This window comes from Neopelma chrysocephalum, unplaced genomic scaffold (assembly GCF_003984885.1).
Source record: "Neopelma chrysocephalum unplaced genomic scaffold, ASM398488v2 Primary Assembly neopelma1_147, whole genome shotgun sequence".
Lineage (NCBI taxonomy): Eukaryota > Metazoa > Chordata > Aves > Passeriformes > Pipridae > Neopelma > Neopelma chrysocephalum.
Genome location: NW_020897809.1, coordinates 9,074,600 through 9,218,778, shown reverse-complemented (window position 1 = coordinate 9,218,778; position 144,179 = coordinate 9,074,600). Strand labels below are relative to the sequence as shown.

Genomic DNA, 144,179 nt, shown 5'->3' with positions numbered 1-144,179 from the left:
TAATTTCATTTCAGAATGGAAAGGAACCCATCATTGCTCTGAGACTTCAGAGATTTCCACCCTCCTCTAGTGTATGGGGATTTTTTTTACAAAAAGCAAAATCTGTTCATACATAGCAGCTATAGAAATCAGCTACAGAAATCAGCTCCTTTCAGTGAGCAAGGCTAACCTGTTTGATTCCTTTCATCCTAGGACTGCAAGGTCCACCTCTTGACCCCAGTCCTGACTTTCACCCTGTGCTGTTTGTGTGGAAGTGATCAATGAAAAACATGTTAAGGAGATGGAAGGGACTTGTCTTGCTCAAGCTGAAATACTTGTTGGGGGATTTCTGCAAAATTCATTTTGGATTGATCCAAAAAATTTCATTTGACCAAAAGAAAATAATCTTGGCTTCACTATATGGATTATTTAATTTATTTTTTTTTTTGTTTAACCTTGAAATTGAGGTCACACTTTTCCATGAAAAATGCTTCTTTGAAACAAAAGGTTGGAAAGTTTTTCTTGATGCAGTGCGTCTGAGACTCCTCAAAGTGAAGCGTTTCATTTGAGTAACACGGACTGGGGTGAGGCTGCTGCCACATCACAGGTCTGAGACCTCATTGTGAGCTTGGCAGTGCTTGCAGGAGGAGAGGGGGTTTCAATGTATTCTACATTTCTGTCCCTGTTCTAGTCTGAGTTACATCAAAACTCAGCCTAAATTTTTAAATTGTGTGCATCACACTACCAAAATCTCATTTCTTAGCATACACACTCTTCACCAAGATGCCATCCAGTTCCTTCCAAACCTTCTGGCCACATGAACAAGACGCACTTGAAACGAGTCTTAAACTCTGTGGTGTTGCATCCCAGTGAGCCACTGCTCCTCCCTCCCCAGCCATTCTGCTCCACAGCACTTTGCTGGGACATTTCCCTGCCAGACCTAGGAGTATGTTGCCAGAGGACTTGGGTAACCACAGTTTGTCAGCTGCCTGAACTTACCCATATATTTCATCTACAAAACCTTTTGCAAGCTACAGCAACCAGAAGTACTTCACAGACACAGTCCCAAAATTTTATATCCTTTGTTGTGCATCCTCTGCAACCACCACAATCACAAATCCCAGGAGACACAGCAGCTGCTGTCACTGACATGGCAAATAGCAGCCAATTCATGCAGCATATTAATGTTAGAAAATTTAAGTACTGTGGGGAAAACCATCCCTTCCTCCAGCCAAGACACTGTCCTAATTCTTCCAGCGTAAAGCCATGTTCTGTGGCAAAAATCTGAGTTTAAATGTCTCCATTTCCACTCATTTATACCCAAGCAACTATGAATCAAGGAGTTAGAGCCCACTTATTCCCCCCATGTCTCCAAGTATTTTTGATAAGTAATTTCAGCTAAGAAAACAATCTGGGTTTGCATGTCTACATTTTTGCTACTCTCAGTTCTGACCCCTCTTTTTAATCTGATTTACAAGTGACAGGCCTGCAGAAAGTGCTTTTAACACAATGTACTTATAAATTATGAAAAAATAGGTTTACAATCTAATCTGTTCATGTGCAGTGATGTGCATTAAATAAATTGTTAGCATGAGAAACCATGATAAATTTGGTGTATGCCTAAGAAACTGTAGTCCCTATTATCATTAGCAAAAATTGTGTGTTTTTCCCTCAGTCCTGCTACTTAGATAAACTAGGGGCAGTCTTATTGTAAGAAAATATAATTTTCCTAGCATGCTCTTCAGTAGTTCAAAGCAGCAACAGTCTACTCAAAAAAAAATAAATGAGTTAATGGTTGATTTTTTTTGACTAGTGTCTACTTTTTAGTCATTAGATAGCAAAATGTTTACTCCTATAAAAATCTCTGTTTCCTAGGGATTATTAATTACAGTTTATTGAAAAACAATCAGTTATTTAGTTGAGTAACCCGCCCCTTTAGAAAATTAAAATGCTGAGTTACTCATTTTTTTAATGAATATCTATCCAGTAATTACCATATTTACTTTTCATTTATGGGGGAATAATCTGTTTTAATTAAGCCTAACTGAAGAACTTTTATCAGATGTAATTATCCCTTTCGATAAATATGTCTCTACTAATTACAGTTAACCATGGGATTTATAGCTCTTAAGTCATTTGGTGGGAAACATAATAAATCTTTAGTAATACATGCTAAATTACTATAAATTAATTCAGATCATTAACATAATAAACAAATTAGGATAATTTTACTTAATTAGTTTGGGTGGTTAACTCAAAATCCCTTGTAAACCTTCATGGTAATCAAAATTTTACCAGTATTTTTAGAGATAATTTTTTGTAACAAACCTGTTTGAATATTTACACAGAAAATTAGATCACTTCTGGAACACAGCAAGCACATATTCCTTTTGGATCATACAGCCTTTTAGGAATTGATACTGGGTTACTTTTTAAATGCAGATAATTGTGCCTCACAGGTTTTCAGGTTTGTACCACTGCACAGTGGAGAACCTGCATAGTGGTATAGTAAGGTTTTAGAAGTAAACTCCTTCCTCTTTCCTCCCCTGTTCTTGTTTTTGCTAGTCCTCAAAAGGCAGGTACAGGGAAAGGTAACAACTGAGTGCTCGGTGATCAGGAATAGGGGGATTCCACGTGGAAAATAAAGCAGCTTGAGCAGGCAGAGGTAGATGGCCAGCTTGGATTAACCCCACTGCCTGCTCTCCCTGTTTCAGGGGGGATGCACTGGGGGGACAAAACTGAACTGACAGTTCAAACCAGCAAGAGCAGGTATCTCCTCACAAATAAATAACTGCTTATGCCCTGTTCCATGCCAGGACAATGCAAGAACAGTGGGCCAGGGAACTGACAGAATCTATGTAGCACAAGGACTATCAGAAGTCCCTTTGCCATGTTCTTCTCGAACACGGTGCTTTTCCTGCCGTGGATCCTGTTACACCAGCAGTGTCCTCCTCCTTTGCACAGACTTTGGAGACAAATGCTGAGGAACATCAGTGTGCTGGCACACAAACAGTTTATAACTCCTGCTGACAAACACACCATCCCAGCAGTGTTTCCACCTCCTGCTAGTTGGAGATAAGTCTTGAGCTTAGTTCAGCCCAGTCAAAACCCATCTATATACTTATACTGAAATCACTCATCAGATTATATGTTCAAGGTGAGGAATAAAGATGAACACAGATGAGCTTTTTACTCATGAACTTTTGGAGCTTAATCTTCTTAGATGAACTCAGACAAGCAAAGAGCTTTCCTGCAGGCAAAATATCCCTCATAATAGAGATGAAAGCAATCAACAAAACTTATTAAAAGAACATTTTCAATCCTTTTTTTTTTCCCTGAAGCATTATCAGATCTTTCTGGTGGGAGTGCCCCCTTTACTCCATGCTGTCCTACTCTGCTGTGGTGATCTGAGAGGGGCGGAGGGTGTTTGGTTTCCTGGCCCAGGCTGGCTGCTTTTTTTCTGCTCCTTTGCAGCCTGTGTAGGTGAGGGACATAAGAGACACAATTTCCCATGTTTTGGTTTCAGGTCTCCCACAATTCACTGCACATGAAGAAAAATGAGAAAACCAATTTGGTGGATCTTAACTCAATCTTTATGTGCCAATTTTGGCCTTAGCATTTTCTCTACTCCCTCCCTGCCCAGCACAAGTCTTTTGTGCCCCTATAAGGACCTTTCTTCTGGGCTTCAAAGGTGGGTCTGCCCATAGTGATCCAGTAGCCATAGAAATCTCTTAGCCAACTAATGTCACCTTCTGCCTCTCCCTCCTCTGGTCCCAGGAGGGAGGGAGGGAGGGAGGCAGGAGGTGCAGCAATTACACACTGTACCATCAGCTCTCCGGAATGCAGGGCAGTAAAAGGAAAAAGAAAGAAAAGTGAAGTCAACTTCAAACAGGCCTTTGTTTCACCCAGGAGCCATGGCATGACATGTCTCCATATCAGCCTGAAGGCTCAAAAATGTTCATGTGATGGCCAGTACTGTTTAAACTGTCACAAGACAGAGGAGTCTATGACAGACCCACTCAGGGAAGGCAGAGCAGATCCTCCCTTTCCTGAAAGCTTTAAGGGCTCAAACTCTTTGGGAAAAATTCACTCTTACATGCTACATAATATCCAGGATTAGAGCAATACAAAGTATGCATCATGCACAGAGCTGGAGCTGTCCTTCTGCAAAGGAATGAATTTCACCCTTAACTGAACCTTTTAATACATCAGAAGTTGTCCATCTTCCTGTTTTATTTTCTAAAGATGGATGGTGCAGATGTTTTATTTGACTTAGTGCTGGGAAACTCAAAATCCTATTTGTATTTCCAAACTGCCATGTTAACTTTCCTCCCATTTTACTTAACTCATTTTTTACCTTAGTCATATTAATGGTTATGTAATAATATTAGACAATGTTCACTAACCATTAACTCCAAAAATAATGGTTGTGCTAAATCAGAGCTAATTAGTGTGTCACAAACTCCAGTCCTAGCACAGGGTGATGACTGAATGAAAAGAATGTAATGTCACTTCACCGAGAATTACATATACAATTTTAAGAGGTATTTTAAATATTTTTCTTAATAGCTGTCAGCAGAAACGATGGGATGTGATTCTTTAGAGAGCATTGCTCTTTACTAAGTACAGGCAAGTGAGCCATCACCAGCCTTACACTGGCAGCAGAAAACAGATTTAATATTAATTTATGAATAGCTGAACTTTTTCTCTTTAACGTTTAACAGTGAATTATGCTCTAAACCCTTTATATTTCACTGCACATCAGCAAGGTTGTCAGGAGCAAAAGATCAGGATAACATAATTCTTATGGCTTGTTCTCACACACCCCTCATTTACTCCTGAAACAGCCAGAATCATCCTGGAAGTAAGATGCATGGGGTGGCAGAATTTAAATGTGAAAGGAGTTGCTCTTTAAGGGCCATCAAGTTTTTAAAAGCATAACTTCCAGCTGAAACCGTGCAAGCAGGATTTGTTCTCTCAGACAGACACTGAGTCATACACGTTCATTGCCAGAGCCCATGAGCAAAGGAAGGTCAGGCCACCAGCCGTGCCTGTGGTCCTGCATCCCAACGTGCATCACAGGCCGGAAGAAAATGCAGACAGCAAAGGCTCCCAAGGCTCAGGATTTTCACTCTTTTAAATCTTCTCTCTAATTCACTTAATGGCATGAAGAAATAAGCAGCTACACCACTTCCTCCGTGCCTCGTGAGTCATGAAGCAGGCTGCCAAAACAGTAACTTCTGCCATTGTAATCAGCAGATCACAGCATTTTATGGATTCCATGCATTTTTAACTCTCCCATGTCTTTGCAATGTAGAGCTGATACATCAGATCTCTGCTTAAAGTGGAAAACTACATGACAGCTTTGGTAGCCTCCCAAGACCAGACCCCTAGAAACTAATTTTACAACTGTGGAGGCAAAGGTACTTAAAACATGTTCATGGCACACTGCAAAATCACAGTATTGACACTGGTTCTCCCTCTTAATTTTCTCTTGCCTTCCACATTTATGGAAACATCTACAAACATATGTAAGATCACATACCTCTTACTGCCAGTGAGAAGATTAAAAAAAACAAAATCAGGCCTAAAGGATCTATTTATAGAAGATGTCTTGGCAGATTTTTTCATTTGTAATTAAAAAAAGAAGAAAAAAGTCACCACCAAGAGCTTTACAAGACCAGCAGAAACTGTGATTCTGCCACCACACAATGCAGTATCTTGGCAAAGCCCTCCCCAGCTTCCTCCCAAAGCTTCCTGTGCAACATGGGATGAGCAGCAACACCACAGAAAAAAGCCTACACAATTCACTGGTGTCACATCAGGCTGGGCTTTTTATACTAATTTTGAGAGATGCCAGCCCCATCCCCCTTCCTTCCCTTTCTTGATACTTCATTTCTGATCTCCATAGATGCCAGCTACTACCCTGCCTTAGGGTTCCCAGAAAGCACTGAGACAATCAGTCTTTAGCCCTTCAGTTCAAATCATTACAAAAAGCCTCAAGAGTACACAGACAAAGTGCCCTTCTGCTACCCATATCATGATATTCCTGGACACAAGCGTAAGAACTTTGCTGTGAGTCATATTTTTTCTACTATTCAAAGAAGAAATTAAAATGCAAGAATTCATTACCATTTATTTAGATCTAAAATGAGAAAAATGAAAAAGCTGTTAATTCCAGTTTCTTGGGACTCTGGACATCCTTTCAGTATTGACACGAGTGTGGAGAGCAGAGCCTTGAAGTTCTGGGGAACAGTTCAGTTGCAATCAAAAGCTAACTAAGACCAAGGTGTAAAAACATCAAATACCTGGTACAATATCGAAAAACACGTGGCCTACCGCAGTATAACTTGCACTGCTGAGCTTTGGCAGATGAACTGCATTTCTCTATCGTTTCAGAAACCCAAGATCCTTCGATTAGACCCTGCAAGAGTGACTCTCTTAACACCTGATGGAGGAGAAGGCTTCAGTTAAGGATCTGACCTCTGGTATTATGATGATTTAGGAGGACAGCAAGTCCTCCACAGGAACATCCACAAGACACTTAACAGAACAGTATTCCCTTACCAAGCAGACAATGGAAGAAAGAAGGAGAAAGGCTTTTGTGTAAGACTCTTTATTGTTATCACTACCACCTGGCTGTTCTGTCTACTCAAAATATCTCTGTGATCTCTCAGGTGTGGTGAAACACTGACTAATACTGGACATAAAATTGGTTAGCCTCGATGATCTTAGTAACTTGGATCATTTCCAGAGTAGTTGAAAACTTGACAGGCTTCTGCTCCCTACTCCCCAGGCTATTTTCTCCATGACAGTAAATACATCCAACACTGCTGCTGTATCACCCCTTCAAGTGCTGCTGGTACAAACCATCGATTATGATTTTATAATGCCATAGAGGCTGGTTGTTATATTAGGTAATCATGAGACGGTTACAGAACTATGCAAGGAAAGTGAAGCCTCAGGCTGTTACAGTAGCTAACAAACCTGTCATTAATTACTGAGGTAAAGCTTTCTGCCTTTTAAATAATTTATACAGCTGGATCTACAGTAGCAAAAGATTAAACATAATTAAAATGGAATCTTTAAATTCCAAGAGGCAGGCTGACCTCAGGACTTGGCCAGCACCAGCAGAGCACAGATAAGGACCACGGCTAATGACAATCCTGCCCTCAGGCTGGCACACAGCACTTCCAACACTCACTCTGGTCTGGGATTCCCTTTATGAAATAATTTCAGACAAAGATAAAGACTTGCTAATCTCAAGCTTGCACATTGGATGCCTTTCTTAAGCACTTTATCCTATGACCAGCATATCTTTGGAAGGGTTTCTTTGTTTTAGTCTTTGAGGTTTAGTGAAAGGTAATGTAATCATCCAACAGGGTTATTGACCTCCTAGGTTTCAATTTAATTGGGCTGTGCTGTAGTTCAAGTCCTATGTACATTCAAAAAAATCTTTGGGTGAATTCAATCCATATAAATAATATAGTTCCCTAATATGCAAAGCAGTGTGCTAATGCACGCCAAACTCATTTGCATTCTTCTTTCACAGGGAGTAGCTTTTATTATACTGTATTTTAAAATTATGTAAAATGTGGCAAAATATTAATCTCATCATTATGCTTCCTTATAGCAGTCCTTGCTGTACCTCCTGTTATGTTTGAAAACAGAGCAATACTGCCCAGTTTTCTGAACTCCAAAGCTTACTGAGAGGAATTTTTTTCCTAGTCTGGTAATTCAGGTATCAGGCATCAAAAAGTTCTCAGATCAAGTACCTTTAAAACTCTTGGACACTGTGGCTTTCCAGAGTAATTCCAAAGTTCTAAAGATCTGTCCTTCTAGCAACATGGAGAAAAAAATCGGCATTTATATGTATTTTTATATATACATATATACACACATCACTGTAATGGAACATGACTATGCTAATCCTCAGCCTATACAGTTCCTCAGATGGATATCCTGATCAGTAAAAATAATTTACAGCTATACTGGGGCTTTAGGATTTTTTTTTATTTCATTTTAATACTACTTCAAAGCATTCTGCTCTATTATCTCTGTCTCAAAGGTAAGAGATCTTTTCTTCAGTGCAGATTTAGGTCTTTTTGGATATATCCAATATCTTATTTTCAAATTAAAATAGTTGCAGTAAGAATACCACTTTCTCTGTTTGTCTGCAGCCTCTGGTCAATACCTGTATTGCTTTATCTCTCTGCACAGAGGGACCACATCATGCAGTATATATTTCACAGTACAGTTACAGTGTTCTTCCTTAAAACTACCTACCAGTTAAACTTTATTATTACTTTTCAGTGTTCAGGTTACCTGAAAAATGTTACTTGACATAAGTATCCCCCCATTCTACTGAGTATTCCCTTAACACCACAATGGTTAACCTAGATTAACCTCGACATAGTTAAATTAGCCTTTCATGTCTAATTATGCCCTGTGATGGGATTATATTAGTTCCAATCCTCACAGTCGCAAGGGACTTGTAGTTTCAAGTGACCTCTATACTTGGACAATAATCCAAATAAAAAGAGACATGAAAGCAGGATTAAGGCCTAGAAATGTAGGATTTTGTACCACTTTCCAAGGTCAGTTTAAAGATTTGAAGATTCTGAGAACTGTTCTAGTTGGGAGCTCCTGGAAAATTAACCTGTTACAAAACTGACAGCAGGGAAATGTTAATCTGTGCACAGACAGATTATTTACTTTTCTATCACAAGCTTGTATCCTGACAGATTCATCCTCTGTCCTCAGCTCCCTGTGCTAGCAATTCACTTACTGTGTTAGAAATACACAGAAGCACTTTGGAATGGTTTTACCTGAATGATAAACTGATAACTAATTTATAACTTATTGTTATAAAACAATCAAAGTGGTTTTTGATGCTCTGCTAATCTATTATTTTGCAGGTGATGAACTTCTCATCAATTTACTGTTCTCATTTATGTGGCCTAATTCTGATGTAATTTGGTTGCTTGGTAATTTTGCTAAAGCGTTCAATTTGCATTTAAAACCCAGTCAATGTAAGTTAATAAAATTGTGTCAACTAATCACTAAGGAAATGTTAAATTGGTACAAAATAAACCTTGCTTAAAGCAGATCTTAAGAAAAGGCAACTGCTTTGCATACTGGACAAAGCTGTTCAGACTGAAAAGTTCATGGAACCAAAGAGAAGAGCTATGTGAAATTGAGTCTTAAGTCTTTGCTGTGAACAATTGTCCATTTGAAAATTTAAATGTATGAAAACAATGTGGGTCTTAGTGGTACTTTTTTCCCCTCACACAGCAAATGTCCCTCACTGCATTCTTCTTAAGACCGTATTTCAGTTGTGCAACTGGGCATGAGCAGGATGGAACAGAGGGCTAGGAATACTCAGCCAAAAAATCAAGACATCTTGTGTTCTTATGTTCCACATCACCAGCCCAAAACTGCCTGAACTTCGCACAGCACCTCAAGCAGCTTCCTCTAGCAGGCTCAAAGGGCACATCAGGTGGAGAAAGAAAATATCAGTGCCAGATCTTCAGCACAACAGCACAAATTAACTTGTGGCTCCAGCAGAGAACTGATGCCTGAAGTTCTCTTCTCTGTTTGTCATCTAGAGACACATTGTGAAAATGAGAGTTTTGCCACTGCCTTCACTAAGGTAAGGACATTCCCCTTCAGACACGTCATTGTGAACCTCCAGTGAACCCCAAAGAGAGCATTCGTTCAAGCTGGTCAGCAATTTCCCCCACTTCACACATTGCTCATGCTGAACTGGCCCTGCAGTAACTGCCCTGAAGGGCTGCATATCTACTCAGCAACAAACACATCTATTGGTTTTATGTAATCTGTATCTCATCCAAGTATTTTTGGCCCTTGTAATATGCTTTGATACTGTTTAGCACAATGTGGGGTTTATATTCATCTCCTCACTCTCTTTTTACATCTAAATTCAACTGTCATATACAGTAACAGGACATTTGTTTATCAGTTCTGCCTTCTGAATAATGCTCTGAGCAGCACTGCAGCATTGCTCTCACAGGTCACCCTTTCACAGCTGGCAGTCACTGTGTTTACACATCCCACCACTCAGTCTCCTCTCTTGCACCACAGTTTCTTCTCCCACAGAGCTGAGAGACCCTTCCCCATTCTACAGTTAAATAAGAATTCAAAACCCCTCTCATGTTGGATAGTCACCTGGCTAGGAAAAGCAGAAGTGCCTGTGCCAGTATGGAAGGCTGTTACCTGCCCTGTAAGGATGTGATCCAACAAAAAACTACAGCCAGGACAGGAAACAGAGTAGGCCTGAGCAACCCCAGTCTGTCATGTTGACTTAAATCACGGAACACCTTCCCCCAGGCAGCCCTCTGGGCTACCTCCTGCTACCTCCAGCTCAGGAATGAAAATGCAAAATGACAAACCCTTGCCCTGTGGTGCCTTCCCCAGAGGGTTCGCATTTCCCATGCAGTCATTTCTACCTCATAAAAATGACAAACCCTGCAAAGTTCAACATTTTTTCCAAGTCCAGTTCAATGGCAAGTCTTATGTTCTGGCAGCTACTCAGTGGGTACAAAGCAACACAGTCCTGTAGGATGGGAAAGGTGCTGAAAATCCATTAATTTGTACCAGTTGACACCAATGGAGGGTCTAGAGCACTGTACTTCACAAGAGTTGGCTAAGGATCAAAGCACTACTAATATTTAGGGTCTCTAAAGAGCTAAAACTAATAAAACATTCAAACAGGCAGGAAAAAAATACCCAAATGGAGAGAAGACGTAATTATGTTCTATAATTTCCTAAAGTACTTTCAGCGCCCACATCTCAGTGTATGACTTTTATTATTAATGACTTAAATGCCTAAGTAACAAAGGACTGTGCTACCATTTGCAGTTCATAATTATGCCACATTTGTCTGCCACCACTGATTCACTAATACTAATTTTGTTTAACATACACTGTGTTGAGAACTGTACAATAAATCTCATAATATAAAGCAATAACATCTCCCAGCCTTGTCTATGTGATTTCTCTCATCTTACCCAGAATACAGTTCATCTTTTTCATATTCGCTATACACCGTTTTAGGAATTAATAGCAATAAATGCATGTTTGTATTGCATAAAATGTGAATACTAGCAGAATTGTATTTGCTGAAAGGTCAGTACTTAAAGCGTCTCACTGAACATAGTGTATCAGCTGGGAATCAAAGGTCTAGAAAGTATAATATATGTTACCAGTGGAGTCAGAACACAATCTAATTTGGCATTCTTTTCAAATACACACTGCCATGAAAATATTTTTCTTGTCAGTGCCTTTCTCCATTTGACACAGATATCTTTTTTTTATATTATATTAGTACACTCCAAGACAAATTTTACCATTTGTTCTCTTAGCCATTTAACCAGAACCTTCACTGCTGTATATCTGAATAATTGGACTAGACTTTATGTTCATTTTCACAATGGTCCACCATATTATTACATTACAGGTCTTTGTAGTGAAAATCAATATTCAAAGTTAATTCTATATTCTGCAAGAAGTTTCTATACTTCTATTCTGTAAATAGAGTGTACATAGTTTGTATTATTCAAAGCTCCTACAGCAACCCCATGAATATTATAGTATTATTCTAAAATTAACTTTTATGTGCATTTGCTGCAAGACAGTAGCACAAAGAATATAAATACAGTTAAGTCCAGACATAGTAACCTCTTCTGACCATGTTTTGTTCAGAAATGTTATACATCTGGGGAGAAAAATAACAAAATAAAAATATTGTTTTTCAGAGCTTAGAGAAAGCTTTAATAAATATTCTCAGTAGAGAATTAAAATCCAGTGCTTATTCATTGCAAGACATTGGCATTTCTTACTTATTTCTCCTTAGTTTTCCAAGAAATTGAGGACCAAAAATAATTTAGAATTTGTGAACCACAACATCCATTACTGTGCAAATGCTATGGATATAGTAATATTTGCTGCACTTCTATCCACTGCGATGGATTTTGATCTGACGAGGCTTATTCCTTATCTATGGAAGACAAGAGTTCTCCTGGACAGTTCTGTGGTTGCAAAACTTTACCCATCAGTCTCCAAATATCACGAAAATCTCAAATAATCTACACTGAAGCATCATCCTGAGCCAGTAGGCAAACCAGTTATAGGATATAACAACTCTCTTCCACAGCTTTGTTTTTTTCTTCCTTACCATCCTATCAGTACAATTGTACCTATAAAGCAGTACAGCATGGACAAGTAGGATTAATGATCCACTAAAAACCCAGAAGTGGAAGTGTGGCTGACACTTCATCTGCTGTTTATTTACTCAAGCTCAAAGCCAGGAGAGCAGTGTAGCAGCACTCAGCTCTGCCTTTGTTCACAGGAATAGCATAAGCACGTGCTTAACTTTAACCACGTCACTGCCCCCATCCTGGATTTAATTGTTGCCTGGTTGCAGATGCTTTCCAGAATAATATCTTTATGTCAGTCATTAAGATTTATATGCACAGATTTAATGGACCAACTCCAGACTTTCTTACTAATGTCAATGGAGGGAAACGGTCACCTGAGACATCTGCACAGTAGCAGGACAGTGCCTGTACTGCTGACAGCCTCACAGCCTGATGCTACCAACTCCAACTGCACTGACGTGCTGCTCCTCCTTGTAAAAGCGCCCCTTCCCACACAAGCAGCAGCATGGGGAACAATGACTGTTCTGCCCTGCAATCAGTGCTGGAAAAGGCAGATACCCCCAAAAGCTTCATTGCACACTCTAAAATAAAGATCAAACAAGATGATGGTACTCAGTCTAAATGCATCACTTCTTCTAAATGTATCTTTATCTACTGTTTTGAATATATTATCTTATTCCCTTTATGAAATAAGAAACATACAGCAAAGTGAGGGCTTATCACCTACCTAAAAGATCTGGGTGGCAATCAGCTTTTTGATCAGTGTGTATAACTTTCATGGCCTTTCAGAAAAAGAGAGTTAAAAAATAAAACCTTGTTATACAAGTGATCTCTCTGATGCCAGAAGTCCAGCCTTAAAAGATCTCCTCCTATCTCTCAAGAAAGAGCAAAAATTATCTGTCCTTACTCAAGATACAGTATTTGATCCATGTTGTGAAGAGGCACAACAGAATATTTAGATTGTATCACACAGATGATACAAAGCTCAACATAAAAAGTTCTTCGCACAGAAACCTCTGCTGTCATTGTTTGCTATCCTTTACAAGATACCAGAGATGTGCTCTGTGCTGTAGAAAACATAGAATATGATTTAGTTTGTGTATCAAGGCATATAAACCCAAATAAAGAACCACATCCTGCATTGATTTCCAGCCACACCAGGACACTGACTATGATGTAATGTGTTCTAGCTGGAATCTGCTTCCTTATACGTTCAGAATTTTTCAGCTAAATAATTACATTCTTAATTTTTAGGGGGAAAAAATAAAGTATTTGTGGTTATGCATTAATTAATTTTCCATTGTTAAATGGGAAATTAAGAAGAAAGATGAAAGTCTTTACCCTTTACAAAACCAAAAGGGCCTTGATTGCATACCTTGGTATTTGACTTTTGGTACAATATTTCTGTAAGCACACAGCTTCTGCTACTGAAACACAAGATATTATATAACCATGGTACTTCCACTGAAAGTTAGCACAACATGACCTGCAAAATTTAAAATTTTCACAATAATGCTATTAAGTGCTTATGCAGTGGAAAAGCTCTGAAGCATTTGCCAAAACTCTCCATAACATACAGAAACTCAGATTTATACTTAAACATTTTACCATAAACTCCAAAGTCCAATCAAATATAAATTCATATCAGTCTTTATAGAATAGAGAAAGGAAAATCTAGTTTACACACAAGGGAATTTCAGATTTCTTTGGTAAGAGAGAACCTGGAAAAAACTAAACTCTGCAGTGACCCAGCTTCTGTCAGATGGACTTCTGAACATAATTCAAAGCTAAAAAAACAGCAAATGGAGGGTAATCCCTTCTTTAGCGTATTTTTGTACATCAGCGAGCACAGAGATGGCAGAGGAACCCCTTTCACTCCTAAGTCACCGGTACAAACCTGGCACATGTCAGAGCCACGACAAAGCCACTGCTTGGGCAGCCACGGGGGACAGAGAGAGAAAGTCTGCACTCTGCTCCCAGCAAATGAGTTACTGGACTCTGAAAACTCTGGCCATAATGTGAGCCTTTTCCCTTCTAGTGACAAGCTCCAGAATGAAAATAATGCCTGTATCCAGATTCTTGTTCAGCTGTCATGCTTTTGGCCCCGGAGACCCTCAGTTTTTTTCCCTGATACGTGTTCACTGCCCAGGAATAGGTGGCTGCTCTGTGCTGTATGTGGATTTCCATTGCCAGACCTGTCATCCCGGGGCTGCTTACAAAGTACCAATGCTTTTCTACCCTGATGACTGCTTCATTGCTGTGACTCTGATGATGAATGAGCAGTAAACGTGCCACAAGATTAATTCAACCCTATGGCAGATTATCGTGAGGAGCTGAAAATTACAAAAATAGACTCATTCTTATTACAGCTTTAAGACTGATAGGTAAATCTCATTCACAAAAGGAAACTATAATGACACGAACATAAATGTTAATGTGAGGTTCAAATGCAATTTTAAATATTTATCTTGCAGAGGTAAACAGCCACAGTGAATATCTGAAGAGTAAACACACATTAAATCAATTCAAGTGCTTGCAAACTAATCTATTCTCAAATGCATTTACTTAAAGGCAAAGAGTCTACATTGCCAAGAGCCCAGACATTCACTGTTGTCAACACAGTTGAAAAGCATCAGCCTCTTGTGAGCAGCCATTTCAACAGGTCAGCTCTATGCCTAGAAATCACATTTCCTGAACTCTCTCATCACGAATTCTCGGGATGGTTTTACTCTCTTTCAAGTTGAGATTGAACATTTTTCCAAAAAGTGCACACAGGTGTCAAAAAAAAAGCCTCCAAAAAAAAATCTTAACATCTCCCTGCACCTTTGAGATGGAAGACAGTTTAAAAAGCCAAAACATGGATCCACATGATTACACCAGTTTCGTTTTCATTATCAAAATCCTGGACTAGTACTCAATTGCAACAGTGGATCTAAAGCCCAGGAAGGCCCCATGGGCTCAGCAAGCACTGTGTGAAATTGTTGACTTTTCAATGGTTTTGAATGAGTTTATTTTGATGGTTAATATGCTAACATTCCACAACTTACAGTTTTGGAAACATGTATTTTTCCCTATTTCCATATAAGAAAGCCAATGAGATAAGATTGTATCAAGAAAATAGAAAAGCAGTTAGGAACTGTCAGACTGCTCCCTCCACATTATCCATAACGTGGTTTATGTACCAGTACTTAAAACTACAGAATAGAAAAGTGAAGTCTTAATAACTCTCTATTCTAAATGAGTACTTTATTTTCACTTTTTAACACAGACACCTTTTAAGTTTTCAGAATCTCTCAGGACAGTAATTTTGCACATTACCAGAGCTGGACATTACCTAACAAAGAGTAATTATGATATTCAATGAAGAGCAGTTAGGCAGAGCTCTTTTAGTTTGAGGAGTGTATACTGAAAAGGAGCTGGAAACAAGGATATCTAATTTTTGTCTGCATAATGTAACTAATTATGCAACAATCCACAGATTAAACAAACCGTGTATAAACATAATGCATTCATTTGTAGGCATTCTCTCAGTTTAGTTAAGCAATTGCTTTTCTAATTCTTAAGGTATCATTAAAACCTTCCTAATTTGAACAGACACAGATGTGTATCATAATACCATTTCCAAATGTAACCCTTGATACTTCAATAAATAAGCGAAGGAAAAATTACATTTTTCTCATGTACTATCTAATTACTTGGTATAAGAGGAAATAACAATTGCTAATGACAAAATTAAGGGGTTTAAGAAGTAATTCTATTAGGTTCTGCCATACAGCAACATTTCTCAAGGTGATTTCCCATTCACACGGGACACAATATATTTTTAATAGAGAGGAATCTAAACCCCTAGCACATTATTTGAACTTGGTCACTTCTATGAAACAGCAGGAAATTCCTTGGCTGTAATACTAAATGATGCCCAGATTTGGAGACCATTGGCAGTTTAAGACAAAGATGAAGGCAGTTAATGGACCAACATCAGATGTTCTTAGATTATGAAGATGCTTGTTTTACAGGATGTTATTATGGTAATATGCTGTAAAAGAGCTTACAAGTACCTGCCTTTAATGTGTTTACCCCTGAAGACCATCCAAAATCTTCCTTGTAGGCAATGTTCATGAATTATTACAGACCTAAAAAACAATTACTGTGATATCATCTGTTTTAGCATTCAGGTTGTACATACAGTAAAAATAGTGAGCAATCTAGCAGAAAATAGATCACTTACATACAGAATACAATAACTTAAGATTGATTGGATAAAGTCAGGTAAATCTAAAGCCAGATACATTAAATAAATACACACTTTCACACAGACATACACCCCCCCCCAAAAAAAAAAAATATTTTTAATCCAGGAACTGTGGAGTATTTCATAATTGGGTTGAAGATTAGTCACCGAAGTTCACATCCAATTCAGCAAGCTACTTTTTCCCCATTACTGCCAACATCTCACGGCCAGCTGCTCAGTACCTGCGAGCCTCAAGCCACGCCACCTCCCTTTTTCCTTCCCAGCTGTTTCTCTTGCATGTGAGAAAAGGAAAACAGAGTAAGATAGACAGATCAGCCCAGGTTGGCAGCCATCTCTGGAGAAACCAATCCAAATCAAAGTCTCTTTGCATCTGTTTGCCAGGTCCCCTGGGGCAATGAATCTCACTTGAAGACACCTGCCTGAGGACACGTAGTCCTCACACTGTGACAAGTCCTGGGCCTCCTCAGGCGGACATATGCTTCCCGTTCTCCTGCCACATTACTCTTAATTTAAGAGGTACGGGTCTTGTCAGGCATTGAAATGTGGTACATACCAGAGTTAGCAGGTAACTGTGCTGGTTGTAAACAGGGCATTTTATTCAAAAACAAGTCCATGGGTGCCTCACGAGCAGCACTGCTGCAGCAAGCACTGGGTCTGAAAGGCTGCGCTTGGCAGTAGTGCAGGTCTTGATATACCATTGTTAGGCACAATTTATGGCTATAATTTAAAAATTAAAGTAAGACAAAGCACTGAACTGAAAAGAGCTCAATTAACATGCAGGAGGCCAAACTTCCTGCTGATATAATTTTTCCAATTTCAATGGAACCAGAACAGAAGTGAATCTGGCTCATTATTTCCTATTCTTCTGAAGACATACAGATGATACTATCTGTTATACTGTTATCACGGCATGGAAGGAGTTCTGTAATAGTGACCACTAATGCCGAATGCTGGGGAGAAGATAAATGCTATTTCTTGCTTCCAAACAACGAACAGAGATACTATCTGGTCTCACATAAGCCAATATTCAGTGTAAGCCCTTATACTATGCCATGGTAACTGCCATACTCTGGCTAGATATGAAGGAAGCCATGGATGCAGACTTCTGAACAAGCAAATTAAAGATTTTTAAATACTGTTCTCTGGCCAAAGTAAGGAAACATTGGACCTAGTCCAAATCCCACTGCAGATGTGGGTGATCTCACTGCTAGCAACTGATTTTTTTTCCTCAGTTTAGACTCTACCCAGCTATGTGGTGATGTCCCAGACATAGTTCTATCTTTTTTGCTTCTAATTTCAAAACTGTAGCCTATTTTGCCTATCCTGGGGTTGGCATTTAACACACTCTGATCTTGGTTTGCTGATATTTGCTAACCTACATGTTGGGCTTTCAAAACAGAGACTAACTTGTCCCATTAGCTCTTTTTACGCACAGACTTCCACTCTGTGTTCCTATACCTGCCCTACAAACTAAGGGTCACAATTAAAGAACCACTTCCTGTGGAATGGGACACCAGAAAATCATGAAAGTATGTTACTTTGTGCTTTTATCTTCAGCTGTTTTTATTTTTTTACACATGCAAATGTGGCCACATAGGGCTAACTTATGAACAAACATGGTATTTAGCCAGGCTTGATGTCCTTCTAGCACTTAGTCCTTTTCAGCAGGAGCAACCCGAGAGATTTCATTAGTCTCGTTCTACCGTAGTCAAACATTTCCACTGAGGAATAGCAACTAATTAACCACATCAAGATTAATGAAAAATATAAGAAGCAAAGATACCGGAGTTGTTAAATCTAAAATAGCTCCTGTGCCGCTACTTAAAAAATTATATATCAAATTTCATTACAGCCTCATTTGAAGAAATGGTAAGAATTAATATTAACAGCAAATCTTCATTTCTTAAATAGTCACTAGCAGTTAGAAGGCTGAATACCAGCAGTGTGATACCTTACTTTATTTCTATGAAAAATTAAACACAGTTGCAATGCTAGACCAGAAAGATAAAAGTATATCTCAAGACATTCCCTGAGAAAACAGGCACTGTTAGAAGATCCCTGTGGGTCAGATTTCACAGGTAGATCATGTTCTGCCATCTGCTAATGGTATCACAGAGTATTATCAATTGAGACAGTGTGCACAGTTGCCTGGTGAGATACTGAAGAGCTATACAGCTGCTTTAGGAGAATTAGCCAGGACACATCAATTTGGTAACCTTACTGTAATGAAATGATAGATGACCAACTGGTGGGAAAGGCCACAGATTCCTGGATCCATGCAGTATTACCTTCTGAATCAAAGCTGACACTAAGTAAGACAGGGACATCTCTCCTCAAGTGGAACAAACCTTCAAGGAAGCCCAGGCTCTTGAAAGAAAAGTATAAATTTTAAGCTCAAGAGAAACTGAACTGCAAAGAAAAGCATTGTGTTTAAGGAACCTCAACATGTCCTGAAATTGTTCTTTCTACAGCTTTTTGACAGCCAAAGAAAAGCAAAGGAGATTTGCTCATGATAAAATGCACCACTGCCCTGCCCCAAGAATAACAGCATTTACATAAATAATTTGCAATTACTGGTGCTCTTCTGTCTTGGAGATGAGTCCAAGGTATATTTCCATGTGTACATTTGCACAGATTTCAGGCATTTTTGCCATGGCCAAAGTGCTACCTAAATGTTGCACTTCATGATTCATCATCTCATCAGCTTCTAATTCCCTCATGCCACACTTTTGATGGAAAACTGAAGGCCAGCCTTTTGTAAATATTATGTTCATTTCAGGCCTTCAGATTCCAATATTCTTGAATCCAAAAGAAGTTTGGCACTGAATTTTGGATCAGGCTATGGTTTTCCATAGGATCCAAGATGCAGCTATAGATTCCACCACATTTTGCTTGAGTCTTTACCAACATTTGGCTTCTAGTGTGGCTTATTACACACCAGTGACAATTCTCTGCTATTCACTATCCCCACCAGATGTATCAATATCCCAATGAATTAAGCTGCAATTACTTTCCTCACACCTTTGGAATATGCTACAACCAATACATGAACAGCCTGTTTCCTTGCTTTATATCTCAGCCCAAATATGTTCACACTAAAAACCCTATTTGCTCACCATTATGAAGGGGCAATGTCTGACCCTAATTCTCTTGGGAGACAGTCGGCTGCCTTGGCACGTGTAGCCAGATAGAAGTGCCACAGACACTGCTGCTACTAAGATTTTTTTGTAGCAAGCCCATAAAACTGACCACAATTTTTCTGGCTAAATGGGTAAGAAAAAAAGAATGCTTCCTGCATGAGCTAAAAACAAGAAGGGCTAATTAAATCAAGTCTGAAATAGTACTGAAATAACACAGTAAATGTTCCTCTCTCACACTTTAATGCAGAAAGTTCAGGCTGGTCTGACCCGATTACTGCAGCCCAGGATGACAAAAGAATTGACCCAATGAAGAAATCCCTCTGGGCACTTGCTGGCATGTGGTTCTGAACAATGGGAAAATGCTGATATACTGTAGGCACATCAGGATGTCTGTGTGGTAGGTGCCATATACCCATGAGTCACATCCTGTTCATGGCACAGGTGCTCTGAAACCTGTTGTGAAAAGTTTCCTTTAGGAGCTGACTACTGGGTAATGCTGAGATGCATCTGCATTTGGGGCTGCTGGGACAACCACAAGAAAGCCCTGCTCAAAGCTGGCCTGAAAGAAGAGAATGGCCAAATGCAGATGTTTTGGGGTTTTTTATGGCAGGAAGAAAGTCAGACTCCTAAAGCCATTCATGTGCAGCCACAGGGAACACTGAGCTGCTGTAGTGTTCAAACAGTTCTCCATGATTCAGTTGAGCTTTGTCTCTGCTCAGGAGAATGATAGTAAAAAAAAAGCAGTCTACCTATTTTGGAACATTTTTTACTCTGAGCTCACTGGGGTCAGTAACAAACCTATCCCTTCAGGAAACTTTATTTAGCTTCTTGTCATCTCCAGCTTACAGCATAAAGGATCTTGAATTGTTACTCTTGGTTCTCAGTTTCCTTCTGATAAACTAACAGTACAGGAGAGTCACCTGGCATTCCAGAATTCCAGCTGGCCCTGCAATTCTTAGACTCTGGAGGACTAACAGCATTTACATGTGCTGCTGCCAAAGCCAGGACAGAGCAGGCATAAACCAAACAAAACTATGTTAATCTTTAAGAGCTATTTTCCAGATTAAAACTTTAATTATACAAATGTTATGTCTGTGGTGCAGAGAGTATGTTATTTCAGGTAATGTCACTTGTTTACGAAGATTTTTCTTTTCTCCTACCAAAGCAGACCCAAAACAACCATAAGAATCACAGACATGCAAAGGGATATTGCTCCTTGTGTTGTGAAAGACATCAAAATGTTAGCTACAGCAGCACTGGTATGTTCTTGAATAGACACATTTTTCTCAGACACCAAGTTTAGGTGCTCTAAGTAGTAGACTTGACCCTCCAACTCACTTTCATATACATATACAGCAAAAATACCTAAAATAGATGCACAGAAAATTGCTTCTGGAAGAAGGAACTTCCTGGGCAACGCTGTGCAGAAAATCAAGTAGACCCTTCCAGCCTTGGAAACCGGGAAATACTAAGTTTTTGGCTCTACAGTAAGCGGACAGGGAAAAGAAAAGGAAACAACAACAAAACCTCAAAATAAACACAACCCACCCCCCCACACACTATTTTCTCAGCTACACAAGAATTACACTGTATTTTTTATCTCTAGCTTGTTCAGGTTTAGCCTCCCTGCCCACATTTATACGAACATGCTGCTTACTGATGCTGTTGCTTGTATACAGCCTCACGTTACTTTCTTATGGAGCAGAAAAATTACCAACAAACATGCACTCAAGCAGACAGGGTATTGTACATGCTCGTTAGCAAGGTATCTTTATTATAGCAAAGCAGTTAAATATTGACCATGAAGTCGAGCAAGGGCACAAATGCTTTATCTAAATTACCTTGAGGTTTGAGGAGGTTGCTGAAGATAAAGTAGTCTACAGGGCTTAAAAGAAATCAGCCCACACACTCATCTGTTCTGGAACTATCAGCAAAACTGCTCCGAGACAGATTGCAGTCTTATGGCCCAGGACTTATGTACTATGTAACTGCTCTATCAAAATACACATGGAGATATATCACCAAGGAATACTGCCAATGGACCGCTATTTACACTGAAAAAGGGCTGTATCCACCTTACCTTGCTTAATTCTCTAAGGTCACTAGAAAGAGCATAGGAGTGGACATGGGATCCTGAAGTAAGGCCACAGCAGGAATTCAGCTTTTCTCATCATGAGGGGAAATAAAGTGCAGTGCAGAGAGACTCCTTCTTTGTGTCCTATTTGTGTCTCAAGTGTATTGCACAAGCCCAGTGGGTATCCATACCAGGAGATTTCCAGACCCCAAATAAAACAATATCACCATTCAGTAGAAGACCTAAAAACTAAATAAATCAATTTGATTACATTTTTTCCAAATCTGACCTCTTCCTACCCATGTCTGCACATCCTCTCCCATCAAGTCCAGACCAGCAAGCAAGGAAGAGCAGAGGAAAAGAGGTCTGAGGAGGTTTCATCTACTACAACTACAAGCATCTCACTTCTAATCCATGCAGTCAGCACCGAGTTTACACACCAGCCTGATTTGCAGATGTGAGATTTAAAAAGAGGGAGCAAGACAGAGCAGAGCAGATCTGTTTTCGGTAGGCACAGTGAGCTGTGCTGAAAGATCAGACCTCTCCCAGCACCTTCCCAGGAGGAGATGAGCACCAGACTGGACTGGATACTGCTTTGCTCCAACCCTGCAGCTCCAATGAAAAGATGGGGAAAGCAGAGAGCTCCAGTTACCATGGCATCCCTGACAGCAGCCCTCCAAGTCTTACACTAATGAGTCTGGAGTATGATGTTTACATGCTAAGTTTAAAAGTATAATGATTTAGTAGTCGTCAGAATTACATCAGAGTAAGAGAAGCATTTTGCCTCGAGGCTTTCTTTAGAAATTAGACATATCACTTTTAAATATGTCCACTAGCATTTTAGTGTACCTTTGAGATGTTTCTGCTCTTGTATGGCATCTCAAAAGCAGAGGAAGAAGAAAATGCAGTTCTTCAACATCTAGACTGTAGGAGGAGAGGGGGAGGTTGGTGTCCCCAAGGAAATGGTTCAGGGCTAATGTATGGAATCACTTTGTATTCAAAACTTTCTAATAAGAGTCTCACAATAAAGGCTCCTAAATCTTCATGCTTTCTGATTGATAAAGTAGGGGCATCCCTGGGCAGAATGAGCACAGCAGCAAACATGCTTTAAATTAAAGCATGAGCAAGATGTGACCCAAATATCTGTGTGGCAGCGTACAGGCAGCATTTCTTGTCCAAGCCTCAGGGAATTCACCAGGCACTGTTCAAACACTGCTGCTCCAGCACTATCCAGAGGTCTCAGAACAAAAAGACACATAGTGATCAAAGTCACATTTTTATGTATTTTTTGCTCAGTACCTCTCATTGTAGTGCTGAGCCAGACAGACAAAATGGACCAAGCAGAAGAAGCTAAAATTGCAGTTACAGCTGATGGTGCTTAAATGTGTAAATGTCACCATTATACGGCTTCAACTTTTTAAAAATAAGTTTCCCATAATTATTTCAAGATTTTGGCTTAATTCCAGTGGAAGCTTTAATGGGACTCATTCTGACAAGATATAGGATATTGTCCCAATAGAGCCTCATTTGGATATGGGCCACCTGCAATTACCAATGAGCAGAGCTGTGCAAGATTAAAAGCACAGGCAGTATAATTTCTACCTTGTGTCCCAGGCTCTGTGGATTTGTTACTCATCCAGCCTGTCCATCTGGGGAGCAAACAGCATGTACTCCTTGATGAGAAACTCTGGCCAACCGACCAGCTGTGAAAAAAATAGATTACTCTTGTCATTTTTTTCTCCTAGGTAATTTGCTGGGAGTAAAAATATAATTTTTTTGAAGGTTTGCAGTTAAAAGAAGATCCAAGGGATGGGTCTTATTTATATTTAAATTCCAGAACACTTTTATTTGCTAAATGCAATTTTGAAGATATATTGCTGATGAAACAGTTTTCCCTGTCATTTGGGACACTGGAAAAGTGAGTTTCTATTATTCAGAGTACTGCCAAAAACACAATTGCTGTTAAAGGAAAAAGTTCCTTATAAATGCACTACTGCACTCCACGACAGAAAGAAGACATTATTAAAAAGGTATTAAGAAAACCATAGAAAAAAACCAATCATACGTTCCTGCTGCACCCAGGAAACCGAACAGACAGATCTTTTCTTATTCAAGAGTGTTTTGTGCAAAATTCCATGGTCGTTCTGAAATTGTAAGAACAAATCGGTGACCTAGAACTGCTCTTACAAGGCAGATTGCAAGTGACAGACTAAATGGCATTATAATATGAAAATTATACTTTTTAGCTTAAGCTCCACTGTAGTCGCAGGTCTACCAGACAGCAGCTCACGCATCATGCTCACTAACAGATTCACTGCTTGAGCTTAAGAAGCAGAGGGTTTTGCTACAGCTTCTCCAATTTTCTCTAGAAAACATCACAAGAGGGTGCAAGAAAACCCACCTTTCCTGCAATAGAGAGTGAGAAGCCAAGTAGGTCCAGACAGCATTTTGGCTTTTAAATCTAATCAAGCAATTTCTGTTCTGTGCTTCTTAGACCTTTTTTCTGATAAGCCAAGAGTACTTAGATATGCATGTAAGACTACTGGTCTTAAAATCTTTTTCACGTATTTTCCTGACTACCAACTGATTTTAGGAAGTTATTGGTGATTAGCACAACAGCAGGACTTACTACTCAGCACCTGTCCTAAACCATACCAACCAGTTGTAGATTTAGGTATATCAGTGCAGCAATCACCCTTTCAGGGACACCAGTTCTGTGGGAGTAAATCATGTCAGAGTTTCGAGAGCAGTGAGCATAGTATGACCCAAACTAAATCATGAGAAGTAAAATGCTTTATATCATCCTGTCTTTCCCCACCACCTGCCAGTTCTAAAATTAAAAAAGTAAATCTTATTACTTTTTTTTATACCTAAAAGAATATAAAAATTGCAGAAAAGTACTCTGAAATAAGGTAAATACTGTTCTCCTTTATGATTCCCTCATTATCTTTGTTCCTCATGATATAAATATCTTTCCTTTCCATGCATACTGCACTTTCAGTACTAGGTAACAGGAAGAGATGGATCTCAGTAATTACGAAGAGGGAAAAGTCACAACAGGAGAATCAGTGCTTGCTGTGTGTAATGCAGCAATTGCTAACCTGACCTGACTGGCAGAGGTCATGCACAAGGTATGACTCCAATGCTGTCTGATGCCTCTGACTGTAAACACCAAACTCCCCCAGATAACTGAGAGCTGGTGAGAACATCATCTTCAATGTTAAAAGGAGAGAGAAGAACAGATGTGTTCCCCCAGTTGCGAAAATTCTCTGCTAACAGCTGAGCTGTCAAAAGGAGATGATGGCAGGGAACCTGCACTACAAGCAACTGTACAGACTACTTACTCCTATGATGTCAAAGACAGAATATCTCAGTGGACAGCACTTACCCAGCACATGCAGCTCTAAAACACAGACACGTGCTTTAGCAGAGGTGACCTCAAGAAATTAAACCGTTTCCCATTCTCGTATTCAAAATTTGATCTAAGGAAACAAGAAAAATGTGCCAAAAAAGCAAAAATTCATATCTTTCCTTAATCATTTGTACATTTCAATTTATCATAAAGGAAAACAATAACAACTAAATTCTTGGTGGGTCATGAGTACAGAGTGAGACAGATGGACCTGTTCACCTTGCAAGACTCACCCAGTCTTGACTGAAGTAACCTTTCAGTAGAGACACCGATGAAAAACACCTACCAATGACTTAGCATAAATCAGTGGTAAAAATTCTACCATTTTCAAACACTTTTCACCCCGAACACTTGTCGCATTCTTCTAGTTTTCCATGTAAGTATGTATAAAAGCAGCATGGATGCACACAAAGATATGCATTGAAGCAGTCAAGTTCAACATTTGACCTTTCTTTCTTACATATTAATAAGTGGTCACTCCAGTGGAAGTCAATCCAAATAAAAGTTTATGAGAATTTTATTAAAAAAGACCATATGTGTCAAAAAAGATTTTTTTGTATCCTGAAGCACCAAAATTCACAAGCCTGGCCATTTAATTACAGAGAAATATATTCCACAATACACACAGAGGGATAAATATTTGAAATATATATGCATACATGATTTATATGTATTTCCTACCCAATATTTCAAGTGTATCCTAAACAATGATTTACCACAAATAGATGGCAGACCATTTCCCATTCATGATATAGGCAGCTATGGTGAACACTATAAAATACTGACTTAATACACTTTTGTTTTCTTTTGACTGCACTGAAATCTACCTAGTAGTGAATATCTCCACCACAAAGAGGGTCTGACACTGAATTAGGAGCCATTTAAGCCTGAAAAATTAATTTTTATCAGACCTGTGCACTGAACTAAGTTTCACATAACAAAGGCAACACGATTCAACTGCGCAAGGCTGTGTTTTAAGTAAAATGGACAGAAGGCAACATGCCCAAAACCTACAGTGTTCTACTGCTACATGAGATGAAGAGGTATTTAGCCAAATATTCTGCTGGCATATGCCCATTGACTTGGAGTCAAAGCAGTCAGACCAGTACAGAAGCTGCTAACAATTAACCACACTCATACACACAGAAATGCATTGACATGAATCCACACACATACACAAGCTTATTCCTCGTGCAGTTTCCAGATTAGTTGTCTTGTGGGTACAAAAAGATACATGCTCATATTTTATACAGTACATTTGAAGTTTGAGCTACAAAAAGATTTCTGCATGTAAACGTATGGGTACATTTCCTCCGAGTGGAGAGGTATGTCAGGAGAATATGATTTCACAGTCAGATCTGTAGCAACCACCCCCGAGATAACCCCAGAGGCAGTTCCACGGCCAGCTGTTCGGAGTTCACAAGGAATTCAGGCAGTAAGCCAGACCCAAGCCCAGATGCTGCTATTGGGAACTTTCCAAAGCTTAACATCTGTATCCTGCTTCTGCCAAATGCCCCATCTGCCTGCGAGGTGATAAATTCTACCTCTCAGAGGACAAGTAGCAAGAGAACACAGCAGGGAAAGGGACCACCAAAGGCACCAAATCGATACAAGAGACAGGTAACACTTGGTCGGAATTTAAGAAAGTGTTTTCTCAGTATTGCCCTGTTCCACATTCCTACAACAGCCTTCCACAGAAGGCTCAAAGTACTGCTTCTCCATGGTTTTCACCTACTGAATCATTACATACCCAGGACATCTAAAGCAGCAAGGCATGTGCTAAGTGTGCAAGGGCGACACAAATGGTTTGTAGGTTCTGGTCCCCTCCCAAGATAGAAAGAAATTGCTCAGGTAAGTTTGAAGAGTGTAAGGATTTAAAAACAGTCGCAACATAGAAGCACCAGTATATGAATCTGCCCAGAGGCAGGACTGTCCTTGAGAAGGGTTGTAGGTTTTAAAAAGAGAGAGGATTAATTATGTTCAGGGGACATAATTAGTACTGCTAGACTAAAAACATATTCCTTTATGCTCAGGAACAGCAGGGAAGAAGAGAAAACTGCACAAGAACAAAACATGTATCTACTAGTGGGGCAAGATGTCATATTTTTGCAACTGAGGACAGTGTCAGAGCAGTCAAAGAGGAAGAATTCAGTTCATGAGAAGTCAAAAAGGACATTCTGTATCCGGAACTGTAAAACAAGCAGAGATTAAAAGAAACCCCAAACACTGTGGAAGTGGTTTTATGTGCTTTAGGGTTTCTATTGCACCCCTTTTTGGCACCTTCTCTTTCAAAACTAGCAGTAGCTCAAAACCCTCTGAATTTCACAGAACTGTGAGCTCTTCTCTCACACTGAACTGCAGAAAACTCAGCTTGGGGTGGGCCCCTCAATGAAAAACTTCTCTGAAAAAAATCCATAGCATTATATAGCTCAAAGCCTTTGTAACATCACTGTTCTTAACAGCACTGGTTTGTACACCGCCCTAGAAAAATGCAATTATTTTTCAATAGGGCTAAGCATTTGAGGAAAGCTTACATCCCATCCACGCTTAAAACAGAATTAAGGGCCAAACTAGAAAACTACAGAGCTGCAGCACAGGCAAAGATACGAAGCTCAGTGATAAGGCAAAGAACAGAAGACTATTCGGACAGGCTGCACAGCAAATAGTCCAAGAGGATTTCTAAAGGGGAGGTCATGCTCAGCAAAGCTTTTGTGAGCACAACAATGAAAAACTGTTGGGACTGAAGCTAGAAATACAAGGCACTTGGCTCCAGGAATGCTTTTTAGACAGCATTTTATAACACTAGTATATAAAGATTAATAAGTATGGCAATGATGGGACAATTCATAGAGAGGAAACAAGCTCAGTACTACATCTAAGGTCAGTGATTAGCAATAGATGGGTTCAATTTGGAAAGAAGAGGGAAAAGTGACTTGTGTTGCAATCTGGCTTTGTGCAGGACCCAATTAATAAATAGGGCACAACAGCACTGTGGAGGAAGCAACTGAACTTCCTGCCTGTACATTCACAGTTGGCCGAAGCCTTTATCAATCCTTTAAAAGCAAGACAAAAAACCCTATATACTAAAAAAAAAAGATAACTTGCGAGCCAATGACTTACACATAATGATAATTTAATATTAAATATCACAGAGAACATAATGCTACTTAGAGGCCAATCAAGTTGTTAACCCTTTGTATAAGGTCCCATGTAAAGGGACCTGCTCCAAAGGCCTTAGAACTATGAGACAAGATAGAAAATACATGATACAGTGGGTTCAACATTTCAAGAAGATAAAAGCCTAATAGCAAACATGCTAAAGCATCCACAGTGAAAATAGTCCTGAGAACAAAGACAAACAAGAACTGGAAAGCAAACAACAGGGTTCTGGCAGTGAGAAGTTAGGGAAGCAACCAAAGTTGACAACAGGCAAGCCAAGGAAACCTCCTCAGAAGGTCCTGTAAAAAGGGTAAAAAAGGCACTAAAGACAGGATGTAGAACAACAAAAGGAAATACATACAGGTAGATATAGGCATGTATACACATAAGCACATGTATATTGACCTATATAAACAGATACAAAGGATAAGACTTTCCCGGAGACTGAAGCAGAGCTGTGGGCTAGGACAACGCAGGGAAACAAGAACACAACTGGACTTTCAGCACAGAATTGTGGCTTTTACTGTTGCTTTTTACTATTTAGTACAGCTAGATTCCCTCAAGTCCTTTTTGGCTTGGGGAACTATTATAGGAGATTTTTGGTCCTACTAGAGTCACTGGTGTTATTTTCCAGCGTTGAAAGCCAAAGACTTACGTACATTAGAAAAAAAGTCAAAATCTTTTTACAAGAGGGCAAGAGTGCAGCATGTTGCTAAAAAGCAGAGTTGCTTACTGGAATAGATGGAATGCATTTCTGCAAAGGACTGGGCACCATTTTGATTTAACAGAAGAGCAACGCTGCATTTCTGTCTATAAGCCACTGTAAGATTAATGCCTCCTGATGTGAGACTACTGCACACCAGAGAGAACTGACTGACAGAAGCATTAACTAACATTTGTAACATGATGGTTTTACAATCAGTAGCCTCATATCTTTTTAACCAGGGGCTCCTATAAAGCAGTAGGCAACACCACATGTCACTTTAATAAACCTCTAAAAGCTAAATTCCAAATCCAGCTGTTTGTGCACACAGGTATACATCTGTGTGCATGTGCACATACATGTGCACTCTATGAAATCTCTTTCAAGATGAGTGCTTATAATTACTGCTACAGAATTGCACAAGGTGAGAACTGTCCCTTTTTAAAGGAAACAAACAGCATTGTGGAATTAGGGGGTTTCCAAATTTTAAGGAGATTATTTGTGGCCCTAGAGGTACTCCTGAGAACTCCAGTTTATTTATGTCATTTTATATCATGGCACATTAGGTTGGTTTTAGCCACCAACGCGCTTGCAAGAAACGTGGGTAGAGCCCTTCCCAAATCTTCGTTCGCGAAGCCTAGCCATGAACATTAGGTTGGTACAAAAATCCTACCTCATTGCCAACCAGTAGTCATGTCCATTTACATCAAACTCAAATATGGCTTACAAGGTGGAAGCCCAAATTCCAGCTTTAATTTGTCCTTTACTACAAAACTGAAATTGAGTAATTTTGGGGTTAGAGATGAAAGAGAACAATATGCTTGTAGACTCAGGCTCAATTCTAAACAAAAGCAAACTGAAGAACAAAATTAGTATTCTGAAGCCTGTGGTGAACCCTACTGAGCTGGAGACTTCTCATTTATCCATTTGCAAAATTTAAGACATGTCCCCAGCTTCAGCAAGACTAAAATCAAAACTATTTCTACTTTTCCTCATCACTAATGCAGATTAATTCATTAAGAACTAAGCAAAGACCATCAATCTAGCTTCCAGGTAATCAATAATAAAGTCCTATAGGTTCAGACTGACCCATCTCTATTTTCAGTGGGAAACAATTAGCAGGTTGAGTGTTATTAGAGTATATTGGACCAATTCCGATAGAGATGTAATGAATGGAATTAAACTGATTTAATTAACACCTGCATATTGAAAGACATACAGAACAGGTCTGGCGAGAAACCTACAAGAAATGTGATCCCAATCTGAATCTTCTCTTCAAGCTGCTCTGTGGAAAAAAGACAACCATGCTCTCCTGACTAAGTCTGTGTTTCAGCCAGATAATTTTGTTTTGGAGTTAATTTCTCATTCACATCCAGTTGTCATCTTCTTTTGATTGCACATGAATAATAAAGCAGGGGTTAAAAAAATAAAAATAAAGAAGGATCATTTGACAGCAAAACATTCATTCTTCTTTAACTCAAGCAGCTACCTCGTATCTCCAGGTTCCAGCAGACTACTGGAAGGACTGATAACCAGCCTGCAAATAATTTCTATGCCTTGTTAAATACAGGGTGTTTCTCATGTGTGCAAAAGAATCTCTGTTTCATCATCCTGTTTCTCCTTAAGACTTTTCTACTGCTGCTTTTATGTTTCACTTAGGCTGGGGAGAAAATATTAACAGATCTCTGTTCATCTTTTCTCTACACCCACAGTTTAGAAGTGGCAATAGAGCAGATAATGTGTTTGACCCTGTGGGAGTGGTGGGGGCCTCAGGGTACCAAGCTCTCATGCTCTCTTCCTTTCTTTGGGATCCTGCAAGTGATGGGCAGAGGCTTAAGAGGAGATAAAAAGATTCCTTTTCAGTTGCTGTTGAAATTAACTGATCAGACTCTGTCATCTGTAGGGTCCTGCTCTTCCTTTTCTTGTATTCTCCCTGCTGTGGGAATGAAACTGTAAAGAGAACAAAAGTGCCACTCAATTCAACTAAAAGGAGTTCTCTGAAATGGCAAGCTGTTAATGTACATACTAAAGATCATCTCCCATTGTGCTTGTCAACTAGTTTGCCAATCATTTGAGCTAACATTATCTTTTTGCTTTATCTTAGAAGTCGATTAGTTGCCACAAGTCTGGAAAAAAAACCAAACCAACCTTAAATGCTTCTTCAGATCATTGATGACATGTTAAACTTGGGTCAATAAAAGTTAAGTACAGATTCCTACCCATTTCAAGTCAGCAAGATATGGATATTTAGGAAAAGAGTTTTGAAGAATTCAGAAAAAAATCCATCTACAAAAGAACAGCTAAGGAAGTCTTTTGATGTTTGCATCAGGGATAGTCCCATTGTGAGCAATACCTGTGATGCCACTGCAGTAGAAGAGAAGCCTAAGGACAACATTCCAAATATCTCATTTTGATGGGTAGGACCAAAAAAGCAAATTTATGATACACCCACTGCAAAACAAAGTTATACAAGAGGGACAGACTAGTTCTCCAATATGAAAAAGAAGTAGACAAATGTCACAAATCAAAAGACTGTCAATGTTGTGTGAGGGTTGTCATCTTTACATGAAACTCCTAAAAGAACAAAGCCCTGGCCTTGTGTTATGGTATGTAGGCAAGACTCAACACTTCATCAGCCATCACAGATAATTGTTTGCATTGGAAATCTTTTGGTTAAGCCAGTAGTGACTCAAGGAGATTCTTATGATGGAGTAGTAGTTTCAGGGTGGAAAAATAAGTCTGCAGGAAAAGGGCAGGAGGTAAGAAGGAACAAGGAAAAAAAGCAGCTGATGAGCTAGATCTCTGTGGAAAAAAAGTAATTGCTATTTTTTTTGCCTTTTTTTTTTAAATCTCAAGATCACCATTAGAAATTCATGCTTCCCATGCAAAGGTGCAATCCAGCATAAATTTAGTGAAGACTGTGGTCAGATCAATATTCATTTAGATTGTAAAAGGGTGTCATGGCCTAAAAAGCTCTAAAATTACACCTGCTATCAACAGAGCAAAGAACATTTGAAGCCTCTTAGACTACATTATCTAGTACCTGATAGCAAAGATGTTTATAAGAGCAATTTCCAATGTCTGGGAATTTCTGCTATCTTTATGTTAAATTTGGCAGATGAGCTACAATACTTGAACATGTGCATGCACATTGTTTGCACAAACAGCTTTCGAACTGAGGGAATTTTAGGGCACTAAAAATTCTCTTTTCCCTTCTTCCTGTGTGCATGCACTGCATTACCTGGAAAAGCAGACACCCCAAAGCTTTGAAAATGCTGGGACTCCTTTGTAACTAAGGCAGAAATTTTCTACTCAGAGTTGCTCTGAGCTCTTTAGAGAACACCTTACTTTAAATTATCTCTTCTTCCTTTCATCAAGATCATTAATTGCATGTGTATTTGCAGCGCTATCTCCGACAGGTGTCACATATCTTTGGCCAACTCATTTGATTAATTGCCTCCAAAGCCTGTCTCTGGCTAGGGGGCATGCCACCTTTTACTACAATCCCTGCCAGTCACCAGCAATTTATTTGTCACATGTAGATACACAGCCCTAGCTAAGAACAGCAAGGATCCATGTTACCATGCCCATCTCATTCAATTAATTGCTTCAGTGGCAAGCCCCTGGCCAGGACAAATTTGGCTAACTGTAGTGTTAAATCACCCATACAAACATTTTCCACATATATACTAAATCCATTTACTGGATTTACCACTCACCCATTTTCTGTCACCATATACCCCAGTCCTTGCCACTCATTTGAAGGTTAAACATCACATGCACAAGCTTGGCTCCAGCTGCTGATCTCAGACTCTTGTCTGCCCTTTGCTCCATGTTCTGGAGCTGGAATATGCTAGGTAAGATGCAGTTCTTCCCAGATCCAAACATATTGTTTTAGGTAGCAAGTGTCAGCATTAAAAAGCCAGATAATGTAAGAGTCACATAACATCAAATTTATGTTTTGTGGAACTTACCTATATCCCTGGTTGTTTCACAGTGCCCAGAGAACTGCAGTTTACACTAGGTATGCAACGACCAGGAACTTAGACTTGCACACCCTGAAGAGGATACAACAGTCAGGAAGGGGAGCTACAGAATTCCCAGCTCAATAAATGGCAAGTGTCATTCAGGCCAACAAAAGTATTAGGCTGGGGTATACACATCCATGGGCTTTGATGAAGAATATTATAATTGTGACCAATAATTGCAATTGTGACCAATGCCCATGCAATGTGAACCAGGCACAGTTATGAGGACAGGGAGAGAATATACAGTTTCAAGTTCACAAATACAGAAAATATTGATCCCTTCAGTAGAGCCCAAACTTTACAAAAATCAGTGGAAGATCTGAAACTGTCATTACCTACAGCAGGACTCCGTCTAGCACTTGTAACTGATTTTTCAAACTCAGAATTGCAACTGGTACACAACACTTCTAATTTCTTCATAATAATGATTAATCATCAAACTCTCCCTCCCTCCAAAGTTACCCAGTAATGAAAAAAACTCATGAAAACAGGATTATAAATGTGTCTGATAAACAATTCAGCCTGAGTGCCAATGATTATGGGTTCATAATTGTCATGGTTTAACCCCAGCCAGCAACCAAGCACCAAACATACACTCACTCACTCCCCCACCAGTGGGACTGGGGAGAGAATAGGAAGGCTAAAAGCTGGCAAACTATGGATTGAGGTAAAGACAGTTTAATAGGGAAAGCACAAGCTGTGCACACAAACAAAACAAAACAAGGAATTAATTCACTGCTTCCCACGGGCAGGCAGGTGTTCAGCCACCTCCAGGAGAGCAGGGCCCTGTCATGTGTAATGGATACTTGGGAAGACAAATGCCATCACTCCAAGCGTCCCCCTACTCAATCTCTACGATAAAAGAGAGTCAAAACCATCTTAAGTATTAGTGGAAGTCATTTATGGGGCAGGAAGTAAGAATTCAGAAAAGAAACAATACTGGGAAAATCCTGCTGGTCTGACATGGGCGAGTTGGTGCTGTAACATGAACAGAGGCAGCTGCTACCTCTGAATCCTTCATATGTGACAGTTACACTCTGCATCTCATCAGTCATGAAAGCACACATGCTACCCTCAGACTGAATCAGAAGCTACATGGCGAGCAGTTATCCTCCAGGTTCACAAAATTACACAAAAGGTCAAATATACCCCAGCCATTCTTCATGTAAGAGTCACCCACACAGCCATGCGTTCACAGCAGATTTATACACCAGTTAAGCAACTGCTGTTCATTCTGGATGCAGGACCATGCTCAGAGTAACTACTGCAGTACAGCTGTATGCATTGGGAATGATACTATGATTTCTCTGGATATTGGCCACATTTATGGAGCCTTATTTATCGATCTAGCAAAGGTTTCTGATACAGTTGACCGCACATTTTTGTTACAGCAATTTAAGCGTGACACAGATTTTACTGTAGCTTGGTTTAGCAGCAATATAATTGGTCACTGGGTATTATGAGGAAGCTGGCATTGCAACAGCTCTGCTGTGTCCATGCTTCAAAGTAAGGACATCCTATCCCCCCAGATTGTTGGCCTCGCATCTTTTCCGAGTATGGCACGTGCACTCACCGCAACCTGCATGATTCCACTGAGAAGTTAGTGACAAACACTCACTGATATTCTTCAATGGAACTTGTCCACAGCTTGCAGCCTGGGCAGATGAATAATTTTAAATACCCTCTTTGCTCCTCAAATTCTGACACACCTCAGGACTTGGGAGCCCCCAGCATTATCTTCCAAGCTTTCCCCAAACGCCAAGATTGCCCAGTGTTTAGTATCACTGTCTCTAACCCTCATCCCAGCACACATCTAATTCTCAGGCTTGCAGAAGGATATGTAAAATCCCTTACGATCTTCAGTAAGTGCTTTTACTTCAGCTGACAGCAGTTTATGTTAGTATATATGTTGTTTTTTTAAAAGTACAAATACAAAGAGGAAGAGTTAATTCTGGAAAAAGAAGCACTTCCTGCTTTATTTACCACGCTTCTCATCTGCTTCCCAAAGCAGAGTAATACACGGGAGAATCTCAGCTACAGAAAATCTACATAGCATGACATGAGTTCCTAGGTAACACAGCAGAAGGCTGGCAAGATGCATACAGAGGGGAGAAGCCACGGCAGGACCAGTACAGCTCCAGCATCCGGGAAAGCAATGAAGTCACCACTGCTGGAATCATAAAACACCAGAGGTCTTACCAAAGAACAGGGTTTGAACCCACTACCCAGCACAGAAATGGAAGAGAAGGGGCAAATCTGTGAATGTCTCTGGGCAGGCCCTTTATCCACAAAGCACAGCAAGCAAAAGCAGCCCTTTACTTTCCTCAGTACCCAGCTCAACATTTGAAAAATTATTGTAAACAACTCTTTCATTTCAGGGGCTGATCATCTCCCAGAGTTAACAAAGAATTTATCTTCCTCCCAGTTGAGCAGATGTACTTGAGTTCTTTAGATTTCTCCACTTCCAGCCCTAAAGCATCAGAGATCATCTGTAATACGTAGGATGGCGTGAAGAGAATTTTCTTCCTCAGGCACCCACGTGTTCCTGGGTGCTGCGGGTGCAGGGGGGAGGGATACCCCTCCTTCTCTGCCTGTGACACACATCTGCTTTTTCTAAAGGCTAAATACTTCAGTCTAACTAAAAGCACGGGGCTGACAGTGCAGACACATCAGTGAAAGGTAATGATCTCTGTTATACAAAATTTACTTAATATATAAGAGCATACAGTGCCCTCATAGCACCTTTAACTCTATGATGACAGCATGGCAGATTAAACCTGAGGTTCAGCAAGAAATGCCACGTCATCTCTAAACTGAGTAGTTAACTCACTTTTTCCTGCGGAATAAAAAATAAATTGAACTTTGAACACTCTATGACACTCCAAGATTATGCTCCCTCAAAATTCTGTAGCAGAAGCAATGAAATGTCCAAAGAGCCCTTCACTGGAAGGAGAAAGGCAGAAGACATTTCTCCACAAAGCCAAGAATACAGGGAGATGGTCTCTCTTATCCCAACGGATCCTGGAATCCATAGCACAGTTCCATGATAGAACTTCAGACATGATCATATGTGTTACAACACGCACACATGTGGCCAGGAGCTCCTACAACCTTACATGTGTTTTTTCCCCCAGGGAAACAGCTGCTTAACTGATCCCATACCTCCAAGACAATTGTTGCATTTTTCCACTCTACAGTATGTTTTGTTTCTATTCCAGTTCATCCAGGATGATATTTCCATACTTTATGCGAAACAGCGGAGCTGATCCCCTTTGACATTCTGATTAAAGGTACTGGAATGCATTCCCTGTACACTTACACACAAAATGGCTTCAGTCCCATTCCAAATTATATGCACTTACTGAAATGGGATCCAAAAATGGATAGAACTTGAGATCACACATTTATATTAATTTTAATGTTCTCAAGATTAGTCAGAATTTTTTAAGCAAATCATTCATTTACTTGAATCTCTGTTTCACATTAGAGAGGATGGTTGTACTGAGATTTTAAATCAATTTTGGAGTCCTTTCCTACTGAGGATTAAGCTTGATGATTAAAGGGACTTCATGTTAATTTCAATAAAATTTTGCTTCCCCTTTCATTTACTATTTTATCAATTCAGTAGGAGAATTTTGCAGTCTCAGAGCTCAGCTCTTGAGGTCTAACACAACAGTTTCTTGGTAGGCTGTTCTTCCTCTCTTTTGCACTGACTATGATAGAGGACTTTAGCAATGGTCTCTCTTCCCTTTGACACTGACCTGCTGGAAGACTCCTAATGTCCTTCTCACACCCCACTGTTCTCACTAAATATACTTTGACAAAAGATCAGAAAGGTGAGTTACCAGCACATCCCCGTCATTACTGTGGGTCACACCCATGGCTGCTAAAAAGAGCAAATACAAATCACAGTCTGTGAACAAGATGCCAAGAATATCTCACAGGCAGCACTGTGGTGCCTTTAGAAAGCTTCCCTCAACATTGTGAAAATCCCAGAAACTGCTAAACAACGTAGAGAACAACAAACTAACAGTAAATTTCAGCCCCAAGCTACAGTCTGTGTTATGAGAGCCCTGGAAGCCCCAACCTAAAAATCACACACAAAAGGGCAGGAAAAGGCTCCAGGGTCATCAAATCCATTCCCTGTCCCAAGGCAACAACAACATGCCTGGCTGTTCCTCTGAAGTATTTGTCTTGCCTGTTCAATAACTCTGCCCCCCTCGGTCTGGGCCTGCACAGCTGAAAAAGATCCATGTTGGTGTCATCAGGAGTTCCTCCAGCAAGGAACAGTCTCTCAGTACACACACCCCTAGTACTCAATCCCAGGGTGTCATGGGCTCAGCTGGGACCTCTGTTCCCTATTCTCATACAATGAATCCGAACAAAAGCAAAATGAGCAGTGACTGCTTTTGACAGAATAGAGGATTTTTCTCTACATTGTGGTAATAGTAATTTTCCACTTATTTTCTTGGCAATTTGCTTAAAGATTAGATTTTGCTAATTGTAAGAGAAATGCTCACAACCACACAAAATTTCATTTCATTTTTCCCATCAAAAAAAAATCCTTTCAATGAAAACTGATGGATTTGCAAATAGTCTTTGTCACCGTAAGTTACATTTTCACCAAGTACACCTACAAAGTGCATAAAATATTGTCCAATTTCAAACCTGATACCAGCTTTGCAGACAAAGTACTCAAGGTCAAGCTAGAGGTCAAACAGTTCGACAAATCATGAGGGTTGAAAACACATTCTTAGCCTCATGATCACCTCCATAGCACCTTATTCCTGTGCCACCTCATCCCTCTTGGCTCTGTACTTGTATTAAGAAAAGCTACATACTAACATCACCTACATCCTGTCCATGGCTATTTTAAACACTTCAAATCTGTTGCAAGTATCTTCATCATCCCTTTTTAAAGTAAATCTATGAAAGAAATAAGTCCTTTTCTCTGTGTAGAACATGGAATTTTTCTCCCTCAGGAGACGGTAAATTTAAGACCCAACACTTAATGATTGAGCAGAGCCAGAAGAAGGAAATGTTCAGTGGCAAAAAGGGAAGAATTTCAACTTTTTATTCCGAGAAGCACAGCATTTGCTTCTTCCATAAGTGTTCCCAAGAAAAGTGTGCCTAGAAAAGAGATCTGAAATAATTTTTAAGGGGTTTTATTCTCCCACTGAGTCCTGTGCATTTGGAGTCATGCCAGCACTAGTGAAGGATTCCAGTCAATTTCAGTCATTCATTCTTCACCACACACATTTCAAATTCATCAAATGGGAGTGGTTTGCTCTTCCTGCTTCCAATGAACACTACCAAGCAACATAAATGCTTTTGCTCATAGGATGAGAACAGGTTTTATCCTTGTAAATAGTTTCTTTAGCTTTGCTATTTCAGGTCATGGAATTCTTAAACATCTGTGCTCACCTTGCTTCCCAGAGTGTGGTTTTATTGGTATCTCAGAAACAAGAGCACCTGGGCCTCAGCCTCTGGTTTCCCAGGTTTTACCCAAGGTCTTCTCAAACACTCATTTCTCCTGCCAAGGGAACAGCTCCCTCCAAGGCACTGAAACAGGCTGCCCAGAGAAGCTGTGGCTGCCCCATCCTGGCAGTGTTCAATGCCAGGGTGGATGGAACTTTGAGCAAGCTTTTGTAGTGGAAGGTGTCCCAGCTTGTTGCAGGGGCTTGGAACTAAAAGATCGTTAGGGCACCTCCAACTCAAACCATTCTATGATTCCTAATCCTCACCCACAGCAAATAGGCAGAAGCTGCCAAGGGTTAACAACCCTTAGAAAATTCTCCTTACAATTAAATCGAGGATGCCATGCTATAATCTACTATTCAGTCCTACTCTGCAATTCTCACTCAGGCTGGAAAAAGGGTACATTGCTTTAGATAAGCAATGATTCTTACATTGCTGTCAGCAGTTTGATTAACATGGTTACTGCTCAGTACAGAGTCCAGAACTCTTTATGAGAGATATTTAGACAAACAGTTTGCCTAAGGAACTCACTGGAATGAGTCCAGGTTTAAAAGAAAATAGTTTAACATGCCAATGTGACTATTAAATGCACAGAAGCTTAAGGCTTCCTTGCAGTTGTGAATGCAGAGCTGGTAGAGACCATTTTTATTATAACCAATATATAGAAATCCTTTGTGTTCATTTAGGGTTTTGAGCTGAGCCCAAGCTGAAGCCAACAGTATCTGTTTCATGGTACACTGTTCTTAAGATGCCTCTGAAGCTTTTATCAGATATTTCAGCACACAGGTATTGAGCACAGGTGACAAAATACAAGAGCACTTCCATCTCTGTCTGCATTCCTTGATGGAAGAAAACAGGTTCTCTGTTCTGTGCCACTGCTGCCATCCAGAGCCAGTATGAATGGCTGTTTTTTTGGAAGTCTGACTCCAGCAGGAAGATATCTGCTAGAAATTCATGCTGCAGTATTGCTAGGTTTTATTTGCTGCATTTGCAATGCCATCCTTTTTCCCCTTTAAACAAATTGACTGTTAGAGAACATCACAGAGTGAAAACAGCTCCAGGAATGCTGGCACTTTGAATGTTATGCTGGAGGATGGGAAATTTGTACCTTTTGATGGAACAAAGTCATTGGCTTTACTTTGCTGTCGCATTTTGTTAAGCATGTGTCCAGTTTCATTTACATGGCTGTTAACATCCCTTTTTTCCTTGCTTAGAAACACTGAGGCCAATACCACAGAGCTCACACTGGAAATAGAAACACAAGAATGCATTGCTCTGTATCTGTACACTCACAACTCTGATGTCAGTGCCAGGGGCAGCAAGAAGGAAAATACTGGTGCATTTTACCTATGATAGCCACTTAAGGTCTCACATTTCTGAATTTGACACCCAAAATATGCAGATTTAGTTTTCTAATTAAACAAAACTGTATTTGCCATGTGCTGAGAGCTTTTTTTTTTTTTTTTTGGTGGTGTTGTTCTTCAGATGGATGTAGGGGTGTGGAAAAGGGGAGGTATGCATCCTGCATTTTACTGCTGGATCTTTTCCATGAGTCCTGTCCACATTCTGTTCTCTTCTACTTTCCCAATTAAGACAGCTTCACAGCAAGCTCTTCAGCATAACATTTTCTGCCAACTCATGTCAGAAGCACACAGTATGTTACAGTTTTACAGGTTGGGTTTAGTTCCCAAAGATGTGAGAGCTATACTTGTGACCAGAGTGGACACCGGTCTTGGCCTTTGCCAAACTGAGCATGTAGCAGAGGATGGTCACCTGAGCAAGATGGTCATCAAGCAAACCAGTCCCTGCAGGGTAACATTGCACCAGGTAATAAAGGGTTAAGGCAAGGGCACATATAGAATTTAAACACAACAGAAAGGTCTTTCCATACGTGATATGATGCAAAAAACCAGCCTGGTAACATGAAAGTGGTGCAGGACTGCACAGACCAGTCCAATTCAGATGGTATCACTGAGGTTGCTCCAACTCACCAGTGTCTGACATAACATAAGAGTTTTCTTCAGAGCAGGAACTCCTTTCAACTAGACTCTCAACAGCGTTGTCCTGCATCAGCATTCCATTAAAATGAACAGGAACACTTAAAGACATATTTAATATTAATAAGGTGGGCAGAATTCAGCTCATAATGGCTTTGATAAAAGCTAAGTGTTCTTAGGCAGCATGGGGGCTGCTGTATCAAACTGCTGAATGCAGTGAAGGCATTTGCTCACTTCCACAAAACGACTGCCTGTCTCTGTCAGTTGAGACTGGTTTGACAGTGTTCTTGGGAGAATCAAATATTTCTAAATTTAGAAATTCAGCAGGGAATCTCTCTTTGTTTGCAACTTAGTTACTTGTCTAGAAGGCACCAATGTTCTCATCAGAAGAGAAGTTCAAATTTGGTTGGTTTTTGTTTGTTTTTTTTTTACAGCTCAGTACTAATAATAATGAAAAAAGCATCAGGCCATTTTAACAGCAGACAAACTTATTTTGCCTTTCTATTATGATAACACTTATACCAATCTTATGCTCCAAAGGTGAATATTTAATTTAGTATTTTAAACCGTGTTGTATCCTGTGTTCTACATGAGAAACAGACAAGATCTGTGCCTGTGCCTTAATCAAAACTAACTCCATTTCATTAACACTCACATCCCCTTTGAGAAGAAAGGTGTTAGGCTGGGATTCAGCAGGTGGCACTGTTACACATAATTTAACACTTTTTTCAGGATAGGTATACTTTTTGATTTGGAGATGGATTATGCCTTTGTTAGGTTTTCCAGTGAAGTTTCTTTTTGGAGAGCAGGAAAGAGAGAAAGACAGCTCTTCTAAAGTGTAGGAGGCTCTCTCTCCACTTTAATCTCTCTCACAGGAGTCAGCAGTTGAAGCAGGAATCAAGGTGTACATTGGAAACACTGAGAGACTTGATACATTTAACTTTAAGACCGTTTCTGTTTCAGGAGCAAATTGTACATTTAAATAAATCTCACATCACTTTGAATACAGCCATCATCCATATTATTCAGTTTTCAACAGGGAGTCAACTCACAAAAATTCCTGAGGGGCAAAAACTTCACATCAATAATGCTCACAATATTTAGTAGCAGTCATAAAAATTTTAAAAGTTTTGAGTACCTAATGCTGTTTCTTATGCTGAATGTCCCTTTATCGTACTGAAATCGGTATGCTCCTCTGTGCGAGCACCAGCAGGTCTACTGGGGTTAAAAACATAAGAAATCTGGGTATAATACTTGAACTCTACTCTCTTCTGCTGCCCTTGTATTTTTTCTGGGATAACTGCAGTCCAGGCCCTTGGCTTGGTGCCTTCTATCATAACTATTCCCACCACTAGAAGCCCCAAGATGAGATGCACTGACTAGTAGTTCCTCACCAAAGAAGAGTAAAGCATTAGGACAAGTCTTCTAGCAGCAAGGAAAACAAATTGTCTACTGTTCTGGCATATCCATCCCTCTCTAGTCTACTCTGAGATCACCAAGCACCTTCAGCAATGTGCACTGCAATATATGAATTCATCTTGAAGGCAGAAAGGTAATCTCTAAGCTCCAGCCTTTCTTTCTTGTATCTCCCTCACTCACCCACTTTCACTGTCAGTCATGACACAATTACTGGCTGATCTCACTCCACTTCCCACAGCATAGCTGGGTCCACCTCTGACTGTCCATCAACTCTTCACAATAAGTTCTAAAATGTGACTTCATTTTCAAAGAACCAGTTCTTTATCACCTTTTCTAGTATTGCAAGGAATGAGATTTTTGAATCCATGCAGCTTTGCTATGGTAGCCAACACTTTTGAATCAGATCTCGGTTTTGGTGTTGCATCGTTTGTTTTCAGGGCTGGCTTTTTTCCTACCTACTTCCATGGAATTCACAAAACATGAAATGATGTACCTTTTTCTTTTCTTTTTATTTAAATTATACCATTCAAATTTAACTGTGCCAACATCAAAAGCTTTGAACTTCTATCTAAGAAGGTTGAGCTGAGCAAATAACAGATATTGCTGCCTAAGCTTTTGGGGAAAGGTAAGGATGTGGAAGCATCAGCAAAGATTTATGAGAGAGGAGTTTTTTCTATTTTGAGGCAAATCTATACTGAGATTACAACAGCTTTTAAAACAGATGTTTGAACCAGGAAACCACAGGTGGGAAGAGTCAGATGGCATCTTCCCATGAAGGCTACAGGAAATTAGGAGAGAAGATCTATAAAAGGCAGACTTGAAGCAAAGGGCCTTACTGGCAGATGCCATGTGGGGGAAAAAATGGGGAAGTTGTCAAAGAAAAAGGGAATTATTGTTTTTTCCATTTTACTTATGAGCATGCTCACTTCTTTACCGAGAGGATGGTCAAACACCAGAACGGGCTTCCAAGAGAGGTGGTTGATGCCCCAACCCTATCAGTGTTTAAGAGGCATTTGGACAAAGGCCTTAAGAATACTTTAACTTTTGGTCAGACAAGTTAACAACCCACAGTGGGAATGATTTAAATATAATTTGTTCCTGGATACTGGACAAGGAGACTGTACTTCCAAAGACATGCTGCTGCTTTGAATTAGCATTTGCCTTTGAACTCATGTCCACTTGTAAAGTTAAAGCTTTGGCACCACGAAGAGCATCAATGCTATAGAGAAGCTGTCTATTTGGGAATGAATTTTCCATCACCAAGACTCCAGTGACCTTCACAGGACATGGCTGATTTCCATGCCTGCAAGTTACTCTGATAGGAAACTAATATATGCAATTTGAAGGCGATGTGTAAGCTAAGGAAACCAGCAGAGAAAAAGCTCAGAGACCAGTATCAGATGGGCTCAAAGAGACTTTTAGTATGGCAGGACATGCTGGGCTATTCTCTCTGTAAAACAATACCATCTGCCTTCCCCCTTTAAAAATTAAAATTCAAATGAAAGCATAATTCTGAGTGTTTCAGCCTTTATCAAACTCAACTGTTCAGCACAGCATTAAATAGTATGAAATAAGGACTCTTGGAGGACTGTGCATACTGCATGAAAGCATTCATTAAGTCTAAGTTATGGTTACTTCTGCTGTCAAGTCAACAATGCACAATCAGTGGTGGCTAAAATTTTAGGCTGGTATGTTAGAGTAACAAATAGCTTTTGAGTCTATATAAATTCTGTTTCCTGCTAATTAGGACAAATTATATGTCACCATGGAATTAATTTCTTTCTTTGCACTAAACAAAATAACAGGAAGAAACTTCTTGCAGACACAACTTTGTAAAAACTTGTGATTTTTGCTAGAAACAGCACTTCTGTTTTCAGGACTTTGGTTCAGCATAAGTGTATACAAAGATGGGGCAAAGGCAAAGACTAGAAGATTTGAATTCAAATACATCCAGACTTTTGAGAGAAAGAACAAAAATAAATTGACAATTACACCTATGCATCATTCTGCAAGTGTCCCATGTTGTTGCAAAGATATGGATTCACTTGAAAGAGAAGCATCTCTGAAGCTCAGGCTGAATTTAAACACAAGTTTTATGAACAGGACCTTTGCTAATTAGGAAAGTCATCCTACAGTATCACAGACTATTGGATTTTATTGAACTCTCTTCCTAAAGTTCATAGGTTGCTCCTTGCTGGCTTGACAAATGCCAACTAAGTCATTTAAATCAGCACTACAAAACAACATCCCTGTCTCATTTCTCTCTGACTGTATCATCACCACTTCACACTATGTGAAGTGTAATCCACTTCACATAAAGCACAAAACCTTGTCATAGAATTATCAAATGGTTTGGGTTGGAAGGTACCTTAGAGATCACCTAGTTTCAACCTCCCTGCCATGAGCAGAAACCTGCTGGACCAGGTTTCTCAAAGTCCCATCCCACCTGGCCTTGAGCACTTCCAGGGATGGGGCATTGTCTCTCTCACTGGGCCTGTCACAGCCAGCCCCCACAATATCTCTAACGATGTTACTCGTACCTGTACATCCAACAGTGCTGGCTTCCATCACCTCAGAGTACTTTTTTATTTTCTGCCTCAGAGGCCCCATAAAGCTGAGAGAAATTCCCAGTGAACAACCCACCTTCCCTTCTCTGTGATGCACATAAAGCACTCCGAGCAGGCTGCTGGCACAGTCTGACACCTGTCTCTCACACTAACTAGGACAGTCTCAGCAGTCTCAGTTGCTCCCCATCTGTCCACAGCCAGCTCTCTTGCCTCCTCTCTACTATTCCTATTACCTTTTGAACCAGTTCCTTTGCATTTCAGTACCTACCACAGCAGGACTCTGGCCCAATATAGAGGTACTTGGGTGTTACTAGAGCATAACAACATGCTTTCTAAAGTTATCAGGCAGGCAACTCCAGCAGCTTGCTGCTATTAATGCCAGTAGCAGGTAGAAGAAACTCTATACTTCAGTTAAAGAACAAATTTCACAATAACCATCTACCTGAAAAACCTGAAAGTAAACTAAAGTAAAACAATTTAGCAAACCAGTAATAAGAGAGCCTAGATGCAAATTAAATACATAGCACATACCCCAAGACTGCAGGGATGCAGTTTTGAATTATTCTAAGTTTATATTATCATCTTAATACCAGCCATGTTACTAGTGTACCATATTTCTATTGCACTCAGTGCCTTCCAGGCAGGCTTGCTCACGTTATCTCAGATTTTTAAAATTTATCTAGAAAATGTTATGTATATGATATTTAAAGTAGGAATTGGGAATAGTACCACTGGCCACACCACCACAGATCATATTAAGAGCATATAACTTCTCAACATGGAACCTAATGCCCTGGGGACAAAAATAGGAATGACAGAAGCATTCTACAGTTACTATACTTCCTCAAGATCAATAAAACAAAAAATTACATGTTTTGCAGTCCAGACCATGCAGCTGAATCAAGACAAAATGGCCCATATCTCTGTAGAGCCGTACTTCTCCAGTAGGCAAAGAACCCCAGAAAGCAAGATCTGTGTAGTAGCTGCAAGTTCAACTCGTGCAGGAAGAAAGGATTGTTTTTCCATGTAAAAGACAGTAAAGCTTGCTGTATAGATTGTTTGGAAGAAAATACAAATAAGAAGATAAACCTACCTTAACCTCGTGGTGGACTAGAACGAAGGTGAAAGTTTGCTCAAAGCAGCACAACAACAACAGCTTCAAACTTCACCCTGAGACACAAACAAGCCCGGCTCCTCTGCAGGTCACAAAACACCTGAAGGCATTCCTCATATCTGCCCTTCAGCCCAGGTGCTCCTGGGAAGTGTAGTGCAAGGAATTTAAATGACAAAGCCTATGGATCTGAGTGAATTACTGGATGTGATTTCACAGGATTGTTTATTTGTACGCAAGAGAAGTCCTTAATTACTTGATGGCTTGTGTTATAGAAGATTAAATCAAGTGTTTTCAGGTGAGAAGACCTAAATTATTGTGAGAGGTTAAGTTTCTTCTACAAAGCCAAATTAACAGCAGCTCAGGTAAGAGAGTTGAGATAAAGTTATCTTAGGAAATGGTTCCATAAACTTTGATGTGCTTATTGTTATATTTGATAGGAAGTTCTAAAGACTGAGCTGTGTAGGCTTAAATATTTTATATTAAGTCTGCTAATATTTTTAACTAAAAGAGATACTGTTAACCATTTTTTCCATTTCTCCATGAGCAGGCCTGCCAGGCACAATTGATTCCCAGTACCTCACAAGGATGTCATCTCCTTCATTTCAAACCAAATCCTTTCCAGCATTTCAGAAGACAGAAATAAAATCATCTACTCACTGTTTTAGCTATAATAGTTTTGAATAATTTATAGGTAGGAAGAGAAGGAGAAGAGATGTACAGAATATGACTGATCACATTAGCATAAGACAGCCAGACAAAATGTTTTCCAGAGGAAAGGAAGTTTAGTTGCATCTTTGTAAATTATACACTGAAAACTGAACAAGAAATCACTTTCAAAATGTAAATCTTTCTAATGAAAGCACTGTGGATGAGATAGCTTCTACTATCTTATCGTATAATTATTTTTTTGTCCTGTAAAAGCAGATAATTATTTGACCGTTTATCAAAATTCCCTTTAGACTAGGAGAAGGTGCACTGAGGTATAGCCTGAGAAGCACGAATTCGGGTCTCATCTATCCAGCTCACTGGTCTTTCAGAGGAAGTGATGGATGGAGCATCATGCCGATAGTCAGAAGGCAAGTTCTGTTCCCAATTTTGCCAAGTGACCCCAGTCAAGACACTTGTTCTGTTAAAATACTACAGTCTTCACAATATAACAATGGACTTCTATGGCTTTAAAATCTACAAGACATAAAAATCTGCCAAGTTTAGTGAGATCACAAAATAAAAGGAACCTGGCACTTGTTCTAGCATGAAAGAATTAGTGAATTGCTCAAGTAATTACATATAATTACCCACTCTAATTAACAAAACACAAACTCTCACAAACAAACCCCACAACTCTCAGTCCAAATTTGTCTACCTCCATGTGCCTTTGTACTCTGGCATCTACATTAGTAATGAAAATTTCCCAGTATATGCCTACTAAAGACCTTACTAGGAGGTGAGTGGGTCCCTGGGTATGGGAATAGTCCTTTGCTCTTCCAGTGCAGCAATATGGATTTAATGAAATGGAACATTTAAAGTTTAATAGGCTTGGCAGATGAGGCAAATTTCACCCTTTGTCTCTCTACAGTATTCCCTGATTGTATCATTAGTGGAATGGCTCCCATTAGGAAAGAAGGAAAAGGGAGTGTGAGTGAGAATGTACTATACACATACAGAAAACTACACAGGAAGAAGTTGCTGTGAAAAAATGAGTCAAATGACTGAAACAAGACAAGGAGGACACTACCATTCATAGGTTACTGTGTGCCCCTCTTCTCCCTAATAGCATCACTCATGATGGCCACTGGAGAATACATGGTGGAAACATATTTACATAATAAGAAAACCCTTTCTAACATATGGTCAGACACCTGAGAGAGGAAATAGCACAAGAACCACTTGACAAATTCTGTGGGAAGGTTATAGCATTGGCTTTTAAATTTAGACCAAAGTGACTGCTCTTCCTTGTCTGTCTCTCTCTTCTTAAGCTGCTTGCTGGGAAGTGACAGCTTCCTCACCCTCAGCCTGGGCCCCACTTGCAGAGTGGATTCTGGCAGGGAAGAAAAGGTGTTCTGCTGCTATTGGACAAGACTGCTGTGTGTTAGTAACCCAGTACAGCCACCAAAGGAAGCTGTATTGGAGTGTCACATCTTAGCCAGTCCCTCCTTAGCACACTGACATTGGGAAACAGTGCAACACTCTGCCTTCTCTTGTAATGGAAAAAAAACAGAAGTCAAACCTAGTAAGTCACCAAGAAAAGTGCATCTAAAATTGATATTCAACCTTTCAGAGACATTTTACGTCCAAGGAGGTATTTTCTAATCACCTCTGATACTTCTTATTTTCCAGACATCCTAGACACTGCCATGAGGAAACGGGTAATTGATGGAGGCCTCAAGATTTAATGTATTCACTGAACCTTGGTCTACTAACAGCTCATATTCATCTCAATAAGAATTGAATCAGCAGGTCACACCATGCCACCAGGATAATTACAGACAGAATGTATGAGATTTTTAAAATCCACTATTTTTGTGTAGCTTTATTTTATATCAAGCTTGAATGACAAGGAAGGTCCAAAAGGTCATAGCAAGTGCTTAGCACAAGAAATGGACAGCAGAATACCGTGATATTCAGAACCAATCCTGCTATCTTTTGGGAGGTAAAACATAGTTATTTTCAGTTAATATATTGTTTTTTCAAAGGTTTTTTTTTCCGCATAACAACTGCAAGATTTGGCCCTATTCACATCTGAACCTAAAGGCACTTCATTACAATTTACAGTGAAATTCAGAGACCAAATATGCATTTAAAAGTATTTATAAAAGCAATTGCTTCTACAATTCACAATTTCCACACTTCAATTTGGATGTTATTTCTTCACATTTTGTTATTTACTGAGTAATTTCTACTTATCCAAGAGCGCACTGCTCAGATGTAATATCTCGGTTTCAGCAAGGCCCTGCTTCTTACCCAATTTTTCACAGCTAAGTTCACTGGAGTAGAAGAAGGTCAATAAGCAACCCTCTCTCGAGTCTTAATATATAATCCAATTATTTTATGCATTTTTTTTACTTGACAATATGAAGGGTTGATAAATTGAGAGTTAGATAGACACACTGGAAACAGGTGTTGGAGGCAAACCCTCCTGGCTCCCTGGCCTCTGGGTCCTGGCCATTGGCCAAATTATAAAACTCTTGCTCATCCTTACCAAGAACAATTCCTTTAGAAAACACACCCACCAACTACATCTCAAGCCTAATGACTGAGAGTTCCTCTGAAACTCTTCATGGCTGTCATGTAATAGCTGAAAGGAACTTCCTGTGTTGCTCCACTAGCATAAGAAACTCCAATGAGAAATGCAATCAGCAAGATTCTCCTCTGGTTTAACAATCAAAACAAGAAGTTTTCTGCTCGTATTTAATTAAAAAATACATTAAATGCTGATAAATTATTTTCAGATGGGGAAATTTCAGGCCATTATGGTGCAGCTTGCTGTTTGAAAGATTGAGCATGGTTAACTTGGTATCAATAGCCTGGCACAGTTAATCACTGTCAAAGTAACCGAGGTGTTATTAAAATTATCATCATAACACTTAGGATTCACAGTTAGGCATTACAAATCCTACAACAGAATTTTACAACAGAAAGACGGAACAGAAAGACAGTACCTACTGTGGAGAACTTATATGAGACAGCAGAAGAATGGATACAAACAAGCAGGAGAAAACACACACTGACAATGTGTAAATCTTAAAGCAGAATACTCTGCAGAGACCCCCAGGTTTGTTGCTAAGTTCAACCAGAAAATAGAGAAGGGTAAATAAGGTCCTACTGCTTGAGTGCCTGCATTAGTCTACACTTGTGCAAGCTGAATGGATGTATTTTGGTCAGTAGAAGCCAAGGCTCCAGCAGAAACAAACCATTCCCATTCCCTGCAGGAAGAGAGGACCTCACTCGTAAATCGAGACTCATCTGAACTGCTGCCAGCAGTTCAAACTCAGCCCACCTTCCTTTGATATAAATGCTGCAATTGCTAGCACATGCCCTTGGCTGCCACCAGTAAGTGAGTCAAATTATTATGATTTGTTGCCATAATTTCTTTTTCTGAGATATTTCAAACAGTTTTAATCCTTAAGCTTGTTCATTCCCTCCTTATATTGCAATTTTGGAATGTCTACTCTAAAATTGTCATGGGTAGAGTAGTACAGTGTGTGTTGGTGATTAAAGATAAATTCCATGTGTGGTTCAAAAGTTCAGCTACAATTCGAAGGCTTTGGAGTAGAAAGTGATAAAAGAGCAGAGAAAAAGAAGGGAGAAAATATAGGATGAAAAATGCTGTTGAGAAGAGGAAGGAAAAAGTTGTAAATGAGCATAGAAGCAATTTAATTACCATATACAGCACACTTGTCAAATGCTACATTTTTCTGCTTTGGTGCCTGATCTGCAGAGGAAAGCTGTTTGCTGTTCCTTCCAAGGCAGTTTGGTTTTGCTTTATTGATTCAGCAGATACCACTGGATCCTCTGCTCTTGAGTTCTGCCAAATGTAGCTCAAAGAATTTCACCAGTGGATTCCTGCATGGAGCTCAATAATGTCTTGTTGAACTGGGGCACGTTAAAAAAAAGGCACTTTATTTCCCTTTTGAATTTGCCAGCCTTTGTTCTGACAGTCACAGGTTTGTACCCTGATGACAGCTCATCTATCAGCTCAGCATTAGACAATTCATATGTGCCAACAATTCTGCCTTTGGAAAGACCTTCCTTTAGAGGGGGCAAGAAAAACAACCTTTAATAAAAACTTCTCAGCAAGAAAAACAGCCTTGAATAAAATCTCTGTAACTAAAGAATGAACCAGAAACTACAGGGAGAAACCATACAGGGATCAATCAGTAATAGCTCTAGAATCTAGAGTGACAAGCTTGAATGTGTAAAGCCTGAAAGGCAGCTGCTGATGCAAAACTAGAACACCTTCTGAATGATTTTTTAATGACTCAGTGGTTCTGCGCTGGACTCTGCAAATCATCCCTAAAATGGAAGGAATGAAGTGCCCAAAAATTGTCTATCTTTATCATCCAGACAAAGTCACTGTAGCAAAAAGTTACCATAGTTACTTCTTAATGACAATAAAAAAGGAAGTTTTAGAGTTGAGCACTTGCTACTTTTAAGTCCTATCCAATATTTGCTGCTATTCCCAAATATCCAAATACCAGTACATCAAGCTGCCCAGAGCAGAGTAGTGCCAGGAGCAGGGAAGGGCCAACTTCCCTGTAGCACCAGTGAGTGAAACTCAGATATTTGAGGAAAACAGCTGTGTGATCTAGTTGTAAGGTTGACCTACGAATGGCAAAAGGGCTTGGCTGAGGAACACATTGTTGCTAAAGTTGGCTTTGCAGAACACAGTTTTGACTGAAATGGTCAGTCTTCAGGGACACAGATGACTGTTTCATGTATATGCACCTTCTACCAAATTCCAAAGAGGGAAGAGAACAGAGAACTACCCAGAAAAAGAACTAAAATTACATTTTTTATATGTAAAATTAAGTATGGAGGGGCACAGTAATACCAGCAGAAGGAAGTTTATGTCAAGACAACAGAACCTTGTCTATACCCTCCAGTATCTCACCATCTTGGTTTTCCCAGTTCTCTGTTAATGTGTGCTATGTCCTTTCCTAAAATCCAAGCCAAAATCCATATATCCATCTATTTAACTCACAAGCTCCATATTATCTTTCTCCTTCTTTTACTATATACAGACACAGGCATATGCATATACATATCTATATAGAGTATGCATGTGTGGATGTACAACTTTAATTGTAGTCAACACAGCACTTACATTTCATCACAAAAAATGATTGCTTGCATTCTGTATCTTACACACACTCCTTTATATTCTCTCCATTTGAGTTTAATTTCAAGTCCACTTTTTCTGGCTGCCATTGTTTTATATTACATGGGAAGGCACGTGAGGCAAACAGGACTAGTTTGTTGCTGGAATCATATCACAATCTGACCCAATGTCAACCGACATTGCCTACATATTCCCCATATTCTGACATTCCTAATCTGAGAGATGTAAATGCACACATGAGATCGAACAGCACTCTTTGACCTTGCATGGAGAGCAGACAGAAGTGATTTTCAGCCAAAACAGTTTGCTTTTTGCTCTGTGTATCAGGCATGAAATTAAAAATCATCAGAGCCATGTCTCAAAAACTAAGTTCAAGTTCTCTTGTATGCATCTACAACTTTGTCTATGAGAGACTGGCAGGTAGATTGCTGAGCACTGGAAGGGCTGGAATCAATATATGCTTCTGACTGACAGACAGTCAACCACTGTAAAGGAAACTTTCCTGTCTAACTATCCAGGAGCCACTCTGGCAGTCACATTCACACCACCTAAGCTGGGACCAAGGCCCCCTTTGCAGCTACACACACCACACTCACACAGCCAGACAAGGTTTCCCCTAGCAGAGTCTCAGACAATCCTTAAAATAATTTAATCATGGTGCAATAACAAAACAACAGCTCTAGTTTTGTGCCTGCAAGGAAGGACCCCGAATAAAGGAACACCTAGTTCCTTCTGGATGCTGCACCATAGCAGCTAAGCAACTACTCATGTTAGTGTGGAAAAACAAAATGGAAAACCCAAATGTCAAAAACTGTGTATGAGCCGATCGCTGCTCTCTCTTCTGCAGAAACTCTCCCCAAAAGGTGTGGTAGACCATATAGGACATGTGCTGGATTGCAAGCAAACTGTTGACTGTCCATGTGGGTAACACCAAGCTGGATGAATGGCCATCATACAGCAATTCAGCTTCTGCTCAGAGTACTCATCAGGTTGTGCAGGCTCACTCAGATTCAGTCATGGACAAGCTGCCTTCCAGGGAGATTCACAATGAACTCTGGATGGGTTGTGTCAGATGAAGCAGCAGTGGTGGAAAGCCAAGGCTGATGAATGGCAGGGAAATGCTGACAAGCACCATATGTGCTTGTTTTATGATGGGCTATCAGTTAATACAATGCTCAACTGGTGGAGAACTGATGCTCAGTCCTTGCCACAGCAATCCTCTTTTACACCATTCCTACATACAGCCCTAAACATCTGCCTGTCTGACTGTTCACTTTTCTTGTGAGAGTTTTGAACAACTGTGCCAATTCTGAAAGTCTGTTACATCCAGAACAAGTTTTCCACTAGACTGAAGGTGTACAGATCTGTTTTGCCTACCACATTGTAAGTCGTGATGTTGTTTTGGAGCCAAATTTATCAGCTGGAGAAATTCTACTCCAGCTCAATGAATATTCAGATACTTTTCCAAATGCAGTGATAAGACTAAATGCTGGTTTCTTGCAACATGTTGTTCTATACTCACAAAAACACTAATAATGAAGGCATGTAAATGCCTTACTAACTCTTTAATAGATCATATTTAGCACGGAAAGAGGAAGCCTGTTTGCCCAAGTGCGGTAAATGCACACAGAAGGCTGGGGCAAGGGCCCCCTACTGGCAATCCCTCTAAAATCTCAACTGCAAACAGGCAGCAAATCTCCCTCACACTATTGATTAACAGTGTAATTAACATTAACACAGAGATTCTGCTTCTCTGCACAGTATATAGATATGGCTGAGACAAGTTTATTCATGATGTATTCATGAGTATGGTTCCTTTGCAGCAACGAAGCACATACCATCAACCTTTTTCAATGGATTCTGTTCAGGTAACTCTTTCCTCCTCCTTTATAGGTAACACAGTAACAAAGAAAAAATCTTCGGGTTGCTACCAGAACAATGGCATGTGCAACTGTTCCTTAGTTGTTACAGAGACCCTTTTTTGTGATGGTGCTATTGACTTAATTCTTTGAACTTGCAAAATTAGTCATCAAAAGGACAGCACTTCTCTTTTCAACTGTGGCTGCAGTTTCTGGATCTGGATTTTGTTGTACAGAGTGATGCATTTTAATTTCACAGGAAAAATGAAGGAGATTTTGTTCTACCTGAGACCTGGCTGAAATTTCCTTTACCCCCCTTGGTCCACTGGTAAGCTGTTGAAAAACAATGTTCAACCTCCTTTGTGAAGCACTTTGAGTTCAAGGAGTACTACGCAATATTAATGGTAGTTGCATTACTATAAATTCATTGGCATTTATAATCACAAAAAATATTATTATGAAAAAAAATCCATACTAGAACTTTTAATTGGGTGTAGCCTGTCCTGCTGCAAAGTCTCCTGATTACGGCTACCACAAGGCATGGAAAGGCCCTAGAAGGCTACCCCTCTAATAAATTAGAGAAAATGTAACAAGATTTTTTTTATCTCTGCATTGTAACCACAAAACTTGTGAGTAGAGAAAGACAGGAAAAAGTGTCAGTGCAGTAGGTTTTCTTTGCTGCTTGAGAGTGCCAGCAGCTGCCTGGTGGAACAAGCACTGAGGTCTGGGTGCCAGATGGGCTCCCTGCACTGTGGTTTGGGCTCTGCAAGGAATAACTTTATGCTCTTTTTGTAAGTCTTCAGCCATTTGCTTCCACACAGCAGCTAAAAATGTCATCTTGTGTTACTGTCCTTTATTTTCAGCTCTACACCCATTATTACAACCCCGTCCATCCCTATTTCCGTGGCTGGCACTTTAATAAGAATTAAATCTACTCACACTTTTCTGATGTTAACTTTAATTTCAGTTTCTGCAGAACAGGTGTCATGAGGAATTAGTACTATTGCATTTAGCAATTCAATTAATGAAAGTATATTAAAATTACAGTAGTAATGAGTAAAAAACTACTTAAACTTTTAGCAGTGTTAGAACTCCCAAATTTCAGTAAAAATATGCAACCCTAATGAATTAATGTTAGCTCTGGAGCCTGAGAACAAAATTTTAATTCTTTGCCATCCAATCACATCTCTGCTCTCAGCCTAACCAGTTATTAATAATTTCTATGCTGGTGATGAGGGTTATTTTGTAATTTTATTTCATCAATTTCTAGTAGAGCAAAGAGGACATGTAGTTTGGTTCCATTTTTCATCTCTAAAGACATGTGTAAATTATCTATGGAGGCAGAATTTGAGTTTCTGACATTTAAATAAATCATTTTCTACTGTAGAAATGATAGTAAACAAAAGTCAAACTCTTATTGATCTTCACCTCACATTCGTCACACTGGATCATAGAATTGGCATCCAGAATCTGAATGTATAATACGTATTTTTTTAGCATTATAATCGTAGAGCTAAGCTTGAGTTTTGACAGCAGAAAAGCATATGTCACTGTTACCTGTCAGCACATGTGGACAGTTTGAATAAAGCTCTAGAGGCATCAGCTGCTCTGCTCTTCTTCTCCATGACAGCCAGGCAGACCCCACAGCTCTGCAGCTGTACCATGTGTCAATTATCCAACATGCAAAACTTTTGCTATGAGAATTGCCCTGCCCTGGCAAGATGTGCTGTGACTTCCTACTACACCTCCTTGTACTTGGTTTAGCTTTCCATCTTTCAGAGAGAAAGGTGTGGAACATCTTGAGGATCAGCTGGGAGGCAATGGAGCAGGCAGGAAGACTGCTCATAAAGCACTCTGCAAATGATCACATATCTAAGAAAAAGGAGATTCTATGTTGAATTGTTCAAAGACCAGAATTTTAGGAGACAAATCATGAAGTTGTTTTGCAAACCATTGCAGGCAACCCAACCTGCAAAAATAACAACTGAAAGAAACAATCCTTTACATATTTTATGCCATCCACTATTTTTAAACATGGGTCTGTAGGTGTGTGTGCTTTGGTGACAGCAAAAAGGAGGGAGAATGGAAGACATGCCTTGCTAAGAGGACAATTTAGGGAGTAAAACATTCTAGAATTACTAATTTCTAACGCAGGATTGAATGCTGCAGAATGTGATTCAATTGTGCCACAGAGCCTTCACTGAATTCAGCAATTGCACATGAATGGATTACAGAATCTAATTAAGTTATGTATTCACTTCAAGATTTTTAAAAATATAGACAAAAACTCATTGAGTAAAAAATTGCAATCTATTACAAGCCTTAGTAGTGGTAAATGAAAGTGGTGGAAAGTGTGTTTTGGAATATTTCTCCACATCCTCACACTTCTTTGGACTACGTGAGACAAAAATATCTATTTTACACAATCAGAATTTAATAGAAAAAAGCCAGAATTTATAAAAATACTTCTCATTAAATCTCAACATTTCCAGAGTACAGGAATCGTCTAGATTCCTTTCAGTAGGAAATTTCCCATTGATAGCCATGGAGGAAAGACTTGATCCTGAATTATACAAAGCATTTGCATTCTTCAATTTCATAATTGCCCGAAGTTCTCTTTGGCTAAGTGACAACAAACAGCCATGAGAATTTGGTGACCAAACAGAGGCGATGCCAGGGAAGGCTGGCACAGACATACACGATTACCATTACTATAACACACAGCCAGCAGAGCTGCCAGTTATGCCAGACTCCCTCCTCTTCCCCTCAAAAGCTAAAAATCTCCTTAAATACTCGGGAAGGGAAAACAGGCTGGCAAGCCAAGCCAGTTGAATAAAAGATCTCTGGAACCAGATTTTTAGCTACATAAAACAGCTGTCACGTATCAAAGTCAAGATGTGTTGAGGCAAGAACCACCCAGAGGACAGTGCTTTAAGCACAGAAGAATGGAAGGCCCACAGAGAAGTGCACGTGCACTGTGTGCAGTAGCACTCCTGAGCTGGGGGAATGCTAAAATGTGAACCTAAAATGTGAGCAAGGCTTTGCTCCCCATAAGGTGCATTGTGCTTTCACAGGGCTTGTCTTCTCTAAACGCTTTGGACCTTCAGTGAGATTTCCAGGACACTATTTACCACAAAACTGTTGATAGTTTCACCTATGTATGACCCAGCAGTTAGTTTTCTTAAGCAGCTTTATGATGCAAGTACCATGACCTGACTCAAATGAAATTAATTCTATAGCCCTTTTTAACTTAATCCAACAAAAACCTACTCATCCCGACATGGACTCATGAATCACTTTAATATATACATTTATGCAAGTAAAATAAATGTTATTAATATAAATTAAATGAAAACCCTAACATTTATTTTACACAGAATAGTGAGAGAATAATTAATGTCAGTGAGTATTAGAACTTTTCAAAATACCTTTGAATATTAAATCTGCTGTAGGTCATGGTGTTTTAAAAGTATATGATCAGAGAAAATTTGATGTAAAAAAAATTTACTTTCTTTTTGTTTCATTTCATAGAAATGATTTTTTATTTACACAAGCTTAAACATATATGGTTTACAAAATATCCCATTGTTAAATGCCCCCAAGTGAAAATGGAAATTCTTAACAGCAGACCTAAGTTTCCTTAACCTACTTATATACCTACGTCTTCACTCAGCCACTACCTTTTCTGATAGGAACTAGTGTATGTTTTTATTACTGTGACAGAGACCTTCAGCAGATCACTGTATCTCTGTGTCATTAGAAACATCAAAGCATGAGAAAAAATATCTGTTTTGTCCTATCTTTATTTAATACTTACTCAGTTAACAGATCGGTGAGCTCTCTTTCAGCTCTCCACCAGAGTCTCCACACCACATGTCTACAAAAGACAAACTATTTTTATCTGGATTTTTTTCCCTCATATTTAAGGGACAACCATGCCTTCTTCACTCATCCTCCCAATTATCACTCTTCATGTAGACACTTCCTTCTCCAAAACATCAGCTCAGGTCCATCTCCTACTTTAGTACCAGCAAGAGCAGTAAGTCAGCAGCCATGAGGAAAGATGGAGCATTTTTATAGAAGAGGATATTACAGAATAATATTTTCAACCCCTTTAAACTTCAACAAGTACAAGGAGCAATGTGAAAAATCATAATTTATTCTAAACAAAAATTTAAATGTATAGAAGTAAAAATTCACTAAGTTTATGCAGCTTGTAGTTCAGAGTATTTTGTCAGGCAAAAAAAAAAAGGCACTAAATTTTATTAAAAGTCCATTTTCATTTCATATTAGTTCCTAAAATAATGATGGGTTTATTTTAATGGTTATCCAGATAAATTATCACACTTGAAGATTTACTGCATTTTCTGTGTAAGATAAAGGCTGAATGCTTCATTGAAACTCATGTGCAGACCCTAACTATAGAATCACCACATCACCACTACTGCTTCTGGAAATCCATAGGGACAGCTTTACTGGTGGGGGAAACACACATATATTACACTAAAATCAACAGGGCCAAGAAAGTTGTTATATATTTGAAATGATTTTCTGCATAAACTGCAACTTCTCTGTAAGAGGTGGAGGTAGAATAGCCCTTTGTCTTAAAGCTTTTGCTGAGAGAAAGGAAGTTTAAGAAATATGATTTCCTTAAACCAAAAAGCAAGTGCAAATATCTAATATGAGATACATCACAAGTATGTGAAAAGAATGAAGGTTTCCTTGTCAAGTACTGTAGAAAATGATATCTGTGTTTATATCAGGGACAGATAGCTCAGCAAAAAAAAAGGAGCATTTGATTACATGAGTAGAAAACATTCATCTGACAGATTAATTATTTTTGAAGGAACAGCAGCAATGAACTGATTAATACATGGAGCTCTCTATCTCCATGCTCCTATAACCATCACATTAAGTAAATTCCATTTCCCTGAAAAGATTCTGACTTACTGAAAGGTCTTTATGTACTTATAAATGTGTCAACAAGCGACAAGGAGGTAATAGTTTCTAGGAGGTATTACTGCAATGTGTACTTGATAATGAAATTTGCTGGGTAAATTAGCCAAAGAAAAAGTATAAAGGTCTAATGGGCTTAGTCTACCACTCAAAAAAGCACACACTGCCCGCTGTAGCAAAGATATGATGGATGCTTTCTGCAACGGAGTATCACAACCAGTAAGGATAGAGATGAATTCACCTGTTTGCAGGCGAGATATTTTTACAAATCATTTTGGCCATGAGTGTGAACTCTTCTCTTTGAAAAAAAAATCCTGATTACTGTAGTCACCAGTTTACAAAAAAAAAAAAAAAATCAATCTCTTGTCTCGATCATTGCAAATTGCCCACTTCAGGAATCCTTTACTGAATATTCACAGAGGGTCACTGATCACTTAAATCACAAGGTATCACTGCTGTTCTGATCCCTGAAGGGATTGTTGAAACCAGAAAGTGATAAATAGCAAACAAACATGTCCTTTCTGAACATTTGGGTACTTTCAATTTGTACTGAAATGAGTAATATTTTAAGATTCGCAATTAAGGTGGGGATTCACAGACTTCTGGGAGCTGTTCAGAGAGCACACATTGGGAATTTTATGTCCCACAGAATTAATATAAATCAAACTCAAAGCTTTTACTTACCAAAATAGCTTAAAATCACTCTTGTTAATAGTTGATTAGCCACACTAGCTAAACAGGGCAATGCAGTGCTACTTATTACACAGGAGAGCAGAACTGCCTAAAAACAGAAATCAAAATCTCGAGGATTTAAAGATGCAGAGCACTGGGGAAGCCATTTGACCAGCACTCAGTCATACACTCAGATTATAGGATGAGTGGCTTATAAGGAATGATTCAAGTGTCAGAAACTTGTCATGTATCATCATGAGATGCTATTTAATATGTACATCACTTTTGTCACCTCAGCTCATCATCTAAGAAAAGGAAAAACCTAGTGGGGTGTAGTAAAATGGCAATGGTATACTTATGTAAATGCAACCTTCTCATAAAACTTCTCATCAAACAAGATGAATTACAGTTCATCCTCAACTTGAGACAAATGATAAAATACCAGAATTTACAGTTACACAATTATTTTCACTTGGAAGAACCCAATCTAAAGGGATGATGTGAAGCAGTGGAGAGCTCTGGGATGCGGTTTCTTTAAGTAAATACATCCAGTGTTTCTGTAGAGAAAAAACTCACATTGCAGAGTTCTATATTAATATAAAATCATGAAAAAAAATTTAAATATAATACTGGTATATTAATAGACCAAATCTTCAAAATAGGTGCCAGATTTATATTTCTTCTTATGAAATGCAACAAGTCCTTTCAGATTCTTTCTGAGGTGAAAAGAATTAATGTTTATTTTTGGAAGTGTGAGAAATTATGCTTTATCTGTAAATTTAATATCTTTACAGATTCTAGTGTGAAATTAGTACATCGCCACTACATAAAATGTATAATTCATGGACTGACACCCAGTCAGATGTAGCAGCCATGAAAACTGAGGCATCTGTAAATCATCAGCATACATCTGCAAAACAAGTGATGTCAACAATCCTAGAAAGGTGGGCTATGTGGAGTTTTTTTTAAGTACAAAATTTTCCTGCATCTGCCTGTCACCTTTCAAGGTAAATTCAAATATGGAAATAATTCTTAGAAAATAAGATGATTTTTTTCTTTTTTTCTAAGAACAGCCAACAAAATCATTATCATGTATGAATGGGAAGCAAATTAGTTTCAGACTCTCTAAGACAAGCAGCTATATACAGTGAATTTAATTATGGCACTAGCTGTTGGAGAATAGTGGGGTCAGACACTGAAACAATGACGTAGCTTATAAGTGTTGCTGAGAGAAGAATTTGGGAAATACAGTGAGGAAATCAGGACCTCGTGAGAAATAACATAGGCAGACCCTCACAAATTCCCATTTACTTCGAGCCCTTCTTTGTTGTGCCCCAGAGCGTGAAGGATGAAGGATCCTTCCCCTGCACATCCAGGAGGTTACGGATCTATGATGGAGTCATCAAGGGCAGATCGTAGGGGTGGGAGGAGAGGGCTCTCTTGGACAGATACAGAGCAGCAGCAGGAGCAGCAATATCCACGTTACACTCTTCTCAAGTTTCACAGACTTCACCTACATTGACAATTTCAAGGGTGTTTGCTGCCAGCTTAGATCTTTGGCTTCTTTTCCAGAAGTAGTGCAGTGTGTGCTTTCTTTAGTGTCACATAGGCTGGGGAGTACGTGGTTGTGGGCCCCAGCAGAAAGAAATTTGAGTAGCATTGATACCACATGCCAAACCTATTTATTTGAATCAGCCCCATGCATTTGCCATACATCATTGTAGGAATTTTCATCCAATTATCTGTTATTTTAATGATTGCTCTGTACCAGAAATACTTAATTTTGCATTGTGAAGTATTATGTGTTTAAAAAATTAAATTTTAAACAGAAAAAAGAAATTGATTACATATCCTAGGGACTGCTGATGCTAAGGAATGCTACTGTTCCATAAAAAGTGCCAAAAAATAAGATCCTTGCTGAATTCCACTTGTTGACTATGGTTATTCAGTATTACAACCTTTCCTTCTCAGCTTTTACAGAACTTCATCCCAGATATTCAAATACTTCTTCTGGCAGATTAGTCAACTCTCATATATTTATAAGTCATTTGCTGCCATCTCCACGTCGCCCCAAACCCTCCAAGTCTTTCTAATTATTTAGTTAGATTTGTATAACTATCCTAGTCCTCACAATACCATTAAGATCACCTCAAGATCTTGTTATTAATGTCAAGTCCTTACCTCTGACAGTGGGAGTGAATGATCATCATCCAAACCCTAAGAGCTGTGAGGCTGGAAGTAGAATTGGAGCTGGGCTTTGGGACCAGCCTCAAAGGAGAACATGTCTTGTCCTGTGGGCCCTGTTAGCTCCTCAGTGACAACCTCATCAGGGCTGTATCTTGAAAAGCTGTAGCAAGAAACAATCAGACCAAGAGTGGCAAACAAGCCAAAATCTGTACAACATATTTACTGGAAAAAGAACTGAGTGGATTTGAGGGAGTCTGTGTAATAGGTGCTCAGTGTCTGATGTAATGGATATCACAGTCACAGACTGAAAATGAGGGAACAAAAATGCTTTGCATCTGCCATGGCTGGAGTGCCAGTGTATAGACAGCACAGCAGGAAAACCAGGAAAAGCCAGTGCAAAATGCCTCTTTTCTGTAGCTCTTTACAGAGATCTCTTTCACATTTCAGCTCAGTGCCAATGGCTCCACATAACCATTCAAAATATGGCCTGAAAGGCAATTGACTTTATTGACTGACCCTCAGAGTATTTCCCCAAAGCATTCCTACTCATCCTTAGGGGAAAATGCTGACAGCATTTGCAGCACCTTGCACAGAAGCCACAGGAGGCAGAGGCCTTATTCTCCTCTCAATCACCTAAGGCTATATCCAGAAAAAACCTTGTCCCCCATGGAGCCTGATCCCGCTTTGCTTGCCAGCTGCCATTCACTATTCTAATGGCTTCAAGCAGCCCTAAAGCCCATTAACTGGTCACTGGAAAGAAGCAGGAAATTTCCAAAGCACCCCGAATGTGCTGCAGTCCCAAGCTGTCAGCACAGCCTCTATAGACACTGGCAGAGAAATGATGGGAGGTGAGCTTTCCCTAGGAATTGCAGCAGAAGTTGGATGGCTTCAGGGCACTTGTGGCACAAAAGATGACCTTTATGTCACCTTCACACACAGCCACAAATGAGGGTCTGGCTCTTTGCACAGGACTGAAACATAAAAAGAATCTTTTAAAAAGATACAAGAGCAAAGAAGCATTTTGTAGTGGCTGGTCCTGTTCTCCCTGCTGTGATCTCCACACATTGGCATGCTGGCCTTGACAGATGCAAAGCATTTTTTGTTCCTTTACTCTCATTTTGCAGTGGTGGCACAACTACAAGAAACACTGTGAATCCATTAATCAATTACTCTCAAATATCCAACTTCTCCTCAGTGCAAACAGATGTCCCACAAACTTGTCACTGGATGTGATAAGATGCTTTTGCAAAAAAAGTTGTTTAGTTGTTTTTACTTATATTAAATAAAGAATTAGAAGTAGAAGCTACATGTAAGGTTTGAGGAATAAGCAGGACTGGTATTACAGAATCATAAAATGGTTTGGGTTCGAAGGAACATAAAAATCATCTAGTTCCACACCCCCTGCCATGGGCAGAGCCATTTTCCACTAGATCAGGTTGCACAGGTCCCCATCCAACCTGGCCTTGAACACTTGGACTTGTTGAACCTCATTAGGTTCTCATGGCCCCACTTCTAAAGCTTGTCCAGGTCCCTCTGGATGGCATCCTGTCCTCCTGTTGGTTCAACTGAACCGTTCAGCTTTGTGTCATCCACAAACATACTGTGGGGGCACTTCATCCCACAGTCCCTGCCATGGATAAACTGCAATAAATGTGTGCAATTGCTTTAGTGCTTTAATGCACAAAGAGCCTCTGCCACAGAGGTACCACAGGGACCAGGGTGCAGGTCTTTTCTTACCCTAAACCAAAAGGACGGTGGAGGAAAGTGGCTGAAAGGCTGCTTTAAAGGGCAGTTGTGAGTTAATAGAGAGGCATGGAGGGCTGAACTATGGGCAACTGAGAAGACCATTCCCAAACTGTGTGTTTACTTGGATCCTGATTAATTATGGTCCTGATATTGCTTTTATCAATTTCAGGTAAAAATAATTTACCAAGTATCTTTAATGTCTTTAATAAAAAGATTCATACATGGTGTAATACTTTCCCATTTTTCTTATATCTGTCCAAGATAAGGTGCTGATCAGGTCTTGGGGTCTTAATCCCAAGAAATGAAGAGAAAAATATGCAAGAAAAAAAAAGTAAATTTACTCTTAAGAAAAGAAACAGAACCTCTTGGAGTTTAATCTGTTCATCATTCAAGCCACCGTATCATAATAACCCCCTTACATAGTTTTGTAGTAGAAGGCACTAGAATTAGTTTTGCCCCCACACCTCTCATGGGAAAGCTGTTCCAGAATTTTACTTCATCAACAACTAAAAATGTCCTTCTAGTTTCCAAATTTAATTGTATTCCTGATTGCTTTATACTCATTTGTCCTTTTGCCAACACTGCTCTTTAGCTTCAGCACTTCTTTTGCTTCCTCAGTCATTTCCCATACATGAGCTTGCAACTTATTAGTCTCCAAATGCCTGACCTTGCACCACACAGCAGTGAATTTCATCTGATTTCACTACTCCAAGCCCTAAGTTCATCCAGGTCTTCCTATAGGACAGGCTGCTCCTATTCAGAGTTCTTTCATCTGTATATTTCACACATACACATCTCCTTTTTGGGATAATGATATGAACAAAAACACACACACAAAAAAAAAAATTAGTCAGAAGACCAGTCCTTAAAAATTGTACTGTATACTACGCCTTCAATTAAATTTTCCAGTGTCTCCTGTAGTTCTCAGACTGTCACTCATTCTTTACTTGCTTTGCAACTTTCTTTCTGATGAGCATTATCTCTAATTTCCCTAGGAGATTCCAAATCACATACACAACTACAGTCCAGCCAGAGGAATCCAATTGCATTTTGCTATATAGAAAATGAGTTATCTTATCAACGATGTCCCCATGGATTTATCCTCAATGTATTCCATCAAATCAGTGCTGAGCAGTGGCCAAAAGGACAAGTTGCTGAAAGACTGTTTGCAAAAGTGCCAGGTGCTGTATATTTTATCCAGCACAGTTCACCTTCATTGCTCATAATCCAAACTTCTATTAGTGGCAAATGTGACATTGGTGCCAGTGTTTGCTGTTGCTGGGCTAAACCAAATTCCATCATCACTTGGACCTGATTGTTCCTATTTACCTCAGCAGCTACCCAGGGGCACAGAAACTGCCCGTCTTCCCTGTCTTTAGATTCTTGTTGTATTGAGGTGCAGCATATTCTGTAGTAGCCTGTGGTAGAAAGTTACACCTTTAGCATTAGGCTCCAAAACGAATGGAAAGTTCAGTCAGGGAAGGGACAAAGTGAAAGTGTGACCTCTTTTCCCAGGTTCATGACAATCACAAAGAACTGAGCCAAAAAGCACAGTTTCACATCATCATCATCATGGCACTGGTGTGCAGAACTCCTGCACTGTGCCAGTTTGATTTGTCCTAGGTCTCTGGGCTACATCTTCTTAGGAAAAAAATGTGAAAAATGGAGGAAGGAAGGGATAATAAAATGTACTGTATACAGTGATTGGCATCTCAAATTCTTCTGCTCTGTGACACAGCCCCCAGAGCTGAGGGTGTGTATCCCAAACTTCTACACAAGCCAGGGGTAACACAACACAAGTTGAAGAGACTGAGAAACTTTTCCTATTTTAGCAATTCCCTAAAGCCCTAAAGTCTACAGTTACTTCATGTTTGGCTTTATCCCTAAGACCTAATGATGAAAGCATACAAACTATTAGCAGAGTTCTGTGAAAGCTCAAATCATCAGTGCACACGTGCTCAAAGAATCATGTGCTTTCACCTTAGCAATGCAAATCTATAAATAAATGTACCTCTCCACAAACTATCCTCTGTGAGGGCGGCTGCTGCTCCACAGGTAAGCCCAGTACTTAATTCTTTAATTTAAAATCAAATTTAGAGTAATTCAAGTTATAATGCTTTCATCCTCTAAGAGGAAGCAGTTAAAGTCATGCAGAATTCACACTTTGGAAGGGAGCAATGTATTTATGTTCCACTGCCTACAATGAAGTCTCTACAAGGGAGCATATAAATGTATAAAAGGCATGTCACATTCATTTTGGTAGGTTTAGGTTTGTTCATGCTCCCCTTGTGACAGAAGAATTTTTAAGCTTCCACTCAGAAATATATAGAAACATTTGTTTTAACTTCTTTAAGGCAAATCTAGTAAGAAATTATCTATAAAATGGCCCCTGTCCTTTTCACTCTGCTTACAACAGAAAATAGATCTGACTGTGTCTGCAAGGAAAACACAGCTTTAACCTTACCAATGGTGGGGTTTTGGACAACCAGCTACTCAGTCATAACTCAGTAAGTATTGATTTATATTTCAAATCAAATGTATGAACAAAAGACAGTCAACTTCCAGAATACACTGTATTACATAGAAATGTAAGACATTAGGTCAAGGACTCAAATCTTCCTCTCAAAATTGGTGACATTTTTTAGCTTTACTTCTTATGGAATATCCTAAGATATTAAGCTCCTGAAAGTTTTACGAAAATCAACAGCAGGGTGGAGAACAGATGTTATTGATGCTGCCATTAGTGAAAGGTGGGAAGAAATTAAGTCACTATTCATTTTCTTTGGCAGCAGCCGGGCTGACATTCACTCACTGGCTGTCCACTCAGCACAGCTACTGTGGGACACCACAGAGCACGTACTTTCTTTTCTGGCTGCTGAGCAGAAAAAAGCGCATAGAGGACTTTGGACACCTGGGAGCTCTGCACTGCAGGAAGAAGAGTTTTAGGAAAACAGAAACTGGTCAAGATACAGGAAAAGTGACAAGACACATAGAAATGTGAAAATATTACAGAAGAAAAAGGAAAGACAAAGGGGGTTGTTGTTTTAAGGGAATCACAAGAGAGAGAGGAAGTTGATGTCGTTAGACAGGAGGAATTCAGGGCACAAATCTGCATGAAATCTGTCTTTGTGAAGACTTCTGTTCACAGTACAATTTCATAGGAGCCAAAATGGAAAGTGCTGCATGGTATCCAGTGCCTCAGCCCAAAGGAAATAATTGAAAACTGCAGATGCTCTTTGTTTCTCGCAATTTGTATTTGGGGTTGTAGGTTTATTTGTATTCCAAATGTGCAAAGAGTTTTATTTGAAAGTACTCATATTTCTGAAAAAAAGCCATTAATTTAAAAAGATTAATTTAAAAGATATCACAAGTGATATCACAAGAGGCATTTATATGCAGTGCATACTGTGAGAAACCTTAAACCCTAACAATGTGAACAACAGTTGAATGAAAAAGCAGTATCAAAACACTAAACAAAAATCTGACAAGTTGGATGAGCAACATCAAACTATATATTGACTTCTTTTCCTATCTTGTCAGTAAAAATAAAATCAAAAGTGGAAAGAAAAGGGAAAAAAAACCACAGAGTTATCAGAACAAATAAAGGCTCTGTCCATCCTGCCTCAGCACAAAAGAACACAGGAAATGTCAGAATAGAAGAGTACATTTTGACCCATTGCAACCAATATCTTGCTTTCTAATACTTCATGCTGCTTCAAAGGAAATACTCCATGGCATTCTCCTTCACTGTACAAACTACGTGATGGAGAGATGAGGAAATTCCTCTGTGAGTCCAGACAGCCATCCATTTTAACCCCAAATCATGAGGCTGCTTGTGAAATTTCAATTTTTATTCTTGTCAGTGCAAGTTACTAAAACTTTTGAGGCACAATAAACTACCTGCCTTAAGAATGTCCCAATAGTAGTAATGACAGTGGTTAAAATTTTTTTGTATATATATGATACAATCAAATTGATGAAGACCATCAGTTCATTTCAGAGGCAAAACCCTCTGCAGCACTGAGAGTGGTGTGGAGATGGTTTCATTCTGAGAATAGCATGAAGATGGTTTTGTTCCAGACTGAGAACACTATCATCCGATTTACAATAGATAATGTGCTGAGTGCATAATACAAAAAATGTAGAATGATTTCTTAAGAAATCATTGGCACCTTAATTGTGTTATAAAAATCAATAGTTTATCGTGTAATGGATTTACTGGACAGAGAAGAGTGGTTATGCTATTTAAAGTTCCCACCAGTCATCCAGAGGCTGTTTTTCTTTAATCCTCTTCAAAAATTCTCTGAATCAAAGAAGCATGAACAAACTATAAAAGACATTAGACAAAATCTCCCTCTACACTGCAAAGCTGAAATGAAACAACCAATAGATTGGTATAGTTTGGGGTGTTTGAAGACTGTAACTTCTGTAAAGCAAATTAGCAGGTGCAAAGAGAACATTTTTCACTTTAACATAACTTGCCTAACTTAAGCACAGGTTGCTTCCATACTGTAGAAAATCATAGCAGGTTTTCACTTTTCCTGTACATTTTCCTTATTATTAAACAGCTTCAGTGAACTACTCTGAAGGAAAGAAGGCCATTAACACATATACTGCATCAAGCCGATGGGTCTTTCAGTTATTTACTGCCTTTCTTCAGATGCTACCACATTTAACTGTAAACAGATACCAGTTGCCCCAAATTAAATGAAACACAGCAAAAAAAAGAGGAACAAATTAATACTCTTTTTAGCTCTGTGCTGGTTGTCTTTCTGCATTCATAAATGCTGGATATGTAGTTAGGCATCCTCATTAAATATTTATCTTCATGATTTCAAGGGTTTAAATGCCTGCTCTGAACTGAAATGTGGCCAACTGGTCACATGGTTGGATTCCTGTAAAGCCTGACAAGACATAAGCAGTCAATTTTCCAGTTTTGAGTATTACTCTCTGAGGACTCAATGCTTTCTGGAATGGTGCAATACATTTATTTTACAGAAAGACTATGATTTTTTTAATGCTCTGTGAAAAGAATTAGTGTGGTGACAGAGGATTGTCTTTGCTCTCAGCTCTCCTCTGTCCACTGTGGTGTAAAGAACATACAGATGCAGAAGGAATGTCCCCACAGCTTTCCCATCCCTGCTGCAGCTGTGTCCATCCCCTTAACAGTCCCTTTGACCATGGCCGTCCCTAGAGTCCCCTTTATCGGGACTGCATATCAGTGAAAGGAAACTTAGTGAAAGTCCAATCTTGGAAGTACACACCACAGAAATTGGCCCAACTGTGTTTTGTTGTAACTATCTACAATCCTCAAATAAGGATTTTTACAGAATCTCTATTGATGGAGCTTAGGAAAATAGGTTGTGAACCTATTCTCAAGTTTAGCATATTTACCCGAGAACTGCCTTCTCCAAATTGCTGTGTTTTCTAAATCAAAGGTGTTATTCCATCCTTCTAAAAGAAAAGCCTTAAGCTGGTGAAGAGATTATATTCATCTCTCACAGAAATTATTTTGTTCTAGGATATCAAAGAGACAGTCAGGATAACTAATGAATTCCACTTTTTTATTTTTTTGAACAGTATTTATATCAGAAGCCCAAGGTACAAATGAAAATGAGACAAAATTCAGAGTGTACATGGCTGAAGGAGGAACCATTCTGCTGGAAATTGTTCAGACATCCACAAAGAGTAATGGATACAATGGTGACCATGCAGTTAAATTACTCTGCATGATGAAATCTAGGCAAACAAACTTAGGAAGGCTGAGGAGTAACGTGCAAAGGATATGGAGGCTGCCCTGGCACTGGAGCAATGCCTCAGCTCCATGGCAGCTGTTACCAAGTGAAGACTAAGCAAGCAGCAATAACATCGTGTCTCCCTTCCCTGTGCATCAAGAATTGCAAGAAGGGACTACAGAACATTTCATAGGATGCCTGGGTGTCTTCTCTTAGCTTAACTAGTATTTATAATTTATACAGATCTCAAGACATAACATGGCATTTTACAAAATACAGTGTGAACTAGAAAGACAAGAGATCTCCAGACTACGTGAACTGTCAGTCTAAAAAAGCACAAACAAAACTGATTCAGAACAATACAGCACAGAACAGACTGGCAAATGGTCATTAGAGCTGAAATGGAGCTTTACGCAGAGGGAAGGGAGGCCCCTTCCCATATATCAACTGGCAGGCTGCTCCAAGTGTGAGCAATAGTACGAAAAGAGGAAAAGTCAGGAAAGGATGAAGGAAATTACAGAACTACTCCTATGGATACAAACCCAAGCTATGTCAGTGGGGGTCCTTTAAAAATGGCTGGGTTTAATATCACACATCAGATATCTAGTGCACATTGAATACTCTCCTAAATTAAATCAATTCAGTTCCCAGCATGATGCTACTAACTTCCCAGTATTTTAATTTAAGACAGGAGACCTAACCACACCTTATGCCTAGAGCATTTACAAGAAGAAGGGATGTCCATATGTTCTATTTTCCTAATCCAAGACACAGTAAAAACCTCTTCACTGAAATACATTGTAAAATGTAAGGGGTGAAGATAAATGTATGTGAGTTCTCACAGTTTTCCCCAAATTATTGCCCAAGCACTTGCTGAACACTCACTGCAGAGCAGCCTCAAATATTTAGCCAAAGAAAAGTACATAACCCACCAGCTCAGGTATCAACAGCAGCCAATATACAGATGTAATCTTAAAGAAGTCATTATAACAAATGTCTTGATTGTCTCATTATTATTTTTACAATGTTTCCCACACTGCCATAATTCCAAAATAGACCTTGGAAGTATGATGTGCTCAGGCTGTGGATGGACCCAATTTAATGACACCAAGTTCCTTGCTAGTAATATATTACCTGCTATTTTTGAGTCACATGATATGGATTTTTTTCGGTAAAACTGGAAGAAACAGGGGAAAAAAATTCCCCTCAGCATATGTCTAAAACCAGTTTCCTGTGGCAGCTGGCAAAGGGGCCTTGGGCAGCCCAGCTTTGCCCCGAGCAGGCAAGTAGCTGCTGACATATGTTACACTCACAGCTGGCTGCTTCATGTACCTTTATTACTTTAGGCTCTTCAGCCTGAGTCTCAACTTTTAGCTGGAATTTCCAAACTACTCAGGCCTTAGCATAACTCCTGTCACAAATGATTCAGGCTTTTTAGATACAGTGTTGGGTGTAATGAATTTCAAGATGACTTCAGGTTAAACTGTATGTAATGAACTATGTAGTTTCTGTTGGCTACAGAATTCCACAATAGCTTTTTAACCTTTCTCTTGCTATTATCATCTCTCTTTTGTCCTTGTTCTATTAACTGTTTTTATTTAATAACCTGTAGCTTTGTTTTAGTATTATTGTTTTCCTTATCTCCAGTACCCAAGAACTCTACTCAGTGTAATCCAGTGTATGATAAAACTACGCTGGATGTGATTTCTTTGAAAATCCCAAGGTAAAATGAGAAAGCTAAATACATCTTATAATTGATTTAACTCATTCCCTTCCTTGGCAAAACCAGGACAGTACCTTCCAGGGGGAAAAGCGAGGAAGATGAGCAGTGTGATGTTGGCCTGAGCACAGCAGGGTCCCATTGGTGGCTCAGCCCTTTCAGTTCACGTATTTCATCACATCATGATGGGTTACAAGGGTCTTAATAATTGTTCTTTGTAGAAACATTAAGACACACTTCGAGGAAGAAAATTCCATTACTTTTCTGTAAAAAGGCTACAAAGTTTCATGAAGAAATGCTGTGATCAAAAGAGCAGTCACTTCAAGGGAAGATCTCCTTTGACTAATATCTCATTATAAAGCCCAGGATCAAATTGGTTCCCTCATAACCTTCTTCCCAGAGGTTTTTGAAGCCATTGGGAGGTGTTTGCTTGTTCTTGTCAGTGGTGTCAAAACTAATGGGGCTGTCCTTCTCCTTTCCTTCTCTCGGAGAAAAACGCCAGACCCACGAGGCCATTCTGATTCCTTAAAAACCAAGGACTTTGATGGGGCTGCTCTAGCTCATCCCTCATCTTCCTGAAGGTGAAAAAAAAATAAAATTAAGACTTAAAGAGTAAATGGCGAATGTATTTCGCGAGTTTTGATGTCAGCAACATTTGTTGACTGACTTGAGACAGTCCGTGGGTGACACACAGCGTCACTTCACACGGCCACCCTCAGCCTCGGGACACCCGTGCGGGCCAGCACGGGCTCTATGACAGCCTCGGCCGGGTGTCCGTCACTTGGTGCGGGGCAGGGACTCGCGGGCACCGCAGCCTGTGCCCGGACAGCGGCTCCCCCGCGTTCCCCGAAGAGCCGCCGCCGGTGGAACCCGAGCAGGTACCGGCCATGAGAGCCCGGCCCTGAGTGACCGGCCCGCCCCGCCCCGCCCGCGCCGCCATGTTCAACGGCCCCGCCGCCCTCGGCCAGGTGAGACCCGGCGGGGCCGCATCTCCCCGGCCCGATGGGGAGAGCCCAGGCTCCGACCCCCACTTCCGACCCCGGCCCCGACCCCCGAGCCCCGGCCCCCGAGCCCCGGCCCCGACCTCGTATCCCCGGCGGCGGGGCGGGAGGAGGCGGGACGCGGCCGTGCCGCGGTCGCGCCGCAGGGAAGCGGGTCCGGGGGGCTGCAGGTCGTGGGTCTTAATTAGCGCCAAAGCGTTTTGCGCCCGAATTTTTGTAAGAGTGAAAGTCTCGATTTTTAATTTGTTTTATTTAATTTTCCCGTTGTGTGTAAAGGCTGCGCAGCTTCGCGCCTAGGAGCGCCAGTGCTCTTGCTACACCTTATTAATGGTCTTCCCACCCATTTATTATGCTAACTTGTGTTTTGAGAAAATATATAGCGGTGTTACCAACTCAGCTTTAAATATTCAATATATGGGATTCATTTGTCTGGGAGATACTAAAACCCTTCATCAGTGATGAAGTGCTTTTCCCGGCGTGTCCCAGCCACCATAAATCAGCGCTGGCTTTGGGCCCGTGATGGTGAGTTATATGTATTAACAGTCTTGGGTCTAAGCCTGTGTGCCCTGCCAAAAATAGTGTATCCATGTCATTTTTCAATGCAAATTAGTAGTAAGAGCAAATTCACTTTATTTTGCTTCACAGTTTTGACTCTGGAACAGAAAAACTTAAATAAACACAAGCTTTTTCAACACTGGGATATTGACCAGAAACTTGTATTCCTATACTTATGTATATAGTCCGTTTAAGTCAAGGGACTAACCATGACCATGAAGGGTTTTAGGTCTGTGTAAGTCTGTCCATCCTTGTCTCTCCTGGAATTAGAGCGGTGCTTAGTCTTAATTAGCTTAAGGAAGGATGAAGATCTGTTTGCATCTGCTGTTTGTGAAATACTCTTTTGCTTGTAACTTTCTAGGGACCAATTGTTGGAATTGCAGCACTACATAAACACCAAATATTATTCACTTGAGCGTGAAACATTCTAGTTTGAAATATACATAAGAAGCTGTTACAGAATGGAGGTGTTTTTGCAGAGTCCTAAGTGGCTTGTGTGAATGGACGTAACAGGGGGCACTTTGGACTGCTGCTACTTTATTTTCAATGTAGGAAACACTGTGAAACTAAAGATCAAAGTCACTGCACAAGTCAAGACATCACAAGGTAAATCCTGATAGGAATCTATTCTTCAAAGATAAATATCCTTCATTGTTGCTTAACTTTATAAATTACATTCTTGATTGTTTGTCATTGACTGACACTTTAAGCCTGTATTTCCAGTTAGACAGAGGTACTAAAGTACATGGTTCAGGGCAATAAAAGATAAGTTAGATCTTTGACTGAAAAATGAGAGAACTGCTAGTTTATGGCATTCTGTAAAGATGTCATAAAATATCTATTTATTTGACAACTATGCAAAAAATTGAGGACTTGCATTCTAAGTTGCTCTTGATTTTTCTCAAATAGTCCTTCTGGATTTTAAGTACTCTTGATTTTTAGAATTTCTGGAGAGATTGGGAAGAGGGAAGATGAAAAGAGGAAAAATATTACAACTACCAAATTTCCAGACCATTTTCTCTTTTGTTTTTAAGCATAGGTTACTATAATTAAAGACAATACTACTTGATGCATAATGAAAGTAATATCTCAGTAATTAAATGACAAATACATCATTCACTTAATGTCTTTTGTAGCTACCACTCTTAATAGCAAAGGTAATTTCCAGTCTTCATTTTCAGTATTTTAATGGAAATTGAGAAGTTATATGAGCAAAAATGTATTGCAATGTCACTAGCAGTATTTTTGCCTTTGTGAAAAACAAACTGACATTTCACTGAAGTGTTTACAGTAATCAGCTTTGTAGTATGAATGAGTTGTCCAAACACAAATGCTTACAAACTTTGGGTCTAGTTTACCTTTCACTGAAGTTAGGAAGAGCCATCTGGTTATGAATTTGATAGCTACAACAGTCATCAATTTTCTGAGTCTGTGTAAAATCTGTTCTGCAAATTAGCAAATAACCTGGCTTGCCCATATGTGTATCAGTTTAAAACACAACTTCATTGGTGAAAAATTTTAAGCCATATTGTAAGAGTGAACTTTATTTGGCAATATGAAATTTGGAGATTTCTAGTGATGATATGATCTTTCTAGTCACTCAGTAACTGTTCATCATCCCACGGTTTTGTATTTCTCTTTTCTACCACGTACTTCCTAGATATTATCTCTTCATCTCTACCCTCTCCATATATATCTCTCTATATTGTGATACAGTATGAAAGTCATCTTTTCTATCTTAAGCATAGCATTTGAATGAGAACTTTTCAGTTCAGACGTATGTTTCCTCTACTTGAATTTAAGGATTAATTAGTAGCACAAGCTTTTTGCATGATATAGATGTGTGCCTTCATGGAGTTTTACCAGTGCATGTATGTTCTTTCTGTGCTCAGAGCCAAGTGAGAACTATTTCCACACAATGCAGCGTGGAGATAAATGAGTGATGTCGAGCCAAAGTTAATAAGCACTACTGAGAGGCAAAGCATGTTAGCACTGTGTTGAACCCAAGTTAATATATCAAGATGGCTTCCAGAGCTGTTTTCATCTTCCTTCAAAAAGCTGTGGGATTTGCCAGTAGTGGACTGCCTCTTATGGAAGCCATTTGTACTATATGAGAAAACAGTAAAGAAAATGAAGTATTAGTTTCTATGTCTCAAGTACAAATCTGGCTACAGCAGTTTCTGCAAATGCGGTAGCTGTCCAGTTGCTAAGTAGCTGTTCCCTCCTGAAAGATGGTGTGGTAATGAAGATGAAACTTGGCCTCTACATACTGCACCCTAAATGTTTGTTCCAAAATATAAAATATACAGACTTTTCACCAGAATATAAGTGTTAGTCCCTGAAAGAGGTGAGTTATCCTTTTCAGTCTAAAATAAAACGTTTTATACAGTGACTCTTAAATCAGGACTTTTCGCACTTGTTTAGTCCTAATATTTTTCCCTCAGATGTTATAAGGCGTAACAGAACTTCAGAGCATGTGAGTGCTGTGCTAGGTGCATGATGCCTGGCAAACATGGAACTGATTTTTAAAGCAAAAATAAGTGCAATTGCTTTGCCCTAAGGAAAAAGCAGTGTATTCCTTTGCATCTCCTTCGCTTAAAATTAATAGTAAATAAAAAATGGGTGATGGCAAGATCCTTAATCCCAGAATGACAAGTGCCCCACCATGTGAGTTAGTGACACACTTGTAAATATGTCCAGAAGGACGGCTTGGCTTCTACCTCTGTTTTAGTACAGGTCCTTCACATTTTACTCTGGCAAAGGGAATTAAAACAGTAGGTCGCTCTGAGATGAGTTTCATGGTACCACGACTTCTCACTCAGACAGGAATCATGCAATTTTGAGTAGTTCCGGCTTGTTTAAAGGCTGTAGATAATAGCAAAGATTAGAAAAGTGACAGCTGCATACAGAAAAGTGAACAGTGATTTCAGAAATAATTGCTCTGTATATGAAGAGAATATATATAGAGAAGGAAGAAATAAAGCACTTGCTTTTGAAGTGCATTCTTTAAAAGGTATTTCTAAAATATCTAGTTCATAGTTGAGCAGTTCAATATAACTGTTGATGTAGTAATATTTAAAAAAACAAACAAATTATGCCAACTAAACAAGTGAAAAAATTGTATAGAAACTGGTCTAAAATGAAGAGTAGTGGAACGGGTGTGTTAGATGTGCAGTGACAGTATTGCTTTAATACATTCAAAATACTAATTTTGGGTTTTGATGGGCCTGTTGCAAATACTGTGGTTGCTAAATTTAATTTTCCTTAGAATCAAAAAGTTTGAAATAAACTAATATTTCTGGCAGCAGAATTGAATAAATTTATAGTATCTGATTATTTTTCCATTTTTATTTTATTTACAGACAACTTTCAGACTTAATTGTTGCTGATTAAAATAGTTGTGGATAAACATCAATAGATTTCATCACGTTTTCATAAATGAATTATTATTTACTCTTTCAAATAGAATGCTGCTCTAATACCTTAAATGAGTACATTCTTTATGAACTCATATATATTGTCACTGAATTTCTAGTACATTTGCTGTCATATATATTTTTATAAATTTTCCTTGAAGTTTGTCACTTTCTGATTGTGAGAGCTAAACTGTTCATTAGAGAAGCTATACTTATAGTCTCTTGGTCACCATATTGTTTCTGTCTGTTAAGAAGCTGGTTTCAGTCTCAAAAAAATACCAGTAATTAAAAAAAAATTAATTTTTAAGTCATCTGTGCCTGAACTGGAGCAATGAACAGGAAGAAAGTATATAAAATAAAAGTGAGGCACAGTCTTGTGAAAGGATTTTTCTGTGAGCTGAGGAGCACTTTCAGTTTCCAGTGAAGGTATGTGTTGTCTCTTGTGACTGATTCTGTCTCTGGAGATTGACAACTCCCTTTTATGTTCAGGGTCTCTTCACTTTCTGTTGACTTCAGCTGAGCCTGCAGACACTCAGCACGATCAAAGGGGAACGTGGGAGGCTTCCAGTATCAGTCTCTTCACTTTTGACTGTTCTGATTCTCTAACTGCAGACATCTCTTAATTCACTGTCACTTTAACAGCCCTCAAATAACTGAAGTGCTTGGTTTGAGTCTTACACTAATAACCCTCAAAGAAGAATGTTGAGTGTGAAGGAAGATAACTTGTCTCAGAAGTCTCTGCCAAATATTTCTAGATGGAGAGGTCTCTATTGCAGCCATTCTATATACTTGATGAATAAAGAGAATACTTTCCTAGACAGTGTCAATATTAATATTATTTTGGTCTTAATTCTTTTGTGTTAACACTTTGATGCGGTTGATATACATTTATACTCAGAAAAGTACTTCGTAATAGTATTCATATCTTTTAAAATATGGTTGGAGTTTCATTTTAGGATTGTTTTCATGTCAAATCCTATATTTGTTGTCCTAACGTTGTTTGTTTGTTTGTTTTGCAGCATAGTTTGTAAGTGTCTTTACTGATTAAGAAGCTAAAATTATTTTCTGCCTGTGAAACGTGGAAAAATGTTCAAAAATCATTATCAGGTAAAACAGAAATAATTTTACTTTTTACCCATTTTCATTTCACCTCTGAGAAAGCTCAATTAAAATAGCTTATTCTGGAAGGCAAAAAGTCCAGCTTCAGAAATGTTTTGGAGTGTTTCATTATTCAGTATTTATATAGAAATTTCATGAAATAGTTGGTAGCTGCTGATGCTGTCAGGTCTAGAATGGGCACCAACATGGTTTTGCCAATGTCTTTACTCTTGTAGGCCAGAGAAGGCACAGCCTCTGCTTCCAGCTGGTCATGGAAGCAGTCCCAGCTCTTAAGGTATAGTCAGAAAAGGGAGTTGGTTTATTTTCTTGGTCCAGCACAAGGTTGTGACAACACTAGTCACACTTATCACTTGTAATCCTTATTATCCCTTTTTTCTATTTCCTGACCTCCCTTTCTCTGAACTAGTCCCATGCCAAGAGAACAACCCACCTCTAATTACTTTTTCCCTGCTGGTCCCAGATGTGCTACTTCTGTACCCAAAATGGGTACTTCTGATGCTGTTACCTAGGCTTTCTCAGCTTTGCATGGTATTTCTGATGCCTGGATGCTGTTGGCTTTGCAGTATTGTGCTCCCCAAAATGTGCCCCATACTCCCCTCCAGCTGATTGTGGAGTTTGGCAGTTTCTCCCCTAACGTCTCCATGCCCCTCCCCATGAGATCCCAGTCATCCCCCCCAGCACTAAGTGACTTTTGTCAGCTTCTCACATTAGTGTTTATTTGACATTTTCTCATGTCATGTCTTTCCATGTCCTGTTCAGTTTAACCTCAAATCAGGGCCTACTCAAGGGCTGCATTATTAACAAAATGCATTTGCAAAGATGGAAGGATTGTTCAAGATTTGCTGCAAGCACATACAGCTTGGCATTTAAGAATCTTTTTTGACTTTTCAAGAGCTTGATCCTGGTAGTCCTTAAATAAATCAGATAACTTAGAAATTGATATTGTACTGTATTTTTAAAAAATTATCCATTATAAGTTCAAAAATTATTTTAAGTGCAGTTTATGGAATGCCATTTTTAATCCCCTTAGAACTTAGTAAGTCCAGTCACCGGGATCAGCTGTGTGGCTGGAGATCTCAGGTATGTGTGGGCAGAGGAAAATACCTAATTCATATACAATGCAGAGTTGATGTTCTCTGAAAAAATAATTTGAAGAGCATTTCTTTTGCTGGCAAGACTCCTTGCCCCTCTTGCTTATTCTGACTTGTGTACAATTGCTTGGGCAGCTGAGCATAAAGAGAATTAGGGAGTGCAGGCAAGTAGAAATGAGAAGGGAGCGGCAGAGTTGTAATGATTGATTAGGTCAACCAGGCTACTGAAAAATGCTTAGCAAACTGTAGGCTGAGTATATCAGATGTCACAAAAAAAATGTGACATCAAATGAGAAAAATATTGAAGCAAATAATTCCTTAAGCAGAGGTGATAAAGCCAACCTCCCCAAGAGCCTGTGGTTAGATTCCTTGATGTCTAATAGAGCCCATGCTCTGTGTCAGGGGTTTTCACCTGACAGGGGTGAAATTATTATAATAATCTTTTTCCAATATCAATTCTGTGATACCTCATGAAGGCTGCAGCATGAATACAGCCCTTACCTTTTTATGGTGATACTGATTGGAACAGGTCTACTAACACTTAAGTTGGCCCAGAAAAGATAGTAAATTTTTGTTTGGTCAAATTAGGCTGGAATTTGATCACTAGTAAAAAGTTACCGGGAAATACTCACCTATGTAGGCAGAGCCATTTACAAATGTAGACAAATTACGTAAACTTCATTTCCATGGGAAATCAGACAAAACACCCAATCTGAAACAGATTTTATTTTTTAGCAGTATTTTTTAAAACTCACTTTGCTTGGTGAGTTGTAAAAATAAATCATATCCAAATATAAATTACCAATCTCCTGCATGGTTTTAGAATATTTACAATAATTTTGCTTTTTAGAGAATGACATTATAAATAAAATAATTCAAAATATTCCATGATATTCCTTCAACTTTATTTTTTTGATCCTCTAATAAAGACAAGTATTGACTTCATGGATTGCTATGTTATAGTAGTGTAGAAGCTGTTATTGATATTCTGCTGTCGGACTGATCAGTAATATGGACTGTGGTAACAGCATGATGTGGAAAGGGATTCTTATGTCCTCATCTTGACCATTGACAATTTAGTGCTGAACATTTGGTTGGATGATATATCCTTAAACCATTTTATTATAGGGTGGCCGGTTTGTTGAAATATTCAGTGCTCAAGGCAAGAACCCAGGAGCAAAATGGAAGATTTTTGGCAATCCATCAGCTATATGGAAAGTAAGTTTTTAAAGAAATTTATAAAACCTAGAGTATAAACCAGAAAAATGTGAATGAAGCTTAAAATTAGAAGGTAATGAGGGCTTTGACCTGACAGTGGAGTTGTCACTTGCAGTTCTGTCATTATGACAGACTAAATGACTACTTAAATTAGTTCTTTATGCCTGCTTGCAGACTAGGTTGGTCACAGTGTAATTTTATAGTTTAAATATTTACTAAGTAATTTTGCTATTCTGATAACTAATGAATTGAGCTCGGCTCGTTGAGTCGTGAGTCCTGTTTGTCAGCATTATTTGTTCATAAAACATGCAAGTAAAGGACATACTTATATGGATTATATTATTGCCATCAAATTTGAACTACTTTCATACTTGCAGTGCCATCTGCCATTTCTAATTTTTAAAAGAAATAGCTTTGCATGTTAGTAGCATGGTTGGTTGTCAAGAAGAGAATTCTCTCGGGATGCTTATGTTTGTTGTTCCTTTTTGTAGGAATATGACAAAGAACTAAAAGGCTTTGTTTTTGTACTTGAAGGAAGCAGTCAAGTCAACAAAATGCAGCTACCAAAGGAAACTAGACAAACTTGTAAGTATCAAAGAATTAAATGTTTGTCATGTTTTTCTGATTATTAAATCAGTCTTATACTGGAATGTATAACTTACAGTATTCTCCCTTAGTTTAGGGGTAATTCAGCATTAGAAAACTGGGGGTTTTTCATTAACTTTGAGCGGGTCACTTACAAATAAGTAAAAGGTATAGAAATGCCATATTAAAATAAGTGCTGTAGGGAAGATCCTTATTGATACATGCTGTCCTGGTGCCACCAGATTCAATTCTGTACCTGATCCTGCTACAGACCAATGTCTGATAAACAACTTGTGAGTTCATTCAGCACTTAGTAAAGTCAATAATTCTACTGTCATTACAGAATGTGAAATAGGTTCCTGTCCCCTTTCTCATTTTACTTTTCAAATTATTTTTACTTTGTTGTATCAAATGAGCACACTGCAGAAAGTTTTGAATTGTCATTCTTTAGAAGAGCCAGTGTTGGTGTTGAGTCTTGTTAAGTCAACAAAGAGCAGCCTGTGTCCTCCCTGATGGAATAACTAAGAAAACAACATATGGTTCAATCCAGACAGTTTTGTGCTGTTTTCCCTTGATAGGGAGCTACCTGAATTTTTTTGTTGGTCCCCTCAGTCAAGCTCATTTGCTGTTATTCTAAAAATCAGAAGGCTCCACTGAGCAGTGTTGTCATGATCTGATTACATTCTTACCCAAGGGTTTTCTGAAGTTGTTTAACAAGGTGTACATTGTCACAAACAGGAGTGCCAGTTTCATATGACTATAAGATAATCTTGATAGGAAAATATTACTTCATTTTATAATTCTTATGGGATATTTGTTGTCTACATGCTCTTGGAACACGAGAGTTGTAAATTTAAAAAAAAGGTTCCTTTTGTTTTCATGAGAATTCCACCAAAGCCACAGATGGGAGTTTTAAAACAACATTTTTATTGCAGTTTAAATTGGTTTTCTTCGGGTTTTTCTTGTGTTCGTATGTTGTGTGAACCTTGGGAAATAGTGTTGCAGGAGCAACAAAATTGAAATGCTTTATAGTGAGACATGCATCTGCATGCACACAGCACATATATTTAATTTTTTTTCCCCTATTTCTAGTGGGACTGATCCAGCAATTTCTGACCCTTCAGATTTTTGTACCATTGGGAAAAGACTTTTCCACTGAGTTACTGTAAGTTGCACAAAATTTCCATGAAGACTTAATGTAAAGGGAATGCCTGATTGCAGTCATTAATTTTAGTGACATATTTTGCATTAAAGCACAGTGACTTATCAAGTCAATAAGAAGTAATTAAGCTAATGAGATCATTATTTCTTGGATGTTTTAAATACTGACATTCCTTTGAAGACAGAACAAACTCTAAAAATCCTGAATGAAGACAGTGAAAAATCTGAAGAAATGAGACATAAATTTAGCAAACATATGAAAAATACTGGCTCATGAGGGCTTTCTGAAAATTTGTGAGAGATTTATAACTATTTCAGGGCCCCTTGGTTCAGGGCAAAAAGAAATATATATTCCAATAACAGACGGAGAAAATCATGACCAAACAAATGGTAAAAAGCTAGAACAACAAGTAGAGTGCTCAGCTGGTATAAGTATGTCCATAACATAAAGAAGGAGAGGTACAGCTGAATTTTTATTGATTCAATGTGGAATGATTTAATAGAGTTTTAAACTTGGGCAATTGTCAGACTTTGGACAACGTTTCTCTCCTACTGACACCATCCATTTTTATATAAGCAACACAACTCACTCAGCTTTGTAGCCAGTAGAACACCTAAGAGTTGAATTAAGAAAAGAAATATTGGGCCTTAGAAGCTCTGCAAGAAAAGATGGGTTGAATGATATGCAATTAAACTGTGTAAAGTCAAAGAAGGATTTTATTTTTGTTTGTCTTTCTGTAAGTTTGCATGTAAAGGGACAAAACAAACAGGATATATCCTGTAGTAAAGAGAAACCAAGTACATAGATTTGCTTCTCATGGACATTCTCTAGGCAGAGGACAGAGATTTAATGACCTGGTACAAATCCCAATTTTCTCTTCTTCTATTATGTGCAGTGATTTCAATGTCTGTGGGGATGAAGTAATCCCACTTACTACATTTCCATATACTTTTTACGAAAGAATTGATGTTTCATTACTTCTGTTATAATAAAGTCATGCTTACCCTGATGATTCCATAAGTTCATAAATTCTTTAGGTTGCTCCAGTTATTTTGAATATATATCTATCTTATATATATATAATATATGTCTTAAAAGTACAATGTCAATTGTTCCCCACTTAGTGCAACTATTTAAAAAGTTAATAAAAGTCTTTAAAAATAGTTTTATTACTAAGTTTTGGTTTTGAAATCAACTGTAATTTATTGATGTGCCTATAAAGTCCTTCAAGACTTGCAGAACAGGTAGTGCAGTATTTTATCCTAGCAGACTTATGATAATCCAGTAAATAATTAAAACAAGTCATTGCTTCATGTGACTGCCATTCAGTTCCTTTCTTTTCAGATGTTTTGGAAGAAACCTCTTGCTTGTTTGTGTACAGAATGTTGATTGTGTTGTTCCTTCCTAGAGTTTAATGTTCAAAGGTGGTTTGTTACATAACCTGGCTACTTACTACTGCATCTTTGAGCAGCTTCAGCTGGAAATTGATAGCGTACTAAGCCATGACATTTACTTTATGTAAAAAACACTCTGGCAAGTTTTGTAGTAGCTGCATATGATGCTTTACATTACATATCTTGCTCTCATATCCGGCACAGAGATGGAAATGGTATTTAGTTTGAGCCTCATCCTTTTTTGCATTCTGTTCAGTGATTGATCTGGTCAGCAAACAAGAATTCCTTCAAGGCCATCCATCACTGCTGCCATCAGATGACATAAACCTTCTAACTTGCTGCTGTCAGCCAGTCATGCAAGATTCCTGTCACAAATACTGAACGTGCAAACTACTGTTTACATTAGCTGGCTTATCTTTTCTTTGGAAGAAATTTAAGTAGAATTTTAGATACTTTGTTAGGTGGCATGATTATGTGAATATCACCACATTAACAATCGATGTATTGATCTGCCTAAAAAATGTGTGAAATAGATTGTGGATGAAGAATTTGGTGAAGCATAATAAAATCACAACTAAGGTAGAGAGCATGTAATTTATGCAGCCTCTTTGGAGCAAATAATAGCAAAGCTATTAGTAATGCTGAATATAGCTGTCTGCTCTAAATGCAGTACCCAGTTGTTAAATCTTCAGTATTATGGATTTTTTTTACCTTTGTGAAAAAGCAAAGGTAACTCAATGTTTGAAAAAATATTTGTGTGTAATAGAAAACAGCATCTGGCTTGTGTTACCATTCTTGCTTTAATTCCCAATATATAGACCATGTGGTTGTTGGCAGTTCTGCTCAGCATTTTGACAAGCATATGAACATTTGTTCTTCTTACAGTACTGTAATGCCAGTCATTGTCATGCTTTATTTCTGATATGTTTTTTCTCAGTCTTGGGTATCATGTGATAAGAGATGTGAGAAGCTTGTTTTAATAAGTTTTACAGCAAATGGTTAGAGCTATTGATCTGAGAAGACAGACCTTGAAATTGTACCACAGCCTCAAAAAAAAAAATAAAAGCGTAGATCAGGCACTCAATTTCTGGTTATGCACTGAAATATTATCTGGTCTTGTCTGAGTCCCTGTAGGTTGCTCATCCTTTTTTCTTCCAGTTCTCTCATGCAAGATATGAGAATATTTGTCAATTTATTTTGAAAATATATTACAACTAGTTAGTTAACTTAGTATATGATACTTTTAAACATAGGAAGGATAATAGTAGGAATGGTAGTAAATTTTAAAATCTGATAATTGATCAAGTACAGTTTCATTGATATGCAAGCTAGTGTGTGCTGATAGTACAGATATAATATTTGATGTTTTATTCTATTGCTGAATTGAGGCCAGTTTAGGGAGAGAGCATTTTGTATGAAAAATGACAAGTTTTCCAGTTTTGCATTTGGGCATCCAGACAGGACAGCAGATAGTAACAACAAAATGTGGTGAAACTACGAAGTGATCCAAAAACATAAGTGGCAAAAACAGGTGTGATACTTAGTGACCCCTGGCTGCAGCTCCAAAGTCATGCTGCCTCTCTCACTGGTGGCCAGTTCATGGTCTTCAAACTACTTCAAATCTTGGGTTGGTAAACAGCTGTAAATCACACGTGGCATAATTTGTAAAGCTGGGAAGGTCTGAGATTTCATGTAAGATCCCCTCCTCTCTGTGATGTGAGAACTTGCACAGCAAAAATACCCACTGTCAGTGAAAACTGCTTCCCAGTCAGAGTCCTGCTTCCAAATCCCAGACTTGGTGCTTGATATTAACGTGCCGTGGGGCTCTGCTGTGTTGCCACTTCCTAGAATTACTCAGTACCTTATGGACCATGTTCTGAGTCACAGCGTGGTTGCTCATTCACTCTAATGGCATCTATGTCTCTTAATTCTTCATAGTGTTTCAAGCTTTTGATCAGCTCTGGCCAAGTGTGTATCAACAGGTTTGCTCAGTTAGTATCCCACTGTTCATAATCAAATTATCTTTGCTTGCCACTAGCTTTTGCCAGCTCCAGAAGGCATCAGCTCTTGTTATATTCTGAATTAATGCGAACTCTGTGAGAGTTTCAAACTCTGGAACATATCTGATAAAGTTTAAGAGATTTTCTGCTGAAGTTTATCTAGTTATGGATAGAGGAATATGTAGAGAAAAAGGGGTTAAAAATGTCTGTATTCCTAAAGTAGTTGTGCTTGTTGATAAGAAATGTTATTGCAAGGCTTGTGAGCAGTGCAGTAGAATCTATATTTTTGGACCATATTTCCTGTTTTCAAACAGTTGTTTCTATAAATATAAGTTTATTACATTGAGATTTTTAATAACCACAACATACTAGGTTTTACATGCATAGCTAATTTATTCATAGATACCGTAACAGCTTGAATTTATGTGAATTAGATGCTATCATAATCAGTCATCATTTAAGCTTTGCTAACAGAGATATCATAAATTATTCATGTTAACCTAAAGACCCAGCATGTTGTCAGATACAGAGCAATAAAAATATGAATCTTAGTTAGTCTTGCAAAACTTAGAGCAACCTCTTTAGATTTGAATTAAGACACAGATACTAATTCTATTACATGTGTCTGACATTATTGGAAGATTTTAGATAGAGACTGGAGGTAAACTCTATTGAATTGATTTAGCTGGAGAGATTCTGGTGTTTAGTAGCATGACACTTGTTCCTTGAATTTTTTGTGAAGCAGGATTGAAATACAGAAAAGTGTTAGAGTATGTTAAATCTCATCATTCATGAAGATTAACTCATATATTTGAAAGTAAACATTTTTTAATAACTTCAGTCATCACTTTGACCGGAGTACAAGCACAGCATGGGTGGTAATTTAGGAAACAAGTATCTAAAAAAAAGGTATAAATGTATCCTATGAACAGGGTGTCCTGCTTCCAGATATAAAAGATAAAAGTTTCATGTAATTTTATAGAACTGATAACAAAATACACTGTCCTAGTTTAAAATTATGTTCCTATTTAGATTAGACACTTGGTCTGAAAGAAGACAGGTATCTTCTTTCCCCCGAGTCAGGACAAATTTGTTATCCTTATTCTGTAAGTATTTCTAATTTCTCACATTTGATGAGTTTCTTTGCTTCTGCAACTATAAAACTGTTTAAAGTCATATCAATAATTTCATTGTTCATTGAATTAATCAATATAGAACATCAAGTGTGGAGAAAGATTTTTGCACTGTCGATCTTCTGTTCTGAACTTGCACACATCCAAATTTACTTTCTGCTTGTTGAAGGATTCTTTTTTTCTTGGCCCTGGACCTTCTTCAGAAATCTACACTTCTTGTTCTTTTTCCTCCACGATAATCAATACCTCTGACAACTACCTAAAATGTTTTGTTCTTTGAGTGCCTCTTAACAGTTTAATTATCAGTTCATCTTTCTCCAGTACATCTTTAGACCATCTGGATTTTCATGGAAGTGTTCTTTTCTCTGCCTTTCTTGAGTCCATAGGTGTGCACACCACTTGAGGGGGATCTTTCTTTTCCAGTCCCGTTTCTTTCTGTATTTGAATGTGTACCCTGTCTGTGCACAGCGTCAGTCAATTGTACTTTAGTTCAAAAAGGGAAGAAGGATTGTTAGCCTATAAAGAATACTGCTGGCATGGTTGTGATCTGACCTGCAGCCCTAGTGATCATATGTAAGAATAGAATTAGTGAGGAGCACAAGGTCTTGGGTTTCCAGCTTTGTGCAGCAGCTGGCTCCATACAGATGTGTGCAATTAGCATTTTGGAGACAACATTAACGCTTCAGTTTATTCAAAAACAAAATTTGGGAATAATGCCTCAAAGTTTCATCTGGTTTTAGATTTATTCTTGATAGGAGGTGCAGCTGTCTACATTTCAGCTTGCTTTTGTGGAGGGACATTCCGAGATGTGCAGAGAGTGATGGAAATGACATGATCTGACCAGATGCCTGCAGGCTGTCCTGTGCCACTCACCACCAAAGAGTAGTTATTTAAGCAGACAGCTAAATGCACACAGCATTAGATGCTCCATAATGCAAATATATAGAAGCAGATCCTGTGAGAACTTTAAATTTGAATTGGAAAGGTGGAGACTGTTCTATAACTCTGTTCTTCCTTAACTGGGTATGATCCTTTTAAGAAGAAAAAAATTCCCATTGGTCAAAATTAAGATAGATGATTCTTTGCATTCTTTTCAATGGTCATTATTGGCATGCTTTCCCAATGAGCTCAGTACAACTGATAATCCATTCCTAAATCTTGCCACTAACATTTAGATATTTTGGTTTATTGTAAATTGGTAGGCAAAACCTTGCTGTTCTGACACTGAGATGCTTTCATTCTCTGTATTACTTTCAAAAAGGGATCACAGCAAAAATGGAGATACTAATAAAATAAATCCTGATATATTTTTAATTATACTAATAATTGTACTAATAATTATACTAATAGAATAAATCTTATCATGGTGTTAGATGATGTCCTGGTGATATTACAGAATAAATTACCATCTTTTAGGACTTTAGAGAGAAGAAATGTACTAATTATGTATATTTTGGTTGGTTGATCAATGTAAGTAATGTGGAGTAAACTGACTCCTGTTTATATTTTTATATATTGATAGGGTTTGTTAGTCAGGATTTTCATACGCCAAATTAAGTAAATTTTGTTAGCAACTTTGTTTTGTCTTTTTAAAGGGCAGACTTCTTAACAATTCTTACTAATTAGAATAAATGGTGTAAATGTGAGAAATACGGCTGTCCTTGAGGGAACTGTTACATTAGCAGGTGCGAACATAACCTTTTCTTTGCCTTTGTAAACCTGAAAGGACAGATTGTCTCTTTAGAATAGAGACATTCATGGAAAGAATAACAAAGCAAAAAGAATAGAGGCCGATAAACTAAAGAAAAGAGCCAAAAGAACTAGCTGCAGGCATAAATAACTGCATTATAGAGGTAATTTGTTTAGATTCTTAAAAAGAAGTCGGCACTAAACTTCCCACATATTAATACTCATTAGAGTACCTTGTACTGAAAAATTAAAAACTGGTTTGGGGAATTACAGTATTCTAAATGATTTGGCACGGTTAGCCTTGTTTCAGAGGAACATACCACTGTGCCCTAAAATAGAATTTGCTTAATATTTGAAAATAAGACAAAGATGAGCTCAGCCCAAAACCAAGGATGTTAAAATACTGATAAAAGTTTCTGAAATATATGTTATGAAATGAACACTTCCAGAATGATTTTTTTGAACCATGTGAGGCTCTAAGGGTAATTAAACTTTCAAAATAAATTATTCTTGGTCAGTGAGAGTACCAGGTCATTCATTTATTTGGGTAATTGATTGCAAGTGTGTCAAGTAGGGAGAGGTCAGGGTTCACCACTTCTTCATAATTGTTCATATTTGGAAAGTTTTTCTATTCTAACTACCAGATTTGATGATTCTTGTTTTGCACCTGCCACCCATATTACTCCTTATTTATGGATACTGGTTAAGGGGACTTTGTGGGTTTTTTTCTTAATTCTCTCCAGAAAACCACTACCAACAGGAAATTCCAGTTGTCATGGTACACAAAACAACTCGTTCTCCAGGTCTCTGTGACATATCAGTCTTCCAGATCTCTAATTTCATAGAGATTTGATTCATTTTCAACATAACTAAGTCTATTTTTATGAGGGCATGTGGATTTCAGATGATCAGGCAGCCACTTCAATAATGTGGTATCTCCTACGAGACCAATTTACAAGTATTGCATAAAATGAAACATATGTGAAGTAAAGAGTGCTCCTGAATAAGGAAACTTTAGAATCTGAAAGCATAGCAGATCAGTTGACAATTGCTATTACTTTATTTTTCGTTCTTTAAAATGGAGATGATGATGATACTATCTAATGTGCTTATTATGGAGAAAATGGCACTGCAGTTGCTAAGCACTAATATACTGATGTACTAATAGTGAAGCTTCAGCAGAGGATTTTGTCTGGATTTTGACCAGGATACAAAGAGATTTGTGTTAATATTAAATTGTATGGGAGTTGCTCTTATCTTTGCAACATCGAGGAAATACCTGCTTTCATGTTTGGTAAACTTCCAGGTTAAGTAATTTATAAGGAGAAAACCACTTTCATTTTAAGAACAGGTGAGCCTGATAAATGAAGCATCTCTTCAACAGTCCAGTGTCATTTTTTTTTTCTAAGTTCATTTTAAGCCTTGAATTGAACATTAACAAATGGTTATAAATTATTATACATACAGAAGCAAAGTGAATAGCCAATCTGAGAAGATGAGTTTATCTGTACTCTTGGGTAGCTGCTACCATTTACTTGCAATCTCACTATAGTTACCATTGTGAGGAGAATAGTCAATCAAAGTTGAAGATATAAAATAAAATTGAAAATTGAATTGGAAGGTAATTTTACTTTCAAATGGTTTGCAAATGTAGATGTTAAGTGTGAAGTGAATGCAGTTAATGACCATAGCTGGAAGAGTTATGCACCTGCTGATCACAGGAATATTATTATAAATGAGGTTGATTTTCTTGTTGACTACCTCATTTTTCTCAGCATGGTCTCATTACTTTTCTATCACATGTCTGACCCTTAGATATAAATACTCAAGCACACACATAATAAAAATACATTAACTCCCATATAGATTTTTTGAAAATCAAGATGTGTGCTGCAGATGTTTCTTGCCTTTGTAGGTTTAATGTAGGTTCTGCTTTTGGATAACAGGAAAAAAAAAGAAAAGAGTTGAGTTTCAACAGAAGTACTCAAGTCATTTTACAACTGAGAGATCTAATGTTCTAACTCCTGTTGTCTGAATTATTTCAGAGAAGTGTTTCTTCAGACCTTTGCTGTATTTTTGTTTTCCAATAAGCAATGTAACTGGAAAGTCTGGAAGTAACACTAACTCTTATATAATTATATTTCTTCACTTAGGAAATAAATTATTTTACAGAATTTTTAAGGCCACCTTTCTTCAATTTTGCCTCTTCAAATGTTTTGTGTGCTTTTGCCTGTGGAATATAAATATCTTTATTGTTTTAAAACTATTATTTGAAATAAATCATGTATCTTTAAGTGTGATTATAGGTATATATCTAAGGTTTGCCCCTTCTTTATAGCACATATGTCATCATAAAAAACTCTTATGTTAGACTTATATGATAGAGTCTGATATAAATGTATGTGTTTTTAGCTAAGTGAATGTGTTCAGTGTTACATTTTGGGATGTAACTGAGTTGTAGATATACCAGTGGCCTTTCTGTAACTAAGGTACATACTTTTTTAAAAGGAGGGAGAGAGATAAATCTATTCATATAACAAATAAATAATACAATTTAAACATATTGAACTAATGTTATGAAGTGAGCTTATGTATTTATTGCCAGTTGTTTGGAGATATGCAGGACCTAATTCCATGCTCCTACTGCTCTATCGTAGCGTCATTTAAACCAGCATTTGCTACTGAGAATTACCTGGTTTGAGTTTCAGTATTTTTTTTTGTTTTTCAGCCCTCAGGTTACTGCAACTACCTGGTTCCTCAGCACAATTGCTCAGCTTGTAACCAGGAAATTTAGGGAGTTTCAGGCAACCACTTCTCCCATACTTTGGAGTTCTTTGGTGCATCAGTCTCTTAGCACTTCTGAACATCAAGATTTAGAGTGGAGAGTTCCTGAGAACTATATCCATAGGTTTTCACCAAAAGTGATATGGGAAGCAAAGTGATGGATGAAACTAAGCCTTGATCAGGGGCACACGTTTAGCTGTGTGGCCAACTTGCTGGTGATCTTACGTGAATTATTTTACATCTTGCTTAAATTTCTTCAAAAGTAAGATCAAGCCCCAGGATTGTAAGACACTTAGAGGTCTTCTGATGAAAGCACTTTTCAAGGACTTGATGGTATAATTTTTCCATTCATAAATATATACGCAGCTGGTACTGGAATCTGTTATGTCAAACGACAGCAATGGTGAGGATATCATGTTCTTTCCTTGGCACAGTAGGGAAATTTCTGCTTTTGAAGTGTTTGTGATTTATAAGAGGAACTGCTAGTCTTTCAGAATGAAAGAGCTAGTAGGCTCTTCCACTCTGTTTTGATTTGCCCACCCATGTTAGGAGGTTGAATAAAGATCGGGTTTGTCTGCAAGGGAGAGGAAAGAATTAGCAAGTTCTGGAAAGCTGGTGAACAGTTTGCTTTGCATGATGTTCTTAATGACTATGGGGGAACAAGAAGGTGCTTCTGTATTTTTATTGTTGTACTAGTAGAACCTTTTCATGTTTACATACTTGCAGTAGGTTTTGTACTGTCCTTGGTTAAACTCTCAAATTGCCATAGTCAGCTGAAATATGTAACTTGCTCCAGAGTTAATGCCTTCTTAAGTTGACCTAAGAAAAACTAAGAATGTTTTAGAGTGTTTATCTGCAAATTTTGGGTGACAACATTTCATTAGTTAAGCTACAGGTAGTCCTTAACTAATGAAAAATTGTTTTCAGTAATAAATTTTAAAAAACAAGTCTACAGTGCAGTCTCACAATTTTAAAATAAAACCCAGCATCTGAATAGTGATAATGAATAATTACTTTTAACAACCCTAAGTAGTGACAAAAAAGTTGTTTATTGTAATTTTTTGTCATCTTCTCAGAGGGGTGGCTAATTACAGAGAAATACCCATCTGTTAGAAATAGGCTTGTTCAAAAATAATAGGTAAATTAATCATTGTTTCCCCATACATTAGGCATATTTTCCCAGATTTCAGCCTTTAAAGTTTTGTCTGTGCTCTGGAGTAATAATGTAGGACTGTTGGGGGATGTCAGGGTTGTGCTGCTGTTGTGGTTTAATCCCAGCAGTCAGCTGAGCCCCACACAGCTGCTCTCACTGCTCCTGCAGAGGGATGGGGGAGAGAATATACAAGGGTAAAAGTGCAAAAACTCGTGGGTTGAGATAAAGACGGTTTAAGAGGTAGAGCAAAAGCTGCACATGCAACAAAATCTGAATAAGGCATCTGCTCCTTCCCACGGGCAGGCAGATGTTCAGCCACCTCCAGGAACTCAGGGTTTCATCATGTGTGATGGCTACTTGGGAAGACAGCGTAACTCTGAACTTCCCCCTTTCCTTTTTCCCTACAGTTTGTATTGCTGAGCGTGACACCATAGGGTCTGGAATATCCCTTGGGTCAGTTGGGATCAGCTGTCCCAGCTGTGTCCTTTCCCACCTTCTTGACCCCCTCCCAGCCTCCTCACTGGCGTGGTGGGGTGAGGAGCAGAAAAGGCCTGGACTCTGTGTAAGCCCTGACCAGCAGTAATAAAAACACCCCTGAGTTATCAACCCTGTTTCCAGCACAAATCCAAAGCATAGCGCTATGCAAGCTACTCTGAAGAAATTCAACTGTATCCCAGCCAAAATCAGTACAGCTACTTACAAGACTTGAAGAAACAGAACATAAAAATGACCCTGTTTATCCTTTTAAAGGAAACCTAATTTTTTTTGTGATCATGGCTGTGGTCTGAATTTATTAGAAATATTCAAATTCAGTGTCCTTGGTGTCTTTGTGAGATGACCTGAATAGTGAGCAATAAACTTCTGCATTATAATTCGCGTTTGAAGGTATGTCCTCAGGAAGTAAAATAGACAAGCAGTGTATTGTGTTTACCTTTAAGCTGACAAACAGTCTATGTAAAGTGACAGAGGCATTTTTAGGAAAAGAAAGCAAATAATGTTTTTCTGGTTAGCAGGCCCCAAGATAAGACAAGTTTAAGGGGCCAAAACATGTGTGATTATTAAAGGCTACTGGGTTCTCAGTTCAAACAAATTGAATTCTTTCATAGTCTGAAGGGCTGTGGAAATCTAGCAAAGAGTGTAGACTGCTGAAATAAAATTTGCATGTAAAGTGATTTTATATATGCAGGGCTATAGCCACCAAATTTGAATTGGAAAAAGAAATCTCATTACTCATCTTGTAAAAGAAGTAATTCCTAAATTCCATATTTGCTATCACTGACATAAAAGTTCTGCATATGAATGTATTTTTTGTGATTTCACAAAGATACTGGATTATTGAATTGACAAAGATCTGTTCCATTCTCTCCTGCCTTTTCTTTTATAGGATAACAGATTTAGGCAATATTAAAAGAAGATTGTATTTGTCAACAGTCCACAAGGAGTTGTCAGTAACCCCTCTGCATGCAAAAATTCCTCTGTTTATGATCAAGCGCAAAATAGTAGGTACCTTGGGAATATTCCTCACACTGTGGTTGAGCATGCTTTTTAATCAGAAATCTTTTGTGTCTGTTTATAGACTTGTTGAAATCATGGTTTGGTTTAGAACTCAGTTCCTACTGATTCAAGACACGTGTATGTCCCCTCTACCAGATGGCAGCAGAACCACTTAATACTACTACTCCTTTATCCTCCTTCCTATATTAGGAATTCATTCCCCCTTCCCAAGAGTAATGCTCTTTGTGATGTGTTTCTCTCTCCTGTTGATTCAGCCTTTGTAAAATTCTCTGTGTCCCTGATACTTTATCACATGTCCCTTCTCCTGCAGTGACCTTTGATTACATTCTCTGGAGCTGCAGGTAGGCTGGAGCTGATGGCTACTCTCACATTCTTCAGGTTCTTCCTAATTCTGGCATATATAAAACAAAGCATATGTCAAACTGATGAAAATAAAACAATAACCGTCATCTTCTCCCTGTCCCCCTTTCCCCTGCCCAGCCACAACATGTGGTAATAGCTGCCAGGATACAAAACCTAATGGTTACCACATAGCCATGTGAGGACTGAAGTCTCAAATACTGCTTTAGAAAATAAATTTGATATGAGAATAGTTAGGTTTCAAGTATTTTAAAATATACATTTACACCAAGAGAACTAGATAACGCTTAGTATACTGAGCAGCTGTGAATTTAAGGCTAGACGTGAGAGGGAATATTTTACGAAAACCTCTGAAGTTATACTTTTTTTAAGATAGCTTAGGTGAAGGCAGCTGTGAGAACTATGAGCATCTATGTTTTTAAACATCAGAAACTCTAAATGGAAAACATAAAGCCACAAGAAAACATACTTCGTTAGTTCTTCTGGTTTTGGTATTTTTTATATGAAATTTCTGGATTTTTTAGGAGAATCGTGGAATTATAATATGGTTTACATGCAAAATAGATATCTGTAACTGCACTCTCCTGTATTATAAAATACAGCAATAGACAAATGGTGAATTAAGTGGAAAAAAGATTAAAATTGAGAGAATTTAAAGAGTAGTGGAATAGTGCAGGAGAGTGTAGCACATTGATGTTAGTGTTCTAACAGTGTTTCCTGAACCAAATAACCATCTAATGAGAATTAAAACAGGTATTTAAGTAGGATCTTTAGCAACCCAGGCAATTGCCATTATCTGATTTGCCTTTTGGAAAGGTCTTACTGCGAATGGATAACACTTATTATAAAGAAGTAGTAGTTTTAAGATGTTGTGATACGTTGCACTCTAGTCCAAACTAGAAATTTACCAGATAGTTTCATTATAGAAGGAGTGCCAGTTTTGGAGAGGTCCTTTTGTTGTGAATCTCAGAAAGAAATCATCAAAGAATCTCAAACTTCGGTAACTCTAGCTTACGAAGTAATACTGGATAACGATTCTTGTTCCCCCCAAGAAATCCTTCAATAAATATGCTTTCTTACAACTTAGCTGCAAAACATATTGTGGATATGCTGTGCTGAACTCCCTTGGGCTGGCAGTCACTAGGTCATATGTCCTTATCTGTTTGTAAAAGTATTTGTTCAAAATGCAAATACAGCAATATCTTATTTTGATATCAAAATGTTCTGCATTGTGAATCACAGCCTGTGAGAATCTAATACTCCGCTGACACTCCATTTGTAGAGAACTATATACTCTGCAGTGATTAGTGTCGGGGTTTTACTAAAGAGTATTGTTTCTGTTTTCTAGTGGTGCAATATGTGTATTGACTTGGTAGCATTCACCAGTGAAATATTCAAAGGAGCTGTCTTCCAGTCTTTGGATGGAATTATTATTTCAGCTAACTGTAAGCTACGAAAGATCTTCACTTTAAAATCCAAGCCGCAAGATACAGCTGAGGAAAATGGTGTGTTTTAATTACTATCTACTCTTAATCGTAACTGTTCACGTAAAATCAAAAGCTTCTTTTTCATCAGATTGGCAATTTGAAAGATTACATGATTTCATGGAAATTAAGGTAGTAGCACTGCATATTAAATCTGCCAGTGACAGACTTTAGGCAACTAATTAAATATGTGTGTACTCCTCTGTTTTAAACATTGAATTCCTTAGAAGTATTTTATCGAACAAATTCAGCTAAGATATATCAAGTAGAGAGCTTGTTTTAATGAGAGTCTCTTATGCTGATAGAAATCAGGTTTTGGCCAAGAGAGTGTCTGAAAGGAAAGAGAAATACTTAAAACTTAGCAACATTTGCTGTTTGTTTTCTTAATTTTGGACATTAGCTGATGAAAGATTTCTTCTTTAAATAATCCAGGAAAAAACTGTTACAAAACAATATTATATGAAACAGAGCTATGAAACTATCATAAACACCTCTGATCTTATGTCCATTTATCCTAATGTGTCCTTGTTTATTGGGAAAATAATGTTGGTGGTGAACTGAAAAATGAGAGGTCTTTTTTTCTGTGATAGAGCAGGATATTGGTCAAAGTTTACCAGTCTCCATACTAGCATCATAATCCTGAATCATCCTTTTCCAGGGGAGACAACTGCATTCCTCACTGGTATTTGCAGTAATAGAAGAGGAATTGCAAAAGCACAGCTGGCACTTTCTTATTTTAAAGGCACCCTAGGTATAGTTCAGCTTCAATTTCATTCACATTTTCATTTTGTGGCTTTTAAAGAACACACCTGAAAAAAGGGGTCTGGTTTCAGAAGGAGGGATAGTCAGCAGTATTGTAAGTGTAGCAAAATGTATCTTCCATTTGGAAACCCTAAACCAATAGGGGAGAATAAGCAATCCTTGTGATTACTCCTCTGATTTCTTGTAGGTAAGGCTGGGGAAAAAAAATAATTTAAAAAATGTCTGCAGAGAGAATCTGGTAAATTCTCAGCAGGAAACTGCAGTTAGAGGTCTCACTGGCATTAATTTAATTTAATTCCATTGGTGCATTGTTTTCTCTCTTCCATTCTAAACAGTTTTTGAAACGTGCTTAAATGTTCGCAATGAGTTCCAAAATTCTAAAATGTAGTTAGCATAATGAGTAGACAGCTTTAATAAACTGTGTGCATAGTAAAATATTGTACTTTTAATTACTTCATTATCAATTCTATGATTATTACACAACTGGTGGGCATTAGTATTTTCTGTATATTTATGAATTTCCTCATCTAGGCAATTCATAGGATCATAGAACTGTTTAGGATGAAAAAGACCCTTAAGATCATCGAGCCCAACCATTAACCCAGCACTGCCACCACTAACCCATGTCCCTGAGAGTCACATCCAGGGGTAGTGACTCCACCACTGCCCTGGGCAGCCTGTCCTAGTGCTTGACAACCCTTTCGATGAACAAATTGTTCCTATATCCAATCTAAATCTCCCCTGGGACAACTTGAGGCCATTTCCTCTTGTCCTGCCACTTGTTACCTGGGAGAAGAGACCAACACCCACCTCACTACAAGCGATAAGATCTCCCCTCAGCCTTTTCCGAAGGCTGAACAACCCCAGTTCCCTCAGCTTCTCCTCTGGTCTTGTTCTCTAGACCCTTCTTAAACTTACATTGCAGCTGAAGGATTGGCTGAATTAAAATGATTCTACACTTCCTACCCAATTACAGAAAAACAACAGTAAGGGCTTTTTTGTTATTAAATTAAGTTTCAGATAACAATCACTATTTGATAAAGCTTTTGCCCTCTCAGATGATTGGACCAGTTAGTTGAACTCCACTGAATGCAATGACTGCGATTTGTAATGAGAGGTGTCATGCTTTAGCCCCAGCCATCAACTAAACACCACACAGCTGCTCACTCACTTGCCCCCTGTGGGATGAGGTCGAGAAGTGGAAGGGTAAAAGTAGAAAAACTCATGGGTTGAGATACAAACAGTTTAATAATTGAAGTATTACAATAATAAATAGTAATGAAAAGGGGGGGGGGAAGAAAAATAAATCCCAAGAAAAACAAATTATGCAAATGAAAAACAATTGTTCACCAGCAGCAGCCCCCTCAGTCAGCTTTCCCTATAGCTGATATGTTGAGCACATTGCCATATGGTCTGGAGTATCCCTTGGGTCATTTGGGGTCAGCTGTTCCTGCTGTGTCCCCTCCCAGCTCCTTGTGCACTCCCAGCCTCCTCGCTGGCAGGGCAGCATGGGAAGCTGAGAAGTCCTTGTCTCCTTGTCTTAGTGTAAACACTGATGAGCAACAACTAAAACATCAATATGTTACTAACACTTCTCATCCCAAATCCAAACCACAGCACTGTACCAGCTACTAGGAAGAAAATTAACTCTATCTCGACAGAAACCAGGACAAGGGTCGAGTTCTTTGCTTCAACCTCCTTGTGGCTGAAGCAATGGTTTCAAAGTGCAGTGAGTGTGTTACTCTTTTTAAGCAGCAAGTTTTTAGTATGCTTTGTACTCTTGAAATGATAGCAAATGCAAAGGAGAAACCGCTTATACTAAAAAATTATTTCTGTATGAGATCATTGAGATAGAAGAAGAAATAATTCATCTTCTCTGCCCCATGATACTGAGGTATACAAGCTTGATCTATACCTAGTTTCTGGTTTCCATAGTAATCCCAAAGTTCTGTATGGGGTTTTTATCACTAAGTATTGTCCAACAGTGATAAATAATGTACTGGCTTGGCAAAAAAAATGGTTGAAAGAATACATCCACTACTGAAGCACAACATGGAACACTTGAATTTTTTTATTAGTATCTCAATACTCGACCATTATTCAAGTTTGGGTTTTGGGTTATGTTTTCCTCTTCTTATCCTTGGAAAATGGGCTAATATTAATTTTCTTACTATATTCAAATCTTCTAAAGTTTGGAAGGAATTTGCATTGTAACATCAGGCATGGTTCTGACATGGATTCCTTTCTTCAAAGAGAATAGCTTTTATAACTCGGTGTATATTGGTTATCAAAGGGAAAGCAGAGATAGATCACATTCTACTAGTGCCTGGTCACAAGAATAGATAGGCTGACAGCTTTTTAGTTTATCATGGAAGTGTAATGGTGTCCAAATTTTGAAATTAAAGTTTGTGAAATTCTTTATTTGCATATATGGGACTTCTCCTTTTGCTACTTCAGTAACACTGGTATAAATGCCTTTTTCAGGTGTTCATTTTATATAAAAATCACTATATCAGTATTACAATTAAAGCTGAGTTGTAATAAAAATTTTTAAAAATGTGTTTTGTGGTTCTGTTTTGCTTGTGCGCTTGAGAAATCAAAGAAGTTGATTTCAAAGAAGTTGGGTTTTTTTCCAGCCACTAGTGTATATTACTTTAACTGCATTTCAAAATTTTTGACCTAAAAATTTACACAATATAATTCTAAAATTTACATGCTTATTGTCTTAAAAATGAACAATTACAGCAAATTTTTCAAATTACTATGGTCTATTAAATTGTTGTAGCCATATGAACTAAAGTATATGTAATCTACCAAATAATGTGAGTTGAATTTAATTCCATAATGTCATGTGAGTGAAGTAAAGCCCATTTTTTGATTCTAGTTACACGTGTTGTTCCACTTGTGCCACGTGATCCCACAGATGTTATTCCTCGAACCTGCCAGCTAAATAGAGATGTGCCACAAGTTACTCAACTGCTGAACCTAACAAAAATTCACAAGCCAGAAATAAAATGTAGGGAATATCCAGTGCAAGAAACAGGTATTCTGTTGTGTTAAAATACTGTGAATATGATCTATACAGTATGTGTACAAATAATGGATGTTTTTGTAAAAGTTCCAGTGTCTTAAAATAAAACGTTACAGCTCCTGCAGAGCTGCAGTGCCATGAGCACGTAGACTGTTTTGTACTTTGAGATCTATGTTCATTCTGAACAATTCTAGTTCAGGTGTGGGGTTTATAATAGTATTTGAGATATGTCATCTGAATGTACATTGAAGCATTGTACAGTGAAGTTGGTACACTTCTTTTTGAACTCTGTTCACATAAATGACACTCATCTGACAATATGACCATGCAGTCTCCTCAGCTTATACTCTGAAATAGGAGATCTTGTATTATTGGTGTCTCGGAATTATTTGAATGTTTCCGTAAGCTACAAGATAATAAACCATATAATTCAGATTTTGGCAGCATTGCATAGAAGAGATTTATTAAAGAAGTTGGGCAGTCGTGTGCTAATACAAACTATTGACTTGGGTAAAAAGTAAGAGAAAGAAAAGAGAGGATTAAATTTAAATTATTGTTCCAGCTGAAGGCTATCAACAGGAGACCTCAGAAGTGGGGTTTTTTCTAGGCTCTGTATTGTTTGTTATAGTTATGAATAATCTCAACAGAGATGTGAATTACATGGGATAAAAACTGTGATGTGATACAGATACTAGTTTAATAAAGAGTGGGACTTCAGAGAGTTTTAAACTTGTGAGATGGGCAATCCCTTATGTGCTTTTTCATGAAAAACAGCACAGACCAGGTAACATGCAGGAAACATCATAGTCTGTGAAGTAAGGTTTCAGTTTACGGGTTTTATTTCTTGTGGCCACCATGTTGAAAAATTATGGTCTAGGGACCACTGTACTGGGTAAATGTGTAACATGATACCCTGTAAAATGTAGCTTTGCTAAATGCAAAGGATTGTACATTGGGGAGGAATGTTAACTGCAGTTAAGCTTTGAAGTATCAAAATTAAATGACTCAAGGAAGGAAGGTTATCATCACCATAGATACAGCTCAGTAGAATTTTCAGATTTTAATATTTTTTAAAAAACTAAGATAGTAGCAGGAAATTCAAATACATATGAAATGAAAAAGGTATCAAACCTTTAAATCAGTTTTGCATTATTATCTGAAATACTTTATACATAATCGGTTAAACCATCTCAGAAAAGATTTTACAGACCAAGAAGTGATTCAGGGAGAAGCAGAATGAATGAAAAATTCTCATGTGAAGATAAGCTGAAGTACAAAGAAAGTTCAATAAAAGCTGTTTTTCCTATCTCATGGCACAAAACCAAGAGAAAATGCCCTGTTACACAGAATATGATTAAAATATGGAATCCACTGCTACAAGAAGCTGGTAAAGAAATTTGTATGATTCCAAAATCAATTGGCCATTTATAGGGGTAAGAAATGTATTTAGCACCAGTAAAAATGTGAAGGGAAAATTTAATCTTATACTTCCAATTTTTTCCACCCTTACTCTAAGAACAGTGTTGAAGGCAGATGATTTCATACATCTCTACTGAAATCGTCTTGGGGCATTTCTGAAGCATTTGGGTTTGGCCTTGGTTTGAAACTGGATTTTAAGAGAGATTATTGGCCTGTTCTAGACTAGCACTTCCTGTGGGTTTATGTTTAAGTTGGCATGTCTGTCTGCATAAGATTTGTAAGCCAAGATTTGGTAGAAACTGAACTGGAGATGTAAATGCCAAGATTTGAAATTGTTTAAATAGACTTGGGCCAGAGAATTTACACTAAATTTACACTAAAATTTTTACTAAAGCTACTGTTTTGCTTTAAAACTGTGTATTGTTTCCTACCTGCAGTGAAGTCAACAGCAGAATTTCACTAAGGCAAATGTCTTTACAGTCCTTATTGTTTTGATTCAAAATACTGATTATCTTTTTAAAACAATTTTGTAATGAGATAGATCATCGTTGAAGAACAGCAGTAGAGAGAGACATAGATTGTTTGTGTTCGTTATTGGAACTCTGCAGTTGTAAAATTATTCATAACCAGTAATGGTCTTAACATAAACATGTAAAGAATTAAATAAAATTTACAGCTATTGAGAAGTTTCTTTGCTAACTGAACAAAGTCAGGGGGTTTTTTAATCAGTTTTTTGAGTTTTGAAGACATCAGCTACAATTCCAATGAGGAAATAAATCGATGTAGAAAAAAACCCATATTTTTCACTAGTATTTCACTAAATTTCATTGATTAGAATTCTAAACATATCAAAAATGTAATTTGCTTACTCCCAGGTTATTACTATTTTTGTAAATCCAGTTGGATGCATGCATAACTGACCTGTACTCTTTTTTTTTAAGTTATTCTGTAGATCCATTTGCAACAGTAAATATCTAGAATGTTTGCAAACACTTCTTAAAAATGAGAGTTATAATGGATTTTAATGAATGCTCTGATTCATGTCTTTCGTGGAGAACTGATAGTTTCACTCTTCTTAAAATGTTGGATTGATTGTTACTTTCAACTTAAAATTGAGAAGTACATAAACTTCGTTCTGCTAGAACTTAGAAAAATGCACAGGTGAAATCTCTCTCTATAGACACCCTCTTTCCTCTCCTCTTTTGTTACGTTATTATTGGCTTCTGAACAAGACACACAGCTAGATCTTTGGCTTAGACCATATAATAGTTGTAATGTCTTATTGAAGTATTTCATTTTCCTCTTAATCTGTACCACCTTCTATGAGTCATATGATTATACCAAAACAGGGTGGTAGAACATCTTTTGAGAAGGAAGTTGGACTGAAGTAGTTTAGAAGTGGGTCTGAACAAGCAAATTAGATAAAGAACCCATTTCCAACACATCTTCATCAGTGTAGGCATTGTTAGTAGTGGTGCTGTAAGTAAAGAAGATACATTTTTATCCCGCTGGGCTTAGTACTTTCTCACTCCCGAGGATTCTCATCTTTAGTATTTGAATTCAGGGAATAATCATTTCCACCATTTCTGTTAAAATGCTCTGGAAATACATGTGCAAAGTATTGACCAAAGAAATAAGATTACAGAGAATGATAACAACCGTTTAAATTCAATACTATATCACCTAATGAAACTCTAAGGAAAAATAAACTTTGAGAACAACCTTGATAATATCAAAGGTTTTTAAAAAACACTTTTTAAACTTCTTTTCTTCTGCTTTTACCAGAATATGAAAAAAACAACTCATAAATATTTCATCCTCCACACTAAGCTCCCATGCTGGTGCTTTTTCAAGTAAACTTTTGTTCTCTCTCAGTGTACCTCATTAATAAAGGCAATCTTTGTCCTGTAGCAGCTGAAATGAATAATAGGAGTTTTACATTTTTGCTTAGAGTAAGACCCTTCATACATTTACTTGTTTAAGTTATATTCAGCTTCTTTTTTCGAGCAAGTACCAGTTTTTTAATATTAAAGGGGAAATAATACTTTTAAAGTATTATTGCCCTACAAGTAGTCCAGCCAAAGTTCCCTTGTAAAGTTGGATTATAAATTTGCCTTTGAAGTAGCAAACTGTGGAATCCAGAGTCTCAGAGGCTGTATTCAAAAATAAATACTTCTCGACTTGATTGTCAAAATACAAGGGGCTGTAAAATTTAGATGAGTACAATAGTGTGAATGATGTATCTAAACAGAAAAATGACTGTTTCTTTAAAATAAGACTCAAGTTTTACCATCAAGGCTACAAAGACATATAGACCTTAGGAATATATAGGAAAGTAATTAATGATAACATCCCTCAGCTGCATGAAAACTAAATGCCTTCAGTTTAAGGTCTAATCTTTTTTTTAACCCCATCTTATGAACATAGCATGTGTGCCTCCAGACATGCTTTTCAAATTTCAGAAGCTGGCCTCCTTGAAAATGGAAGCTTTGTATGTTTAAGTACATTTTAATTGGAAAATGTTCTTTTTATCCATTAAACTTTTTGTTTGTTTGATAATCAAAAGCCCAAATTATTTTTAGTATCATCCACTTTTAATTACACATATTATTTCATTATGTCATCAACACACTGTTATGTGTACATGTAGGTAATTAATTGCAGTCAATTAATATGTTCATAAAGAGAGATATTAATGCAAATCAACTTTTCTAATTGGAGCTAACAACATCCCAAGGTAGTCAGCAAATTAAAGAAATTGATGTTAAACCAAAACAGGTCGTCTAATCTTGTGAAATGGCAGCTGTTAGCAGCAACCAAATGTCACATTAGGAAAAAAGGGGGGAAGGTAGTGGCAGAAGGTGGCTTCTTTTGTGCTTATTAGTACAGTAAATTATGGTATTTGGGGGCTAATGCATGATCTGTTTTTCATTTCCTTGATGACACTGTAAATAAAGCTGATCTTGAAATAAGGTTATGAAAAATGCTTAGGGGAATCGACAAACTGTTTTATTTCTACTTAGTTGCTTTATGAAGGTGTCAGATCTCTAAAGTGAGATAGCAATTTAACACTGAAGTTGTAGCAAGAAAATATCTTTGGACGGTTTAAGTATTAAATATAAATTAATGTGAAGATACTGTTTTTATCAGGTCTGGAAAGGAGAATTCACTGACAATCTTGGAGAATTAAAAAAGAGGAAAATAGATAGTACATGCAATTCTGCAACCCTGATGATAAAATTAATACATACTCATTTTCCTGTCCTTTCTTTTTAAATTTTTTCAGAACATTCACCTGCATTCCATGTTTACTTTTTGCTTGTCTTGCAGACTGGTTGGCAATTTCTGTGCTTGAAAAGAATTATATGAATAAATCTACACTTTAAACAGTAAAAAAATAAATAGTAAAAGGGGCAGAACATTTTACCAGCAATAGAGTGTGTTTGCAATATTAGGGCTCAGCCCTGGCAATACAGTAAATTCAGTAATTTCAAAAAGCAAGCTATATAGTAAAGAGTAAATAGTTCTCTTATCTGTGACTGATACCTTGACAGCCTTGCCTCAGGTTTTTTGTGTTATTATTTATTTATTCTGTTATTTATTAATTAGAGTTCTTTTTTCTTCCTGTCAGAAGTTAGGTTTTCATTGAAGTTCTAAAGAAATCATGCAAACCAATTTTTTTTTATAAATATCCCCCTTTTAAATAAATCTTTAAAGCAAGGGGATTAGAAATATTTCTCTATAATAGACCAGAAGTTTCTTGCTTGTATGTTGACACACTTTTATAAAATGGACGTTTGCTATTCCTATATTTCTAGGGATTGTGCTTTAAAGAAACATAGTTTTTAGGTATATGTAGTATTCATAATTCTTTTAGTTGATTTGAAAAATACTGCTTTTTATTGTTTGTAAGTACTGTAATTTTTTTAACTGTTATTTTTCTTAACTTAGGTAGCTTGGTTAATAGAGGACAAGGCAACATACGCAGCACTAAAACTCAGGATGTATCACATATTGCATTTGGATCAAAAATCCTTGGGCCACCTCCATCTTCAAACAGGAGAGTCAGTACAAAGGTACCTGGAGAGGTAAGAAGGTTTAAATTCCTACAACACTACTGGCACTTTAGCAAAGGAAAAGATTGACAAGCAGAGGAATTATGCTAAAGGTTTGTTTCAGAGGCTGTCCCTGGAATACTGTGTTAGGTCATGGACCCCAGTGCCAGAGATCCTGTAACATCCTGTGGGGAGCAAGGAAAATGCTTGGGTGGCTACAGCACAGGGCATGGATTAGTTCCTCCCCCGGGACAGAAGGCTAAGGGAGAATCTGGTTACTATTTTCAATTAATGCAGGGCTATAGAGAAGCCAGGCCTCTTCTGAGAGGTGCCATGAAAGACCAAGAGGCAGAAAGCCCTAATTGCAGGGGGTCTCTGACCAAACATAATGATAAATATAATGATATAAAGTGGTTCAGTACCAGAACAGGGTCACAGGGAGTTGTGGAACTCAGAACTTTCAAAGACGACAAAACGTGACTGAAACAGGCTGATTTAACTTGAGCATCATGCCTAAAGAATTCTCGTTCTACCCTAATTACTGTGATTTCTTATCATTCTCATCTTTCTGAATTTTTTTGTTCTAGACTGCTGAAATTAGTGTGTGTAAATATTTTCCCTTATGATGAGAGCTGTTGTACAGAGCAGAAACTGCATTTCAGTATGCTCTGATAGTCAGCCATACAGTAGCTCATGTGATGCTGCCAATTCCAATGCCAGGGAAAACCCCTGCTCTCAGTCTGTCAGCAAACAATATGCAGGTTTTTGGAATCTCCTCAGGACTACAATTCCCAGTTTAACACGGTGACTAAAGAATCCACTTCTGTAGGAAGTCAGTTGAAAGCTAAGATGTAAAATGAGATTCCTTTCTCCCCAAAAGAAAAGACTTTTGAAGTCTAGAATAACTACGAGTTTTATTCTTTTTATTCTGATAGTGAATTTTAATTTTTTTTCACTTTTCTTTGCCTTGTTTTCCATTCACTCAGTGAAAAAAAATCCCTGCCTGTTACTAGGCTGTAAAAATTGAGCATACCACACTGAATCACACCTACCAGGAAGTTTCCTGAAAAGATAGTAATTAAAAAAAAGATTTGGAAATATTTATTTGAAAAAATAAGCGTAATTCAAAATGTGTATTTACTTTGGAGTATTTTGAAAGCTGTTACATTTTTTGTCTTTTATCAAGAAAATAATGTCTTTCAAGGTAACAAAGACCTCGGGTAACAAAAATAATAGATCATGCCAACTTCAAAATTCAGGAATGCCAGCTGAATCCATACAAGACATTAAGAGATTAGAGCTATCGTTATCATCATGCAATGATTATTTAGATCAAGGAGGCAAAAGAAATACTCACCAAACAACTGAAGATACATGTCAAAATGGTAAGAGTATAAAGCAAAGAATATGTAGAGTTTTCAAACTGCCAAAATTTGTGTGTTGTTCTGCCTTTGGAATGTAAGACTTAATTCTTTGTTTTTCTAATCCCTTATCTGCCTTATTAATTACTGAAGACACATTTATTAAATCATGGCCTATTCTCTTGTATGAGCTTGAATAAATGCTCATTTTCTCTGCAGGTATTCGTATTGTGTTTGAGCCAGGGGTCAGCCCCTGCTGGCAGTAGCCACAGTTTATGCACATACTCCGCTTTCCCTCATGCTGTGCAAACAACTGAGCTGCTGCAGCAGCTCTTGATTATTTTGCAGACTTTTGCAAGCATGTTTTTTTATAACTTCTATGGCTTGCCCATCTTCCATACCTATTATTAAATTTTTATTCCTTGTGACTGTCATATTCCTGCTGCCCTACAAGACTCCCATGCTATTTGGAAGATGTTTGTATCCCAGTATAGTGCTCCATTATGCACACAATGTGAATGTTCACAGGCATTTCATAAGCTTCTGCATTGCATTTCAGACCCTGAAATTCAGACTGAGAAAACATCTGTGAGTGGAGAAGCAGATTTTCAGCTCACCTCACCACAAGTACCATCACCAGAGAAGAACAGTCATAAAAGATTATCTCTAAAAAATGCAGCTAAAAACACATGGGAGATAACCAGTGGTATGACGCTCATTTTATATTATTTTACATTTCATTTCTATGTGGTGTGAGGGACTATCTGTTGTAAATTTCAAAGGACCCAGAAGCAGTTCACATAAAATATAAATGTCTGTGTTGTGGGGGATTACAGAAATCAAACACCCTGCAACAGAATTGCTTTTGAGCATTGATAAAGATTTGCGGGATTAAGCAGTGAATGAATATAAAAAGAAACGTTCTGTGCTCTCATAATTAAAGGAAAAGAACTAAAAATAATTTATTCTTCAAATCTCTAATAAATTTAACACTGAAGATTCCAAACATGAAATTTTACTTGTCACAAATAAGAGTTTAGAATATTAACTATGGTACCTATGTAATCTCAGGAGGATTTGTTTGTTTATAAAGTTCAGTGGTGAATTATATTTTGTTCTTATTCACAGAAAGTCACCTCAGCTTATGTTTTGGGTTGTCTACCAAAAGGTGTGGATATTTTTTTGTTATACAGCGTCAATCAACTTGCTCTACCTGTGTCTGGGAAGTGCTTTCTTGTGGCAAAAGTAGCCCTTGTCTCTATGAAAAAATAGTGTTACTTTCTATTAAAAGGCATAGCCACCAATTTGAAAAGTGGTACAATTCTACAAACTTCTTTCCCTGTATTTTCATTGCCTGTCACTTGTAGCTCAGTTTGCAGATTTCAATTTCTTTTCAGTACTTTCAGTACATGAAGTTATCTAATTGTTTGTAGATAACTTAATGATTTCTTTATCCTGTAGTATTGAATCTATTTGCACTCACATTTTAAAAACAAATACCTTTCTAATAAAAGCAAAGAAATTATGATTTCTGTGATAACTTGAGTTATAGCTGTATTTCATGCGTTGTCAAGATTGCAACCCCATAATGCTCAAGATAGATCTTCTAGTGAGGAAACTCCCAACTGATCTTACCCCAAAGTGAACAACCACAAGTCTGGCTCAGTGGTGATGACTCAGCCAGAATCATAGTCCTGACATTTCTGACAAAGCGTAAATGTACATAAACCTATGACAAGTCCTTGGAACAAGACCACATTCCCCAAGCAAGTACAAGCTTCCATGGTTTCTGGCTCCTCTTTTACACTGTGGTCAAAGCAATTTGTATCAACAAGAATCCATCATAGACTACTCTTGTCATCAGGCATTTAATATTCTTGAACCCTGTGCAGCCATAGCCTGTGGAGATCTTGGAGCAGCACTACACTTGTTCTGCCATTAGCTTGAGTAAATATTAATTTAAACTTGTTGGGGCTAGGGAAGCTTTCATACGTGATTGTTCTTATTACCTTAGGGATTAGGCATTGCTATTTATAATAATGTCTCTTAGATTTATTATAACCTCAAATCAGCATGTCTTCTGTAGCAGGTGTGCTGTACCTTTACCAAGGTAAATTGTTTTTAACCAAGGGGAAAAAAATAAAATGAGTGAACATTGTTTATGCCAATCTTATTTATTCAATGCTGAAACCTTCATTAAAATGTTAGGCTGCAATTAGAAGCTTTAGCGTAAGTCTGACTATGTAGAAGAGCTAATTAGATGTTAAGGTGATCATTCTTGCATTTATGTTGTTTGCTGCAATGTTGTGATTACATAGTAGTTTGCATATTTTGCTAGGAAGGTACTCCAAATTATTTGTTACAGTTGACATGGAAATGCTGAGTTAAAAAGAAATTGTGGTAGAGTTTTGTTGGAGAGGTAATGGGATTTTGTTTGGTCCAAAACTCCCTGTAGACTATACAAGAAGTCACAGAAGTTGCTGAACTCTGTAAACACCATAAAATGTCATCTTAAAGCCTTACAGACTTTTCTGTCTTCCCCCTCATATTTCATTAAGAATAAGTACTGTATTATGCAAACTAATATTTACATTTAACTTATTCCTAACTCAAGTATATTTCTTCAACATCTCTGGAAATGAATGTTGTCCTTATCAGGGAGGCTTAGACTGAAAAGGCAGAATATTCAGGCTAAATATTATCCAGATACTAAGTCTTTTTAAGTAGTTCTTTATATTTCTGGAATACTTTTTATTTGGGCAAGACATTACTCACTATGTTGAGTAAAGTGATACGTAAGAAGTTTTTGGATGTCTGAGGCAGAGTCGGGAGTGTTCTTTGCCTCCTGTTCTCTAAACACTTGACAAAAACTGTCACTTAAGCTTTCTTTTCCATGTTTTGAAACTTCATTTAAAATTGACTTAAAATCTCAAAGAGTGAGTGATTTATCACCTTTTTTTTGCTTCAGAATTCATTACAAAATTTTATCTGTAACGCTGTCTGCAAATAAACAGCATTAGAAGTTATTCTAGAATGAGAATAGAACAGTTGAGACTGCAGTTAGGGAAGTTGGTTGTTATTAAGTCAGTAGGCCAAAATAAAAATTAAGCCACTCCTCTACTCATTCACAGTCCTTTGTGCATAAGAATTAGCGAATTCTCATGAAGTGGGTTGTACACTAAACATGTAACCACACGTTAGAGGGCTTGTTACAGTGGTCTGAGCTGTGGGTGTTTGAAAACTGCAAAGGCAGCAAGATACTTGTCAAATCTAATTTCATGACAGGGAAAAGACCTTCTGAATACTAAAGAAGTGTGTGTTATACACTTGATCTTAATCAAGCCACTGCCATTGAAACCTAGTAAAATATATCTACACTAAAATGTGGAATAGTGGGTGCCAGACTGGTCAGAAGGCTGCAGAGTGCTAAGAGAGGAAAAAATACAAACATTTTCTTAGCCGGGTAAGTTTTGAAGATTTTGTTGTTGTTTTGAAAAATGTGGCGAGTACTTTTCACTGATTCCTGGAGTTTGGTAGCTTTACTAGCTGTCTTCAGTAAACTGGAAAAATCACAGCACTCAGTAAGAAGACAGCTGTTCCTTCTGGCATCTCATTCTTCTGTCTCTTGCCTTCATTTATGGTGGTTCAGACTTCACACCCACCCCCCAAGCTACTGAATCTGCCTGAAGTGGTAACTTTAACAAAACTAAAACTAAAATACCAGAGTAAATCTACTGTCATCTGTGATGGCAAGCATTTTATTATTGCAGAGTTACTTTATTATTACATTTTTAGTATTTTTTTATTGCGGCTTTTTTAATATGGTTGATGATAACTTTGTTTTATGGAGCCAGAAAGTTTCAATAATCCACACCACACTACCTTTAATGAAGATAAGGGAGTATTGTATACTTGAGCAATTCTCCTTTTCTCAGATGCTATTTGAGATTGGTTTTAATCAATCAAAATGACACCTTTTTCTATACCATCATTCCAAACAGTAAAATATAAGTTAACAATAAGAATATAAAAATGGTCTTTTCATGTGTATCTGGTGCACTCAATCTTTAAATCCATTTCTGGACTTTATTATTTGTTTTAAAATTGTCAGATTAGTAGTGACTGTATGCAGGGAAACTTGGTGAAACAGATATCTTCATACATTTTTTATGTCACACTATTTTTCATCAGAGTGGTAATTCGAAATAGAGATTTAAACCATAAGTTCTAGATGTAAAAGAAAGTGTAGAATTTCAGCCATAAAGAAGCAGTAGATTGTAATATTATGAACTTTCCACCAGTGTGTGTTTATTTTTTAAATGTCAGCCACAAAAAAAAAGCCTATAGAAAAAGATCAATGGCCAAATTTAATACAATTATGCTTTCCTAGAATAAAATTCAGTTCCAGGTCTCAAATCTTGACAGCTAAATAGTTTCAGGTTTGCAAATTGCAGGCCTACATGTCATGTACCAAAGCCTGTGTACTTTTTGATCTGTGATCTAGAAATGTTTGGATTAAGCTTGCTGCACTTTGAAAACAGCCTGATCTTTTTTATTGCATCCTCGTCACTCTTCCAGCTGTATAAATCTGATAAGCAAAATGTTTCTGTACTAGAAAAACTTACTTTGCTGTTCAACTTCCCCAGAAAATAAGCATGATCAAGGTATCACACAATTTACATATTTGACATTGAAATAAACATTGTGTGTTTCAGATGAATGGGAGTTTCCAGAAAGTTTCACTGAGAGTATTCGGTTGGATAGGAGTGAGCAGTTCAGAGCTACTGAAGATTCAGCCTGCCATAATTTAAACTCACCCCAGAATGCCTCTGTTGAACATCACAGCAGTGAAACAGGTGATCAGCAAGTGAATAATAAAGAGATTTTCACATTTTTATCAAGACCTCGATCAGCTCCTCATGGGAAGTCTCCAAATATGTCACCAGAACGTTATGTTTTCCCTTTGGATTTGGAGCCAGACAGTAACAGAGTACATGAGAAAACACAAGATAACTTCCAAGGAACTGACAGCAGTGAAGAGGTAGGCCACTTTGTACCTGTAATTCTTGATAAAGCAGTCTTCATCCTAAAACTCTTAGGATGAGATTCTGTCTTCAAGCTAGACAGAGGATAAATCATCTTTTCCCTGTATACCTACAGGTAGATTTGTCTTTGTCAGGTTGCTGTGTCTAACTTGGATACAGGAGTGAAACTGCAGGTGTACCATGTGTAAAAAGTGAACAAAAGAAACCCAACTCTCTGTCAGCTCCTGTGCTAGCAGAGAGATGTGAAAATTGTGCATCATTACTCAAAAAAAAGCCTGCATCACAGATTTGGGTGAGATGCAATTCCATTATGGTTGCTTATGAGTGCAGTAAATAAGACTTCATTGTGCATTTAGAACTGTAAGTGGAGAGTGTTTTTGCTCACTGACATTGTTGAAAGTGAATTAAGAAATTTCAGCTTTTGAATGCCACTTGATTATTGGTATTTCTGCTTTATATCTGAGCTGTGTCAGCATCACCAACTTTAATTCTTTTACAGTGTGGGAATCTTTCAGCAATAAAATTAATAAAAAGAAAAAAACATTTTTTTATATGTTTATATAGATCTATACAGATCCTGTGCCAAGCACAAAAAGAGAAAGCAGTAGCCAAGTACTCCTGCTTTTACAGCAAAAGAAGAACATTGGGGCACATTATTGGCCATTCTAGAGGGTTGATGCAAGAGAGACAGAGGACCCCTGTCTTCCTTTAAAAAATTTAGGTTTGACATAAACTAAAAGTTTTTCTTTGATTATGTGCCAGAGGTGTGGTAGGGAACAGCCCTTGTTTCATTAATTGTCTTTGGATGCTAACTGCATTAAATAATATCAGCACTGCAGCTAAAGATGCATTAGGCTTACAGAGCTAGAATTACATTAAACAAATCTAGGCGTGCTAACAAATTATCAAGAGTTTGTTTTTCTCGGTCTACTGCATTAGTAATTCATAGTTAAGCCTTTCTTTCATGTGAAAGAAGCCACTGAACCAACAAATTACTTAGCAGTCATATTTTGCCCATATTCATCCTCTTCCTTGTACAGATACACTTTGTGTTGCTTCTTGAAGTCAGCTTTATATTGATAGTTTGGATACATTTCATATTCAGAGTGCTCTACTTTGCATTACTGAGGTAAACTGGAAAACAGTTTTATTTCAAGCCTGGGAAATACAGGAAAGAGGATCTTGGAAAAGCCATGATGGCTAACTTAATTCTATCTGGTTTAGCACAGTTTAAGGTATCTTTGCAAAATTACCACAATTCTTAGTCCAACCATGACATGTTTCTCAGTTTACTTCACTTATATGACAAAATATTTATTTGACCAAGTTATGCTGAATCCTGCAGTGTTGGCTTTTTTTTAAATATATGTTAAACTTACACCATTATTGTTTCTAGTAATCATGATTACAACTTCCTCTGAAATTCAAATAAACTATGTTTGTGTATAACGCACATGGATGTGTACATGCTCTTGAATTACAACAAATAAAATAGGTATCTCAACCTACAATTTAAATAATTGGATGTGAGTGTAAATTGCCTTTCTCCTGGAAAATATAAGTAAAACTTTTCCTTTTTTTTTTTAATTAAAACAAATAAGAAGATTTTTGCATACCTTTTTAGTTTAAATGTGTCAGACTGATTAAAAGGCCAAAAGTTTTCCTTCAGTTTATGTCACTGTTTCCTTCAGTTAAGTGGACATTGACTCTGTCTGTGTTGCCCATACTGAGATCCGTAAGATATGCACAATAACTGTGCTAGAATTAGACAGTTTATGTAACTTTTGGCTTTTGGGGAAGAAATTTTTACAAACTGAAAACAGCAAGTATGTATAAATTCCCTTTAGTGTTACTAATTAGTCACTGAAATAGTTCAGTGCTGTTTTTCAGTTATCAGAGTCAAATAATCAGTAAAGGATAAAAATTGCTTCTTCTGCTGGAACCATTCACCATTAAGTGACTTATTTTGTAATTACGTGAATGTCCATGCTTTCAGCTCAGATTTCTCTCAATGACTTTGTATGATTAAGCTTGTCATGGCAGCATTTATGGATTGTGCCAGCCCCAGAGCAAAACCAAGAACTCTTACTGATTGCAAGAGTTAAGCAACTGTGGCAGGTGTGACCACATACCACACAGCGCTGTCAAAAATGCTGTTTTAAGTGTAACAGGCCAGTGCTTCAGTGAAGCCTTCAATGAACAAATAAAATAGTTCAAAGAATAAAGACATAAGATTAAATATGATAATGTACCCTTACAAAGGCAATAGATAATTTCAATGATACCTCATTATTGAGTGTATCAAGAAACTATATCCCATCTGCTCCTAGTAGGGGGCCCTTCAGAGTCATTGGAATGATCAACTTAAAATTACAACCCAGCAAGAGAAACTAGTTTTATGTATCCAGAACTGCCCATCTGCATGTCCTTTCAAGGGATACAATACATCAGTGGAAGTGCTCATTCCTCAGGAAAATCATTCTCATCTTCAGTTTACATATGCTGCACTGTAGTTAATCAAGCAAACTTTAGAGATGTTTCTGGTACCATTTCATGATTTAGTATTTAACAAATTATTCTAGAACCTAAATAGGTATGCCTAAAGAGACATGGAAAGGTGTGAGGGTTTTAAGCTTCAGATAAATCAAAGTTACTTATTTGTCTCTAATATGGGGAAAAAATACAGTGTTTGCTTTACTAATCTTCTATCCTGAGTTAACGTAACTTCATGTGGGTTTTATAGTACAGACTTTAAGATAACATGGAAAATAAAAATCCATGAAAAAGAGGGAAGAACAGATCCCTAATTCAAGGAAATAACTGATGGAATTAAATATAAACTTCCAAAATGTCTATATTAATAAAATTGAGTTATTATCTTCTTGAATGTACTTTTCGTTCTGTGCAATCCTGGACTCACTGAAATCAGTAACAAACTTGCATCACTTTCCTGTGCAGTAGGACTGCACGTGGCTGTGAGAGGCAACACAGCAGATGATATTTCAGTGTCTTGCTGAATCCTGTAATATATACTGCCTCACATCCTGTGTGGTAGCATATGGCAGAGGAGCAGCATCGTGAGATGAAGATGAGGCCTCTCTCATCCTTTCTTCCTTGAGAGTAAGAACACTGAGGCAAACACTAGATGTGCTTCCCCATTATTTTTCGTCCCATCTGTTCAATCCTGCTGTTTGTTGTTGAGATGGGGTATGAGTGAACTTTGTACACTTGATTCATGAGATGATTTGCAGAGGCATTGTTAGAAGCACGAATGTAAGGTTAACAGATTAACCTCTAAAATTCTTAAACTATATTCAAATGGTAATGAATATGATATTCTGTACCATATGATTACCAGAGGTGAGCAAAGTGATCTCAGTAGGAGTTATTCCTTCTACATTTAAGTTGAAGATGCGATGTGAAAATATGGATTTTTAATAATTCAATGGGAAGACATCATTGTTGAGGACTCTTTGCTTAGTTTTGGTTTACAGTTTTAATAAATTTTATTGGAATTATAATTATCAGGTAAGACACAGGTTTGGGAGATTACCAGCAATCTAAATTTGGGGCAACATTTTGAAAAGAGTAATCTGTTTGAGATGTAAGAATATGTTTATGATATGGTCAGTGTAGTTACCAGGAAAAGCATCTGTTTTTCAGAATCCTTGCAAAATTAGAATTAGAAAGCAGAGATTAAAGAGAGATTTTTGAAATGTTTTAAGGTTATGTAAAACTGAATTGTGTGATGATGAGAGGGAACCAACTGCCCTTGCTTTGTTTCCTAAATTTAGGATGACAACAATGGACTCATCCAGGGTACTGGGAACCTTGAGATCAGCCACTGTAGACAAGGAACATCTGATTCAGCAGTTTTTAAAGAGATCCCATTAAAAAAGATGTCATGGAAAACTGAATACTGGAAGAATAAGGAACACAGCAAACATAACCTCGCTGAGACCATCTTACCAAACCCACAGAGTTCCACTGTGAGAAAAACAGATTCTATTAGGTCTCAGAGAAGCTTGAAGCCTATCCTTTCTCTTTCTCCAACTCAAAGTAGATCTAAGTCCTTTAAAGCAATTAGAAATGGATCTGAAAAAACTGAAAGATATGAAGGAGTTTCTGATCAATTAGAAAGATCCGTCAGTAAAACGTCTCTCAAGAAAATCTCAAAAGAAAATTCATGTCTGACAGCACAGACTTGTGTAAGTGATTTTTACTTTGAAATTAAATTACTAGATTGTATAGAGAAGCTATATTAGATATACTCATTTGCATTAAATAATTAGTAGTACATCTTTCATCCAGACATATTCTGGTTTCATCATAACAGCATTTACTGAGCTCTATCTGTTGAAAGTTGGTTTTGTAGGTTTTTGTAGCACACAAAATAATACTCCAAATAAAACAAATCACAGTGGTTTATAGATAAAAAGAGTTGTCATTGAGCAACTCACATTTTGGAAATATGGGAGTTAGAAAGTAGTTTGGGACTGAACGATTGCTAAGGAAAATTGACAGATTTTGAATTGATATATTAACGAGTGACCATAGAAAGAGTGTTAATCTGGGCACTTCATAGTCTCTCTGCAACAGCCTTGAGCAATAATAAATTATGTGATTGAGAGCCAGCAGCAAAGCTGTGCCACAAGCTGAATTACCAAGCTATTAAAGGAATTGCTACATTCACTGAGGTGTTGTTTATTTCTAGTTTTTTCTTTGTGGAAGAAAAGAAGACAATTATGTTTTCAATATTTTCTAATAGCTAATTCCTGTGTCTTCAGCTTATAGTACTGTGCTTTGGATTGGGAACTGGAGCACAAGAATCAAGTGTATTCTGTAAAACACAAATGAACCAGTATGTTCCTGGGTTTTGATAGAATTCTTTTGGGCTTAGAGTCATTGCAGATCCATGTCTTCTGACATGTGACCTCTTCTCTAAATGTGTTATGAGAGGATTAGATTTGTTATTGAGTATCTGGCAGTGGAACATGCCAAGCTTCTTCCACAGACTTTGTTTTGTCATGTCAGTGGATAAGAGACCAAAGACTCCCATAGCCAACATCTTCTGCCCAGCAGTCAGTTTGAGTGGCTGGGGACAGTAACAGTGCAAGGACAGAGAACATCCAGCAATATCTCACCAGCATGCCTTGCAGGCTTCCTGCCAGCAGTCCTTAATATAGCAATTTCTTCAGTGAAAGGTGTTGTCTTTGAGGTGAATAACTGGTGGTGGAATTTTTTTCTACAGATTTGTTGTAGTTGCTTTCTGTATCTTTATGGCCTTTGCCTTGTGACAGTGAATTTCAGAGTTTAACTGTTATTTGTGGGAAAAAATACATATCTTCATTTATTTATTTGAATGCATTGTCTCCTTACTGCTGCTTTCTTATTCTTCTGTTTGTTGTAAGAAACAATGAATAATCTTTTTTTTTAATTAATATTCTTACCTGTGCCATTTCCTACTTGGTGGCTGTATATCATATTCCCTTGCAGCTGTCTCTTCTACAGGTCAGGTAGTTTTATGGTCTTTATTCCAGGATTACTGTTCTATGATTTTTTTTTTTGACATTTTTATGCAGCGATGTTTAATCAAACTACTGCATGATCATTATTGTAAGAGCGGGGTTTGTATTGTAATATCTTAAACCAGGTATTGCATGCTTCTGGAGACCAAAAGAATAGATGCTTCTCTTTTTAGGGGGCTCTATGAAGCAGTTATGCATTCTTTGGAAAAAAATTACCTACAGTAATGTCTTGGAACATGACATATACCTCGTTTGCATGAAGGGTATGGATATCTTCCATCATTATTGTGTTTTCTGTCCTTGTAGCTTGTCTCATCTGCTGTAGGATACTGCAGTCACTATTCCCAGCAGGGGAGGGTGCTGTCATTCTGCTGTGGGAATTTTAGTCTGTAGCAATTCTGTGACCTGTCAATACAGTTAATTTTAGTTACCTGATTTGACAGCCTCTGTGAAGGGGGAAGCAGGAGTGACAACTTCCATGGGACAAGGATGTGGCTGCTGGGCAGAGTCATCATGCTGAATGGTTCTACCTTGCCTACTTGGGACTGCTCTGGCTGCTGAGGATGGACAGTCCTACAGTGGGTATGGAAATCTGGGCATTGAGGTAGGAGGAGCATACCAAATTGGGCACCAGATTAAAGAATAGTGTCTAGAAAAGCATTTATTCAGCTTTTCTTTGTGTTTTCTGTGATGGGGAAATGCACAACATGCCACTGATTCTTCAGTGCCTTTCGTGAAATGAATCTATTTTAGTCCTGGTGCAGGGACTGGGGTTTATGTGTCTCACAGTCCTATGAGGTGTCTCTCAGACTGGGGATTCTGGAAATCTCTTCCTGTATTCTGCAAGAAGCTTATCAGATTGGTAAAGGCCTTGGAGTTTTCTGATAAAAACAGAACATGCTCTTCCATGAGAGTTGTGGAGACAGGTTTCCTTTGGGAAGGAAGTGGATTAGGGGGAAGCAAGGGGAATGAAATACAATAGTACAAGTGAAAATCAGAAACAGTGCTGAGACTTTATGGTAATGAAAAATATCAGTGGCTGGTGATTTTAAAGACTATAAAATGGAAAAAAATCAAAAAGCAGAGAAATTCCTATGAATAGCAGCATGTGTTCTGTCTATTTATGATCTGGAAAAGACATTAGAATTGCCACTAGTGATGTAGAAAATGTGGAAGAATGCAATGCATGAGTTCTTTTGTATTTGGAAAGAAGTAAGATAATGTTTCGGTAATTTTTAGTGATAGGAAACCCTCAGTTGATACTGATAATCTGATTCTCTGTTTCTTAGATAGGTTCATATCCAAGTATCTGTCTGTAAGCATATAACAAACTTTTTTTGTATTTTGCATTCTGTCTCCCTTCTAGTATAATTTATAGGAATTTAATTTTTCTGTTTTCCAATAACTATTTATGGTTTCATGATTAAATCTATTCCTCTCTTGTTTCCTGAATTTTTCCAGTTTTGGAAAATTGTTCCACTTAAAATTCAACTATGTTTGTTACTAATAATAACTGAAATCTATTTGTCTATAAGAAATGAAATGATACATTGATTATTTTTCTTAAAGTTAATGCGGTTGTCAACTTTGTCCTGTAGAATTTAGCTAAATATACACTATCTAGGTGGATTGTAATAGTTGATTGTTAATTTAGACTGTGGGGTTATTAACATACTGCACTTATAGCTGTAAATATATTGCACTTATAACTGGTTCCTTGTAAGTATTTTTTTTCAAGAACAAATCCTATTATCAATGTATAGAAACTCAAAAGCTACAGACCTCGTTTTTGTTGCTACAAAATATAAGATTAAAGTATCTGGCAGATTTAGCTCTCATACTTAATTTGATCAAGTATTAAAATTTTCCCATCCAGAAGCCCTTCCTTGGAATTCTTTGACACTCCTTTTTGTGCTTGTACAGAGGACTAGTAAAGAAAAAAATGCTTAACCAACTCTTCCTGCAATTGATTTGCCAGCTGCTTAATACGCTTTAAGGACCTGGTTGCTTGCAATGTTTTATTCATGTTTTAATAGAGTTCTCTATTATTAAGTTCAAATATTTTTAATTAAGGAAGAAGTATAGCCCTCTGGGTAATATTGTGGGCATGTAGATAGCTGGTAATTAAAGTTTTCCACATGTATAACTACATTCAGACAATTCTGAACAAATCATTTGAACCTAGAAGAATGCAAATGTCATTTTATATGAAAAAAATCCTTTAAACAACAGGTTTTGTCAATCTAGGAAAAGTTTTAAGTGCTTAATAAAAATACTTTATTGTAAAGGAAGGATATGCAAATAGACGAGATAAGCTTTTAATTACTAAATGAAATATTAATTTTAGACAAATTTACGAGTATTGCAAAATTACTTCTTACATCAAAAGTTTCTTCTAAATTACAAAGTGAACTTAATTTCAAATTCAGTTTTCAAATTCTCTCTTTGAAAATCAACTAAGACAAAGTAAAATTCGTAAAGAGGCTTTTTGGTAGTAGTAATCTGAATCTGAAGAATAAGTAGTCCAAACTCTTTCTCCTTTATTAGGAGTTTATTGAATGGGATGCTTAACACAGAAAGCTGTCATGACATCTCTTCTCCTTCCTGAATGTGGTATTTCCAGAGTGAGACCATTACAAAAAAAGAAAGCAGAATGACAATTTGAAATAAGCTGCAGGGTAAAAACATTAGCATGTTTAGAATTATGCTGTAAAAATTCCAAAAATCTATGCACTTTTCTTCATAGATGGAAAGCAGAGGACAAGCAGGTTTGGGCAATGTTTTACGTTTATTAAAAAGAGAATGAGAATAGAGTTCTTTCAATGGTTAGGGCTTTTATGCTGCAGACCTCCAGTTCGTGCTGTCAGTATAATGACTACATGCCAATTGCTGGTTATATGAGATAAGAAAGGTAAGCCAAAGCTTCTTTTATAATAATCAAATCACTGCAGAAGGTCTATATATAGAAAAATTAACAGGAAATCAGCATCTTCAGTAAGATCAATAAAAAAGCAGCTGTAGATCTGGTAGAATACTGAAACATCAGAGCAAAGCAGGCTCCCAAGGATAACAAAGTGAACAAATGACTAATACTAACTGAGCGAGTCACAGGCATTCAGAAAGGGTCTAGAGTAAATATCTTGTATTATTTTAGGATTGAAAATGGTAGAACTAATAACACTAGTAAGGAATGAAGCTTGGAGCTCGAAAGCCGGAGGTAAAAAAGGGGTGGCAGCTGTGCAAACTGCTTCTGCCATCTTCTTATACCTTGTATCTTCTGTCCTCTTCTTGTGCCTTGTATCTTATATACATAGGAAGAAAGCAAAGGAGGTTGTAATCAAAATTCTGGTGTGTAATACTTTTGTATGTCTTCTGGTGCTAAGGTGACTTTTGTACCCCTACAAGACACACTAAAACATATACACACTGCATTAATAGCAGGAAAAGCCAGCAGTGTTTGTATCACTGGTACCGCTGACCTGCATGTGTTCTTGAGGTCTTCAGTTACCCGGTGCCTTCTCACAGCAAAGCAGACTGTGGAATCATCCCTTCTGCCAGGAACATGTACGCTCCTGGTCTAAAAGCTCCATTCTCTTCACTAGAATCAAAGCAGTGTCCCTCTCTGGGGTCCTATTGTAGTGTCTCATAGGCCACTGGCCAATATTCCATTGATCTGAAGTCCTGGTCACTGCTTGGATTCACTTTTCAAGCAGAAATGCTTTGTAGTTTCATTCAGAACCAAAACCATGTACCTCAAGTATCAGACCTGTTCCTTTGTGAAACAGCAATCTATGTGGACTCTTTCAAAAAACTGAAAGTTTTTCTTAAAAAAGGAGTTCTTTAAACAAAGTTGATGCCACAGCAGGTTGGGTGACCTTAAACTATCTTATCATAAGGTTTTATGTGAGGCTTAAGTACAAACTGAAAAATGGTTAGTATGTGCTTTCAGCTTTTAGCCTGTAGATCAAATTTGATATGACAATTACAGTTACATTAACAATTCAACCAATGGATATAAAGAAAAACAAAAAGACAGTGAAGTTTATTTGAAAATTTATACAGTAGCAAATTGCCAAAATAACTTTTGAAATTTAGTGCTAACATGTAGCTTTACAGAGAAATTTTATGCTGCGCTTGACCAATAACTAAGTCTTATGTTGATGGTGTTGATGATACTGTGATAACTGTGTGATTTGGTTTATTTCACGATTTGCATTTAATGCTTGAGCAATTGTAGCTGCTGGATTTTTGAACTTCTTAAAGCCTGATTTTGTCTCCTGTTTTTACTGCAGTGAAACAGCAACTTCACCAAACACCCTGGATTCAAACTGCAATAAAAACAGGAGAGAAACTGCAGTGTTTCTGGTGTTCTTCCTTCCTGTAATTACATATAAATATGCTTGATCTTCATAGTTGAACAGAAATCTGTTAACCGATCTTTTCTAGTAAACATTTTGTTTCTCTTTTAGTATTGTAGCTTCTTGAAGATTCTCCGAGAGATTCTCCAAGGTCTCTGTTTCATTCATCTATTCCGTTCCATGATCCTGTCTGTATTGTTGACTTTTCCATTTTATTTCACAGGAGTATGACTGGAGAAGCTACAATTCAAATACACTGAGTTCGTCTGACCTGCAGATGCTGGCCAGCATGAAGAGACAACAAAATGAAGAACTACAGGATACTGGGATCTCACATGGGCTGAGCACGTCACAGATAGATACCTACAATGTTAACATAAGTGCAAGCAGTGATGATAATACAGCAGCCTGGAACTCCTGTTTTCCACCAGTAAGTCTAAACCCACAGTATATTCTCTGTATAGTTTCTGTCAATTCTGAGACTCAGGGATCTTGAATATTAAAATTTCTTTAAGTAGCGTTGAAATTTAAGGTATCATCACCAAAGGCTTCTAGAACTTTTCAAGTAAAGCATGCTACTGAGACACATGCAGTTCCAGCAGGTTCTGTAGTACCATCATGGATAAAGAGCAAATCTTGTATATATTCCTTCCTAGAATCCTGAATAATTGTGTAGGCTGTACAGTTGTCACAATAGTGGCTGACAAGCTGCAGGTGTGTGATATAGTGCTTAAAAATAGTTCCAAAATGAATGAAACCCAGATATACCAGTCAGCAGCTGCATTACAGTGTGGGTAATGGAAAATAATTGCTTCATATAGTGAAAAGCTAAATGTTTAAAGGACTGAAGTAGGAGAACAGCAGCAAAAAGCTGCAATAGTTCTGAGCACTTAGTATGTGATCATTATGTATTTTACACTTTGTATCATTATTTGTCCTGGTACAAAGTGGCACAAAATCACACACAGCTGCACTATGTGACAGAGTACTGATATAAGAAGCAGAGTACTTGTTACAGTCCACCAAAAAGTACTGAATGTATGAAATCACAGAATAACTTCAGGAACTATATAAAGGTACTTGCAGGAGCCGCTGTAAAACTGGATAACCTCAAACTCCATTTATATATCAGCAATATAGCTGTTATTTTATTATAGTTGAAGCCATAATAAACAATGAATGTGGCTTAAGTAAAGCACACAACACAACTCTCAGAGGCAGATCCAGTGTTAGAAAAGTAAACACATCTGTGTTGCCCCAATATAAACTATTGGAGAGTAAATGCTCTAGAATGTTAGGTGCAAATTACCTCCAAGGTTCTACAAGGCCCAGATAGAGGCGTGTGGCAACAATCTTCCATAGTGAATGATCAACAGAGTTGGAACTTTGTGGTACATTGTTAAATGGAGGTTTCAGATGAGATGTATTGGTAGGTGGGTAATTGTACAAATAAAAACTTGGTTTACAGAGTAGTGTTTTGCAGGATCAGAGAAGCATTAGTTGGTTTTAACTATTTGAGATATGTCAACATTGCACATTTTCTTGATTTAATCGTATTTCCAATGCGTTTTCTTAGTGTTCACTAAATAGACTCAAACATGGTGTAAATCTGCAAGACCGGACAAATGGAACTCAATTAAACATAGCGAATAGCAGCCTTATTAATTTTTGAGTAGTTTAATTATAAGGAAATTGATAAGAATATTTAGACATGTCAGATTTGGTTAATACAAATTACATGACTAAAACAAAATGAACTTTTGAAGTAAAATGTACTGCTCCAGTATTTGGAGAAGCACAGTGTGACTGCAAAGACAATTCTTTGATCTTACTGCCTTGATCAGCTTCTGTAGCTTCAGACTAATAGCATCAGTCTAAAAAAAGCCTTTAGATATAATAGGTTAGTAATTTAAATTGCAATTTATATAGTTGTAGTTTTTCATAACATTCCTTTATGACCATCTTTTTCTACGTAGTTCAAGTGTAAAAGGCAAGATATTTTTGTTTGAGAGAGAAGTTTTTCACATTTCGTTCATCTGGCTGGGCTGAAGCGTAGGTGTGCCTTACACATACAGCCTTGTCAGGTTTCTCCTCTGCATTTTGCAAGGTAGACATTGAGGTTTTAAGATTAAATGGTAAGAACTTAATTTCCAAGAGAGAACTGAGAAAACAAACTTAATCTTTCTCAGATAAGGACTAACAACTTAGTCCCTCACAATAATAAAGGAATTCAGCTTTCCAGGTCTTCCCTATCCATTTACCTCTTCCTTGAAAAGGAGGAACTCTGTACCAGTTCAATGTCAGATAGTCCACAGAATCTGTTGTTTCACTTCATATTTCCTTTCTGAGGTATCTACCAGACCACCAGATCTTCGTAGATGTGATGCAAGTTTTTTGAGTATGTTTTAACACTGCTTGATGTAATTCTGTTCCAATATTTAGAAAAATGCAGAATATCAATGTAAGGATGATAATTCACTTTCTAGACCTTTAGTATGTAAGAAGATTATTAACAACATTTGGAACAGAAGGAAGGTGATTATTTAATCACCCCAAGCAGGTTTTGTACAGAAGTTTTTAAAAGAGTAGTTGAAGGAATTTTTGGTTTGCTGGTGTTAAATTTTAGTATATTTTGATATGCTTAAAACATTTCAGAAGGCTCTGAATGCAGCAATGCTGTGCCAGTGTTCAAATGGTTGGCTGAAATGGAAAGGTCTTTTGCCATACATGCTCTTGATGTAAGACATAGAATCATAGAATTATAGAATATTTTGGGTTGGAAGGGACCTTCAAAGACCATCTAATCCAACACTCCTGCCATAGGCAAGGACACCTTTCACTAGACCAGGTTGCTCAGGGCCTCCTCCAATATGGCCTTGAACACTTGCAGGGTTGGGGCAGCCACAGCTTCTCTGAGCAACCTGTGCCACTGCCTTACTACCCTCATTGTAAAAAATTTCTTCTTTACATCTAGACTAAGTCCACCCTCTTTTAATTTAAAACCATTGCCCCTTTTCCTATTGCAGCAGGCCCTGCTGAAAAACCTGTGCCCATCTTTCTTGTAAGGCCCCTTGAGGTACTGGACGGCTTCAATAAGATCTTCCCAGAACCTTCTCCTCTCCAGACTGAAAACCCTGACTGTCTCAGCATGTCTCCTCAGGACAGATCTTCCATCGCTCTGATAATTTTTCTCTGGACCCACTCCTACAGGTCCATGTGTATCCTGTGCTGAGGATTCCAGAGGTGAACACAGTGCTCCAGGTTGGGTCTCACAAGGGCAGCACAGTGGGGCAGAATCACTTCATATGTCCTTCTCCACAGGCCTGCTCTCAATCCCTTCATCTCCCAATTTTAGTAATCTCATAATTTCTTCAGCCTCCAGTTTTTAAAGAAGTGTTCCTTATATGTATACTTATTCCTTATATAGATCATGTAAAATACAGATTTGTACAATAAAAGCAAATTTGTTTTTATGTCACTGATCTTTAGTACCACCATCATTGGAGTTGAGTCAAGAGAATTTGCAAATCTCAATCCATCAAAAATCAGATGTACAAACTGCAGAAAAGTATATATATATATATAAGCTATAAATCTAAAGATATATGAAGATATATAGATATAAAGAGATATATATATATCTGTAACCATCTTCCAGTTATGTAGGCAAATGATTTTAGCAGTGCAGTATATAGAAAAGAAATGGAAATAATCCTCATATTGTAGTTTGAGAAATTAAGGACAGCTTGAAATTCTTGTAATGATTAAAGTTTCATGCTTACATGTGTTTTCAGGTTATATCTTTCTGATTCTTTAAATCAGTAGTATCTATTGCTTTCTCTTATATTTTTCAAAGATAAATAAGGAGTATTTTTGTTCCAAATTTTCATTCATTTTATACATTTTTGTCTTTTAGTGGAATCTATGGCAACAGCACCACCAGAAGGCAGCTTTCTGTGTATCTTTCATTTTGAAATACCTGTGATGTTTTGCAAGGCAGGGTAGGGTATAATCATGTTAAATAGTGAATTTATGTATCAAAGTAATATTTTATATGTAAAACACATTTTTAGCTAGGTTTTTTTTTTCATCACTTACCATTGTTAGTCTGATTTCCAGATTCATTAGAGTCATGTTACTGACTAATGAATCTGAGAAACCATCGTGAATGTAAAGGCACATAGATCAATCATATTGCTAAGTTGCAGTTAGAGCAGATGTCATTAAACAACTATAAAATGGATATACTAAAACTGTATTTTTATATTCTATGGTAGTTTACCACAAACTGAATATAGGCTGTCAGGAGAAAACACTGAAATGTAAGTTATTTAGCAGCTGCTGTAAACTATGACAGCCAGAAAGGAATAAAATCTCTTTGAATATTATACATTATCCAGCATAGCTATCAGTTATAAATATGAAAAACTTCTATTTTAAAATGGATTTACTTTGAAGGGGAATCGTAAACCCTTGCAAAATGTGTGTGGGGTACAGTTTCAAATCAATAATATGTGTATGTAAAACTAAATATTTTAAAAGATTTTATTTGAACCATGTCTTACCTGAATGTTTCCTTAAATCTTAAGATCTATGAAGATCCACGTTAGCTTTGCAACACTATGAAAGACACAGTTCTGTATATTCCAGAGTTTAATGTGAAGTTTATACCCACACAAATACACATTATCCAAGAAAATTTGCAAAGCTTACAAAACATTTCCGCTTAAATGCCTTGATTTATTCGAGAGATCCAGTAAGACCTTCCTGCCTGTCAGGGAATTGTACCATTCAGCTTCTTGGATAGTTTTTTCCACACTTCAGGCACCACTTCAGATATAACACAAACATTCTGGAGAGAGATCATCTATAAGGGAATTCCCTGCTTCTCAGTCAGAAATGCAAAGGAGAAGGAGGATTCTCCAGGACAGCTCCTTGATATATCCTGGAAGCTTGTAGTGGTGTGATGCTGCATTAGCAGACTCCATATAACGCTCACCACTGAGACCCATCTTTCGAGTAAGGAGTATTCACAGAGAAGAAAGATTACTTGTTCCCCGAGCAACTTCCTAAATATAAATTTGGTCACATAAGTCTTGACCTGCAAAATATTTGAAAGAATACTTTCAGGTTCACACCTAATTTGTGGAAGGTCTTCTGGCCACCTTTGTGAGTTTTCAGAAAAGAAAGCCGCTTAACACAGAAATGGTCTGGCAGAACTGAAGTCTGACAGACAAGAGGAGTGATATTTAAATCCAGTATTATTCCGTCTGAGAGCTCAGTTTGACAACCCCTGGAGGGATCTGTTCACATCAAGTCAAATTGCAAAACTAAAGCAGAGTATTCTTTACTATGAAATGAGGCTAAAAATTATTTAGACAGATATTCTGGTTCATAGACTGACTAATTCACTTCCTGTCTCGTCCTCAATCTTCCACTAGCCATCATGTGGGAATTGCACTATCCACCACCAGGCAGTGAGTCATATTGGGCAGTAATTAAGATGTCATTCATCCTGAACATATGTTTTACAACATCCCTTCCCCTTTTCTGAAACCGTGAGAACATACTTGTTTTTATAGTGATTTCTGTTTTTAAAAAATTGCTTATTATTATTTTAGCATTTCATGTACTAAATTGTACAAGTCTTGTTAATATATGCTTATATTTTCACTCCTTTTGCACTTATGCATTAGCTTCAGTGATTTTTTTAGAACTGCTTTTGAGGTGTGTGATAATGGCAGAGGGAGCACTACATAAATTCTGAGAGAAAATGTATTTATGAATTTTAGAATACTTGAATTTTTATACCAGTTTATGAATATTGATCTTTCTTGCAAATAACTGGTTTTAATGCTTTAAACCAAATGTAGTTTGAAACCTTTGGGGCACATATTTATGATGAGTAGGTAAGATTTGAAGAAGGTGGAAAATTATCATCTTTTGTGTGAATATTCATACTATTGGATTAATCCAGGTTTCAGAGGTGCAGTGACATCAAGAATCATGTGTGCTTCAGCAAACTTCAGTTGGGACTGCTAAGCTTACTGTTAATGGTGCTTCTGAGGAGAGAGGAACCTGCCAGCCCTCTTAGCGCTGGCTCTGTATTTTCTCCCAAGTGGTTGGTGCTGCACAGGTCCTACTAAGAGTTCCTGCACCTTGCTTCCTATATACATTCAGTCTGACAGGGCTTTGCCACCCTCTGTCTCTGAAGTTTCCTGACTCTGTCCCAGCACTCTCACAGGCAGTAGAGAAATGACTGTATGGTCAACTCCCTTAATTCATATGTATTTCCACCCAAACAAGAATGATCTATTCTGTTATGCTTTTGCACAGTTAGAATCTGAATATCAGTTTTTAATATCACAGATAAGAAAAAACACTGTAAAATTCTAATATCAGAAACTATAAATGTGTATGCTCATACAAGATCTCTTACATACCACTAAACATTCTATTATTTTTTGTTTTCCATAGCCTGTCAGTCAGGAGCATCACTATCAGAGAGAAATGAGCCCACTTTCTCATTCCAACCCACGGTAAGATTCCATTTATAGCCCAGGCAGTAAGGATTCAGTTAGAGTGTTCTGAATATTAAATGTGACATTCTTTGATTTAATCTTCAGTCTCTTTTCAATTGCAACCTCCTCTCAGAGGGCTTTATTGCTCGTTTTAGTCATTGTCTGCAGGATGTCTGCGCTGTCCGGGAACGCAGAACTGAATTCTGCATGTTTTGGATGTACCACTGTGTATTTAAAGTATCTGACACAGGTCTTGCTCCTACATCTGCTTTGATGCGTGATTCAGCAAATCGTCCTCGTCTGACATACATGCACTCTCATCCATTTCTTTCTCTCTCTCTCTCTCTCCCTCTCTGCTTTGAAGGCTTAGAACTAGAGTTCTGTATGTGACTGTAGGTGTCAGAAATCCATTTGTTCCAAAAGATTTTAATGTTATTTATTGAGAAAGGTTTTTTTCAATAAATAACCCACTCAGGAGAGGGTGTTACAACACTGTGGGATAGTTCAAAGGATAGTCTACAGTGTATTTTGTCTGTCAGGTTTTTAGATTGATCTGTTTTGTTTGGAATCAACAACAAAATCCCCATGAATTTAATGTAAGGTGAGATGAAGACAAGGGAAGAAGGTGTCTAGGGGGAATTAATCAAATTGAGACTATTGAGTCAATCAAGATTAATTGACCAGTTTCAGAACTGCCTTATACCTGTGAAACCGTAACATCACTTTGTCAATTTTTTAACTGCCTGAGCAAGAGGGGTACGTATTTTAAAAAGCAGTCCTATTTCACTTTCACTTGGTGTCATTAATGTGGATTTTGTTTGTCCAGGTTTTACCTGGGCAATGTATGTGTTTTTGGAGGGGTAGGAGGAGAGGACATTTCAGATACAACTTCTTTGTGTTTTATCAACAGTCAGATGTTTTATGATAGCACACTGCCAGGCAGTTGTGCAGGATATTATGTTTTGTCCTCACACAGATGTTTTCAGCCACTTGTCTCACTTGCCATCCATATTTTTATGGATTCAAAATCTTCTGGTTAGATTTTATGATGTGAACACTATGAAACTTTCTGTGCAAGTTCACCCAGATGCATCAGTTTTTGCAATACGCAGCCAAATGTGTCCTGGAGTTAAAGTATAATCCTGGCTTCCTGTTCCCTTTCACATGTAAATGAAAGTGCTTATGTTGGTCTGGAAAATCTCTCTGCCTTGGGTGATGGCTGTCAAAGGAACCATCTCCTTATGAATTGTTGAATGGATGAAGTGGACAGAGACACTTGACTGTAGTTCACAGAGTACAACAGCAGGTACCTTGAGACTGCACCTTGGACTCTTTATTCCAAAATCAATTTCATAGTTCTGATGACATTAGAATTGCCTATATCTTAGTGCAAGCTACATTGTTAGTCTTCTTTTTGCCCATACATTGGTTGAGTCAGGTTTCATTAAGTTATTTGTATGCATGTGCTAAAGCAATTTGGTACTCAATACATTTTATATACTGAAAAACAGAATAAACACCATTATGTGTACAAATAAAGTGTTTCATCATATTAAGTTAATATGATCAACAATGAAAACTTGTATTTCCATATAGTAAAATTTCAAACAAAATAGTATAAATTATGACTTAGTTCATATGCTGTTTTAATCCAGTACACATAGTAGACTTAAATTTCTCCAGAAATCATTTTCAAGAAATGCAGGTGAAGTATTCGTAAAATACCTGACTTGCAAGTGCCTCATAAATTCAGTAGCCCTTGTGAACTGCCAGAAAAGCATTATTGGGCTGTAAATATGGAAGATGACAAAATTATGAGGTCAGTTTGCATCGTGATATAAAAACTGGAGATGATGTGACTTGAATACCATTATTCACATCGTTACCTTTCTTTTATAGTGGAAAACTCTAATGTTTTTTACAGAGGATGTGTACCTAAATGAGAGGGAGATAAAATTAATGGTAATTCTATAACTTAGTTCCTAAACTGGTTTTAAAGCCAATTTTAACAAGTGTTATGAGCAACTAGAAAATGTCTAAAACTTTGTAAACCTGCTATAGTTATGTAGGAAAAACACAGAATATTTGAAAAATTGATACATCCTTTTTAGATGTGTGGGTGTAAATGCCATGGCAAGAAGACAGTTATGTGGTGCACTTACTGAATCAACAAATTGTTGTAAAGAGTGATAAAGAGTTTGGCAGGTCTCTAGTAACTTTAAAAAGTGTAGTAGTGATATTTTCTGGGAAATGAAAAGAGACCAATCTGGAAGCTATTGTCCAGTAAATGTAGGTTCTGTCCTTAATAAGATAAAAGAACAAGCCAGGAAAGAAAGCTCCTGTGAACATAATGGAAAATCAGTCAATAAAAAGACCCAGCTCGACTCATTGTCCCTTGGTTCTGCTGGGTAAGGTCATAAGTCTGCCAAGGATATTGCTGCTGCAATACAAATCACCTCCACATCGTGCTGCTCTGCAAGGCAGAGAACCAGTTAATGAAAGGAGACAGGCGAGTACAGAGGCTACAGAGCCAGAAGAGCGAGAGGATGTGCAGTGTTCAAGCCTTGACCGTGCACTTCCCACTGACTGATGCGCTGTGTGGTCCTGGAAGAACTTCAGAATTGCTCTTCTTCTCTCCAAATAGGAAGCTGTAACTATCTCTGTTACTTCTTCCTCCAGTGCAGGGACTGGGAACCTGCATTTGTTACAATTGCTGTGTAGCCTGCATCTACTTAGTAAGCATCCAAAATATTTGTATGTCATAGAAGACTTGGAAGTTTCATTAAAGGAAATGCTGAAAGACAGTGAATAATCTAGAAGAATTTCAGCCATACTGAAAAACAGAGCTGCTGTCTGAAAAAGATTTCTTGAACCTAATTTATCAAGATTTTTAGAAACTTCTGTAGGTGCTCTCCAGAAAATTTATTTCTGATAAAAGCTGATTTTTCTGTCTTGGAGAAAGAGTGTTTTTTAATGAGTTGAAACCTATCTTTATAAGCATTGCCTCACTAGATCCTCTCTTGGCATCCTACTCAACTCTTCCCAAACTACCAAATAAAATTTGTTCCTTTGGAGTTCAAAGTTGTTCCCCAGAAACTGCACTAAAGCAGGGCCCAAATATTTCAGCATTTCATTGGATGTCCTTTCACAAGAAGTGTATTTTACTTAAGTAATTTCATACAAAATGTGAATGGCCAAATTTTCAATTCGGTTTTACCCAGATGTTTAACTCTGCATGTTGAGAAAAGTTGTATTCCCACAGTGAATTGCGAGCACAGAGATTGATGATAGTAAATGTCTGCCTTATTGTAACCTACATTTGTTGCATTAGACCAATTGGGATGTCATCATTATTCTTTCCTCTACAATTAAAAAACCCAAAAAAACTAACAACAGCAACAACAAAACCCACCCAAAGAAAAGCAAATAACATTTTCTTCTTTTTTTTGGTAAATGTTATATATTTAAGATTTGTAATCACAAAAGAAATATTGCATTGATGTGGAGAGTGATGTGTTTGAGGAGGACAATAACTATAAACTTTTCAGAAAAAGCTTTTGGTTTTACCTTAAGGAAAAAAAAAAGGCAGAATCCAAATCCTTAATTGCGACTTTATCAAACAATGGGATTTTCTTATATTTGCAATGATATGCTTGCACAGTAATTCAGGTAATGAATCATGAAATGAGTAAACATGTTCCTTTAACTAAATACATTTTTAAATTATTTTCAAACTTGATTATTGTAAAATTATTAGTTATAAATATAAATTATGTATACATATAATAAACAGCTCTTCCTGTGTGTAACTCTGACCACTCTATTGATCTCAGGAAGTAAATTATTTCTTTTTCTTTGGAAGTTTATGCTAGAGAAGTCTTTTTTCAGAACCTATTGTTGCCATATGTATTGCCATTATCATGGTACCTGAAATTTGCATAATTTGCATCATATCAGCGATTCCAGCATGAAAACACATTTACTGTAAACTCTCAAATTTAAAAGTATGTTCAGCTTAGAGACTACCATTCAAGTACTCTCATCCATCCCAGATGAAAGCTAAACATTCCAATAGCTGGTGCATGTGTTATTATACCATTGAGAGATTCTGTAAGATTAAACTCACTTACAAAATGGTGCAATAAAAGAAGGATTGTAGCTATAACATTTATTTGCACTGCACCAGAACCTTTCCAACGTGCATGCTCTGAAATTTAGACACAAAAGGTCTTTGTCTCCTGTATTTCCAAGCAAAGGTTTGAATAGCAGAATAACTTAGTTAAGAAGCACATTTAAAGGTTGAGTTTTGCAAACAAAGAAGCATATTTATTTTTATGATTCATTACAAGATCAAGACCATACAACCCCATTACTTTTGCAAAACAGACAATATTACATTATGGAGTATTATAAAATTACACAACAGTTGTCAAAATAAGTGAGCAAGAACAATGTATCACAAAATGTACTTTGGTTTTTATTTTACTTGTTCAGTTACTTACCCACAAAATAGAGTAATTTGCAATAGATCTCCCAGTCGTTAATCTGAATTAGTGAAATTCTGCTGCATTTGTCAGGCTATAATGTGCACGAAAAAGAACATGACAAAAGAAGCAAATGGCACAGGAACCACTTAATTGAACAGGTTACATTTTTTAATCATGATGGTAAAGAGCTTAGCTGCAGAAAGGTTGTTGAGAACCAAGTGGCTAATACATAAAAGCTTGTTAAAATAATCCAAAAATGGCTTTCCCTTGTATGGGAATCTCAGAACATGGAAATGTGGCAACATATACACTAAGGGTTTCAATATAAAACATGGCAAATACTTTCAAACATGCTGTAGTATCTTGTTATATCTGTTATTTCTGTGTTAAGATAAAGTAGTTTATTTCCTTTTTTTTTTTTTTTGTAGCTTCAAGACTAACTGAGAATAATTTTATTGGTTCCACACCTTTTCTGGATATTCCTGGGCCATTCAAACAAAGTTGTCTGGCTTTGCTTATACACAGAGATGGAGAACATGGAGTAAAAGATTTTACAAGCCTCTCAGATATCTTAGATTAAAAGGAAGAAATAGGCGTTATCTCGTAAGAAGTCTGGGATTCCCTGTTCCCAGACTGTCACAATCTCTCCTTCAGTACTCAGTTGGAACTGTATATTCTTCTTTTCTTCTTCTGAATTGGAAGCTCATTTAAATACAGGCAAATGAGACTCCTTGACCAACATCCCATATACATACAATGTTTTCTTACAGAGAAAAACTATCTGGGTTTCCAAGGGCATGGGAACCCACACCTTCCTTCCCTGCTATTCCAGTATCATTTGTGCAAGACCAACAAAACTTGATGTTTTTGGAGAATTCAACTGAGGTAGCATAGTGCTTACTTTGTGCTGATGATTAAGTTTCCGATTTTGTGCTGTACCATTCATTGCATTAATATACAAAAAAGTCTGAGTTTTCTTGCAAACTTTTCTTTTTTCTACTTTTCTGAAAAAGAGAAGTAGTTTTTCCATAGTAAAAGAATTCAATAGCATCACCTTTAACAAGTTGGATAATATTGAAGTTAGTGCTCTGCTGAGTCGTGTCTCTCCATTGATTTTTAAAAACCCTGTGCCTCCTTATCGTCCATTGAAAGTTGATGGGCTGCAGTCAACATCCAGGATGCACAGAACAATAGGATGCTCTCGGTGGCTGGCTATGAAAAAAGATTTGTTAGGTACTAGATTCAGGTGCTTCCTGAACTGGTGAAACATTAAAATATAGTTTTAAAAATTAATGGTTTATTTAATTGTTAAAAATACGTAAAAAAGGAAGTACATCCTACCTAACAGACACTTCACTAAATGTGAAAATCCATTTGATTCACTGATCAATGAGTATCTAATGTAGTTACTAGAATCTACTTGCTGAGATTAGGTTAATATGAAGGAATTTTAACACACCTTTGCAAATTCATTACTTCCAATTTATACAGCTGATCTTCTGATAAATGAATCAAAACTAGCAAGGAAGAAAGAGCTAGTATTTTACTTAAATTAGATGTTAAAACACTAGTTTTCTGTGCTAGTGCCATTTATATTGCTACAGAATATGAAGACTGTAATCTAGCCAGGAAGCTAACATGGTGGTGAACTAGAGGTTCGGCCTTTAAATAAATCAAATGTTCCTTCCATTTAACAGAAGCTGTGATAGAAATTTCATGTATTTAACTACGAAACATTGACCAAATGGCACAGTATTTTAATTACTAAGATGTTAAACCTCTAGATTCAGGTAATCCATATTTTTAGACTGATGTAGATGACTATATATGTTTTTGCTAACCTACACAAATTTATCATTTCAACTTTGAAAATGAAAGAAGAACTGGAAAGCATTAACAGGTCAGATTTTCAGCACATACTAGTTAGCATGATTATACTGGACACACTTGCAGTGGCACCTTACACTATCTAAATATCTTGTTTAATAAGTAGCATTCACATTTCCTTTGTTATCCCTGACTCTAATCTAGCACCCATAAGTGCTAGAACCCATAGTTCCTTTACAGATTTAAGACTTTAAGAGAGATTCAAGTGTTTCCTGCACAATTGCACTTGTACTTTTTATGATCTTGTGTTTAGTTACTAATTCATTGACAATTAAATGGTTTTATTTTTAAGGAGATTCTGCCTCCGATGGAGGTACAGTGTTTGGCAGGCTGGACTTGCTGAATGGTTTGGAGGAAGGGAAAAGGCATTCTCTAAATATGCTTGTGATTTTCTAAATCTTAGTGCTAGGAAAAAAAGAAAGTTCCAGTAAGACATACAGTAAATGAAGATATTATGTATTAGGGATGGAATGAATCTGTCACTTTGACGGATTGTGAGGCAAAGAACAGATTAACAGATTACTCATAGTCAGAATGCAGCTCACTGTGGAAAATGTGCAGGAAATGATAAGTGTTGGTTTGTACTGATTTAATGATATTTTGAAACTACAGTAGCATTCCAGGAGAATAATACAATGTAGCTCATAGCTTGCTTTTTTAAAATTTTTTAATGTATTACCAGATTGCCCTTAAATACTTTCTAAACTCAAACTTTCAAATCATGGAAAGTCATATGAACAGAAAAATTTATGTTCTTTTTCAACATTTTTATTAAAATGTGCATTCAAGAATCCTTGATTTGTATGTAAAAGTATACCTTATATTCTTTTGGTAGTATATCTTCTCCTGCTGTGCCCTCACTCAGTTTTTCATTTAAAAGATGCTGGTTTTCCCACCTGGAACTGAGTAGCACTGAACACTTATTGATGTATAAATTAATATTGAATTTTTATTGGCTTATGGCATTTTTATGTAAAAACTTTATGAATCTGCAAGAATTTGAATTGTTTAAAGCATTTTAGATACAATAATGGACAATTTAAGTCTCAGGTGACTTCGTAATTATTACAGACATGTAGTGGCAGGCCCTGAAATTTAGTTTCAACATATCTTCAAATAATATTACTGCATTTTGTACATAACTCAAACAAATCTCATTATTAATAGCCTACATAAGTCCTTCCTTCACTACTGAAGCTATTATTGAAGAGTTTATTTCTATTAAAAAATAAACCCAAAGCTTCCATAATACATACATCATTAATATATTTCAAAGCAGAACCCAAATAAATAGGTGTATGTAGGTAATCTGGCTTAAGTTAATAAAGTCACATGTGTATGAAACTCAGCAGATATGTAAATAATTAAAAATCCAGACCTGTTAGTCTAGAGGAGCCTAGCAAGTAACTTATGCTCCAAAAAAGACATATCAAGGAATAGGTGAGGGGTCTTACAAAGCTGGGTGACTTATTAATTTATCTAAGAACTGAGATAGTCTTTACTAAGCTGTCTTAAAGAGATACAATTAAAATTACAAACAAGAGAAAAGTAAGTCTTCATCTTAGCTGAACTGAATATTTAGGCTATACTGAACCATACTTTGATATGAGCTGGTAGTTTGCATTCAGTGCATCATAGTAAGATACCACTTACTTTGAGCATTTGCAGCAGAATTTGCTTCATGTGATATTAAATATTACTAATACAAACAGAAGGATGTTCTGAGATTTAGGTTGATAGCTGCACAAGATGTTAAGAATTGGTCCCTTTTTTCCTTAAAGTGTTTTTACACTCCTGATTCATACATTGGCATTCTCTGGCCCTTCACAGAGTTAGTCAAATAATCCACTGTGAAAAAAAGTAGTTCAGCAAATGTGCTCCTCTTCCTATCACTCAGGCACAAGTTAGTTCTTCTCTCATGTTCATAAAGATTTACTAAGTAGTTTATGCAGTTAAATACCATCTTTTCTGGGTTTAGTGATTGTACACTTCAGGTATTTGATAGTCTGACAATTTGATGTCTTTGTAATGATACAAAGCTGGTGTTTTTTCATTTCCTGTGTTGATGTATGGTAGCCCTGGCCTTGCACTTTTTAAGTATGCTACAAGGCTGAACAAATTCCTTTTAATTTCTGTATAGATTGTTGGATGAAACCATACTAAAACTTTGAAGCATTTCGATTTTGTTAATAACACGGATTAAATTATCCCATTGATGTAAGTAATACAAATTAAATGTGATCCAAAAGAAATGCAGTAAAGTATGCTATCGCAGTTCACAGCAATGTTAAAAATCTTTATACTAAGTGATTTGGCATTTTTTCAGTTTCCCAGTCTGCAAAATTATCTGTAAAAACACAAACTATCAAAGGTGTTAATTAAGATTTAAACAAAAACCTTCTGATTCTAAGGATTTCTGTTGGTGGTGATAATTTTGATACATTGCCATCGATAAGTGCTACTTAATAAAGCATCACTAATTTTCTCAACAGATTTTGCTGATGGACGCTGGTTTTCTGCAAAATTTACCATACTATCATAAAACTTCATAAAACTGAAAACCATGTTCATAAGCCCAAAAGATTCTTTTGCTTTCCATCACAGTTTGGCTGTCATGAGATATTTCAATATATTATTATTATTATCTGAAAATATTTTTCAAGAATTTTTAAGTAATTTTTTAAAGAAAAATAAAACAAGATTATATAAAATGTATTGCATTTTGGTGTGGAGAATATCTTGCAGAATAATGAAGAATTTCAGTGCAAGCATTAAAGGCACATGATACTGTGAGTGTGTGTGGAATTTATTCTGAGTCTTCCTACAATTCAGCTCACAATGTCAAAAGACAATATTTGGCATTCCACACTGTTATCGGGAAAGCTCTAGATAGTTTATTGCACGTTGATTGTATTGATTACAGCTGGAGGCATTGATAGCATAAATAGAGAGTCTTTAATTAGTCAGAATGTGTGATTAACATTTCTGTTTTAAGGAGATAAACTAGCTTCTTCAATAAGTTCTCCAAAAAGTATATTCTTTTTCAATCAGAATAAACCCACAATAAATGCAAACAGAGGCCACAGTCTGTGTTCTCAGAATATTACCAGTTGTCTCCAGGCTGGGCCTTGACCTTTAGTCAAGGTTTAACAAGTGTTTCAAGATGTTTTATTAAAACTAACTCAGACCCTCTGTCTCACAGATACACACACAAACATACTTTAGTTGCTTCCTAAAAGCAACTGCAGATTTTGTTGTGGGAAAATCTTGTGACTGCTAGACTCCAGCATCTGTCAGAATTACACTGCAAACCAACTTACTCTCTACTGCAATTTGGCCAAGAAGATTCAGCACACATGAGATTTTTCAAAAATTTCAAGATTTTAGGAAAGGGTAATTTAGACATTGCTAGCTAACTTGTGGAAGGGATAAACCATTTTTAATATATATTGTGTAAAATGTTTTAACCTGAGAAGTAATATTAAGTCAACAATGAAACCCTAATACAGTAATGTTTTGATTACTTGCCCTGGTGAGCGAGGCTTGAATGGCAAAACTATTTGTTTTTTTTGGACATTGAGAGACAAAAACATGATCTGAATCTAGACTGCCTCAACAGGAAATACTGGACTTGCCAATTCATCTCTGTTGCCTCTATCATATATAAAAACTCCTTTACCTCACTTTAGAACATCAAAATCCCTGTATCTTACCCTTGGACCTCCTAGAAAGAATAGTCATTCATCTGCTGAACCAGGTGCATCAAAATAAATACAAAGATGAAACTGAACAACTCCTTTACACAAGAAATGACTCCAATAAATGAAGACAAAATCAAAGATAAAATCATCCAGCTACTCACAAATCATCCCATCTCTGATTTCCCAGACTTGATATTTCAGGCAGATCTTCCAGAGATGAGACTTTAAACTAAAATTCATCAATTTCCTGAATAATAAGAACTATTAATTTAGCAGAAATACTGGTTTGATGATACATTATTACCTCACTACCTCAATGCTCTCTAAATGAATTGCCTCTGTCTTTTCCATTGCAGGTAATTGCCTTATTATCTTTATTTCCCTCTTACTAACATCATCTCTGTTTTACAGGTACGAACTATTTTCTTTAGAAATTCTCTGATACATGTTTTATATGAAAAACACGTATCTTTTGGGTTTTGTGCCAGACCTGTAGAACTGCATATGTACTCTAAAATTTCTTTACTCTTGTGACTCTGTTTCTTGGTCAGACTGAAATAATTCTCTTTAGAAGCGAGCACTGTCTTTCCTCCATCCCTGCACCACTTTGTGTTTCAGTGCAATTGTAGAGAATCAGTTACGTGATGATGCTTTGGGCTCTCAGACCACATCCTATGAGCGTGGTCAGATTCCAGTGTTAGGCTTGTGCTGGCTGATTCTGAGACAGAACAAGCCACACATGCAAGTGACAGAAATGGAAAATACATTCTTCCATGCCACTGGATGTCAGCATGCATTTAGCTGTTATTCCTAAAAACTTCTGAAGCTTTGGTGTAAACAAAGCCTTTGGCTGTATTCAGGGAATGCAGATATGGTGCACTGACAGAGAGCTAATAATGAGAAGTCTAGACAAGCATCTTGCTGTGTGCATTAGTTGTACCAGATCTCGCTGGCATTAGCTGAACAGCAGAAGAGGAGAAGGATTGGTTGTGAAGTTGGCCACATATGTGAAAATAATATGATGGTGTAAAAAAATTTTGACTTATGTTTTTTACATTTTGAAATGATGGAAAATTCAATATCTCCTCCTTTAAATCTGCTATACTACTTGCTGGATTTCTACACCAGCAGTTCTGTTTCCTGAGGCGGAAAATTAGTTTTTTCCGTTTTGACTGCAAACAGATAGGTGGTTGTCCCCTGATTCACCCCAGATTATGCGTACATGCCAACAGGAGATGATGTGGAATCAATAACATGTCCAGAAGTAGCAGAAAAACTAACCAAAAAAAAAAAAGGCAGTTGGCATATTTTAGCAATTACACCAGATGACTGAGCCTTGCCAGATTTCTCTGACAGAAGCAAGGTGTACATGGGATCATGACAGCTTTTCAGAAAGCAGAAGTGCATTACCTTTTTCCTTGGTGTTGGACAATTGAGTTGAGACAATTACAGTCTGGCAGTGTGAAGAAAGCTGCCAAGCTTTGGAAAAATTCATCCCCTTTAGACAAATCCATGGATGTTGAAGTTACCTCTACAGCTCTGGCTAATCTCCCCGGCCTCTGGCACAAGTTCATTTGCATAATGTTTTTGTGCCAGTTGTTGGAACAGCCGTGGCCAGACATAAGTTGAATCAACCCCTAGACAAGTTTAATTTGCTCTTTAGAGCTGCAGTGCTCCCATAAGCATGAAGCAAACATATAGGAATTTATCCCCTTCCATTCTTCTCAACTTGCAGTGAAATAGGTTGGTCAAAAATGGTGGATCTGGTTCTATCAAAATTAGATTATTCACTGAGGTCCCTTGAATTCTGTGTTCAAGTGTTGACTTGCAGTATTTAGTCTAGTTAATGATTATATGGAAGCCTTAATGTGTTACAGATCTTTACTGCTGAAGAGGAGAGACAAGAACAAAACATCAACTGTGCAGAGTGTGCAGAGATTAGCTTCATATGTGAGAAGAATTGCAAGACATGGCCACCTGCAAAAGGAATGTCTTAAATTGTGACTTAGATGTGTCCTTCCAGGGCACTCTTTCTCTGATTGATAGCATAATATGAGTGACTTTGTCACTGAACTGCACTTCAGTTTGCAATAAAAAACAGACAACAATAACAATAAAAACAACTGTTCTGTTTTCCTTTCTCTGAGCTGTAACAATCAAAGACAGTGTTCCATAAAGTGATGTATGTGAAATGACCATTGAACTTTGTATGAATGTATGATAACATGAAAATCATTTTTAAAAGCTATCACAGTAGTGTCCAGGAGAGACAAAAATTGTCCATTAAGTTGAATAGGTGAGGAAGGTACTCTCTTCTCTATGATAAAGGTCCCATCAAAATTTTTTTCTTTACAGAAGTGAAATAGATACGTGATAGCTGCGATGAATCATGTTATGCTCTACAAGAACTTTTTATGTATAACATACATTTTGTAGCAATAAGAAATTGCTTTAAAGAATTATTTATAATGTGTTTACCCAGCAATGATTTTTCCCATATCAATCCAATGTTTCCTCTTTAGAAAACTGTTAGTGGCATCCATTTCATGTCTAAGCTCAGCTCTAACTCACCAAACATCCAGACAGGGAATGATGCACCACTTACTGTGTTACCCTATTACAGGGTCTTAATATTTAATAATTGTATTAAATGTAAAGTTTATTTTTTTAATAATAAAATCTAGCTTGATTTTGTTTAAGCACACTTGACATGTGATTTACTTTCAATATTTTTTGATAATCAAAAAAATTAGAACAATTAGAAACATAAACTGTGCTTTTATGAATGATGTTTTGATTTGTATTTTTCAGAGAGTGGTCGAATGTGTTCAGTCCCCCCATCATCCCTGGAAGTCAACAACTGGAAGAGCACAATAAATCTTCAGTAAAACAGAATATTCAAGGTAGGAATTTATCAAGAAAATGAAAAGAACCTGGATAGAAAAACATTTCTAAATGTTTTTTCTGCGATGCTGGGGCTGCCTTTTCATAGTTTTCTATAGTTTTTGGTTTCAAGTTCTCTTATTTATTATGCTCAGCTCAAGCTAGCAGAGTTTTCCATGCAGTATTATTTGCCTCTGCTAGAATAACATGCAGTTGCAGTTTCCTAATGTTCTGGCACTACACACATTAACTCATAAAAAATGCATCTTATTTGTTTAAAATAAGGAATTTATGCTAATGGGGATGGCAAACCTACATAAGAAAAAACACAAAGACTAAACATTCTTATTCAGAGGCACAATTATACTTGCGTAAGAGACACTTCTCTTATGAAGAAAAATTTCAGATTTACCCTTAAATGAAATCTTAGGGTGATTTCCTGAGGACTGTTGTCACAGTGTTACGGGCTTTTGTTTGTTAATGGTGTTTGCTCAGAGAATGGCAAAGAACTTAACTGAAACTGGAAAGTCAACAACAAAATAAAGAAAATACCTTGTTTTCTTCAAATGCCCTTTTTTCTTATCAGCTATCTTAGGAAAAAGGGTAGAGTTATCATCACCGAGTCACCATATAAATGGTTTGGGCTGAAAGGGACCTTGAAGACCATCCAGTTCCTGCCATGGACAGGGACACCTTCCACTAGACCAGGCTGCTCAAAGTCCCATCCAACCAGGCCTTGAACACTTCCAGGGTAGACATCTACATTTTTCTTCAAGTCTCGGGAATTCATCGTGAACTCTCATAAATCTGCCTCATGTATTTTGGCTGCCTGAGGGGTAAAGATGTCTCAGTGCTTTACTGTCAAAAATAAATTATGCCCCTCAAATTGGGAATATTTTCATAGACATATATTTGTAATTGTTTATGACGGCAAAATAGAATTTTGCTGTCAGGAAGGGACCTTGCTTTGAAGAATCAAGTACTATGTTGTGTTAAGGGTCCTAAATAAGCCAAAGAGAACTGGACAGTAATCCTTGAGTCAAAGGCACATTGGATAAAAATTTCTGATAGGCCCTGGAGAACTTTTTTATGTTAGTATTGTGAAATCCAAGGCTTGCTGCAGTAAAGCTATAATTTTTGTAAATTTTAAAAATTGTGTTATTATCTTTAAAAAGCTTTAAAAAAGAAGTCTATTTGGGAATTTGCTTTTCTCCTGTTATTCACACTAGGATTTTCAAACTGTTTTGTGAATTATTCCTAAACTATTTTCCTTTAAGCTGAAATATTTTACATCATGTGCCTGTGATTGCACAGTTGGAGAACAGAAAATGTCTATATAACATAGGTTTTTATTTAGGCTTTTATTTTTGTGCCTTTATTCAGTCAAATTCTGACTCATGTATGTATGTTGTTTGTAATTTTGAAAACTTCATACAGAAACTTTTCTATCTGATAATAATAACATATTAATAACCACGCAGTTATTTGTACATTCATTTCAGAGTTCAGAAAAAGCTGCCACATGCCTGCCCTGTTGTTTGTTATCTGGGTTTAGACATCTTGATCAAGTCTTTCTCCAGAAAAACAATAGCTCCCCTGATTTTAGTGGGACAGCATTTCATTTAATATGACAAGTATTTGCTGGGACTACCTACCTGCAGCCTTCTTTCAGCTCAGAACAAAAAAATACTCATCCCTCTCTAGTGTATATCACAGACCTCAGTTTTCATTTAAAATCAAGGTATTTTCTCACCTAAAATGCCATTTAATTTTTTAGTGATTTAGGAACAAAAGCCTTGATTCTCCTTTAACCATGATATGCAAATAAAACTGCCAACAGGTTTTCTCATGCAATTCAACCCCAAAAGTGTGAGTGGTAGAAGCATAAACAGCTATGGAAATTTTCTTTGAAGGCGACCTGGTTATCAATTATTGTGGCCATGGGCACTTCATTCCTGCATGTGGTCAGGTTGCAAACAATGTACCACTCAAAATCAGAAAGATTCCTTCTAACACAACCGCTACACATTACTTGGGATTTTTAGAAGAATATCACTTAGTTTAAGTAGTACTTCTATTTAGGAAGAAGAACAGAAGTGAGGTTTTCATATGTCTGTTCAAAATTGAATACTCCATGCTGCTATTGGAGATTTGTTGCAGCACCTAGAAATGCCTTGAAGTGCATTTGGGGGTCTTGTGAGATGCTAAAAGAAAGGAGCCTAACTTTAAAAACAAGATATGTCTAGAAAACTTTCTCTTCTTGGTCACCTGGTGACCAATAATTCACATGCAGGGAATTATTGCTATAAAGGTATAAATCCAGCTAGTCCTGGATGCAATATAGTTCTGATTTGGTATGAATTCAAGGCACAGAGGGATAGAGGTATTCTCCTGATGAGTCTGAAGAATTTCTTATTCCTAACTTAAACCAGGGAGTATATTGAGGGGCCAGTTCTAAGGTAAAGGGGGAGGGAGATTTAAGCTTAGAGGTGAAAATAGAATCATTTTGAAGAGAAGCATAGGCAGTGAAAAGCAAAATAATAAAAGGAAGAATGCAGTGAAAATAACAACGTGGTTTCAGGTGAAATTGTAATGCTGTGCAAGGGAGTGAGGCATGAACACCATTTCCTTGTGTATTGTGATATGAAGCAGAGAAAAAACATTCAGTTCTTTGCCTTCTTTCAGCATTGCATAATTTTCCCAGGAGCTATCCAAACAGAATACCTCAGTTAACCTCATTTAGCTTCCCAGGCCTGATGAAGCACCCACAGCAGGGAGGGCATCAATTTGGCTTTACCTCCTTACCTTTGGTTACAGTAAAAGACAGTTTCTTTCTGAGGGTATTTGTTCATGCTACTGAGGAAACAAAAATGAAATCTCTTCTGAAGCGATAAAGCTCACACTTTGGTATGCATCAAATGCACCAGCCTACTTTCTGGTCTCCAGATAATGTAACCTATATATTGTTGTGTGATCCTGGCTGTAAATAGACTCTGAGCATTCTGAAACTGCTGCCGTTCGCATAACAGGCCATTACTTATTATGAAGTGTTGAGGCATACAAAGCATTCAGTTGGTATTAGCAACCTGAGAATGGGATGAACATTTATGGTGAAATGCAAGATACAGATTGCATTCAGCTGTGAATTATTTCCTATCAAAAAGGTATACATCATATAACTTAGATTTAGCTTATATTGAAAGGCAGACAGGCTCAGAAAAGAAGCTACAATGTATAAAGCATCTGTAATAAAAGTCCGTATGGCTTTATCAGTGTGTTTTAGGCTAAAGATTCAATTTTGTTACCTGCAAACATTCTTGAATTTCATATAACTTTAGAAAACCTAGATTTAAAATTTTTATTGTCTGGAAGAATCTTATTTCCTCTCTGATATTGAAAGCTCTTTTGTAGAGGTTTACTATACTGGATATTTAGGTGACATATTGGATACCAGACATTCAAATTCTTTCATTCTTTCAGGCCTCAAGTATGCACTGCCTTTGTTCAAGCTAAAAAATTATTAAGGAAGTTATTGAGGAAAATATCACTTAGAAATACTTTGATTCACTATTAGTAAAGGCACTTCTGGTGAACTGTTTCATTGGACTTTGAAAAGTCCAGTCATTGAGTGAACTCCAACTGACATCATTTCACCTCAGCTAAGTACAAGTCCTCAGAAATACAATAAAAATGCGAATTGCTGTTATCTTGAAGGTAACAATTCAGAAGTCAGATGATTATACACTTTAAAGAAAAAAATCTCCCACATCTGACAGAAAGGTATTTCCATGATATTGTCTGAGGGAATAGGAGTGATTTATTCTTATGTTTTCCACTTCATGCAGGTGAAGATGACTTCAATGCTGAAAAAGATGAGGAAGTTTTGACTCTTCTGTATGATCCATGCCTGTACTGATACTTTGATCCAAATTCTGGGAAGTACTATGAATTGGCATAGTCAGAACATGAGAGGATCTGATTTTATATTCAGAGTATCTTTTAACTTCTTGCAAAACATGACTGAGTATAATTTATTACCTAACTTAAAACTTAAATTAAACAATAGTTTTGCAACCAAATTAATATATTTTGTAAACAGTGTCTTATTTTTATAGTTTTGTATTAAGTTGTAATGCAGTGGAAAATCACATAACATAAATGTTCCTTGTGTCTGGGACAGTTATTTGTTAGTCTAATTTATTTCCAATATTCACAGCTTCCATATGAAAACAAATGAAGCTGAATCAAGAAGGTTAGTGGTATTTGTCTGTAAATTATGGTTTTACTCAAATAAAAAAAAAATAGTTACTTGCTTACTGCTTACTTCATTGGTTTGAGCTGTCTTATTCTGTAAGATGTACAGTGTGTTGTTCACTGGCCTCCATTTCATAAGCTCACTCTCTCCTTTTAGTCATCAGAGAAAGCAGCATTTTCCTCATCTTCAAGAAGTTCTCTGCTGTTGCACGTTACAGTGATGGGGTGATGTCAGAGGGGGTTGGTGCCATGTGTACAGTGCCGAGCACTTCAGGGTCTGTGTTCACATGAAAATGAAATCATTACATGAAATTAATAAAATACTGCACAGGTATTATATTTGTTTTATTTTTTCACTTATTTATTACTGTGCATGAATCCTGTGTACTGTACTTTGCTCTAAAATCCAGTTACCCTGACCCTGATGTCTCTGCATTGCCACGGCTGCTACTTGGCTCCAAGCAGTGCCTGACATTTCCAGCCCCAGAGCAAGTGCAGTGCTGTTGCCAATAGCATCCCCCCAACCAACAGGACACTTGCCTAAAGGGTAAATAAATCTTTACAAAATCAGCTGCCAGGTATTGAAAAAAGGTGTCAGGCAGGGGTTGCCTATGAAAGAAGTCCAAGGAATTGTGTTGTAATGGAGTTGATTTCAGTGGAACAGCTTTAGAGTCCACCTAACACTTTCTTTGGAGACAGCAGAAGAGAATGTGAAAATCACATGGCAAAACTGATCTATAGACATTTCTGGAGATTCTTGCTCTAAGTTTCTACTTGATTATGTCCAGTCCTATTCCACTGTAATTATTTGCAAGTTGACTACTCAGTGAATTTTTAAGAATAATGTATTTGAATGTCATAAAGTGAGCTTAGTAAGCTCCCTGGCAAGTGATTTAAAATTATATGTCTGTAAATTATATGTAATTATGGATCCCAGTTAATGAATATCCTAGAATCAATTGGAAATGCAGTTGGTAATAGTGACTTGGCATAAGATCAGACTGTGTATTTGG

The 144,179-nt window shown here is 37.5% G+C and overlaps 1 protein-coding gene across 4 annotated transcripts; it reads left to right on the top strand.

The window, feature by feature from the left end:
* Positions 1 to 70,983: 70,983 nt before the first annotated feature.
* On the top strand, positions 70,984 to 142,995 carry CUNH3orf67 (chromosome unknown C3orf67 homolog). 4 transcript variants are annotated; one of them, XR_003537002.1, is made up of 19 exons: positions 70,985 to 71,183; positions 72,133 to 72,377; positions 76,207 to 76,294; positions 78,526 to 78,615; positions 79,107 to 79,200; positions 80,293 to 80,365; positions 91,900 to 92,014; positions 93,739 to 93,895; positions 97,521 to 97,679; positions 103,038 to 103,174; positions 104,328 to 104,526; positions 105,062 to 105,208; positions 109,218 to 109,543; positions 113,342 to 113,755; positions 119,657 to 119,863; positions 125,911 to 125,972; positions 133,209 to 133,230; positions 133,707 to 133,768; positions 134,821 to 134,853. XR_003537002.1 is itself a non-coding variant. In XM_027700927.1 (18 exons), the coding sequence occupies exons 3-18, from the start codon at positions 76,274 to 76,276 to the stop codon at positions 142,826 to 142,828; spliced, it is 2,364 nt and encodes a 787-aa protein (XP_027556728.1). In that variant the 5' UTR covers positions 70,985 to 71,183; positions 72,133 to 72,377; positions 76,207 to 76,273; the 3' UTR covers positions 142,829 to 142,995. The 4 variants fall into 4 exon arrangements, 3 of the variants coding, with proteins under 3 accessions (XP_027556729.1, XP_027556728.1, XP_027556730.1); XM_027700927.1 differs by lacking the exons at positions 133,209 to 133,230; positions 133,707 to 133,768; positions 134,821 to 134,853 and adding exons at positions 138,841 to 138,932; positions 142,758 to 142,995; XM_027700928.1 differs by lacking the exons at positions 133,209 to 133,230; positions 133,707 to 133,768; positions 134,821 to 134,853 and adding an exon at positions 137,907 to 138,161 and having other exon boundaries at positions 70,984 to 71,183.
* Positions 142,996 to 144,179: the final 1,184 nt, after the last annotated feature.

Coding starts and splice junctions, on each gene's coding strand:
- CUNH3orf67 (XM_027700927.1), top strand. CDS start 76,274: ATGTTCAAAAATCATTATCAG. Junction 78,616..79,106: donor ATCCATCAGCTATATGGAAA/GTAAGTTTTTAA, acceptor TCCTTTTTGTAG/GAATATGACAAAGAACTAAA. Junction 79,201..80,292: donor AAAGGAAACTAGACAAACTT/GTAAGTATCAAA, acceptor CCCTATTTCTAG/TGGGACTGATCCAGCAATTT.